Source organism: Haliotis rufescens, unplaced genomic scaffold (genome assembly GCF_023055435.1).
Source record: "Haliotis rufescens isolate VD_foot unplaced genomic scaffold, xgHalRufe1.0.p SCAF_4, whole genome shotgun sequence".
Taxonomy (NCBI): domain Eukaryota; kingdom Metazoa; phylum Mollusca; class Gastropoda; order Lepetellida; family Haliotidae; genus Haliotis; species Haliotis rufescens.
The window spans coordinates 9,058,442-9,160,238 of NW_025964112.1; the positions used below are offsets into that span (position 1 = coordinate 9,058,442).

The 101,797-nt window shown below is 41.6% G+C and overlaps 3 protein-coding genes across 9 annotated transcripts in view; 1 reads left to right on the forward strand and 2 right to left on the reverse strand.

The window, feature by feature from the left end:
* LOC124135826 (NF-kappa-B inhibitor cactus-like) overlaps positions 1-5,987 on the reverse strand; it is a 9,364-nt gene extending 3,377 nt beyond the window's left edge. Inside the window, exon 1 of one of the 6 annotated variants that reach the window (XM_048382093.1) lies at positions 5,864-5,987. Coding sequence is in view for 2 of the 6 variants with exons in the window: in XM_046501431.2 (XP_046357387.2) it covers positions 4,185-4,277 (93 nt within the window). In the remaining 4 variants the exon portion in view is untranslated. The other 5 variants (XM_046501435.2, XM_046501431.2, XM_046501434.2 and 2 more) reach the window with 5 other exon arrangements.
* Positions 5,988-11,568: 5,581 nt separating this feature from the next.
* LOC124135825 lies at positions 11,569-52,984 on the forward strand. The gene is made up of 3 exons (XM_046501430.2): positions 11,569-11,860; positions 45,523-45,726; positions 50,405-52,984. The coding sequence occupies exons 1-3, from the start codon at positions 11,841-11,843 to the stop codon at positions 50,646-50,648; spliced, it is 468 nt and encodes a 155-aa protein (XP_046357386.1). The 5' UTR covers positions 11,569-11,840; the 3' UTR covers positions 50,649-52,984.
* Positions 52,985-56,518: 3,534 nt separating this feature from the next.
* On the reverse strand, positions 56,519-96,992 carry LOC124135823 (YEATS domain-containing protein 2-like). Of its 2 annotated transcripts, XM_046501429.2 has the most exons (18): positions 96,962-96,992; positions 96,120-96,278; positions 94,296-94,393; positions 94,012-94,098; positions 92,861-93,046; positions 84,757-84,866; positions 83,649-83,810; positions 82,326-82,437; positions 80,907-80,951; positions 78,478-79,916; positions 77,792-77,868; positions 75,534-75,613; positions 69,388-69,526; positions 68,595-68,798; positions 67,103-67,221; positions 58,532-58,606; positions 57,866-57,933; positions 56,519-57,286 (listed from the first exon to the last, which is right to left on the reverse strand). In XM_046501429.2, the coding sequence occupies exons 2-18, from the start codon at positions 96,211-96,213 to the stop codon at positions 57,160-57,162; spliced, it is 3,222 nt and encodes a 1,073-aa protein (XP_046357385.2). In that variant the 5' UTR covers positions 96,214-96,278; positions 96,962-96,992; the 3' UTR covers positions 56,519-57,159. The 2 variants fall into 2 exon arrangements, with proteins under 2 accessions (XP_046357385.2, XP_046357383.2); XM_046501427.2 differs by lacking the exon at positions 96,962-96,992 and having other exon boundaries at positions 96,120-96,932.
* Positions 96,993-101,797: the final 4,805 nt, after the last annotated feature.

Here is a 101,797-nt window from a genome sequence, read left to right on the forward strand (position 1 = left end):
GACGAATGTTAATAAACACGTCTCACTGTCAGAAAACAGATACATGCCAAGGCCAAAACAAACAAAATCAATACTTGTGATACATTCCAACCCAGACAAGTAAACAAGTAAACAATGGACGAGTGTTAATAGACACGTGTCACTGAACACGTAACAAAACAGTACTTATGATACATCTCAGACATATCGAGAACTGAATTAGTCTACGATGAAGATACTTGTACTTTAGACAGTAAAGATACTTACTTGAGTAGTTTTGTGTTGTTCGGTGACTATATATTCGTCTTTGGCCATGTTAATCACCAGTTGCCGTTCTATCAATGATTGTTATTCAAATTCGCTTTCTCTTTTTATACATATCACGTGTAGTTCATCTATTTCCGTTCTATTTATTGCGTGCCGTCTATCGTCTTTCATTCGGTTACGAAACTGGAAATCACTGCTCTTCTTATTATTGATAATTTAGAATAGCACTTGTCATATTTTACACACGTGATGTTTTGCATATAGAAGATTTGAAGCATAATTGTGAAATGGGGAAACCCCAGTTGTCGGTCACGTGATTTCTTTCCAGCGCATTCGAGGTCAGACGAGACTATCGTTTACTACCACGACTATAGAGAGGTGAGACGTAGCGACCAGAACTTGGATACACACTACAGGGAATTATACGTCACATGTAACGATGTATTTATTCGACAAGCAGTTGATAAGAACTCAGCTTTGCAAAGTGTGGCAATGACAGTTCTCACACTCCTGCACGGTGATGACTTCAAAGAATTTCGCCACTGTCACAGGCTAATTTGCATATCAGATTTCCTTTCGCTTATACAGTGAAATCAGAACAGACTGGCCTGATGCAAGCCTTTCCAATGCCGTAGGGGTCAGGGATGGCAGTTGCCCCCCTGGAATTTTTTTAATAGAAAACAGTTTTATTTGAATCATGAAAATTCAAGTTGGGGACAAGTGATACTTGTACAAATATTTGCCACCCCTGTCAAAAAAAGTTAACTACGGCCTTGCTTTCGGTGTGCTATACATATTGTTTTGCATAATTATATAATTATATGCTACCACAACTTCTTTATACATCAAAGTGACCGTATCGCTAGCTCTCCCAAAGGCTTCGATGACAACACGTGGAGCCGTACAACCAATGTAAACAAAGGATAAATACTCAAATGAAAATAGTTTTTCACGTTTTCTCAGTGAAGGTTAACCATTCTATGACATCAAATGTGTTGAATCGTCAAAAGTGAAATCGTGAAATATCATGTTTCTCTCATCTCGGGACGGGGAAAAGAAGAATTCGTCAAAATATTTCCTTCCCCCGTCACGAGAAAGAAACATGACATTTCACGAGACACATGGAATATCCTATTTATCATACACTTTTTGTGTACCGGAAATGATTATTTTATATTATTTCATTTCAAATGTAAAACCTTGAGGTTCCACCAACAAAGATATTTTGGTACGAGAGTATACAAAAGTGAAATATAGATCGGTACATCATGTTCATGTGGAACATGACGTTAACTTATTGGCATAGATCGGTAATTGTGCATACAACTGGATTCAAATAAATTTTAAAAATCTGTTCACAAAAATTCTGAAAAAAATGTCTTCAAATGTTTCCGTCGTGTTTCATGCATTGGATCAGAATGTCTCAGGGAATGCTTATGCTCCTAGTGCAGGGATGGTCCGGTAGTTACAATTCGCGTTGTTCAGTTGCCCCTTGAATCCAGGCACATATTAAGGTCGGTTCAAATTGACGATTCTTCTTCATTATGGGGTACATTCTACTGTTATTAAATCATATATCCCAATATTTCTACTGTTATGAAATCATATACCCCAATATTTCTACTGTTATGAAATCATAAATCCCAATTTTTCTCCTGTTATGAAATCATATACCCCAATATTTCTACTGTTATAAAATCATATACCCAAATATTTCTCCTGTTATGAAATCATACCCCAATATTTCTCCTGTTATAAAATCATATACCCCAATATTTCTCCTGTTATGAAATCATATACCCCAATATTTCTCCTGTTATGAAATCATATACCCCAATATTTCTACTGTTATGAAATCATATACCCCAATATTTCTACTGTTATGAAATCATAAATCCCAATTTTTCTCCTGTTATGAAATCATATACCCCAATATTTCTACTGTTATAAAATCATATACCCCAATATTTCTCCTGTTATGAAATCATATACCCCAATATTTCTCCTGTTATGAAATCATATACCCCAATATTTCTACTGTTATGAAATCATATACCCCAATATTTCTACTGTTATGAAATCATAAATCCCAATTTTTCTACCGTTATAAAATCATATACCCCAATATTTCTCCTGTTATGAAATCATATACCCCAATATTTCTCCTGTTATGAAATCATATACCCCAATATTTCTACTGTTATGAAATCATATACCCCAATATTTCTACTGTTATGAAATCATAAATCCCAATTTTTCTACCGTTATAAAATCATATACCCCAATATTTCTACCGTTATAAAATCATATACCCCAATATTTCTCCTGTTATGAAATCATATACCCCAATATTTCTCCTGTTATGAAATCATATACCCCAATATTTCTACTGTTATGAAATCATATACCCCAATATTTCTACTGTTATGAAATCATATTGAGGATAACAGATACTAGTATGTGAATGCGAAATACAGGCATTGTCGATGTATTCAAAGTATATTTTTACCTTTTCGTTTACAGTGAAATGTTTGGTACACATGGAGTTTATTTATGAAATGGTACTGGTCGCAGATAGAAGAAAAATGAATCTGTCGTCAACCGCAATATCGACCCAACATTGCTATTAAGTTCAAAACGAATTACAGACGTTTTCATGAAGCAGTATCCATCCCTGTGACTGCAATGCCGGTTCAGCATACTTTACAATGTTGTTTCCGAAATATATGGCTCCCTAAGGGCAAATCCGCCTGCAGTTAAGATCAGTTCATGTAATGGCGGATCACTGGAGGTTAATCCGATTGCACAATCACTCCGACCTGAGTGCAGTGATGAGGAAGAATACTGTAACCGGGTACTGTTACCGGTTAACAAGAATGGTTAACATCAACGCCAATAATTAACATTACAGTGAGTGAGTATGGTTTTACGCCACTTTTAGCAATATCACGGCGTGGGACACCGGAAATGGGCTTCACACATTATACCTATGTTTTAATCGAACCCGGATCTTCGGCGTGACGAGCGAATGCTTTAACCACTTGGCTACCCCACCGCCCTACATTATAGATGAGGTGAGATGAAATGCGGTTTAACGTCGCGTTTTTCAAAAGTATTTTACTTATATAGGGACGTGATGCAAACAATTTGCAGCAACAGGTTTTGCATGTTATCTAGCCATGAAACTGCAGCAGAATATCAACGTTCTTGTGGAAGCACCTGAGAAGGGAGGCTATTTACTGTGTCAAATGGGTACAAACCACGTCGTTGATGCTGTTCCCGTTAACGTTGATAAATGCGCGTGCCGTGCCGTGCCTGTATACCACCCAACTTGTCCGTTTTCAACTGTATGTCAGCCTACGTTGGAAACCCCAAATGTGTGCCTACGTAGAAAATTGTCTCGTTTCCAGGTACAGAGGTATTTCCGATATCTATTTATAGAGACACGTAAAATCCGGGCAAGAGAGAGTTAATAGGAGTTATATATATATGGTCGTCAAAGTGTATGTTTGTGGTTCTCGAGTTCACAATTGCATTTACTGATTAAGCACAGATGAACTTTCCACAATAAAAGGTGGATTAACATACATTTCCTCTGACAGTTTAAGCTTGGTGATAGTGGCACGGGTTATATAAGGTAATATTGTGTGTATGTGAACGTGAAGACAAAGTTCTAATAACAAAATTGCACTTTCTGTGGGAGGGGCAGGCATCTATTGGAAACATACAGTTTTATATTTTAATTTCAATTTTGATTTAATTTCAACCAAGACTGATTAATCTAATTTGCCTATATGTACACATCGTTATGTAGGTAGAGGCACAATATACGTGGGATTTAAGTAATTATTTCTTGATTTGAAACAAGAACCTCTGTGGCCGACTTTGACTTCGACTCAGGCTGTCGGTAAGGATCAAAGGGAGAACACTCTGCTTACCTTGCCAATATATGCGTATATTCCAGCTTGTATTAATGTGTTGATTAAGAACACATAGGAAAGAAACCATGTGTATAGACTGGTATCATACATACTAAAACATACGTAGCCTTAGGTTGGAAGTACGTTGTGAAAGCCTGGGTAAAAATCTTAGTCATCAATTTTCCTGACAGTATTTGTGTCAATAAATTATCTGACTAAGATACTATAATTACTCATATTGTCACAGGATACAATTGGAGTTATAAATAATGTATGACCATTTATGTCAGAAGCAAATATATCATACGGAATGTGATAATAAAATACACTGTGAAAAGAATGCGATAAATAGATATATGGAGAAACCGAATAACGTTTAAAGCGCCTGTAATATCCTATAACTGAACTGTCGCTGACATGACGCAAAATCAGCCGATTCTGTTAAATGTTCAAGATGGATTTTTAGTGAATTCTGAACAGCTCGATACCAACAGGTTAAACTATTATCATCGATATACAAGTTGATATTTCTTTTGCAATATGGTAATATCGAACTGGAATATTCGGTTCAGTTCAAGGGACCATGAATATGTTTTTGGCACGATGACAGCGACTGTCAATAGGCTGACGGCTGTTAGAAAGTTCATACGCATTTGGATGTTTCATGTCGCATTACGTATCCCCACACACTGAGCTATAGAAGGCATGTGGCGGCCATTATCTCGTAATACTTAAAACTTAATACAATCGCTGGGTATTAACTTACTCAGGGTAAAGTGCACAAGGAGTGGATCTCCCAACACAATTATGACTGTATGGGGGTATTTTTCAAATATGATGACGTGGATGACGAAGTTTTATTTCAATTTATGACGATTTACGTTTTAACTTTTTCCAACATGCGTCTTACATAATCCGATCAATTTATAGTTTGTCACTTTAGAACAAATTATATGGTTGAAGTCCAGTCACAATCTGTAAATGTTTTCACCCAAAACCTGTCCTTATATTTTACAACGTGGGAGTAACCTATAATATCGTTAATGGGGTTCCAGATTAACAGTTGGTTGTATAAACATTTGTTTGTTTGTTTGTTGTTTAACGCCGCATTCAGCAATATTTCAGCTATATGACGGCGGTCTGTAAATAATAGAGTCTGGACCAGACAATGCAGTGATTGACAACATCGGCATCAATCAACGTAATTGGGACGCGATGACATGCATCAATCAAGTCAGCGAGCCTGACCACCCGATCCCGTTAGTCGCCTCTTACGACAAGCATAGTCGCCATTTACGGCAAGCATTGGTTGCTGAAGACCTATTCTACCCCGGATCTTCACGGGTCGGTTGTATATATTAACAAGGTGAGTTATGACAATATAGGTAAGATGACCGACTATTGCTGGTGACTATATGCCCATCTCCATCAGATCAAATACATACCACTATATCACATTTCCCGTGATATGTGTCACTATATACGCCGGCTACTTCTGTGTTTGATTGTCACTGAGGAGGACGGTGATAACTGAAACCCCATTCCTCCGGGCGGACTGTTCCGTGAACTACCGGGTTTACCAATTTCCAGATCTACGAATCTTGAAACGACTTTGTCCTTTCTGTACATATGTAGACACACGCCCATCGAATCGTCCGGAAAAGAGGGCTTCCGGACAAACGCTGTAAATTGTTTACCTTTCACCTTTTTTCCTCCTTGTATTTTGTTATACTCTCGTTGACACACGTGTTCATCACCATTCTTGTCCAGAGATGCTATCTTCCTTGTATACGGAATATATCCTCGTGCTCCTTTTCTGTGTTTGGGATCATACTACTGTGCAAGTATATTTAATACACACGTGTTCATGATCTTTACAGGTCGGAAGGATGGTCGAAATGTAAGACCTAAGAATAAATTCTGAAGATCGGAGTGAAGCAGTTGACATACAATACACGCTGTTTATACACAATGTTTAAATAGTGTTATGGATATACTCTGTTACTCGACCCGTGAAGATTACGGGGTAGAATAGGTCTTCATCAACCCATGCTTGCCGTAAAAGGCGACTATGCTTGTCGTAAAAGGCGACTAACGGGATCGGGTTGGTCAGGCTCGCTGACTTGGTTGATACATGTCATCGATCCCAATTGCGTGGATCGATGCTCATGATATCAATCACTGGATTATTTACAGACCGCCGTCATATAGCTGGAATATTGCTGAGTGCGGCGTTAAACAACCAACAAACCAACCAACTCTGTTACTCTGTTACATAAACACGAATGAAAGTATACTAACTGGACATGAATGCGTCCTAACAATAGACTTCAAATATTTGAACGTATATGTTTCTGAGTGTCATACGGGTTAAGTGAGTGAATATCGTTTTACGCCGCTCTAGCAATATCCCAGCAATATCACGCCCGGGGACAACAGAATAGGTTCTTCTGGATTGAGGCAAGATCATCGTTTCCCCATCACCTAACCCACGTTAATGAGACATGAGGTTCGAAGGCGCTGATTTTAAAACAAATAGCTATTGTAATAAGATTTAAATGATTGTGATCAAATAACACGATGTCGAGTCTATCTTACTCAATAAATCGATCGGTGTTAATGGTGAAGTTGTGCGTGTGCATTTAAAACAAAATCACCAAGTATATAAGATTGGCTATTTGATAGGTGTATTTCTATTTTTTAGTGTACACCTATATAATGTAAAGACAGGTGTCGTTTCAAGTACCAGTCACATGCGTCGATCGATCAGTGTTGGTCATCAGTGCATATGCATGGGTCGTGCGCACCTGTTTTGTCACGTGATCAGCCTGTGTCGCCTGTAGCACTTAAACTGAATGTGTTGCATGGGAATATTTACCAGAAATATCATTTCTAATAGATATGTTAATCACAGTGGTGTCGTTACATATTTTCATTTCCAATTTCAAACCGAGATGCTTGCCTATATGTCTTAATAACAACCAGAATAAGGTGGCCAGTTGATAAACACGTGTAAGTACGTTTCCCTGTCAAGCACGATTTCATATATTGATATACAATTGCTTTATTTTTCATTTGTAATTCATGGTCAATAACATTGTTTATAAATACTTAAATATGGACTACAGACTACTTAATATAGTATGAGTATCATGCCAACATTCTACACAATATATCGACTAAAGCAGTATGGTACACTCTGTACGTCTACACTGTTCACCATTACCGTATTAAACACTGCAGTCTACTGTAAAGAATTTACAATGGGTCACAGGGTGGGGTGGGTGTCTGGAGGGGGGTTACAGGGTGTGGTGGGTGTCTGGAGGGTGGGGGTTGGATCACATGGTGGATGTCTGGAGGGTGGGTCACAGGTAGGGGGGTGTCTGGGGGGTGGGTCACAGGGTGGCGTGGGTGTCTGGAGGTGAGGTCGCAGGGTGGGGTGTGGGTGTCTGGAGGGTGGGCCACAGGGTTAGGTGGGTGGCTGGAGGGTGGGTCACAGGGTGGGGTGTGGGTCACAGGGTGGGTGTATGGAGGGTGGGCCACAGGGTGGGGTGGGTGTCTGGAGGGTGGATCCCAGGGTGGGTGTCTGGAGGGTGGGGGTTGGATCACATGGTGGGTGTCTGGAGGGTGGGTCACAGGTAGGGGGTTTCTGGGGGTGGGTCACAGGGTAGCGTGGGTGTCTGGAGGTGAGTCACAGGGTGGGGTTGGTGTCTGGAGGTTGGGTCACAGGGTAGGGTAGGGTGTCTGGAGGGTGGGTCACAGGGTGGGGTGGGTGTCTGGAGGTTGGGTCACAGGGTGGGATGGGTGTCTGGAGGTTGGGTCACAGGGTAGGGTAGGGTGTCTGGAGGGTGGGTCACAGGGTGGGGTGGGTGTCTGGAGGTTGGGTCACAGGGTAGGGTAGGGTGTCTGGAGGGTGGGTCACAGGGTGGGGTGGGTGTCTGGAGGTTGGGTCACAGGGTGGGGTGGGCTACTTTCAAGACAGTTAATCCTTGAATAAACGCATGTCAAACTCCCTTTAAACTCGAGAAAAGACAAAAGAGAAAAAATATAACAAAACTGCACTTTTGATGCAAACAAAAAGACTGAACGCTTGTCTCAAATAAATGCTTGACGGGTGTGTAAACACTACGTTCCTCCATCACCTGCTTTGCCGTGTTGGCTGTAGTTTTAACTACGAATCAAGTCACGTCCTGTTTCCAGCAGAGGGACACCATCGACTGCCAACGGCAATGTTTCTGGCTTGACAACGTGTGTGCCATGTGCCATGCACAGCCTTGCAGTACATCCTCCACACATCGCTTCCATGTCAAGCAATGGTCGGGTTCGCAAAACAAAATCATTCATGAAGACTTTATACACGTCCTCGTTTATTTAGCCGACTGAAAACAGACACACGTCACCAGGGGTGGTGTTGTAGCCTTGTGGTTAAAGCGTTTGCTTGTCACGCCGAAAGCCCGGGTTCGATTCCCCACATGACCTTCCGACATGAATTATCACTGGTATTTACGATATAAGCGGATCCAGGAGTCCAGGATTTTGATAATTTGGACCCCTTCCTTTGGAAAAGATGGATCCGCCCTTGTAAGCCTTGTAACAAAGGCAACATGCTGAGCAGAAATTGATTATTTTTGATGCTGTATACCATCATATAATTGATGAAATATTCCCGATGTTGCAGAAAGAATTATCCGACACCTGTGTCTGTTCATGGTGTTACAATATTCAGTTGACTGGAGCGTAAAGATGTTGTTTATAGTACATCTATATTTGTTTTGACAACATGCCAATTGCTGTAGTCAATATAAATACGGAATTACCAATTACCAGGTCTTAATAAAAAATGTTTTAAACAAAATTGTGTCACATATTCGAAAGATTACAAATACATTGCACGATGGGGTAGCCTAGTGGTTCGTTCGTTACACTTCCCGGTTCGATTCCCCACATCCCTTTTGCGGTGCTAAGCCGTGCATTGCTTTAATAGTGGTACCATTGGCGTAAAGCTTTGTTTGTTTGTTGTTTAGCGCCGCACTCAGCAATATTGTGTGCGTGCGTGCGTGCGTGCGTGCGTGCGTGCGTGCGTGCGTATGTATGTATGTATGTATGTATGTATGTATGTATGTATGTATGTATGTATGTATGCATGCATGTATGTATGTATGTGTGTATGCATGCATGCACGCATTATGTGATTGTGTTAGTGAATATGTGAATATGTAGATATTAAGAATGTGCATGATTACTTTTTTATATCTAATTGTATTTTAATATTTGTAATATCTTAAGGTGTCATTTCGGCCCTCTGAGGCCTGGTGTTTGTATTTTAAGTATGTGCTAAATGTTGTATTACTTTGTAACACATGACACTGTAATAAACTATATTATTATTATTATTATTATCATTATTAATATTCAACATGGAAGAACTGTTTTCTTAACACACGGCCTGCAAGCCTCACAAAGCTTGACCATCTGATTCCCATGTCAATTCTGATGATATTGTACCTGTTTGTTGTTTAACGCCGCGCTCAGCAATATTCCAGCTATAAGACGGAGGTCTGTAAATAATCGAGTCCGAACCAGACAGTGATTGATATCATGAGCACCGATCCACTCAATTGGGATACGATGACATGCATCAACCACGTCAGCGAGCCTGACCACCCGATCCTGTTAGTCGCCTCTTACGACACGCATCGGTTTGCTGAAGATCTTCACAGGTCAACCGGCGTAGAGCAATACTCACATTCGGTGTGATAGGAAGAGTCAAACTGCAGCATTAGGATTAATACTGTTAAAGTTGTTATGAGAATACTGAAAAAAAAAATTATTTTCCCATATTTGTAGATGAGGAGTAATGCCAGTAAGTACGTGTTTTAATATATGGTCTGCGTTCTTTATATTCAGGGGCGGTCGGGTAGCCTAGTGGTTAAAGCGTTCGCTCGTCACGCCGAAGACCCGGGTTCGATTCCTGACATGGGTATAATGTGTGAAGCCCATTTCTGGTGTCCCCCGCCGAGATATTGCTGGAATATTGCTAAAAGCGGCGTAAAACCATAATCACTCACTCACTCTTTACATTCACATATATTCACAAGTCGAATTGCTAACTTTAACCCCCCCCCAAAAAAAATAAAAAATATATATATATATATATATATATATAAAATAAATAAAGAAATAAAAAAGAAATAAAGAAATAAAAAAAAAATTAAATAAAGACTATGCATATTATCAGTGCCGTAGCCAGCAATCAAGTTGGGGACAAGTGATACTTGTACAAAAATATATATATATATATATATATATATATATATATATAAAATAAATAAAGAAATAAAAAAAAAGAAAGAAAGAAAAAAAAAATTAAATAAAGACTATGCATATTATCAGTGCCGTAGCCAGCAATCAAGTTGGGGACAAGTGATACTTGTACAAAAAAAATAATATACATATATATATATATAAAATAAATAAAGAAATTAAAAAAAAAAAAGAAATAAAAAAAAAATTAAATAAAGACTATGCATATTATCAGTGCCGTAGCCAGCAATCAAGTTGGGGACAAGTGATACTTGTACAAATACACACACACACACACACCTCCCCTGTCAAAAAAAGTTAACTACGGCCTTGATCATAATGCAATCTGATAAAGAAAAAAAATGTTATTGACTCTACTACTCTGAACGTGCTAATTGTATATGTACTATAGGCCTGTACGTGGCCTCCTCAGTACGGGCAAATATCGAAGTATTAATTCAATAATGATAGTAATAATGTTGTACATGCTAAATGTTCAGTAGAGTAACCCTACACATGTAAATGACATTCCTTCACGCATGTTTGACATTCCCAATATTCCAGTATAGGGGCACTTCAGATAAATTTATTTTGAATTTTAAAAATGTGAACAATCCGGAAACAGATATGAAGTGCGATTTATCGGAGTGTTGAAGTTGGGTGAAAGTTTACTATGAGTAATGTCACTGGTTAAATGCATGCGCCCCCACACAACATACCTATTTTCAGATTTGTGAATAGAGTATTAATCTGTTTATGGATGCAGGGTTGCCGAAATATACCCCCACTTTATTCAGAGAAGAATGACTTATTGAAAGTCGCACGGAACCTTCCCAATGCTGTGTAAATACAATGCCATACTGCAGTTACATCCCTTTAGATATGCCAATAACAGCAGGGTTAAAGTGTTGCGTCTGCGACAATGAGCTGTTTTAATTCACGTGATGAGTTAACGCCTTCACTGCGATATTTATGAGATTGTTATCATGTGTCAGTGTCTTTTTATGTTGAAAAGAGAGACAGTAATTTGAATCTAACCGTTCGGAAAGTTGGAATACTGACGTTGATTATTCATGCTGCGCGGGAGACTGCGCATGTGAGTCACCAGTAGAAATGTAAATTAGGTGTGTCCTGTGATATAGACGGCGTTCAACAGAAGATGAACATTTGAAGTGACGGAGTGAGGAAAGCGTGTTGTCGGACTCAGTCAGTGGGTAGAACTATAATACAAGTGAACGGAACTATACTTCCAGTGAACAGAGTTAACGACAGTCGGAATTCTAGTGATATATCTGTGGATTGTTATTTCACCTGGGACACCGCCAGTAGCAGACGACATTTTTCACCTGAGATACCTGAGCCCATATTGAGATGGCCATCCGCAAAATACCGTGAGTCACTTTCTTTTATTCTGTTCAATAGAATATGTGCTCACACCAGCGTGAAATACCTCAGGCCGACTTCAGAGACTTATGTGCTGAAATTGTAGAGAGGGTTAACCCCTATCATTTAACTTGTCATAAAGGAGCGTTTCAAAGTATCCTGTTATTAAAGTGACATTTAAGAAGACATGCTCAAACTTTTTTTACGTATGACCTCAAGAAAAAATCTATTATCAGTATGATGTGATAACCAAATGATTACCGTCCTCAGTATTTGAAAACGACGCGCACAGTTGGGTATCAACTATCTATTGATACGCGAATGTAATTAACAGAAAGTACATTTCGTATTATTCAATCCACATATACAATGCACGGTGACATATGTCCTTAACCTTAGATGTGTCTGCCCAACATGTTGTCACTTTACAAATTTGATAATTGGATGTCGTGACTTGAACGCGCCGTTTGGGAAATGAGAGCAACGTTAAGGAGAAACGGTTCTTAATGGTTACTCTGTGACCTATGACAAGACGTTATCTTGAAAGATAACTCGGTTGCGTGGCGTTACACATACACTTGATTACCAATGCAGCCCTATAGTAATATTTTATCATCACTACCGAAATTTGCGTTAGATATATGGGGAAAAGCAACACTGTCAAACAGTCCTAAAACGACGCGAGTTACACTTCATGCCTACTGTTGTCCTATACAACGAAAGTAACATTTCAATGCTGTACAATACATTGCATTATACATGTAGAGTTTGTTACGCCATGTTGCCATAAGGCCTGTGAATTTGAGAGTACGGTTATTGTTTCATTTTTTGTCAAGCTGCATTTACCACTGGCGCCGGACGTAGAGGGCGAGTCGTTTTGTTCCGCCGAAATCGACAGGTGGTATTCAAAAGTGGCGCATTTGTATGACAGTATTATAAGGAAATTTGAAATCCGATAAGAAAAAATGTTGTTGCTTCTTATTCAGAGGGTATATTACATGTCATTATGTATGCTTGTATTGTTTTGGTGCTTTGTCCTATTATTGTTGAAATATTTTATGTATGGAGCAGCGTACCGCTCGTGGTAAAAACACATTTCAGGCTTTGGCGTATATCAAATTCAAAAGTAAACAAACCGGTTTTGATTTTTTTTTTAAATGTTCATACCTTATCCGTGTTATTATTAGTGTTAGCGCTTTAAAAGTAATAAAATGTAAAATGTGGAAAGGTGTGGTTCCCACTCACGATCACCATATCAAAGAATAAACAGGTGTTTTTAAATAAATGCAACACACACCTTGTTCATACTCATATTACAGATTTGTGATGGAATGGCATACTATTGTGCAATTTAAATATAAAGAACATATGCCTGTAAAATAGGAGCGCGAACGTGTCAGAGAACGTGAGGACCAATCAGAGTATACCTTACGTATTTACATATAGTATATAGACTAGTATGTTGATCCGTCGGTGCTCACTTTCTCTGTCATGCTCCTGGTGTTAGTATCGTACAAATTAAATATTTAACCATAAATGTCCCTGGATTAGTATGCATGTGTACAGAACATTTTGTACTTCCGCTCTTTGGCGAATAGGGGGCACGGGTGGCCCAGTCGTCTAAGGCGCCGCGATTCGCTGTGCAGAGTTGCGTCCCTTGGGCACGCCAGAAACCTATGATTGTGGGTTCGAATCCCGGTTCGCCCCGATTATGTTTCTAGGTTTGTCAGCCCACATTAAGCTGACACGCCGCGATATAACTGGAATATTGTTTAAAAGCGGCGTTAAACTCAACTCACTCACTCACTCACTTTGGCGAATAGCTCCGTGGTGAAGTGTCTTCCTAAGTTTCCTGAGTTCGATTCTGGATACTGTTTGCATATACCCAGAGAAGGAACTTACTCTATACGGCGTCACTGCAGACCAGGCTGTAGAATACATATAGGACTACTTTGTGGTCGGTTACTTTAAACGCCGTATTGTCGGATACACTTGGTACTTGCCTTTAAAAATGAGTCGTTGTTTCTGCAGGTGTTTTGTACGAGTGAAATGCAGTTTCTATGCAGGGTAGGGGATCAGAGTGAGGATGGGCTTGTGTAACAATGGCTATACACTCATTTCATCGTTCACTTAGACAGGTGCAGCCGTGCATACAAACTGGGAATAGCTAACATCATTTATCCCGCGCATTTATAGGAAGGGTCAGTCAACAGAAGTTTGTAGACCATGTTACATGTATTGTGAAACCCCGTTAGACCGGACACCTTCAGTCTGGAAACTCGTCCTTTTGGGCGATTACTTCTGTATAATATAGTTAAAGTGGTATTACTATCGGTGACTTCTGTATAATATAGTTAAAGTGGTATTACTATCGGTGACTTCTGTATAATATAGTTAAAGTGGTATTACTATCGGTGACTTCTGTGTAATATAGTTAAAGTGGTATTACTATCGGTGACTTCTGAATGATATAGTTAAAGTGGTATTACTATCGGTGACTTCTGTATAATATAGTTAAAGTGGTATTACTATCGGTGACGTCTGTATAATATAGTTAAAGTGGTATTACTATCGGTGACTTCTGTAAAATATAGTTAAAGTGGTATTACTATCGGTGACTTCTGTATAATATAGTTAAAGTGGTATTACTATCGGTGACTTCTGTAAAATATAGTTAAAGTGGTATTCCTATCGGTGACTTCTGTATAATATAGTTAAAGTGGTATTACTATCGGTGACTTCTGTGTAATATAGTTAAAGTGGTATTACTATCGGTGACTTCTGTATAATATAGTTAAAGTGGTATTACTATCGGTGACTTCTGTATAATATAGTTAAAGTGGTATTACTATCGGTGACTTCTGTATAATATAGTTAAAGTGGTATTACTACGTCCCCATGATCCTCTAATCCCGATACCTATTAATCCGGACGACTTCACGGAGTACGGTGCCGTTCGGATTGACGGGGTTTTCACTGTGTATGCCCATAGACATACAGTAAACTACGGTTATAACGAACACGCTTATAACGAACTGACGGATATAACGAACTAACTTTTTTGGTCCCGACTATTTGCTGTAGTTATGCTGTATATATGCTTATAGCGAACTAAAATTAGCAGTCCCTTTAAGTTCGTTATAACCGTAGTTTACTGTATTCGATTTTCCAGTTATGATATCTTCTTGTGATTATAAGGATGGGTGTAATATACTCTGGATAATAGAGGATAGTACATAGTTCATGTGTATGTAGACTATTTAATGCTGTTCTATATCAGCATGATAGACAAGATTAGTTGTACGTTTTCAGCACTTTTATTAATATCTGGTTATATTTACTTTAATTTACTATAAAAGTGGGATTGTTATAAGAAGAAGGGTTTTAACTTAATTATAATTATATACGTTTAATCGTTTCGTAAATATCATAGTTGAATTGGAAAACGTAATTTATCATGAGACGATCCCTGGTGGTGTTGTATTTTATTCTTTGAAAGAGAATGCACGTCGTAACTTTAATTCAGGTTATGTATTACACCGTTGCTAGGAAACACACAATGTATGTCATGGGCTCTTTCTTCGAGATAACTGCCCATTGCTCACATAATATTTAATCAAACTATCCCTGTTTGCGAGTGTCGTTTTGATATCCTTTTATTGACATAATCTTCTTTAAGCCGCGCGCATACGTTATCATATACATGTTTGTTGCCAGGGAAATCCTGAAAGTGCACAATGCCCAACGCCCACTGACGACTCGAATACCAAATAAATACATTATAGCAATCAATTTATTACAATCGATTGTGTTATATATCAAAGGCGCCGACATCACTGTGACATCATAATGATTCCCTCGTGTGTGTATAGTCTTGAGAAATCGTAAGTGGAGGGCGGGTAAGCGTAATCCAACATTCGGTGAATTTCCTGTGCTCGGGAATATTTGATTTCAATGAGACTTCCCCCTTGTGTGTGGCATGTGTGGCGACGCGCCCCGATAGACTTGCCGAAAACCCACTGATAACAACTGGAGACTCACATTGGCCGGCAATTGCAACTCCGTTAGTGTGTTCTCTTAAATGTTTCCTGAAAAGAGTTAGTAAATGACATCAATGTTGGCATGACTAAGGCGGAAACAGGATAGTTTTGGTGATGGGTAAATGGCATTGTCAATCCATGCCTTACTTATATTACACGCGGAAGTATAACCTGTGATTCAGCGTTTTTATTTAATAAAAAACGGGATATGGACCTAGCATAAACGCCCATAAATTTACAGCTCTAATGTTGATGACCTTTTAACGTGTCAACTTCTTTACTGGACTCCGTGCTATCATATGTATTGCAAGTTACCATTATGTATGCATACGGTCCCCGTTCTCTATATACTACTCAAAAGAAGTTAAAGAACACCGTGATTCTTTCATATTATTAAAATTGTAAATCTGTCATTGCATTCACTGATACAGAACACCCGACCCTTTGATATTACTACACATGTAGTTAATCTGTCATGGCATGACCGATTCACTCTTGTAATATAAAAGTATCGGGTGTTCTTTCACTTCTTTTGAATGGTATATATCATCATATTATTACTTCGCCATGCTGGTGTCTGTACAATCGTGATGATGCATGATGTTCGGTGAGTGAGTTTGCTGACGTTGACAGGTGTCACGTCCACTGAACTGGAGGCCTATAATCACTCCCGTTGAAGGAATGTAAACCACTCCGAGCATGTGACACAGTTGATCGATATGAGGTATGGTATATACAGGGAGAAATGGTAACACGTGCAGACACATACATGTGGTGCTGTATGATATCCGGTTATAACACATGCACGGCGTATCTATAACATGTATAATGCGTGGATACGATATGTAGAAACTAAAGACGGGGCAATAGGTTACCCTGTATCGTTGTATATGTAAACAGGTTGTTATCAATATGGCCTTGTTTCCCTATAACTGTTACTTAATTATACAAGCTAACACCCTGTACCTGACCTGTCGACATAACTGCAGCAAACACATACGGCATGATTGTTCACTGTTTTCCAACAATGTATGCTTATGATTAAATTAAACGGTGTGTATACATATATATCCTTATGGGTGAATCAACATTGTAATACGCATTAACACTTTAGCAGTTGATTAAGCTGTCATAATCTGATATTGGGAGTATTAAATGTGTTAAACAACGGAGCGGAACAAACGCCAACCTCCTCAATCCCATCACATTAGTAAGTCAGATGAGCGTGTTTGGTGCTCCCGTGTTGTGGTCAGCACTGAAGTGTCACCTCATATTGTGTGTGTTTCACACCTGTGTGCCGAGCTTCACTTGTCTGAAGAGAAGACGGAGCATCACTACAGCTTAGTGGGGCGGTGTCACAAGTGAGGGACGAGTATAACAGAACCAACCCCATAGTGAATGACGTTAGCCTACGTCGTTGTCAATCATGGGGAAAACAGAATCTACAGCAAGGTTTCATAGTACAATACGCCATAATTAGCAATTTCATCAAGTATCGTGTCATGCTGTTTCCGGATTTTGATGTGTGGGTGGAAATTGGGAACAGTCGCGAAATTTTACAAAAACATCAATTGATTGAAAATTTCGTACTGGGACAATGTACGGCAATATTACAAAACTTGAACGATTCATTGTGACCTACATTTACGAGCATCCAGTCATTGGTGAATGATCATCTGCGTTATAAGCTGTCCCATGCTAATTTACCTCTCAGGTAACCCAGGCATACACGAGTAATGACATAATGACAGACCACAGAAGGGCTGTCCTCTTCATGGTCATCATCATTTCATGTAACGTCCCAGAGGCCAAACCTGTACTGTAAACATGTACTAATATGGGGAAAAGGTAGGGCACATCACAATGCATGTAGCTGGCGATGAGTGTGTGTGCGTGCGTGCGTGCGTGCGTGCGTGTGCAATCAAAAGATATGTAGTCTTACATAGCACAAACCGCCTGATATTTATTTATTAATTTTATGAAATTGTGGGATTGTATGTACGTGCGTGATAGATTAACTGAGCGATAGCACATCATTGGGTTATGGCCAGTGCATGGGGGAGATAAGATGAAAGGGTCGAGTTTACTGATTAAGCTAGATTTACATACAACATCTGTCAAGAGTGACCACACATAAGACAGCTGTGGGGTTTCATTTCCAGTGCTACAAGTATGCTCTTGCTGCGAAAAGAAAATGCTGGAGGTGATGAAGTCGTCGCAGCTCTGATCTTTGCATTGCAGTTTGACACAAAAGCTTGAATAAAATGTTACCGGTTTTTTAATTTGCCCAATCGTGTACATTCATAAGTTGATTATATATATATTCGTGAGTTAAGTGGTAAGGGTATGTATAAAGGTTCAGCTTGTTGGGGGGCGTTTGCACGACTAACATATTTCTCAATGACATATCCACTGCACGTTCGTCGTCCATCTATGGGGAATGTAGCACCCAATAGGCTACTTCCCGCTCACCACCCACGACCGCAGTCACAGTGGCACGTCACGACCGACCGTAACGACGGGTCACACACTGCAGCCTGGATGCACACTGTGAGCCTATTGTTTCGCACCACCCAGATGATGCACCGCTGACAGGATGTAATACCACATTCCCCTACACCCAGCATGTATCACGGTGCACGTAGATGAGGTGTGTCCCTTCATCATGGTTACATTTACTTAATTAAGGAAGTCCTGTAGTGATAACATATAAAACGCACCTTTGGGATTCCAGGTGAGAATAGGTTCCCAGCAATTAACAGATTCTGTCCGTAAGAGGCGACTAAAAGTGTATCAAGCCTGGTTAATTGTGCTGACCGACCTCGCGGGATGTTCATAATATCAATTACTGGTTTGTCTTGTCCATCCTCGATTATTTGCAGGCCGCCGTCATATTCCTAGGATATTGCTGCCTGTGGCGTTAAACAATCAAAAGCATATACGACGTGTCCTATGAGGTTCCTATACACCGTCACATTACATGGTAGCTCTCTGTTTGGAGTCCAGAATGTTCCCAGTTTAGTATACCCAATGTTTGTAGGGCCGGAAGAGCCGACCGCGAAGATCCGGGTTAGAATTGGTCTTCAGCAACCCATGCTTGTCGTAAACGGCGACTAATGGGATCGGTAGGTAAGGCTCGCCGACTTCGTTGGTGCATGTCATCGTATCCCAATTTCGTAGATCAATGCTCATGATGTCAATCACTGGATTATCTGGTCCAGACTATTTACAAACCGCCGTCATGTAGCTGGAATATTGCTGAGTGCGGTTAGATACAACAAACAAAAACAAATCGTAACAATTGACCTGGGGATCGGATGGTCAGGCTCTGTGAAGCCTGTCACATGTTTGCAGACCGTGTGTCAATTAAAACAGTTCTTCCGTGTTGAAATAACTAATTTCTTCAAATCAGTCAGAATGACACCTCTTTGACATAAATTAAATAAGCTAACGTGAGGCTACACCTTAACTTTTGAAACAAGTAATAATGTTTTACAGCAAACACAGGATTCCACCGACCGGGATACAACACAACTAAACCAACATCCTCAAGCGGTTTGATCTAATACCTAAAACGAAATAACGTAATGACATGGGGAAGTGTTGATGCTATATAGCTGAAATACCGATTTATGTGATAACGATAATTAATTTCATATAAATGAATACTTATAATATTTCCGTAATTGTATTTCTTGTGGTTCATCTTTGTGCCTTTTAAGAAAAGTGCTCATATTCTATAAAAAAAAGTCCCTCTTTTGGATTTACGTCGTGGTGATAGGAAAAGTTTGCTGATGAAAGTACATACTACAAATTTACACTTGTCTCTTCAGTGTTTAACATACCTCTGTTGCCGTGCCGTACAATATGATATGGACAATGCTGATGTTCATTTGAACGACGTCAATGCCCATACATCGATTCACAAGTGGCAGGACAACGTGGCGGAGCAGCGTGGTACACGCTCTTGTCGCCAGTGCACAGGAAGACATTTCGTGAACAAACAGAAATACACCTATGTCAAACACAGTGACATTTCCTCTCAATCACAACATAAAACGGGACGAACCCTTTTATATGAATTTAGAATGAAACCATTCACAAATCTGAACTCAATACGTCATATTCGACATTCCTACTTAATGACGTAAATGGTATCACCCACTTTTTCATATGCTTTAAGCGTGTCCTTATATGGATTATACAGGATCTCAGGCGTCCAGGTACACTGAGATGATATAGCATGTTTCCTTATTAAGACATATCAGATGTTAGAAATTCAAACAAAAACGCAAGCTATTGAACGTGCCATTAATCTAGTGTGTTAATGACGCATGGGTGGTCTTGGTGTGAAAATATATTTGATTGACTTAGGTTACTGATATAGGAAATCTCCCATTTCATTACATTAATCCACATTTCATTAATAATTCAATAAAGTCAACAAAAGACGACAGGGCCACCGCGTCAATAACTATTAACCTCACCACACGCATGTACGCTCTCCTATTAAATATTGTGAAATAATATCATACTACTGGTCCGCATTCCAGCTCACATTCATTACCTGGGGCGTTATTGAAATTAGTTACAAGCCTTGGCGTACGGCATTTCACTGATGAGCAAAAACACGTGGCCATCTTGATACTCATCGCTCTTGAGAGAACCGTCCTTGCCCCTGAGCCATGCTATACAAGACATACTTGACGAGACACACACGCTGTGTGCAAACACATTTAATCTCTGGGACTACAAACGCAGACTGTCAATACATTCATACGATGCAGGCAAACACTGCATCCGTATTGACTTCACGGTGGTATGACAACCGAGCTTGTAGACTATAAGTAAGATGAGGGAGGTTTGACGACGTTCTAGAAAAGACAGGGAGCTTATGGATCTCCGTTCGAGAAGTGCTTGTTTCGTTGGGACTCCCTTACGTTGTGGTCATTGTTTGCATGGAGTCAGTAGATTGTGCATGAGCGCATGTAAACAGGATGATGATAATGAGTAATATGACCTAATTCATGATAAAAATCGATATCAATAGAAGTTTATTACACACATGTTGCTTGGTTATTTCCTTGTATTCCGTATATATGTGCATTGACTTCATAGGTGTTTGGGTGCACTATGTGGCCTCTTTATGACGACTTGTGAGTCTGTATTGTTGTGGAACTGCAAGGTATCAGGGCAAGCGCAACACGTACATTGCAGTCGTGATACAAAAGGAACTGCAAAGTTTTGAGGCGGTTACCATGTTTAGAGCAAGAACAGCAAAGTTCTGAGAGGCTTTTGCCGAGTTGAGATTATAAAGAGCTGAGGCATTTGTCGTGTTTAGAACGAAAAGGACTGAGGTGGTTGTCGTGTTTAGAACGAAAAGGACTGAGGTGGTTGTCGTGTTTAGAGCGAAAAGGACTGAGGTGGTTGTCGTGTTTAGAACGAAAAGGACTGAGGCGGTTGTCGTGTTTAGAACGAAAAGGACTGAGGTGGTTGTCGTGTTTAGAAAAAAAAGGACAGAGGCGGTTTCCATGTAGAGAACAAAAAGAGCTGAGGCGGTTGTCGTTTTTAACCGCAGATTTTTAAGCGGATTTAGGACAAGTGGCGCACTTTTCTGATACTACAGGGGTGTTCTTGAAAACGTGCGCAAAACATGGTGGTATACACTAAATTCCTCGTACCATGTCCCTGTCTGTGTAATCTATATATAAAGCAGGGGGCGTCTCCGTCTACACAAGTGATGCATGTTGTGGCGCCCGATCTGTCAGCGAAACAATTACCACAGTCACACAAGGCCCACCTACTTGTGTCATTGCATGATACACATGGTGTACTGTACGCCAGGTCACACGGGCCTTTGGCAGATTAACACCACACAGCGAAAAAAGCATCTTTACTCGCAAACAAAGGATTGTCTTGTTATCATGTGTGAAGACCGTAATGTTGAATAAAGCCCAAGTCACAGGAAGATTTATGCCACATGGGCATGGTATAATCCATTATGACTTAATTATATATCTAGGAATGATATATGGATGTCATTATTAAGTAACCGCCCAGGGTACTGGAAAACACGGGCTTTTGAACTAGCCTTGTCCAGCCACCTCCACATTGGTGCGCAATGTAAAAGTCTCTTTGCCTGGTTGCATATGGCATGCTATATTTCACTCGCGTTTTGATAATACTTACCAGGGGTTTCCACTGATCCTCAAAATGAGGGCACTCTTGTCTGTAATCTACACTGCCCAAACTGCCCACTAAATGTCTTTACAGCAAATGCTAAATATAGCGGCTTGTGTGGAGTGAGTAAGTAAAGTTTTACCCCGCTTTAAGCAATAATCCTGCAACATCCCGGCAGGGGACACCAGAATTGGGCTTTACGCGTTGTACCCATGTGGAAAATCTAACCCGGGTCTTCTGCGTGACGTGCGAACGCTTTAACCACTAGGCTACCCAACTAGTGTGGTCTTGTATTGAACTGACTTAAGAAAATAAGTCCTGAAAATATTCCAATCAAGATGGAGCGGTCTCCAAACACATGTACTTAATCATTCGATAAGTGTTTGCAAAAATTGTAAAGAAAATTGCTATACAAATTGTGCATCAGTTTTTGTTAGTTCATGCAGTGGCGTTTGCAGTTATTCCAAAGGCCAGCCTCCTACATGCTTGACCTTTCAGCATAAACATTGGGCAGTATTCACTCATTGTATATATGACAATATTATTTTTATCCAAAATAACTGTGTACAAGTACATGCATAACACATCATAATCTCTAAGATGCGATCTTAGTCAGGAACTTGCCGAGCCCCAAACATGACTGAGCATCACGAATACACAATGGGCAATAGGTATGTATGTGACAATAAGATATTGCTTCAGCACCAATTTATGCATATGTATCAGCTTATAAGCTCTAAGATAGATCTTAGTCGGGTTCTTATACTACGGCGGGGTCAACCTGTGCCTTAATACCTTGTAGCCTGTTCATGTCACTTGTGTGTGTCGTACAGTATTGTGTTTGTGACCCCGGCCGGAGAAAGCTCATTAATTTATTTATTACTGATTCCCAAAGAAAGTGGTTCATCACACCGCTGTCTACCGTCACGTTAAATCTGACGCTGGTGATATGGGCCTACAAGTTGAACACCTCGGTGCCTTATCACGCGATAAAATTCGTTGAGGCCGCGAAAAGGTGAAATGTTTTGTAAAATATTCTCTCTGCTTAATATACAAATGGCAAATGAGAGCTTACACGGTGATGATAAATGCACTCTTTGAACGATATCTACTGATAGATCAAGACATCTTAAAGCAACCCGATGCAGGGTTCACATAATTAAGACATTATGAGACATTCCTTATGAGCCTTAAGAACAGATATATTTTCTGAAAGGATTTCGGTTGCGTTATTCGAAAACGATCTCAGGTTGTATAGTGTTTCTTACGGTATATTTCATTCACTGGTATTACATACAAAACGTCAACGCTAGAGAAGTCCGTTATAAGAATAATGCTGTCTGAAAAAGCATTGGATGAAGACTGTAGAAGAATTTTCCTTGACCGTCCATCGATTATAGTCAAGCATCGCGTCATCATTATTGTTTGTCCATCAGTGAAACGATTTCCGTTTTAGTTGAGAACTGTTCTTTGAATGGCGAATGGGGTATGGCGGTCCTTGAAGTTGACAGGTATAATAATGTGATGTAATTCGTGAATCTGACGCAGGTAGACTACGGGACGAACTGTGTCATTATTATGTGAGGACGAATGTAAAAACTGTTGGCAAACATTTCTGCAGATAATACATTTTAATCTCATTGAACAGTAATTCAAATGTTCATTAAAGCTATTTTTTGTGAGTTCATGTCAGTCTAAATCGAGAACCTCGCACCCTAGGTCCGACGTCAGATAAAACAAGTGATATGTCAATTAAACAACTCTATACGTTATCGGTCAAGATGCCTGCAGGTCAGAGGGGCAGTGTAAATGTCAATCAGTCGGAAGCTCTATCGTTGCAAGTAAGTACTTAATGTCAGGCGTATTAAATAATCAACATTAGGTCTGATATACAACTTGCTGACTACAGGTATTCCTCTATCCGACCAATATGTGAGGTTTATGAGCTGGAACGTCATCAACGTGGCATAGATATCTCGGATTCCTGAATAGCAGGTTGGGCATGCGGGATGCAATTTTGTCGAATTTCCTAGGCCGTCGTATACAAGTGCAGTTTATTCACGCAAACAAAACATCAATTCCTCAAACATCTGACTCTTCAAATTGTTCATGTCCACTGAAATAGATGCATGATCTTCAATTATGGAACTTGACGAATGCTGATCTATTCCACAGTACTTTACTAACGGCATATAATAAGCATATATGTTTTATTAACAGTTACATTCCTTGTGGCGATATCTTTGTATACAAGAGCAAGTCCTATTGCTTTCAAGACCAAGGTCGTTTGCTTATGACGTTCTCTTCCCATGCCTTGTTCACTATGTACTCAACTACCAACGGTCATGGGTCGAACATCTTTACAGCGTTAGGGAAACATTCGTTCGATGTCCAGGTACCTCCTGTGGTTGTTCAGGTTCCGGGATATCGTAAAACCAACAAGACTATGAACTTCTCATTTGGTAGGGGTATACTGCCAAAGATGTCTGAAACAATAAAGCTCTGTATTATCAAATTTGAACTTCCTACATTCATACGTGTCTACTATTGGAAGAGTCTGTAGTCAAAAGGTCTTACTTGCTTCTTTGAGTTTTACCACCCGTGAAGATCCGGGTTAAAACAGGTCTTCAGCAACCCATGCTTATCATTAAAGGCGACTATGCTTGTCGTAAGAGGCGACTTATGGGATCGGGTGGCCAGGCTCGCTGACTTGGTTGATGCATGTCATCGTATCCCAATTGCGTGGATTATTGCTCATGATGTCAATCACTGGATTGTCTAGTCCAGACACGATTATTTACAGACCGCCGTCATATAGCTTGAATATTGCTGAGTTAAACAACAAACAAACAAACATTGATTCTAACCATTCGATTTTCAGGTACCTAGTCGCGGTTCAACTGGTTTTTATTTCTAAATTCGATGTCCCGGTCCGACACCCTGCCAATATACCCCCAGTACCGTGTCTAAAGATGACCATGCTGAGTCATAAGAATGGGTCACAAGTCCAAATTTATAAGTAGCCCTACGGAAGCAGACCTTCCCATGGGACATTGTAACATTTCACACATCTCTGATATACAATTCCCATTGAAACCCACACGTCTCTTTCCGCATCCTTTCACTTGTCCTACCTTGTTTGTTTGGACTATGTAACGCACTTTCACTCTCAGTCCGTCTCAGGTCCATTCCGCTATTTGTGTAACCCACTTACAAAATGTCGACTAAATGTTACTAATTGACAAGCCTTGCCTTTCCCTGTCACAATTCCTTCACTCTTTCTTCCTTCGGAATTTCCGGACAAGTTGACCCTGTCAATCAATGGCAGTGATATTTATAGCATCCGTAACGTGTTGATTGACATGGCGCCAATTATACATTTAATTACCATACAGGTTATACATATAAGGCGCGTCTCATTACGAAGTATGATCTAATATGTATATGTACCTTATAGTCGCGAAAGTACGAAACATTAATCATTTGGCCAAGTGAATTCTCTACCTGGTATTTAAAAAAAATAGTTTTAAATTTATCAAGAGTTCCTTGTGATGATTGGTTAAGAGGTTACAATAAAACTGTCATATATACAGCTGTTAGTAGCACGATACTGGCCTGATAATTGATATGTCTTTTTCTTTAGAACATTCGCTGATATTGATTTTCGAACATACAAATATACATAAAACCTTCAATAAATTCCATTTGCTAAAATGTTAGCTCACAAGTTTTAATTTATATTTCCACTGCAAAAAAAATCCATATATACAAGCTTGTATATCCTTTGGAAAGATGATATTTCCAAAGGATATACAAGATTGGAAAGATGATATATACAAAATATACAAGTTTGTATATATGACATATACAAAATATACAAATTTGTATATATGGTGTATCCAAATTTGTTTTGTTTGTATATATTGGTAAAGGGAGATAATTATTATGTATTTGTGTATAATTATGATATATGTGCAAATAGAAGTGTTTTAAGTTGAGCACTGTGTTTCTTTGTATATGTTGGTAAAGGAGGATAATTGCTATGTATTGCTCTATAAATGTTTTGTATGTGCAAAATAGTATCAGCAAGTTACAAAAAACTGATTTAGTGGCGGGTAACATTACTGGAAGGTTTAATTAGTACTCCACACTGTTAGCGGGAGTACATACTGTCCTTGCAATGATATTGACGGGTGGGCGGTTGAGGCGTCTGGTACTTTTCCTGGCGCGGTGCTTGGTATGTGAGTAGACTTTATGGTCAAATGCACAGAGGGGATTAGCTGTCGGGGGCGATTGCTTTGGCGGTAACTTCTGTATTGAAAGTGTTTGAGCTTGGATTTGTTTTACGGGGAGGCCGCGATGTGTTTTGTAACATGCTCTCGTGCACATATGCCAACAGAGTGGATAGCACAGAGGATGAAAACTATTTTATCACTACTTAAAAGTGTTGAATTTGGTTTGTTCTGAGCTGTCGGTTTCATTATAGATATACATTGTTATAATGTGAAATCTCGGCGGAAACGCGGAAAATCGCGTTTTTTAAAACGGTGGCCTTGGGGAAAATTGTATTATGAGCAACCGGATGCGTAAATAACGTGTGTAATATATTCCCGTATTATATTTTATAATACTTGTTCTTTAAATATTGTTATCAATGCGAGAACGAAGATTACCTTGAAAAAACACAACAGCATGCATATGTTCTAGCAAAAGGAAACTTGATATATATTCATTTGGCTTAATTTCTACTTTGGAAAACTTAGTTGGCGCTCTAAAAGCTTGATGCTGTATAATTTGGCACGCGCATGGTTGGGTGCAAACCATATGTACATCAATAATAATAGTAAAAATAATAATAATAATAATAATACATCATGATGGCAGTTTCAATGTAAAGATTAAGTATTTTTAAAGATATGGAAAATAAATCTTGATAACTGCTTTTATCTTTGATCTTTGGGAAAATAATAATGGAATTGGTTGAGTGACTAACGTATTCTACTTTAAAAGTGACAGGAACGTGATTTACATAATTAAAATATAGAATAATATACAAATTATAAGAGAGGGTTTGTGATTTATTTTGGGATGAAGTCAGTATTTAACTTGCGCTTTCCGACATTATGCGTATTTCGCACACGGTTAAGAAAAAAAATGCAATTCATTTATTTATAAAAAGTACGAATGCATCAATCCTACATCACAGGACCATGTACATAATTTGTTGAATGTTATTTCGTGAATACACAAATTGCATAACACATTCCCTGAGGACAAACCCAAATTGCCCGTCCCTTTGTGACAGGTGTTAATTAGAGAATGTATTGCCACCATATTATGTCCCGGCACTTTTATGACATGTAATGAACCTAGTCAATCCCTGGGTCTGTAACAACAACATGGGTCTAATAAAATCAAAGTAACATAAATGTTACGTCATTCGAATTAAAAAAGAGACTGAAAAAATGTAACATGAATATAATTGCCCTTTTGAGGGTAATATAATTTTGGGAAAATATACGTTTTCTTGTATTTATGGACGACTTCACACAAGCTGAAAAATTAAACATATGTTTATATAGCTATATTTACATACATGGCATTAACATGTAGTAATAATATTGATCATGTTTGTTAATTTGTACATTTCGTTGTTATTGGTATCCTGAGTATGTTGTAATAATGCATGTGTTCTGATCTTATTTGACGTAGATTACATGAACTAGTAGAGTGACTTTCTTTCATCAGCGTGGAAGGATTACCCACACATATACCCTTAATCCTTTGTCAAACAGAAAGAAGTCATATAGATATCATATCTAACTGGTACTAAAAGTTCACTATCAATCTCCTCTGATAACAAACTTACATTTAATATCCCCAAGCTACAATACCAAGCATGCTCATGGAGTAATTATGAGAAACCCGAATGATATCCTGTCTACGTGGTCACACCCGGTGATTGTTAAGACATTCAGACAATATGGCAGTCTGTATTCATTTCTTATATCCCAAAAGTCCCCACCAAGCTTCCTTTTATTAACATTGGGATGAGGGGAGATATACATATTGTATTAAATAATACATCAATACATCAAAACAGAACAAAAAAGATAGGTCAACAGTGCGGTTGATGGAAAGGGGTTTTCTAAGAAAAGTTATTTAACTCTTTAATACTTAATACGTGTCTCAAAGTATGTATTAAGTCTTACTACTAGTTATTATATATGTGCAAATCCACCCGAATGTCGGATGTACATGGCCGATTTCAAAATAGCTAAATTAGGCACTGTTCAAATTGTTTCCAATAAACCACTGATTAGAAACTCACTTAACCTTTAGAATAGAATCGTTTCTAAATATATTGTAGTTGGGGCATGTGTAAAAATTAATGCAGTGTACTATTGTGACAGCAACAAGAGCATGCATGATGTGTTATCTGAGATGTGTTTTTTAAGCCGATGGAAGTTTAAAGTGACAAAATCTGGTATCATGGCTTAACTGAATATAACATTGTCTAAGTTTAATAATCCTCTTTTTCCGGTGACTATTCCAATTATTAATGGTATCAGGTAGGAATGACTTGCATTCAGTTCTACAACGTATAGCCTGTGAATTGGTTAGATTTCTTTATATGTAATCACTAACAGCAAAGATGTTTTCCATCTTGTAAAAAGGTGTAATGGCTACGTTGGTCTCACTCTACATTTTCACGTGGCTTGTACCTCTTATTGGCCAACAAATAGTCCGTAATCAGTGAGTGGGCGAGGTAAAAATTAACGTCTCATCGGCATTATTTCAGCGTCCGTAATGAATTAATGTGTAGACATTCTAGGATTAATTCTTTTTCTTTGGTACAATTATCCAAAACATTGGAGCAAAATATTGGCAATATATATATGCTTGTTCATGACTTATGTAAAAGGGGTTATTTATCTGAGTGATTGAGTATGGTTCACGGCGGTGGACACCAGAAAGGTATTTAAGACAATTAATCATAGGGCTTACCTCGTTAACTCGCCAATATCATAATCTGACTGAAATATTAATACCAAAGTCCTTTCATTTTAAGATTAGGTTTTGCACTTGGGCACACTTTGACGTGATATTGAACAGTTTTCTTTTTCCCTGGATTAAGTTTTACTTGCATTCATTCATTTGGTAATTTTCTCCAAATTGGCATTAATATTTTATGCAGTAGTATTTGGAACTGTCCATTTTGGGAATAGGGTTGACCCCACCGCAAGCACAGTAAACAGAAATTCCAAGGTGAATAATATGTACTATAGTTTGTTGGCTCGACATGCAAGACTCCATAATTTTAGCTATAAATTCATAGTAATATTAAATTAAGTTTTTTTATAAAGCATTCATTGATGTATTTGACATGAGACGTAGCGACACTCATGTATTTTATAATAATGTACAATTTCAATGCCTTAAATCTGTTGCATTAAACAAATTCTTTGATTTGATGTTGTCATATTGTGACTCAATTTGTGTCTAGTCTTCCAAATGTTCTATTGCGAATACATATAGTGTCAGCGCTCATGATCGCCATATCTATGAATGGATGAAAATATCATCATTAATAAACTTACCTGAGCTCAATATGTGTTCTGAAGACAAATCGCTGTAAAGCATCTTGCACGGCTTCGTTCGCGTTCACCCTCAAATGTACGAAAGGAAAATCTGCAACTGTGCGTGTTCAATGTTCGTTTGTATTTTTGTGACAGACGGTCGTTATTTTCATTAAGATTCCACAAATTCCTAAATCACAACTGATGTAGCTGCCTTGGTTAACTGGAGTCAGGATATAACTAATTACAAACTCTGTTCTAATTATGCTAATCGAGGAAGTGCATTATACTGGATGACAAACTTAGTAATCCTTTCACACTAATCCTTGTTTACAATGAACGCATGTCAAATGACTAAATAAACATCCTTTTTTATTTTCTTAAGTAGAAGTATCACAATGGGCGGTGAACACAACTGTTTGTAGAATGATAGTTTCAGAAAGGAATACAAATACAAATATACAGAAAGGGGTTTAAAATGGTTTCTTTCTTTGCATCCACGCATTGTTGTTGTGGATGCGGTTATTTGCTGTCGGAATTGTTTTTGCAATTCAATTAGTTAATTACATGTCACATGACAACTGCATGTCACGGGGGCCTGGACATAAATCACGTGGTGCACTATTAGGCCTATAATAACCCCCAACCTTGATTCTGCATCAATTCAAAAACTCCTGAATCCTCATCGACTCCTGAACACTTAGATTTTGACGTTGTCATCTTGATCATCAGAACCATCAAAGGCGGCAAAATACAGTAAGCAACTTTTCTCCCACTTTTCAATTCAGATGTAGACAAGTACAACACGTTTAGTAATGATTTAAAAAATTGTACGAGTTTCTTAGTGTCAATAATTAGTAGAACAGACGTAAAACAGACATACAAATGGACACGTTATAGACAACAATCCTATATATTTTAGTAACAATGATTAGTTGGAGTGACCAGTATATATTTGCAAAAAATAGATTTATAAAAGTTCAGCTGCATGTGTCAGGGACCCAATCTAGATAGCGCCAACATCTAGAACCGCTGCGCCGGAAGTAGGTAACGTTTCTAGCTCTTACGTCGAGTAAAATCAGAAATGATTCGCGTGATACATATATGATGTACATATATGTGAACAGCCTCTCGTTATTAATGCCCTTTAATTGTAGTCATCTTACTATTTGATCGTTTGTGCCACACAAAGCTATAAGTTCCGTAATAAAAATACGGAAAAATGAACAGATTAATCTCATGGACATATATTCAAAAATGGTAGCATAACGAATGAAGTAATGTTTTAATTTCCGTTCCCATAATACTGTTTAGATGAAACACCGTTAGCAACTTGAATGGGAATAAACAGTGGCAGCTGTCACTAGCCAAAGGATACTAGACTATACAAGAACAGTTTTAGCATCTCACACCGTCCCGACAGGCGCCAACCTCTCAAATATTGCACAGCATATATTGATGGCGTAGTATGATATTAATATTACAATGTTTCTTGAATACTGTGCGAAGAATATTTTGTACGATGGCAAGATTCAAAACAAGTATCATTATCTTCTTTGCGAGGAATTTGGAGGTTGGAGTATTGAGAGAGGATAAGATCTGTGGATGAACAACATCACTTGCTTGATAATGGTGTTACAACATACACCTAAGCGTCGCTCCTAACTGTAATAAAGACGTTGTTCATCAATATATCTTATCTCTACTCAGTTTTCATTATCGCTAAAATTAGACAAAACTGTAAAAAAGGTTTAACATGTGTGGTAGCACAGCTAGTCCCTGAAAAATTTTCATTTAAAAAAAATAAATAAAAAATCACAGCGCACAGGGAAATTGGGCGAGGCTCAATTCGAACGGTATTCCCATGTTATGTTTTTCTGAAAATGTACATGGAGCGGATTGGTCAAGAAGTTTATATGAAGACCACTCCGGAATACAATGATTCAAAAATGCATACATGATATTGTAAATATATCTAGATTTTTAGACAGGATAATGCATAGATAATATTCCAACAGTCAGATTAACCAGATTAAACAGATTCCTCTACGCTGGGCAAACACTGGTCTATGTAGAATCATATCGTTATCTGGGACTACGGGTTGACGAGCATCTAGATATGTGAAACTGTGAAAGAGTTGTACAATTCTGCCAGCCATGCTTTGTCTTATTCTGTTGGGTGTATGTCTTATGCTGTTTTTTATGAAACTGTATGAAAGTCTTGTTGAGCCGGTAATGATCTATGGCTCTGGTATATGAGGATAAAACATTAATCTAATCCACAATAGAGCCCGTAATTATTTCTTGGTGTTAGTAACGGTACCTCCAGTATAGCCACTAATGGAGACATGGGTCTCTCCTCCCCGTTTGTTACATTACATGCTAATGTTTTTAGACTACCCCAAGATTTAATAACAGTACTTGTAACGCTTTGATGAAGAAAATGGTTACTATGTAAAAGTTCATGGAGTACTAAAGTTGTTAAAATTTCCTGTAATCTTAATATTTATGATGTTATGAATATTATGACTGCTCCAATGTCCCGAAAGAAGAAAATTGCCCATATTAAAAACGTTCTCGTAAACAAAGATGAACTGAGCTGGAGAACAAAGCTTTGGAACGATAAACATAACGTTAAGGGCAATACATTAAGAACTTTCATGATCGTAACGTTGTTGCTCCTTATGTTTTAAATACAGGGACCACCGTCGCATTTTAGCTAGTTTTAGATCTGGATCGAAACAGGACGATTTACAACCCCCCAAACCTTTGAGAAAATAGAATTTGCCCGCACTGTTTTAAAATTGTTCATTAAAGTTTGTCGAAAATGAATTTCACTTTATTAAATGTTATGTCCTTTATGATCTTAGAAGTATTTTACTTAGATAATGGTCATCTCTTTTGAAACACGTGACGCATTCATAAAATAACTTCCTCTGTAAGGTTCACACCCAATTGTCAGACATCCCATTTGGCAGGTGACCGAATCATCAGACAGACCAGTCAAGTGTGACCAGTGTATTCGCCTGGTCTAAACTACTAATTACTGTGCTGCTCTCGACTGTGGGCAGAGTAAGCGATTCACCACTCGTTAAGTGATACAGATTAACCAGATTCCTCTCCGTTGGGCAAACACTGGTCTATGTAGAATCATATCGTTATCTGGGACTACGGGTTGACGAGCATCTAGATATGTGAAACTGTGAAAGAGTTGTACAATTCTGCCAGCCATGCTTTGTCTTATTCTGTTGGGTGTATGTTTTATGATGTTTTTTATGAAACTGTATGAAAGTCTTGTTGAGCCGGTAATGATCTATGGCTCTGGTATATGAGGATAAAACGTTAATCTAATCCACAATAGAGCCGGTAAATTATTTCTTGGTGTTAGTAACGGTACCTCCATGTATAGCCACTAATGGAGACATGGGTCTCTCCTCCCCGTTTGTTACATTACATGCTAATGTTTTTAGACTACCCCAAGATTTAATAACAGTACTTGTAACGCTTTGATGAAGAAAAAGGTTACTATGTAAAAGTTCATGGAGTACTAAAGTTGTTAAAATTTCCTGTTATCTTAATATTTATGATGTTATGAATATTATGACTGCTCCAATGTCCCGAAAGAAGAAAATTGCCCATATTAAAAACGTTCTCGTAAACAAAGATGAACTGAGCTGGAGAACAAAGCTTTGGAACGATAAACATAACGTTAAGGGCAATACATTAAGAACTTTCATGATCGTAACGTTGTTGCTCCTTATGTTTTAAATACAGGGACCACCGTCGCATTTTAGCTAGTTTTAGATCTGGATCGAAACAGGACGATTTACAACCCCCCAAACCTTTGAGAAAATAGAATCTGCCCGCACTGTTTTAAAATTGTTCATAAAAGTTTGTCGAAAATGAATTTCACTTTATTAAATGTTATGTCCTTTATGATCTAAGAAGTATTTTACTTAGATAAAGGTCATCTCTTTTGAAACACGTGACGCATTCATAAAATAACTTCCTCTGTAAGGTTCACACCCAATTGTCAGACATCCCATTTGGCAGGTGACCGAATCATCAGACAGACCAGTCAAGTGTGACCAGTGTATTCGCCTGGTCTAAACTACTAATTAATGTGCTGCTCTCGCCTGCGGGCAGAGTAAGCTATTCAAACTCGTTAAGTGATACAGATTAACCAGATTCCTCTACGCTGGGCAAACACTGGTCTATGTAGAATCATATCGTTATCTGGGACTACGGGTTGACGAGCATCTAGATATGTGAAACTGTGAAAGAGTTGTACAATTCTGCCAGCCATGCTTTGTCTTATTCTGTTGGGTGTATGTCTTATGATGTTTTTTATGAAACTGTATGAAAGTCTTGTTGAGCCGGTAATGTTCTATGGCTCTGGTATATGAGGATAAAACGTTAATCTAATCCAAAATAGAGCCGGTAAATTATTTCTTGGTGTTAGTAACGGTACCTCCATGTATAGCCACTAATGGAGACATGGGTCTCTCCTCCCCGTTTGTTACATTACATGCTAATGTTTTTAGACTACCCCAAGATTTAATAACAGTACTTGTAACGCTTTGATGAAGAAAATGGTTACTATGTAAAAGTTCATGGAGTACTAAAGTTGTTAAAATTTCCTGTAATCTTAATATTTATGATGTTATGAATATTATGACTGCTCCAATGTCCCGAAAGAAGAAAATTGCCCATATTAAAAACGTTCTCGTAAACAAAGATGAACTGAGCTGGAGAACAGAGCTTTGGAACGATAAACATAACGTTAAGGGCAATACATTAAGAACTTTCATGATCGTAACGTTGTTGCTCCTTATGTTATAAATACAGGGACCACCGTCGCATTTTAGCTAGTTTTAGATCTGGATCGAAACAGGACGATTTACAACCCCCCAAACCTTTGAGAAAATAGAATTTGCCCGCACTGTTTTAAAATTGTTCATTAAAGTTTGTCGAAAATGAATTTCACTTTATTAAATGTTATGTCCTTTATGATCTTAGAAGTATTTTACTTAGATAATGGTCATCTCTTTTGAAACACGTGACGCATTCATAAAATAACTTCCTCTGTAAGGTTCACACCCAATTGTCAGACATCCCATTTGGCAGGTGACCGAATCATCAGACAGACCAGTCAAGTGTGACCAGTGTATTCGCCTGGTCTAAACTACTAATTACTGTGCTGCTCTCGACTGTGGGCAGAGTAAGCGATTCACCACTCGTTAAGTGATACAGATTAACCAGATTCCTCTCCGCTGGGCAAACACTGGTCTATGTAGAATCATATCGTTATCTGGGACTACGGGTTGACGAGCATCTAGATATGTGAAACTGTGAAAGAGTTGTACAATTCTGCCAGCCATGCTTTGTCTTATTCTGTTGGGTGTATGTCTTATGATGTTTTTTATGAAACTGTATGAAAGTCTTGTTGAGCCGGTAATGATCTATGGCTCTGGTATATGAGGATAAAACGTTAATCTAATCCACAATAGAGCCGGTAAATTATTTCTTGGTGTTAGTAACGGTACCTCCATGTATAGCCACTAATGGAGACATGGGTCTCTCCTCCCCGTTTGTTACATTACATGCTAACGTTTTTAGACTACCCCAAGATTTAATAACAGTACTTGTAACGCTTTGATGAAGAAAATGGTTACTATGTAAAAGTTCATGGAGTACTAAAGTTGTTAAAATTTCCTGTAATCTTAATATTTATGATGTTATGAATATTATGACTGCTCCAATGTCCCGAAAGAAGAAAATTGCCCATATTAAAAACGTTCTCGTAAACAAAGATGAACTGAGCTGGAGAACAAAGCTTTGGAACGATAAACATAACGTTAAGGGCAATACATTAAGAACTTTCATGATCGTAACGTTGTTGCTCCTTATGTTTTAAATACAGGGACCACCGTCGCATTTTAGCTAGTTTTAGATCTGGATCGAAACAGGACGATTTACAACCCCCCAAACCTTTGAGAAAATAGAATCTGCCCGCACTGTTTTAAAATTGTTCATAAAAGTTTGTCGAAAATGAATTTCACTTTATTAAATGTTATGTCCTTTATGATCTTAGAAGTATTTTACTTAGATAATGGTCATCTCTTTTGAAACACGTGACGCATTCATAAAATAACTTCCTCTGTAAGGTTCACACCCAATTGTCAGACATCCCATTTGGCAGGTGACCGAATCATCAGACAGACCAGTCAAGTGTGACCAGTGTATTCGCCTGGTCTAAACTACTAATTACTGTGCTGCTCTCGACTGTGGGCAGAGTAAGCTATTCAAACTCGTTAAGTGATACAGATTAACCAGATTCCTCTACGCTGGGCAAACACTGGTCTATGTAGAATCATATCGTTATCTGGGACTACGGGTTGACGAGCATCTAGATATGTGAAACTGTGAAAGAGTTGTACAATTCTGCCAGCCATGCTTTGTCTTATTCTGTTGGGTGTATGTCTTATGATGTTTTTTATGAAACTGTATGAAAGTCTTGTTGAGCCGGTAATGTTCTATGGCTCTGGTATATGAGGATAAAACGTTAATCTAATCCAAAATAGAGCCGGTAAATTATTTCTTGGTGTTAGTAACGGTACCTCCATGTATAGCCACTAATGGAGACATGGGTCTCTCCTCCCCGTTTGTTACATTACATGCTAATGTTTTTAGACTACCCCAAGATTTAATAACAGTACTTGTAACGCTTTGATGAAGAAAATGGTTACTATGTAAAAGTTCATGGAGTACTAAAGTTGTTAAAATTTCCTGTAATCTTAATATTTATGATGTTATGAATATTATGACTGCTCCAATGTCCCGAAAGAAGAAAATTGCCCATATTAAAAACGTTCTCGTAAACAAAGATGAACTGAGCTGGAGAACAGAGCTTTGGAACGATAAACATCAATGTTTAAAAGTACTTTCAACTACTTGTTGCTGGCGTACGCATTTTATATTGATCAAACTGTTATTAAGATCTGTAAAACATAACGAAATACAAATTATTTCATAACATCATATAGTTGTCATAATGAAAATAGTATTAAAGCATTATTGTCACATGCAATAATTATACTGTTCGGTATCATTAGTAAACTTTGCAACCACATTATGTGAAACATTCTATAAGAGGTGAGGAAATTGAATGAAGCAGTGGTAAAATCTAACCATATATACAAAATTGTATATTTTGGAAATACCAACTATACAAAATTGTATATTTTGGAAATATCAAATATACAAAATTGTATATTTTGTATATATGGGTATTTTTTCTTGTGTTCCTGGTGTCGTTATCCTAATGAAGAAGTCGTTCGAACTATAAACATTGCTGTACGCTCCACATGAACATATCGCGATGTATATTCGTCCAGCTTAACTTTTCACACTATATCTAGGTATAAATCACATGTAGTTAATCTTTAGCATATCTCAGTGTTATCACTGCCTAACAGGAAGTCTCGTCCACGTCCATGCTGGGAACAGAAGGAGGTCTGTGGTGCACGGGCATGACGAACGGGTCAAGTTAACAGTATCTGCGATATGTCATATTCACCGGACTTAAACAACACCCGTGATAAGATAATTATAGTGTCCATGTATTCGTAAAATACACACATCGCACACATCATTGACATACAAAACCATTGTCATTACTTATGAACGTATCCCTTATCTAATGTGTTATACAATGTGCTTATTTCATGATTATGGAATACATGATATAGATATGGGTGCCGTTGTACAAAGCGATCTTAGCGCTAAGGTGATCGTAACGCCCTTACCTTAACATAGACCTACGACAGTCGTAGCTCTAAGGTTATTTTGTACAACGGCAGCATGGTCTACACTATCACAATATATAAGTAGCAGAGTCGCCCTTGTATTCAAATAATATTGTATGTGTATGCTCAATTCAACATTTTCACTTAAGTCATTTAAGAGAATTACATCTTAGGACCGTCTACGTGGTCTAGTGGATAGAGCCTCTGCCCGGAAGATCGGTGGTTCGATCCCCGCACGTATCACACCAAAAGACATTAAAACGATGGAACTTATTGTTAGCCTGCCTGGCGCTAGGCATTATGGGATAAAACAAGACTGGTCCTAACGGAGACAGTATAAGTACCACATGCAAGCACACACGCACATTAAACCCAATTGCACCTAATTACATTACATCTTAACACAACTTAAGGTATTTACTTGTGCAAATTATAATTGGTGGTCTACCAACGTTCAATGTAGAAAACTATAGTTTCATCAAATGCTACCATACCCTGAGAAGATGTTTCGGCGGCGAATGTGTTTTATTTAAATTTTTAATGAATGGGAAGTTTTGAAGGAAAGTATCAGAAATATTTCAGATGGATATCATTACGGTAAACAGATTACAGGTCCAGTTCGAAGCATATAAAGAAACTGTGTCGGTCGTAGCTTGACATGTCACTGTGTCATCCTCTTTATACAACATCGGCAGGCTAAAAGCAGATACTGCAAATATTGGCTCGCCTCAAGTAGTATTTAGACTGGGATTCTCCAAGTAATGTGACTGCTATCCGTAAAACTGAACACGTTGTGAGACAACAAGCGTGTACTGGTCAGAGTTCAACTTGAATGGTGTCTTTGCCAGTTGAGGATCTTCTTGTAGTGTGTGTTTTGTCTCTCATTAGTGCAAGGAATTTGAAGGAAAGTTGTATGTGAGTGTCAAACGCCATGAAACGATGAGCTGATATTGCATTAACACTGCTAAACAATATTCCAGGTATATCCCGGCCTTGAACTATTATAATGTAGGAGACAGAAATCAAACCGACACAGCCTATAGACATTTACTTCTTGGTTGAACATATGATGTGAGGTGAAATGGGGTTTAACGTGCACTTATGCATGCAGGGACGCATATTGAATGCGTAGCTGCTTGTACTAGTCCGGACTTACGACGATTTTAGTGCTAGCCCACTGAGATACCATGTCGCAGTTTAACATGGATACCTCACTCCGAGCCGATCAGTCCTTGTGTTATCGAGCGCCAGGCAGGGTAACAAAAAGTACCATCTTTTAACGTCTTTTGGTATGACTCGCGGCCTTGGATTGAACCACCGACCTTCCGTTCTCCGGGCAGACGCTCTATCCCCTAGACCACGGAGTGGCCTGAACACAGGCACCTGAAACCAGGGATCTTTGTTTCGGACAGATCCCAGTCAAATTCCTACCCATGATCATCGGATCTTGGCAAAGGCTGAGGGGGCTGATCTCTGTGCAGAGCATTCCGTTGACTTAGACAAGGCCAGCTGTGTCCCATCAGCGGGAATAGTGAGTGAGTTGAACATTCACTCACTCACTCATGCTCGTGTACTGGTCAAGCACTAGGGTTAGATGCCGAAATTACTCAGGTATCCATATGTTGCCCGGTCTGAATCGTTACTCTTACTTCAACCACTGGTTTGCCTGGTCCAGAATCGAATATTTTACAAACCGCCGTCATATAGCTGGAATATGGCTTCGTGCGGCGTTAAAAAACAGCAAAATACAGATTCGATTACGCACAGACCCAAGTGATGTATGCGTTGCATTACAGCTAGATTATTGCTAGCATGGATTGGGTGAAGAAACACATTTCTGCTCATATGAAGCATCCATTTTATAACAGTGCTACATGTGCCCAACAGTAGAGCGGCATACAAAGGACGTTATGTTTCCCATATGATAGATATATTGTCAGTATACGGGCATTGTAGCCGGGGGGTCCTTGGGTGGTTACATGTGCGTGTCCGAAATAATTGGAAGAGCAATTAATTGCCTGCAGTTGTCTGTATACGAATGAGATAACACTCTGGGAATATAGGTTATTATGTTGCCAGTTTTGTAAGGACGTTAACGCTTGGAGTATAATATATCTTTTATACGGTAAAAAGTCATTAACGCAGCGTCGACCTTCGAAGCTGGAGATTATCAAAATTCACACCCTTCACTCGATATCCTTAGAACCATGCATATACAGAATATACATTTTTCAAGATATCGCGACAAGCATAAGTTTCAAATTTTGATCAATATCTGATGTTATATGTTTCCCAGTTCTGATGTACGATACACGAAAATGCTTCACCATACCCGGAAGTATAAATTAGATATAAGAACTGATATAGATTGATTAATATTGCGATGTTCATGTTCATGATACATGTCCCACATTAACAAGTCAAGCCTTCGCACATATAGTCTGTAACCCATTCTGTCAATGAAACTATAAAAACAACGTGGCCAAACACGTGGGTTTAATGTCCTACTATCACTGTACAAGTGTTGAGGCCTAATCCGCCCAGGTGATCTCGAACTATTGACTGCTACACGTGTCGATATCGCACTTCTGTCTTCAGTGGGGAGAACGTGGACTTCCCCGTTGTTTTTGTGTGTGTGGAACAGCTGGTACCCGATAGCATCAGTGACACTTAACAGACATGTGTTGCAGAGATTTGGATAACATTGTCGTTTGTGAATCGTGTGGTTTATTGTTGTCACTTATACACACAATATGCATAGCACCCATGTAGTAGTTATTGTTTTCGAAATACGTTTTGTTTGGAGAAACATAATACAAACATGTACAAAAGTGTTAGTCTGTCTTACAGACCCTGATACAAATATATATCAAATACAGCCCATGCAAGTCTATAATGTTTGGCAAGTCTAGATAACTGCAGTATCTGAAAATGAAGAGAGTCACTGGGCTCCTTTTTATTATATTTTTATTAAGATAACTGAACAACTGTTTTTTGTATGTAAGATGTGTTCATTTCAGAGACTAGATGTTAGTCTATAAAAGTGTCAGCAGTGCATGGCTTTCGAAACATCAAAACAAGAAAGGTGCTAGCTATGCATGACTGTATTTATTACTGTGTTGTGCTAGAAAAAATGTCATAGTTGTTTCCGTTGTACATGACAGATCGTTTTGCACATATGCACATTGGTTTCGTGAATGCTAGGCATGATCAGATTTATATTTTGACGTTGTGCAAGCGGGTGGAGCGACACGCACGCACACACACGCACACGCACACACACACACACACACGCAAGCACACATGAAATTCTCCATGTGTGATTGTGTCAAGATACCATGGCAACTAATACCGGTGTTTTGCCTTTCACTTCTTCCGAAATACATTAGTGTTCAAATTTGTACTGTTTAATATTCACAGGAAACCGGTGTTTTAGCCTAAGTATCATCATTGCGTATCAAGCATTGTTTGTATCGTCTTGTTCTCGTGTCGAAAATGATTATCCATACCAAGCTGCAATATGAATACACTGCTCTTAATGTTTGATTTGCGGTCACAACATATTAAGCCCTCCGTGTGAATGTACTGTGTATGTTCTGTGAATGTGCTCTGAATGCATTGAGAATCCACTTCTCTTAATGTTTGATTTGTGGTCACTACGTGTTAAGCCATCGCTGTGAATGTACTGTTGATATATCTGTTCACACTGATAACCGAACCCTTCCTAAACATCTGGCGCATACGTTAAGACAGGAAGCGTTTGATAAATAGTCCCGAATTATCAATATATAAATCAACGAACCTGTCTGTAGGGATATCAATTCATCGACAGCGTGTATTCGATAAAACAGTGGTCTATATTGCTGACAAACGTAAGAGCTTAGAATGTTTGAATTAACATTCTATCATTAACAACAGTATATCGTTATGTTTATATTTTTTGGAACTAGTATCTGTAGTGATTCCCAGAAGTATGGCAATACATTGTGCCACGGTACGAGTAACGTATCCTCAGGTCATGCCTCAATGCAGAGGATACATGTGTAGAATTCAATAATGACATTTTTGTCATATAAACATGACTATAAACTATACCTTCTGTCTGTACATACAACAGGTTATATGACATTGTTAGCTTGAATGAATCAAGGTAATTATACAGTTCCCGGGTTAGAATACAATTCCTCGACATGATAACTGTCACATTGCCACGTTTCGTATAGTGCTTTTTCCGTCGAGACACGACCCGTGAAGATCCGGGGTAGAATAGGTCTTCAGCAACCCATGCTTGCTGTAAAAAGCGACTATGCTTGTCGTAAGAGGCGACTAACGGGATCGGGTGGTCAGGCTCGCTGACATGGTTGAAGTATGTCATCAATCCCAATTGCGTGGAACGATGCTCAGGACATCACTCACTGGATTGTCTGGTCCAGACTCCATTATTTACAGACCGCCGCCATATAGCTGGAATATTGCTGAGTGCGGCGTAAAACAACAAACCAAACCAAACCAAACCGTTGAGACACTCTCGTCACAACATTGCTGGAATATTGCCGATGTAACGTAACATTTAACTTACTCACTCACTCTGTTGAGATACGTATAGTATTGCGACAAAATGTATCTTTAGAACATAAGTTCATAGAGGGCAGTTACTTGTTTAAGGAGTATGTGGATGTGTCAGATATAGCTGTGTAGAAGGTGTTCACGGACAGACGGGATACATGTCGTATTCACTTGGAGATAGCCATGCAGCTCCTCTCCTTGTTATTTGTGAAGTAACGGTGGTTCTCGGTGATCATTACTTGACATGGAACACACACAAACTCTCATTTATATATTAACCTTTTATCTTTACTTGTTCTCAGTGCTATCTTCCATGTTTACAAGTGCTATCTGTCGGTGATAATGACGCTCCCAAGTCTCAAGGCTGTAGTGACATTACACAGAGACAGCACGCAACGACAACACCACTGCACCATTGTAAATACACCAAGTTGTTAGCGCTCAGGGACAGTACTGACTAGCTATGCTTGTGTCGTGGATCTGGGATGGTCTCACGTTGTACAGTGAAACCACCTTGTCCGGAAACTCGTCTTCTCGGACTGGTACTGTTGGAAACGTTAACGTTGTATATGTATATGTTGTATGAAGGAAGGTGTACTCAAACCCATACCCTTGTTTCGTTAATCCGATTTTTTCTCTCGTGAGAAAGCGATCTTAGCGCTAAGAAGATAGCTTTTTGAAACGGGGCCATGGTTAGTTTTTCTCTGCGTAGCGCAATTTAACCCCGTTAGGCCTGGTTACAGCTTTTCTCTGTATTTTGCAAATTCCGCATTCTGGACATGAATTCTCGAAAGGTCCACACATACTACAGTAACTTATACCTATGATTAGCATTAATCAGGTTGATGAATTCAGCGTGTTGTTTGTCATTAGCTACATCACAATAAAGCGCACATTCTTGTCCAAGAAAAGGTGAACTGGCATTGGGCTTTTGTTTGGCGAGTTATGAGGCTGCACTGGTACCAGGTATCTAAAGAATGTGTCATCTGAAAGTTGAAATGTATGTGTGGAGTGCATGGAGTTCAAAATGTCACCATACACTACGACTAATACTTCCCCAACAAACTGCATGACCCACACATCCCTGAACATCGCCTGACTGCATCATGCAGGTTGTCTGTTATCAACAACACCCTTCAGCGTCCAGGTAAACACGAATATGACCTCAGATCTCCCTTTATTGTGATAAATACTTTGGATGCCAAAATACTGGTGCGTGTTTTCATAAAGTTAATACAGTTTGCTCCACGTATTATGTTACCCGTGGGTTGTCATGACCTGTGATGATAGTACACCTACCTATGCGAGCATAACTAGAGCGAAAACAAGCTGCCCTAGCCATCATGTCCCTGTAGGATGCTTGTTTGACAGGTTGCAGTGGCATGCTTCGATGAACGACGACAGAAGCTAGTGACTGTAACTAGCCAGCTCATGTGGAGTGATGGGTTCTCATATACTCGGAGGGAAAGTATTTTATCTGAAATTAGGCATGGCAAATAAATAAGATAGGAAGCGTTACTGCACAAGATATGTTTTGGGTCACCGATTGTTTAGAATGTGAGGCTGGTTTCATAACTTTAAAGCAACCGGTACTACTGTCATATATGGCTGTTATTCTAAACATATCAATGACAAACCTTGTGACAAATGTATGATAACATACACATATCACATGTTAAATCATCGGTATACGCAGTTATCCCAACATCAGTTATATTGTACTATACGTGTATTGATGATGAAAATGAGAGTATATGTGTTGCCGAAGGTAACAGTGTTTCATCCGAATGCCTCTGGGATTAAACTACAGAGGCACAGGTGACGACTAAGGCGGTGATGCTCAGTACACGATACTGGATCTTACGCCCCCTGCTATTAATGTGTCTATATGCATGGCTACGCACGGGCCTCTTATCGGTGTGAAATGTCATTACACGTCCATCTGTGCTGCTCTGGTGGTCACTGTAGATATATCACGGCATCTTATCGCCGCTGTACATCTCAATAACCTCGTGTACAAATTGGAGTGACGTGCCATACATTAATAACATATATCTGAACAAATTGGATACGTTCTGTCATGTTCATACAGATGGCGAAGCTGTGTTGGCTGCAACCTAACGCATATGTTTTAATAGGCTTATGATCATAAACAAAATATGGTCCGTTTCGACTGGTTATTCTCTTGCGTTGACGTTTTAGGTTATATTCAGTTTAAGAGGGTATAATTAGTTATGTTTATTTTAGGTAGAATCTATACCATTTCAAGACCCTTCTACGGCACTGAGTCACTCCTTTAATTACTATGATATTACTACGATAGTTCCTTTAACGGTGTCCATTTAGGCAGCATGCTCTGGGAAATTGCCATCTAAGTTTCTTTACAGCTCATCATAAACATACGACCCATAGCCTCTATGCATGCCCTCTAATTGTAATGGGGCGGTCGGGTAGCCTAGTGGTTAAAGCGTTCGCTCGTCACGCCGAAGACCCGGGTTCGATTCCCGACATGGGTACAATGTGTGAAGCCCATTTCTGGTGACCCCCGCCGTGATATTGCTGGAATATTGCTAAAAGCTAAAACCATACTCACTCACTCACTCTAATTGTAATGGTCATGATCATAACATATTATGCAGTATTTTGTTGTAAAGTAGGTTTATTCAACTATGTAATATTTATGGAGAAAAGTCGGGTTGTTGTACTCCTGTGCATGGTTTGAAGTGCGAGAAGGTTTTGGCCTCTGTCATCATTATCCACTGTGGATGGTGCTCAGAAAAGTAATGGTACTGTATGTCCGTTAAATACAAATTTGCGAGTGGCAACACAGCCCTTTCTTGCGTACTCAGTCCCTCAGTATCATGTGCACACTGCAATTAACAGGATATAAGAGATCCATTACATGTTTGTGGAACCTCTTTAGCCTTATATATTACTTCTTGTAAGGCTATAAAAGCACTTCATACAAATAGTATATGGCGCCTAGGATGACCAACATATGTTCTTGTTGACCATGATATAAATAATGTCACTGACATATCTCATTCGACTGTTCACACATATACATCATCGCTATAACAAGGATGGTATTTCTACTATGTTCTTTGTAATACTGGTGTCATAAATTAACGCTCTGGTGGCATCATTTTAACGTCGAATACTCTTACATTTAGCGTCACTATTCAATAAATAATTTGTTTGATAAGAAGGAAAATAGGTTAACCTACACTTCAATAACTCAGTGACAAACTTTGGCATCATACAGTAGTTAGAAAGTTCTTAAAACGAATGTACTGTTGACCCGTGTCCTAGATGAACATAACACACAGGCGGTGGGATGGCTTAGCGGTTTGCTCGTCACCTCGAAGGGCCATGTTCGATTCCCGGCATGGGTACAAAATATGAATATTGCTGGAATATTGCTAAGAAGCGATGTAAAACTCACTCACTCACATATCAAACATCACATCATAGTTTGATTCTTCTTGTGTTACAGGAAGGAAGTCGAGCAGATGTTTGACAAATACGTGACCAACTTCACTCGGCGCCTGAAGAAAGACGCAGCCCTGAACATGCTGGAGAAGGAGTTCAGTCTCTCAGAGGAGGAAGCCGACATCATCTTTGGCGTATTCGACAAAGATCAAAATAACGAACTCAGCTTGTGGGAGTTTAACCAGTTCTACAACACCATTGGTGGGGAGTAAGTACTGAATAATTATTGTCATGGTGACCTTGCAGTGGAATCTTTACCTTTTCTCTGAAGTATTTCCCAAGATCTCACTTCGTTGGCTAACATGTGTGTATCCGGGGAATCCTGGTATAGTCACCATTATCTCATTGCCCACTAAAGATGACCCGGCCCGAAAAGTTGGCTGATCACGAGTCGGGGTACTCGCTGTACAAGATCACTTTTCACTGATTTGTCTGGTCCAGAGTCGATTAGTTACTTGCCGCCGTCATATAGATGGAATATTGCTGGCTACCGCGTTAAAAATATTCATTCACAGTCACTTACTATATCGGAAGATATCATGTGGTAGACCTGTATGTGTTTATGTCATGTGATGTTTTATGACAGTGGCGTGAAACAACATGCGCTCAGTAATTTGCAAAAAGAACACATTTTGTAGACCTGCACGTGGGGTATTTCGTGTGAATATTGCTGACTTCAGTGTTCAAAGACATGCACTCACTCACTCTGTTAAATCATGCAAATATGGAGATTTGTGGTTCAAACACAGCTAGAACACAGTGTTGTAAGGGAATGTTATGTTTAACTTAAATATAGGAAAGATGTGACTCTCGTTAAATAACAGTCGAATTGATACATATCAAACTTCATTCTAACTTCCGGGGAAAAAAATAAACATGAAATAACAATCAAATGAATAGGACAAACAATACATAGTACTATCAGTTCCCTGTAAAATAAGTGTTGTGTTTTAAAGCACTTTTGATTCCATTTGCACTACACGACTGTGACCTAGTCTTCAGTATTCAGAGTCTGAACATAGATTAGCCGCCCACTTGCAGTTTAACAAACAAAGGCCAAAAGTAAAATTGTATGGACCAGGTGGCATATTTGCGAAAGATCATGGGGATTATGGCCCTTACATGTTATACATGGCGCGAAGGTAAACTGGCTTCTCACGACCTGGTTCACGTTTGACCTCAGTTCTCTCTGAATATGAGGGGAGGATATATATTCATATGAAAGAAACACTTTCGGATGGTATTTATAGGCAAGTTGATGTTCGTGGGGAACTAGTTTGGTCAGACATCGCAGTAATTATAAGTCGTGTGTGGTTGTAAGTAAAAAAGTAACACGTACCGAAAATGTGGGATATAAATTTTGTCCTAAGCTTTTAAAAAGATCGGAACAAACACTGGACATGCTTGATGTCCTGCAAAATAATGTGTTGTGGTTAAAAACAAGTTGGCTTCTTCTTTCAGAATTATTTAGTTTGTTCTTAAACGCTGACTGATTTTTTTTATGTCACAAACAAACACCCCCTACCCTATCCACGTGCTACTTAATTTTCGACTACTAAATTCGAATTCATTCCTGCAATGACCCGTTTTCTCCCTTGTAAGAGAAAGTTTTCTAATAAAGAATATATAAGTGACATCTTACATGTGGAATTGCATGTGGTCACGTCGGTATATAAAGAAAAAAATGTCTTTGCTGTATAATTGCCTATGTCAAAATATTGCATTCCTAAATACATTATTCAGAAAACGAGTCTGATTCACGACAACTTTGTTTGCGCCGGAGGTGACACTGTTTGTCGTGCACTTTCAGGTGTTGGACGTCCTTGTAAACAGAGGTTGCCGTTAGTACCCAGAGCACGTGGCTCGTGTTTACTGTTTCTCGTAATCTCGCGGTAATTGGTGGCTCTTCACGGTATACAATAGTGGCTTAGCGTCAGTACAATATATGGTGGTTCTGAAATAACAAGCTGTTTGTACGAGCTGGTGTGCTTTAGTCTCGCGTAGTCTGGTGACCCTGCACCCAAACTTGACTCTTCACTCCTGAATCTGAAATTACAAACTTTCAACGTACACAATAAGTATGATATCAGGCTGATTTATTGTGTACGGATGCTAAAGTTCACGTTTAAGACACAGCTTGTATTTATCAATATATATATGATAGTAATATACTGTTGCTTGTGTGTATCTAAGTAATAAAAGAGTGCGTTTTAAGCTCGCGAACCTTGTAGAAAGAGGTGTTATTTAAATGGTCTTGATTTGAAGAAGTACAGTATGCTAACAAGATTCTGGACTGATGCTTTCTTGCATCAACAATATTCCATCTATAGGAAGACGGTAATATTCGAGTGTGGACGAGACAAACCAGTGATTAATATCATGAATAACTCCCCACGCCGCCTGGGCACGATGGCACGCAATCACCCAAGATATTACATATTAGAAGCAATGCAATATTACCATATATTTTATGGTTTCTGGTGTAAAGAAGCCTGAAGACTACTTGCAGCTTTTCTCTTTCCCAAACTACTAAGCAAGGGCGGTAATTTACTCAAAAAGGGCAATCGTGGCTTAAGTGAGGCAGTCAGGAGAACGAGGTGTCAACACATGCTTTTACGAATGTGCACTGAACCACGTGTTTTATGTGGCTCTTTCCCATCGCACAGCATGGGACGACCTGGTTTCGCCCAGTGAATATGAATTCCATAAAGACATTATTGTCAACATAAAAGTAGGATTTTTCTTAATCTACACCTGACGTTTATTACTATTTATTAAACGCTACTCTGGAGAACAATAGGGCTTTTATAGCTTTTATATACATCATAAACAGTAATCTAAATAAACCAACGGCCACGTGGTGTTGTTATGGTATGTTGCCACTAGGAATCTTATACCACTCATTTACACCATCGCCTGTTTAGCCTATTCATGATAACATCGCCGGACGTTACATGTTAATTATATGAACACTAATATTACACTTTACCGTACTTAAACTGTAGGCGCCCCGTGCTCTACTACACGCTGTATATGAGGTGAAATGGGGTTTAACGTCGCGTCCAAGATTATTACACTTATATAGCGACGTGCATGCACGTGTGTGTGTGGCTGCTTGTACTAGACCGGACTGATGCCGATTTATAGCGCTAGCACACTGAGATACCATGCCGCAGTTTAACATGAATACCCTACTCAGACACAGTATACTGACTCCGAGCCGACCAGTCCATGTTTAAGCCCCTTAATACCGAGCGCCAGACAGGGTAACAACAAGTACCATCTTTTAACGTCTTTTGGTATGACGCGGCCGGGGATCGAACTCCGGACCTTCCGCTTTCCGGGCGGACGCTCTACCACAAGACCACGGAGGCGGTCACGTTGTATATGAAACCACAAGAACAAGGACATACCTATAAACTGAACTGTACTTGCCTTAATGTGTTATAGTTCAATGCCAGAATCATAAATAGATAACTACATATTCATCGAAATTATAAATGACTCCAGCTACATTCCACTTTCCACGCCACACCTACCGCTGTTATGAGTTCCGTACTCATCAGGGGTGTTTTTTATTTCCTAACATGCACAACCTGAGAGCTACCAGTTAATGAGTGCGTATTTGGGTGTCGGCCTGTTTCCTTAATGTATTGCAAAGGCATTTGATCTTTTGTTAGGCCTGCCGTTGGAGTAAGCTGTTTCAACAAGGACATAATACAAATTCTTAACACAAAATTGCCTTTTCCCACGTCTGGAATCGATTTTCTACTTTAAAATTCTGTCCCCAATTGTTCACGTGTCAGGCAAAAATCCAGATTGTCGTAATTGTCGATTAAGCATTGACGCCCGTTTGACAAACCGAGTCAATCAGCGTCATTGTTTTAATCACTTTCACCCAGTCCCTTCATTTTCAGTCGCGTCAAAGCACGAACTAGGTGGTCTAAATTCCATGTTCATATTGAAACGGAAAATTATTCATACACTCAATTGATTCTTAATCCTATGCATTGTTTTTCTGCCAGTAATGTGTAAGTTTAATGTCCCCATATGCGTAAGTCACATTACTGTTGGTAACACTTTAAATTGATGAATTGACCTCTGAACGGGTGAATTTTGGGGGTGGTCGGGTAGCCTAGTGGTTAAAGCGTTTGCTCGTCACGCCGAAGAACCGGGTTCGATTCCCGACATGGGTACATTGTGTGAAGCCCATTTCTCGAGTCATGGACAAGCGAAGGTGAAACCTGGGGCACGGGTGGCCAAGTCGTCTAAGGCGCCGTGATTCGCTGTGCAGAGTTTCGTCCCTTGGGCACGCCAGAAACCTATGATTGTAGGTTGGAATCCCGGTTGTGGGTGCGAACGCCGTTGGGTACGATTGCCAAAAGGCGACTATGCTTGTCGTATGAGGCGACTAACGGGATCGGGTGGTCAGGCTCGCTGTCTTGGTTGATGCATGTCATCGATCCCAATTGCGTGGATCGATGCTCATGATATCTATCACTGGATTGTCTGGTTCAGACTCGATTATTTACAGACCGCCGTCATATAGCTGGAGTATGGAGCTGGAGTGCGGCGTAAAACAACAAACCAACCAACCAACGTTGTGTACGATGGTACACTACCAGCCAGGTCACACATTGTTATCACCCAATCCCCATGTCAGCTCTTGTGAAACGTACAGGATACCGTGGAACATTTATGCCCAGGAAACTGAACGGGGCTGGTATGTCAGTACTGTTTCTTGAAAATATGGTCGTTTATCCAACACTGGCCGTGAGACAAAAGATGTTCGTCCTGTGGATGCTTAATGGAACTGTGTCCATTTATGATCTATTTCTAAATGTAAATTATTATTGTTTTTATTATTATTATTTCTTTTCCTCCAGTGCCCACACATACCTCGCTATGTTCAACGACCTTCAAAAGGACCACACCGGCTTGGTGGACATCGAGCGTCTGTGGGATGTCCTGAAAGTTATGAAAACTGCCCAGGGCAACACCTTGGAAGAGAAGGACGTGGAGATGTTCATCAAGAGCACTGCTGGCAGCGAGAAGAAGATTGATCTGCCCAAGTTCATTAACCTCTTATGCCGAGTGAAGCTGTTCCGCGGTGGGGTGGAGGCCCACTAGTCGAGGAATCAACTGAAAGAGCAGACGACATACCAGAGTTCTGTGACGGGTGGACATGATTTGATTTTGTGAAAAACACTTTCAATGGCTCGAATCCGTTGACTATCACTGATATGATGAGGGATTTTTAAAATTGTGTTGGATTTCTTCGACCAATCCGTAAGAAGACCGTGTCAGGTTACCTGTGGACTTCTCTGCTTTATAGAGCCTAAAATAGCTTGACGTTTGATTATAGTGCAACTATTAATGAAACGTATCTCACACTAATTACAGAAATATCCAGAATGTAGAGTGTACATACCTCGTCTGTGACAAATACAAAATAGTCGAACAACAATAACGGCAATGTCCTGTACAGAGGATACAAATCTGCCCTGAAAACCAGTTTATGTTGTACCTTTTTGGGGGGGGGGGGGGGGGGGGGGGAAGTCCTACTATAAACTAATTTTGATCTCAGGCTGTAATGATGCATAATAATGCAATAGCAAGTGACGCTGCAGAACACAGGCAGCATTAAATACACATTTAAAGAAATCATTTCAAACTAGGGCAGTTCTGATAGTCAGAACAGACTTCATTTGTTGGAACTAGGTGTATGAGGTTGGGAACTGGGTATATTATGGTTGTTACTGTTGCATATTTAATTATGTCAACGATATAAATACTGAAACAATAAGATCTGTGCAAGTGTTGTATATTTTCCAATCACTTTATATATTGTGAAAATGTCAAATCACTGGCAACAATTGGGTGTCCCTCGCAGATGTATAACCCTTAATATTGACACTTGTTCAGTGTATGTATGATACAATGTGATGCTAGTCTTTGGGTGACAGTAGTCCAAGGTGCTGTGTTATCTCCCGACATGACAAATAACACCTTGCTTGTCAGTCTGACTCTGTCTCTACATACTTCACGTGTTGAAGCATAACCTAAGATATTTAATATTTGTCAGGACATTTGTGGTCACAATTGGCCAACAGATATCAAGGGAGATAACTCGTGTCAGATGTTGAAATCAAGTGGTACTGGTGGTTGTACATTTAATTTCTTTTAGAGTATCACCTGCAAGTGTGGCCAGAATATTCGTAAATGAGATACATAAGAAAAACCTTGGCTTTTTTCACAGTATGTCCTATAAAATGGACACACAAATGAATTTTGTGGATAGAACTGAATAACTGATCATGCCCTCAAACTTATAGATTGGGAAGCCATTTAATGTTGACAAGTAATTCAGATAGAAGATGGGCCATAAAGCCGCAGAAGCTAAAATACCTGCACTGTGGGAACCAAGGGTCACTGCCAAAACATCTCTGTTTGAGAACAAGCTGCATGTCTGCCTCCAAAGTGTTTTCAGTGAGAATTACCCATCTATTGAATTCCTGTGGTCAGGTCACATCTGCATTGATAACACAGGAACTCGTTATTGGTCAGTAAATAAAAATATATACCCCCTATATGTAAGTAGAGATAGAGGGTATATATTTTTTTACTGACCAATAACAAGTTCCTGTGATTGATAACTATTTGATATCTACCACCACCACCTACTTGTATTGCCATGGACCAGTCACCTATATTCATTCATTCATCATGCTCATGTTATAGACATCATTACCATATATGGTATCTAATCCACCATCACTCCATACTTTAACATTTCAAGTGTTTCTTCCATACTTAGGTAAATACACGTTATATTTATGACACACATGTATTGTATGTGATGCAGTAAATTATCAGTACAGGGGACGTTTTCCATGATTTTCTTATGGTGCTTACTTCGATGATATAATCATATATTTTCTCCTGTTATCTTGAAATATCTTGTAGAGCATTAGCTATTAGAGCATGTAGGTGGAAGGGGTTATAATTTTTATTTCTCAGGGCTCCTAAAAAAACGTTCACCATTTGATAAACATGGATAAATATATATCTTGTAATTTCAATGTAATGTTTTACTTTCAAACGTAGGCATGTAATAGTGTTGTTGTGTACAAAGATATTAAGTCTTTGAATGGCATTTAGAAGTGATAAAAATATATTGGAGAAAAGAACTTATACCTAGTCTATCATAAATTTAAAACCCTGCACACAGTTGAGCTTGTCAAAGGCTGTTGTTATGAAGCCTGTTTCAATTCTAGGTAGGTGTTGTAGGCATATAGGACAAATGGAAGTCGCTTACAATATATTGCCTAAACAGCTTCACCAAAATCATGCTTTGCATTCCGAATGTACAATTTTTATTGATATTTCTTGTATATACTGTATAATTTACCTGGTTATTTACCAACTGTAGACAAATTAAAATGAAATAAAATGTATAACCATTATATCATGAATGTTATTGTGTCAGTGAGTGAGTGAGTTGGGTTTTACACTGCCTTAAGCATTATTTCACAGTTGGGGACACAAGAGTGGGCTTCACACATCATACCCACATGGGGAACTGAAGCCCGAACATTCTCATGACAAGTACAACGCTTTAACCACAGGGTCACAGAACCACCCCATTAAAATCCAGTTAAATTGTTCCAATATAACTCGTTATCATTTCTGAAATGTTTCTTAGTTTCACTGTTGGTTTGTTCTTAAACGCTACAATCAGCAATATTCCTGCTATATGACAGTTGTCTGAAAATAATCGAGTCTGGACCAGACAATCCAGAGATATGAGCATTGATCTACGCAATTGGGACACTTTGGCATGCATCAACCAATTATGCGAGCCTGACCACCCGATCCCATTAGTCACCTTTTACGACAAGCATAGTCGCCTTTTACAGCAGGCATTGGTTGTTGAAGACCTATTCTAAACCGGATCTTCACGGGTTAGTTTTATAAAAATGCAGTTTCACACTGATGTGGAAAAGATGAACCTTCTGCAACATGTACATCACACACGTTAATACATGCAGCTTTATTCCATAATGTAAGCAAAATAGTATTCTACTGAGGTAGACACTATTTTTCATTAACATGTTCGGCAAACATTTTCAAGCAAAAAGTAATTAACTAATAATTCTATCAAAAAGGTTCAAATGTACCATCATAACAGTTTTTGGTCTGACAACCATGCTGAAACAAGCAAACGCAATGTATTCCTCCTTACATCATGTACATACAAGGAAGTGTGTGTTGCTTTCTCATGAAGGTTTTCCAAACTTAGAAACAGTGGGGAGCATACAACCCAAGCATCATGAGAGGTGCCAGAAGGTTAACAGTCACATTACCATCTCCTCCTACTGGGTACCCATTCACTGCTGGGTGAACAGAGGCATAGTTTGAACAAAGTCTTGCCCAAGGAGACATGACATGTGTTACATGAGTTTCAGTGTGGGGCAGGACTGAAGCTTACAACTTGTGAAACCAAGGACTACAATAATAAGACTGCAATTGACAAGCCAACAATGAGAACCAGGGTGAATGTTAGATTCAAATCTACAATGAGCCGATTCTGGCCACTTAAACAAGAGAAGAAGGCCCCTTACCACACACACTTACAGCATATAATCTGTAAACAGAGTGCAGTGACAAATGGCATGATAGAGGGGAGATAACTCTGTTCATTTACACTACAGACGACACTACAATCTCCATATCATCTTCTGGAGGCAAGAGCATTAGCAGACTATAAAAGTCCAGTTTCCACCCTTGCCGAAGTAGGCTGGAAATCCGGAGTTACATTTTGGCTTGACGAGTCTATGCATAGTCCAATCAAAATCGAGTAATGAAATCGACATCCGGTTCGTAAACAACATGGATTTCAATGTGCAAAGCATGTGTACAGTCAACTTGGTGTCAGCAGATATTTTGCAAATCTGTTCATGTTTTTAATCAAGGTGCTCACATGATTTGATGCACTTGGCGGGATAAGACCCGTTTTATCACAATATAGAACTTGATTATTGATGAGATCATCTTGACTCTGCACCATCATTTTGTTTAAAGCACATGCAAGTGATATGAGAGATGGAATCTTATTGGTCAATAGGAGGGACATCGACAGGACATAACTCCTAATTGCCACTGGTGGCGCAACGATCGAGCCTGGAAATTAAAGCCCAGTTCAGCAAAGGTGGAAACTGGACTTTGACGGTCAGCTAATGCCCTTGCCTCGGGAAGATGTCTGTATATTGGAAATGTACACCTCTTATCATTCTTTGAGTAGAGATGCAGCTACAAATAATACATGACTTCAGGTTTCAGGTGAGCCACAATCAACAAAGTATATGAATGCTGCATTATTTATTCTACATCTTCTTCAATCACAATTCAAATATTTCATGGCAACTACTTTATTCATATTGAAACAATATAAACGTAGCATTTGTTCAACAAATAACAATAACATTTGCCTCAAAAACCCTGTCCTTCCAGAGACAAGTGCATAATCTCTTTACTTCTCTCATGCATTCACTTCCCTTATAAGATGTCTCTCAGTTACTGTAAATCTGGAAAGTTATTAAAATTTTTATTTATCATCATCATCATCATCATCATCATCATCATCATTATTATTGTTATTATTATTAATTTATATATGGCAGGTATCCAGGTACTAGTATCTTCTCAAATGCAGTTTTATTTTGTTGACGAGTGTCACAGATTAGTAAACTTAAGAGTAATGAGACTATTGAAGGAAGTGAATTCAAGAAATATGCCTCCTCATGCGTTTTGTTTGTTCGTGGTCTGCAAAAATAGCTGTGGCATGAAACTATTGCGAGTGCGTGTCACTTACAGTTTTCACAGTACTTTCCTGCTTGCAAAACTTTCCAGGTTTACAGTATTCAAAGGAGCACTAACCTCAGGTCAATTGCTAGTCCTGGGAAGTTTGATTGACGTTATTCAATTCATATTGACAATTAACACTTACCAATTTACACTGAGGCAATGCATCAGTACAATCTCATTAAAGTCACAGTGCTCGCTCCCACTACACAAGGATCTGAGGACATCCCATTACAGGTCGAGTTGAACACCCTTCACAAACTTTGATCAATGAAAAGACAAACAGGAAGACGACATTAACCAGTCAACTACGAAACATGGAAAATTCTGGAATGTCTAACAGATGGCTGAAAATGTATGACAGGGCGTCCCGCAGGCTATGGAAAGTCTCTTCTGGTTGACATGTGTATTTTACTGTTGTTTGTAATGCTCAGTTTTGACCTTTACGATGTTACCATGGTTACATGATTTGTTAAATACATTCAGATTTTCACAATTTTGTAAACAACACTGTGATTGGTCACATGAAAGGTCATTAACACCCATAATTGTATGTGCGCAGATCATTGTGTAGAGGTAGAAAGAACGAACATCAGATTTTAATGGGATTAATGTCTCAGTGACACATGTGGTGCTTGTCACAACACCTTGTCACCTAATGGGTACGAATCTGGAGCAGTGCCAATAAAAAGTCACTGCTATGTTCAGAATAGGCAACGAATAACAGAAAAGGGAATAAGTTACAATCCCATTAAAATCAGATCTTAGTTCTCGCTGGCGCTTAACAAAGATCTGAGGACATACCATTAGGGGTCACGTCAGGCCGACCTTTCGCGAACTCTGACCGACCAATGGAATTACTGACAAGAAGTCGACATTAGCAAATCAGAAGGCAGCTTTCTCGTGCTTTACGGCACTAATTTCAAATTGGCGACTACGCTTCGAAACATATTTTGGCAAATTCTCGCTTAAACAATTGAAACCTGAACAAAAGAACATTCTTGAATGGCTAATATATGGTCTAGAATATATCGATTCAGTCGTTAAGCCTGTAATTATCTTTCGGAATACCCCGTTTAAAAGTTTTCGAGGTTGCATGATGAGAAATCACATTCCGACTGTCACATTCATGATCTAGTAAGCGACGCTCTGATTGGTCGGATGAAAGGTCGCTCTGATGTGATCCCTAAAGGGATGTCCTCAGATCTTTGTTTAACGATAGCGAGAACTAAGATCTGATTTTAATGAGATTGAATAAGTTATAATCCAGGTATAGTTTCAACAGTCAAATTTCACTGTTACATATAGTGTGTGGTACCTTGGGGAGAAAAGATGCTTTGTCTTTTAAGCATGCGGTCATGCAGGATTTCCACTGATAGTCTAGACCTTTTTTCAAACTTACACATTTTCATGTATCAAGGTGTGAGTATGGTGAAAATAGTTCCAATTAGGCGTGAATCGATACAGCAAGGTCACGATATCATAAGTATCACGATACATGGGTCACGATACGATATGTATTGCAATATGCATATTTACGTCAAATTGCCAGGAAACTTCTTGACAAATAATATTTTAGAGCGGGTTCAAAAGAAAACGGTGCCCTGATGTATCATTTCACCTCTAACTCCTATTTCCTTTAGCATAACGACTGCATATATCGTATAACATTTTTGTTTAGAATCACAGTTTAACTTTCGCCCTGTACAATATTCAAATGCAAACAAATCTTTACATCCAAACTGGTGAAGAATTTCCATTATTGCAACAGTTCCTGTCACCTCACTCCAGATGGTGGTGCTGTGTTGTCATGGATACCAAGATGCTTGTTAGTGAGAAAATCGGTGAGTGCCATGTTGTTTAGGGCCTTAAATACATTGCCTGCTGACAGCTCTTCCACGGTGCTGGAAAAGAGAACATAAATACAATTTGTTTTATCATACCTTCATGTCAGAATGATGAGATCTGATTGGGCCACGTGATCTTGATAAAAAACTGTGAATCCCACCTTGGAGGGTAATAAATTTCTAAGCGAATAATCTCTTATACCCCGCCTAGAGCACTACAGGCTGCACATGCACTTCTGAGAGACAGGATAAATCGTTTATACCTCGCTTCAAAGCACAAAGCAGCACACTTTTTCCGTACCAATGGATGTCACATGACAAGTGCAAGCTAACCTCTGCCCAATCGAGCAGCTGTTTTCTATCAATTTGGAATTTATTTGAATCATTTTACAATGTCATATTTAAACATGTCGGTAAGATAAATTCATTTTATGCGTCCTGAATTAGGTTTTATACTACTCGCCTCCGGCTAATGGTATAAAGCTTAATGCAGGACGCATAAAACCCCATGTATCCCTCATGATCCTGCTACAACTTACAATGTCCATCTTCTGTACTGAAGGATTATAATAGAGGACAAAGAGAACATAAAGAAAAGGACGTTACAAAACAGTGAATCTGGTCTTCGTTGTTTACCTATTGGATTCCAAGTTTGCAACTGAGAAAGTTTCTCTCACAATATCCTCAGCCAGTCTTGACATCACCTGCAGAGACAAATAAAAAACAAATCAGTAACTATACTAACAGATAGTGAAGGAGTAAGTGAGTGAGTGAGTGAGGTGGGTTTAACACTGCTTTGAACAGTATTCCAGTTATATTACGGCGTGTCTGCTTAATGTGGGAGGACAGCCTGAAGTGATGCAGGTCTCAGACGTTTACCACTTTGGTGATACCCACGAGCATGGGTATGGCGCTGACAAACCAAGAAACATAATCGAACCTGGCAAACCAGGATTCGAACCCACAACCATAGGTTTCTGGCGTGCCCAAGGGACACAACTCTGCACAGCAAATTGAAGCACCTTAGATGACTGGGCCACCCCTGGGCCAGACATAAAAAACATAGTTTGCTAGATGTTAATTATTTAATGAATCTGTACAAATGTTACTCTCTTTGAACATAGTTGAATAGTTAAATTTTGTTTCTTTCATTGGTGTAGAAGTTGGGAAAGTAGCTTAATAAAAGAATTGTATGGATGACAATGTCTCTATTTTCACCGTTGGCAGCAGTGAACAAGGAAAAGTTGTCGTCAAATTGTTTGTTGTGGTGCTATCTATCATTGAGATATTAGGAGTACTCACAGTATACATGGTGTCTTCTACAACTGAAGCTGCCACACCAGGTTGAATCTGAGCTGGCTGGAACCTCACTCCAATCTGAAGCACAACCAGGGGTGACATACAGCATACTGTTTTGTTTGTTATCGTTTGTTGTTTATCGCCGCACTCAGCAATATTCAAACTAAATGACAGCGTCTGTAAATAATCAAGTCTGGATCAAACAATCCAGTGATTCATATCATGAGCATCCATCTATGCAATTGGGATACGATGACATGCATGAATCAAGTCAGCGAGCCTGACCACCTTAGTCGCCTCTTATGACAACCACCGTCGCCTGTTACGTCAAGCATGGGATGCTGAAGGCCTACTCTACCCCGGATCTTCAAGGGTTCCAACATACTGACATCTGTACATATAACCATCAATAAATACATTGAGTGATTCCACGGCTTCTGACTGGCTAACCAAGCAATTCTTTTTCATAAACCAGAAATATTTAGGCCACGCCCACTAACAGACTACTGATTCTGATTGTCTGATAATAGATTGGGATGGGCTTGTGTTGTTTTATTACGCTAAACGATGTTAGTAAAATCTAAATATTTTTTACATTTGTATACTTATCCTGCATTACTCCTTAATGCATTCACTGCTTACTTACGACAACTAGAAGGACAGAGCTGCGAAGGTCCTGGGTGAAGAAATAAAGTTGTTGTTCTCAAGTCCCAATCAGTGGCCTTCCGTCGCTGTCCTGTGACCTTGATGACACCTAAGGTCATCTTCACATCACTGCCTGTCGCCCAAGCTCTTAGAAAAACATACTTTTGAGGTTTCTGAAGCCAAAGTGGGGAGGCAAGTCTAACGACGGGTGGGCCTTAAGCGTAGTAATGCAGGATAAGTATACAAATGTAAAAAATATTTAGATTTTACTAAATTTTTTACTTATCCTGCATTACTCCTTAATGCATCTGTATCGGACGGTTTGGAGGTGGGTAAACCTTCAGAATACATAAACCTCAATAATTCACACCCTGCAATACGACCCCATTTAGTCGATAAACCGTGAAGCGGAAAAGTTCAGACAAAAACGCCATTACGGTAGGGTTGTTCAAAAATCAAAAAGATTGAACATAGGAATTAAAGAGAAATTCCCTATACACTCTTAGTAATAAAGAAAATAATAGCTATTCAGCTAATTCTTTACTTACTGCGTCATAGAGCCGTCGCTGACAAACAAGATTGTCTAATATTCTTCCACTGGTGGCGACTGAGTGACTGCACATGGAAGTTGACTGGCTCTGTATAGGGCGAGTTCATTATTTGCGTCAGTGGTTGGCAATCTGCAGGATAACAACCAGAGGGCCAAACTTCGAACGTCTTCGACATCCTCGAGAGTCACAACGCGAAGGTTATGACTAACGAAAATATGTGTCGAATCTCCAGAAATATCCTTCCGTGATTGTTCCAAAACCACAATTGCCGTGTTGAGCCCTGGTAAGATCTTGAGGGTAATTCGCTCTCGGCGAGTTCCGTTTGATGATCTCGTAGGCCTGAAGGATTACTGCGCGTAACCATATAGATATGGTGTTTGCGATTATGCGACTAACTTCTGTCGTGGACGAACCACGCCTTGTCTTGGAGCATCGAATGAAAACTCGAACTGCTCGCACCGAGCCCAGGAGAACTTCACCATGTACGATTCTCACAATAGTCGATATCGGTGGGATGGTGAAGAACGGTCGGGTTGGCCTGGTAGTAGATTTTAGCAATAAAATCCCAGCATAACCCTAGATGTCCCGTTCCGTGCGTCCCATGCTCAAAACGGATCCGGGTTGAGTCGATCACATGTAGTTCGCTCACCCGTACCGCCATTGCTAATGCCAAGAGAAACCATTGTTTCCTTGGTGATGTCCAAGCTCCTCACAGCGATAGCCCGTTCGTGGAGCTCTCTATACTATACCGAGAGTGTAACGAAGGTGTCACACGCTGGGAAGGAGCTTGAAAATGAGGATGCAATGAGGGGCTCGAAGGGGGCCCTCTCAAACCTCGAAGTACCACGTTCAAGTCCCAATCAGGTGGCTGGAACTTGGCCTTCTGATCCTCAAACCTGAATGAGCATAATATGGCCTGTAGTTCCGTGACCTTAATCACACTGTGATTTTCCGGAAACGGCCAACACTAAGATAATTGCAGCCAATTACGTAGTAATGGTGCTACCTTCCAAGTGTTTTTGGGTACGCAATGTAGGAGGTATTCCTCTAGGAATTGTGACGCAATCGTAGGGTCTTGATTCTTTTCTTCCCTGTAAAAAGTCTCAAGTGATCCCCACTTGTCATCGTCGTCTCTGGGAGAGTTACGATGAACTAAAGCTTTAGCTTTGCTGCCCGTGTCGAAATAACCCTTCGCACTTAAACGCCTTTTAAAGACGAACCATGCGTGCAGACGTTGGGTGAGGCAATTTTCTGTTGAGGGTGGATGAGTAGGTTGGACCACTGTGATAGGGGAAGTGAATCGTTTTAGATTTTTCCGAGCTTGACGAACTACCCTCTCGCCGGTTACCATGGTGCGACCAAAGGAGAGATCGAGATACCTTGTCTCCTTGATCCCCTGTAGCACCTTGGGAAGTATAAGTGGTGGCAGAAGAGTTTTAGTTCTTTGCCCTTCCAAAGTGATACTGAACTCGTCCACCGCCCAAGTCTGCGGATCCGGCAACGGGGAGATATACGTCATGAGTTGGTGGCCTAGGCAAGTAATAAACAAGTCAATGTTTGGTTGCCTGAATTCCTGAAGCAGTAACTGGAATGCTTCTGTGAGAAATTTCCACTCAGTGGGAGCCACCCTGTCTGGACGTGATAAAGTATCGGCCAGTATGTTTCTACATCCGGGGATGTGCTGAACTATGAACCTTAGTCATAGCCGATCCACTAGATGGAAGAAATCTGAATGTCCTTAGAAGTGGAGAGTGGGAGTGTGTTGTTCCCCGATTGCACAGGGACCACACCGCAGTGCTGTTGTCTGTGGATATAGCGAGTCGGGCTAACTGTAGTTGATTCTGCCAGTGTGATATAGCCAGAATTAAAGCTTCCAACTCCATGTTGTTTATGTGCCACTTCCATTGTGCGCCGGGCCATAGCCCTGAGCTTATCTGGTCTTGTAAGTGAAGACTCCACCCCTGAAAGGGGACGTCCATAAACAGGTGTGTATTCGGGGAAAACCCGAATAAACAGACTCCGCAGACATTCAGCGCCATAAATTGAGGCAAGGCTCTAGCTTAGTCGGTAGAGTGATGGCCTTGAGTGGATCCTGACTCCTGATGTAAGGGTTCAGGAAAAAATTGGATTGGTCGCTGTTGTAAGCGGCCCATGCTAGTTAACTCCTGTGCCGAGGTGATTAACCCTAGCAACACTTGCCACTGGCGAAGTGTGTGTGGTTGGTGTAGAGTAGATGACAAAAGAAGTAGAAACTTGTGCCATCTGTCCCTCGGTACAGATAGGATATCCTGGTCTGTCTTAAACAGGTCTCCTATGAACTGAAGTCAATAGGAAGGAGAATACTCCCGACTTCGCCTCGTTGATTGTCTATCCCAGTTATTGACATGTGTTGATGATACAGTAGATCGCCCTCCATCTACGACTCGAACCAAGTGTTCGTCACGTGTAGATAGTTATTGGCTTCATTACTCCTGTAAATAGCCATAAGTGTCACTGACATGTCAAATGGGAAATACTACCATTGGTAGTGAACCCCAATGAACTGGACCTGAAAAGTCTACGGTTGGGATGGATAGTCGAGACTGATGAAGAATCAAACGTTCGTTGAACACAGAGATTGTGGATCATTCTCATCTTGTCTGGGTCCTTCATGAGTACCAGGTAAGTGTGAGGATAAAACCCCGGAGTAAAGACTGGGTTGTGAACCCACTCTACAGCTCTTCTTACCAACAGTATGTCTATGTTGGATTTTCCCAATCAAACTGTGGTCAACGGTGGGGTTAACTCTACCCTTATACGGACACCATGATATAGTGCGATAAGTACGAAATCGTCCTTGAGACTTGTCTCTGCCACTCCCTTTCTCAGTAAGGGAATGCTGGTCTTCCCTGAGAAACGCGCGTCTAGGCTTATAATTCCCTGACTTGGACTTTCCAAGCTTTTGGGGAACTTGACGTGCGTGTCTGCGATCTGTTCGTTGAACAGGGGAGTAGATGATCAAGGTTGACGTAATAGACTGCCCTTGAAACCAGCATCTCAGTTGGAAACGTTATAAAGTCTTGGGTGTAACGGTAATCACCGTCAGAACGGTCTCAAGATGAATTTTCCTGTGGTCAAACTGACGCTGTAGGAAAAACACCATAGTTTGGAAGTGATCTAATCAGATAGGGTTATCCTCTAATAGATTCTGATCCACTGCAAACATTGACGATATTGGTCGCTTAAATCACGGAGCAAATGTGAGTTTTGGAGAAGGCTTCCTCCAATGACCTCGTGGTGTCCCTCTTATTTACCCTGTTATCAGGGGAGGGCGTTACTGACACGAGATGGTCTGCTTCCCAATCGGGTACATGTGCTAAGCTGATCATGTGCCGGTTACGTAACCGAGTACACTGTAAGCCTTGGGCTAACGTCATTGTAGAGACCTTGATTGATACGCAGACGCTGCGCTCAGCGCAGGTCTGGAATGTTGGAACAGCGCTAAGCTGATCGTGCGATGTTTGCGTAATAGGAGCGCTTTGGGTAGCAGTCAGACGCTGCGCTCGGCGCAGGTCTATGCTGGATATGTTGGAACAGCGCTAAGCTGATCGTGCGTCACTTGCGTGATAGGAGCGCTTGGGTATCAGTCAGACGCTGCGCTCGGCGCAGGTCTATGCTGGATATGTTGGAACAGCGCTAAGCTGATCGTGCGCCGCTTGCGTAATAGAAGTGCTTGGGTTGTAGTCAAGTGCTGCGCTCGGCGCAGATAAATCAGACACAAAGCTCAAAAGTATTGACTGGGTCAAGGCTTGCGTCTAATCTACCCCCATCATAGCATCTCGATACGCTGGTGCTGGTGCTGTCGCCGACGTCACAGATTATCATACATGTATCTGGAAGTGTCCGGCGGCTGAAAAAATAGGAGCAGTTACGATACTCACAAAATCCTCCGGTATTGATTTCGGTGGATGGTGTACTTCTGCAATCACAGGCGTCATAATACCTGCCGATAATAACGGTTGGGTGGTAATGACAGAACCATATGTCATTCGCTATTCTGCGATAGTGACATTCCTCTCGTCTCACGACGGAATAACTGCAAAATGATTGTGAGTAATCTGCTTTTATATAGTAAACTCGTTGGATTAGAGATTTACATAAAAATTACATTTTGAATTTTGGCGAGCACATCTACGTGCATGCCTATGACCATGGATAAAGAGCTTTGGGCGATTATTCCACGACAATATGTACACCGAGCAAACATAATTATGTTACGCAATTAAACCATTGAAGAAATGGTACTGGAAGAATGCCGTAGAATTGAACAGTAATCTATCGGCAAAAATACGAATTGCAAGGGTATACAATATTTTTATATACGCAATTCAATGTAAACTAAGGCTATTTACATTTAGAGATTGGAAAGCACATCCGCGCGCAAACCAACCAATCGTGGATGATAATCTTGTAAGGTTTTTTCCACGACAATTAGTAAAATGCTCAAAGGTATGTTACGCAATGAAACCCTTGTTGATGAGATAATACTGGAAGAGTGCCGAAGAATTTGAACACTAATCTATAGGCAAATTTATGAGTTGCAAGGATATATAATATTTTTGTATGCGCAACCCAATGTAAACCAAGGGTATTTATATTTTCATTTAGGGTTTGGAGAGCACATTTGCGCGCAAACCAACCAATGTGGATGATAATCTTTGTAAGATTTTTCCCACGACAATTAATACCACGCTCAATCATAAGTTACACAATTACATATATATATGTATAATGTATAATCAATATGTATATATATATGGATAATCAATGTCTGTACATATAAAGTAGGGAAAGGGCCACCTAAGTTGGATAACTTTTGCCCAATCCCGTTGACCATATATGTCAATAAAATATGTTTAAAACAAACACAATTACGCCATTGTTGATGAGGCGGTACTGGAAGAATGCCATAGAATTGAACAATAATCTATCGGCAAAAACTACGAGTTGCAAGAGTATACAATAGTTCATATACGCAACTCAATGTAAAACCAAAAATACCAACAAAAAACTATTTAATCGCATAAACATAGGTACGCAATAAAAGAATTGTTGATGAAGCGGGACTGGAAGAAAGCCGTAGATTTGATATTAATCTATCGGCAACCATATTTTTAATGAGTTGAAAAAGTATACAATAATTTTAGTATACACAACTCACTGTTACGCCAAAGCTAGTAATATTTAAGAACATAAGAATATGTTATACATACGTAGCTTAGAATTGTAAACAATAAGACTACCATGGCAGGCAAACGATTGTAACACAATTCAAAATGGCGGCGAACAACAATATTTTGGCGGGAAAAAAGACAAGAGTCTTTTCACGCCTAATTAATTCACATAAAACTACACAACATGGTGAAAGTAATATGAAAAGAATACATCACCCATCGCAGATCAATTTTTAAGATTGTAGACAAACTGAAGGTCTAAAATTAATCCAAAAGGAGAGCTCCGCTTGGACACGTCCTAGCTGTGCTGCGACAAGCAGTGATGTGAAGATGACCTTAGGTGTCATCAAGGTCACAGGACAGCGACGGAAGGCCACTGATTGGGACTTGAGAACAACAACTTTATTTCTTCACCCAGGACCTTCGCAGCGCTGTCCTTCTAGTTGTCGTAAGTAAGCAGTGAATGCATTAAGGAGTAATGCAGGATAAGTAAAAAATTCACTGATTTCATATTGTTTGTTTGGGTTAATGGTTAAATGAGAAGTTTGTGAAGTTATTATTGTTGACAAATTTACTTATAAGAATTGACTTCAATATGTTTTTGCGTTATGGAGTTACAAACATGCCCACTTGGCCCCGTTGCACAAAGCTATCTTAGCTAAGGAGATTGTAACTCCCATACTTTTACATAGGCTTATGATAGTCACAGCGCTAAGATCGCTTTGTGCAAAGATGCCCTGGTTTTTATGTTTATAACTCCATAAAAACAAACAATTATTCAAATAAATTCTTAAGTAAATTACATTAACCTGATTATGTAAAACATATTATGCATGTGTGTGTCTGTTTGGGATGTATTCATCGACAATCTGTGTATGTGAATGTTGGTGTGCGTGCGTCATGCATGCATGCGTGCATATGCATCTATGTCTCGGGATAACAGTAAAACCGCCATAATGCGTGCTGTGCATGCATTGTTGAATGCGACACTGAGCAACATTGCAGCTGTATGTTGATAGACCCCCACAATCCAGTGATTGATATTATGAGCAACAAGCCATGTCATGAGGGTACAATGACATGCAATCAACCAAGTCACACAGTCTGACCACCCAATCCAATAAGTTCTCTCTTACAACCAGCATGAGCTGCTTGAACCTATTCTTAATCGGAATCACCACAGGAGAACCTGAGGCAAGGAGAATCTGGGATTCATCGTCAGTACGCAACTGTTGGTTTCACCATAGAAACCATCTAGTTTTTTTATACCTCAGAGCAGAGATGCCAACCCTTTTTGAAGCTGTGGAGTAATCAGTGGGGTAAAAAAGCGTAATTTCATGTGAGTAATGCTAAGAATACCATGCTGTGATGCTGGTTTTTGCTTCGACATTTTCATTGGGCCTATACCTACATGAAGCATGGCTATACATGCATTGACACTTGTAGTATAGCGGCACACACAAGACCTGCTATTTTAAAAAGGGTTGACAAAGCTCAAAATAAGCAGCAAAAAGACTCTGCTTGCATCTGTATTGTTAAATATGACATAACCTGAATACCAATCCAAACATCCGAACAAAACGGTGATCAACATCGAAAAGGTACTCGAAAATAGAAGTTCAATAACGGTATGCAACAACCCCATCATCAACATACTTCAGGGCCACATTTCAAACAAACATGTTGTGTTTTGAATAACTTTGGTAACAATAGATCATAAATCACATCCAAAAGCATTTAATTCAAGCTGTTGTGTGGGGCCAAGCTCCCCAGACCTGTTATTTTAGCGAGGCGACAAAAAATGACTTCGAAAACATTGCATTCATGCCGAAACACGTGGTCAAAGCTCCACACATTCATACGATTGATCATGTGACAATATTAACTGTTTTGCAGAAAGACAATGTGGTTTTTCGAGTTCCTAAGAAAGATTGGCAATTAGCTCCAAGTAGAATGGTTCCCGTGATCAGTGCATTAAAAATGTGCTCTCCATGATATTTTATACATGTAAATAATTTGTGAATAAAATGTCAAAAATCGTAATTTGAGGGGGATAAACATAAAAGCATAGTTTTAGGCTCAAAAGCATAATTATTACGCCAAAAGCGTAATGGCATCTCTGCTCAGTGGAAACACTGCACTACAACATGAAGAGTATACACTACCTGTTGAGCAATATCTTGTACAAACACAGCTTCATCACTCGGGGGAATGACCTCACTGTTGCCATGGTGACTCTCACGTTCAACAGGAGGTTCTTCTTTTAATTTCACCCTTGGCAGATCTTGACAAAATAATGACATGGTTCAGTGAAGGAAATGATGGGCATTTTTAGGATAAATTCAATGTGCTCACACCAGAACATCAAACTACATAAACAAGGCAGGGATATGTGGAACAAACCATCCTGACCAAGCTGACTGACAAGATCAACAGCTTCTTAATCATACTAATGAATGGCCCAGAAAAGTGAAAAAGCTGTGATAAGATCTGTTGATGATTTGGAAGCAAATATTTGAACATTCAAACTACTCATACAGCATTTGTAAGCTCAAAGTGTCTGTGCCTTAACTTACAGATTGCCATCCAAACCTCATACACTGCCATGTCTTGACCAGCTTGTCGCCAAGTCAGTAGCTTCTATTTTAGTCTGCTTTGCATCTTTAGCAGTGAAAGAATCACTTTATCCTCAGACTGACATATGTTGTGGCCACAGTGAACTATGTTTTATGCCGTAAACCTTCTAGCAATATTAATAACGACATTCCATGATTACCATATCTGCATAAGCTGTAACAGAGCTCCAGATAAGCTTTTGGTGTTGTGGGTATTTTACCCATGCATTTTAAAATCATTGGGTATCAGTAATTCTATCTGGGTATTCAAATTTCTGTTACCCACTAGTTTTTACACATATGGGTATTTAAGTTAAATATTTAAAAACACTATTCATCTAGTCCCTGCAAACTGGTGTCGTGTGAGATCGAGAGCTTTATAGGACTCAAAAATACCACGATACTTCCACAAGAAAGTGTTATGGCAAATGATCATGATGTAACTGTCATCGTGTAGTTTGGCAAGGCTGACAGAATGCCTGTTTATAATTTCAAAATAAGTTGCTGATTTGCTAATCGAATACTCAGGGTTACTTCACAATATTTTGATGATGCGCACAAGTTTTATTTTCGTAGGGTATCTGTAATGTTTGTTGCGTATTTGATACGCTTGGATTTTATTTTACTGCGTATTTCTGCATTTCAGATGCGTATTTTACGCAGATACGCAGCTTATCTGGAGCTCTGCTGTAAGTAATCAAACAATTGAGTCCTGAGCACAATCCACATGTCACACAATCTGATGTACTGTAAGCCCTCCCACCCTAACTTAACCCCAAAATATTATTTTTCTGGTCCCTTCAGTTGACTTGTCGTAATCCTCTTACTGACTTTATTCAGTAGGTGTACAAATGATGAGTGAGTTCTGTTATCTTAAAACTAGTAATGTCATGCAAATTCCTTATCAAACAAAATTAAAATTTAGAAGGCTCCATTGCAAATTTGTATCATTTCAGGTCAAACCAAACTTTTAGCTCCACAATCCCAACAAGGAGTTGTATGGGAGAAAACATTCCTAATTCCCGGATGATATTTAGCTTACCAACAGACACAATGTCAAGGTCACTTTCTTCACTGTCGTCAGAGGGTGCCACCTGTTCCAGCAGCATGTCCACCTTGTCAAGGTACGGCTCATGGTCAGACAGGCTGGTCAGTGGCTGTGTGGCCGGGGTCTCGGGGGTATGTTTTTGTGACATCGACTCAGACACCGACGTATTTGGGACACCGTCTACTTGTCCTGTATTTTCTGAAAAAAGTTGTGTTTTTCTACCATCAAGAATGTTTGTTAATACTTCATGTTATCTGTGTGTATGTAAAGAGGAAGGCTGCAATTATACACTTTGTCACAAATAATAATCGACCAAAATGTATTGATATCAACTACACTTAAAATGAGTGATTATGGTTTTACGGCACTTTTAGCACTATTCCAGCAATATCACGGCGGGGGACACCAGAAATTGGCTTCACACATTGTACCCACGTCAGGTATCGAAGCCGGCTACCCGACCACCCTACACTTACAATGAACATACCATACATGCCATAAGTGGGGTGAGATGAAATAGGGTTGAACGTCGTGTCCAAGATTATTGCACTTACACATGCACGTGTGTGTGGCTGCTTGAACTTGGCAATTTACTTATTTCAATTTGGGATTTTCTTCTGACACTGCTTCAGACTTGGGGCCCAAATATTGGCCTCTGAGCAGGTCCAGATAAATTGCTGTCCTGGTAGGTAATCTCTTTCAGGAAACTGACAGAGGGTTTATCCATTTTAGTAATAATCCAGCCATATTGTGGTGCGGGACATCATAATTTTCGAAACAAAGGTACCTAGATGGTGAGGGCTGAAGGCATGAAGACGACACCAAGTCATGATCTGTTTTGTGGTCCAGAGTTGTTCCCCTTTGAAGGAACTCTCCTCCTTTAGATGGTCCAAAATGAAGGTCCTGACAGATGCAGCCCTCTGCCACTTGAAACACAAAGCAACATCACGTCATATTTGTTAAAGTTTGGATAAAACCATCAATATTTATTTTACATAAAAACAGAAAATTGTAGAATTTTCCTATTCGGAATATTCTATAAGTAATACGTTACCACTGTTATACCGAGGCTGTTGTCTCCCACAACTGCTGCTATAGCGAAATCTACCACAGAGATCTCAATTACCTCATGCAGCACGTGCGTAGCCACCTAGCTGCCATGTGACACCCTTCACTCTTGTCTCCTGCGAGAGCAAGTGCTCGGGGGACGGACGGGCGGACAGCAGCCCAGTGGTAACGTATTACTTATAGAATATTCCGAATAGGAAAATTCTACAAATTACATTAAGTAATACGTTACCACTGTTATACCGAGGCTGACTACCACAGTAGGCGGTGGGGAGCACCTACAACCCGAATCCTGACTGCTAGCGTTCCTTCCGACCAGCGGAAGTAAACACCAAGGCGGAAGCACTCGATGCGCATGCACCTAGCTAGGCGTTACCCTATAGTAATACCAAAGCACTGTCAAGCGCCCGAAGGCTCATTCGTCAATGCCAAAACGATTGGTGACTCCAAACGGCCCCACTGGATAGGTATTTCATCGCCGCAGCGGATGAGAACACTGTATCCGCGTGAGCTAAATCTTAGATCAGGTTAAACAGTCGAAAAGAGGGAAATTAATTTCCTTCAGACCGTATATCCCAGAGCAAGCCTACTTAAAGTATGCATTAGGCGCGTGACCTAATTCCAGTATTCGTAAGCATGTATCGCAAGGTTGGAATACACGACAGACAATTAAATGCATAATTGTCAAAATACAAATAAGGACAAAACACACAAAAAGCCGCCTCACCTGTGGTGTGAGTGCGCTGGTTTGCAGGACCCCCACTCCTGTACCCACGGCGTGGGAACATTGGAAACGACCCAGATTGACCACCGTGCAAGGACTGACGACTGCGGAGTTTGGAATTGCGCTGGACACACCCCCTAGATGACCGCTTGTGCCGCGATCAGCGGCCCAAGACGGTGCACCCCCTCCACGTCTTCATCAGAAACCTTTCTGAGGTAATGATTGGCAAAAACCGAGTCAGAACGCCAGTAACAACCTCGTAATATTCTGTGAACAGAGATATTCGAGTGTAGGGCAAATGTTGCCGCTAGCGCCCTGATCTCGTGCGGGTTTGACCCCGCTACCGGTAACCCCCGAGACCGGTACGCCAGATTGATGACAGAACGAAGCCACAACGCAATCGAGTTGCGAGTTATGTCAACCGTGCGATTAGGGTTACACGATATGAACAGACGGTCACGCCCTTGTCTACGTTCATTCGAAGCCTTAAGATAATACTTAAGGGCCCTAACCGGACACAGCGCTCTGTCCTCAGTATCAGCAGGATGTAAGATTTCTTTGAGGGATCTTACAGTGAATTCTCTCTCCGTTTGCCCCAACTCTCTGATTCTTGGCGACGAAGCCCATGAGCAGGCCCAGGCGGACCGCTCCTTCGTCACCCCTATCGAATCGTACCTTGGCGACATCGAGTGCATGAATTTCGGATACACGTGCCGCCGTGGCAAAGGAGAGGAGAAATGCTGTTTTCCAAGTCACATGCCGGAACGAAGCACTATGCAAGGGTTCATACGGAGCTTCCGTAAGTGATTGCAACACTAGGGAAAGATCCCAGGCCGGTGCCCGAAGGCGGCCCTTCTTAAGATCGTGCTGTTTGAAACCCTTGATAATACCCAATATCACCGGCTCTTTGGAGAGACTGGTACCCATAGCAACGGACGAGACATAGTTGGCAATGGAACCCCCGGAGAGTTTCCGGGTCTCTCGCAAGTGAGACATGAAACGAGCAATATCCTGCACAGATACCTTATCTGGCGAATGAATGTGATGTTTACAACACCACTTCGTGAAAATAACCCAACGTGCATTATACACCTTCTGGGTAGAATCACGATGCATACTAACGTATGCCCGAGACGCCCGGCGAGAAAAACCTTTACTCCTCAGACGCTCGGTGACAACATCCACGCGTGCAGATTGAACTGCCCTGCGTTTGGATGAAGCTGACAGGTGTGAGGGGGGATCAAGAGATCCGGTCTCACAGGCAGTGGGAGTGGCGACTGCGTGACCTGGGTCAGCAAGTCGGGGTACCACGATCTGTTCGGCCACATGGGCGCGATCAGTAACATTCGACAGCGAACTCCTCGAAGCCGGCTTAGAATGTGTGGTATCAACGCTGTCGGCGGGTAAGCATAAGCATCCAAGCCCGTCCAGTCTAACGCGAGAGCATCGTGATCGATGGCCCTCGGGTCCGGGACTGGTGATACAAACAACGGGAGTTGAGTGTTGAACCGTGTTGCGAACAGGTCGACCATCGGACGACCCAAACGTTCGCACAGCCACTGAAACACTACTGGGTTCAGCATCCACTCTGTGGGGCTCGGATCCCGAGGCCTAGATAGAGCGTCGGCCAGTATGTTCCGCACACCTGGGATGTGACGGGCGCGTACCTGGCATGGGACACTGTCCACCAGAGCGTAAAACTCGAACGTGAGATCGAGTAGCGAGTGACTGTGGGTTCCCCCCAGTTTGTTCACATAGGACACTACCGTCGTGTTGTCGGTCGCCAGCATGAGCACCACACCACACCACAGCCCCGAGCTCACCTCCCCCTCTAGATGGGCGCCCCAGCCCACTAGAGAGGCGTCTGTATACAGGTTCAACGTGGCCCGGTAGGGCCGCATAGAGACTCCTGATAAGACATTGTAAGGGAGCGTCCACCACTCCAGATGCGGTTGCAGCGGGCGGAGTTGGAGACGACCCCGTTCGGTGCAGTCCTGGGCTGATACAAGTAGCCCTAACAGCTGTTCCCAAAAGTGAACAGTCTGTTGCACTGCTAAGACTTTGGCAATCATCGCCTGAATTTTGTGCCACCGGTCTGGGGGGACAAAGAGGCGATGGGACACCGTGTTGAACCGACCTCCGATGAACTGCAAGTTCTGAGAAGGGGTTAACTCGCTCTTGGGGAGATTGACAATCCACCCCAATTGCTCCAAGAGCCGACGTGCGAAAACGAGATGGCGTGACAGGGTGTCCGTCATTCGATTTGCTACTAGTGAGTCGTCCAGGTACGCGAAGTACCGGACACCCCTCCGGTGGAGGAACCCCACTATGGGGGTGGTTAACCGGGTGAACAGCCAGGGAGCGGTTGAAAGACCGAATGGGAGTACAACCCACTCGTAGTGCCTGCCTTGAAAGACAAACCTGAGATACTTGTGATGATCCGAGTGAATCGGAACATGCAGATAAGCATCCTTCAGGTCGATCGAAGCTAGCCAGTCGGCCGGCATGTTCAGTGCTTTCAGGTCCGTCAAGCTCAACATTCTGAAGGTAGAACTCGTTGAACGATTTCAAGTTGTGAATCATTCTGAGTTCGGCACTGTCCTTCTTGGGAACGAGAAATATCCTGGAGTAAAACCCCGGTGTTATTTCTGGTAGAGCTAACTCCCGAACTGCCCTCTTCTCCACCAACCTGCCGATGGCATCGGCGAGGAAGGGAAGATCGGTTTCCGAATAGAAACCTGCCGACGGGGCAACGGTGAGCGGCGGATTCGCTTTGAGATCTAGCCGATAGCCGTATCGAATCGTGTTGACCACCCACGGGTCGTCGAACACATGTTCCCAATTCTCCCAGTAAGTCTGGAGTCTGGCTCCCACTCGGGAAAGAGAGGGGGGCCGGACGGGCTGCGGCAGGCGCAACTGTCCAGGGCCAAGTGACTCGGGTTCGCCTACGGGCCAACCGAAGTTGGCACTGTCGGCATACGAACCCCTCCAATGAGAGTCTCCTGGAGGGGCCCTTGCCGTCCTTAGACGACTTGGGCTTCCCCCAGTTCCCCTTCTTCCCGCGAAAGGGCTGCTGAGAACCCTTACCGGAGCCCTCAGAGCGGGGCTTCTTCCCGGAGGAAGAAGGACCCGACCCCTTAGGCCTGCCGGACGCAGCATCCTGGGGCGCGCTCCGCTTCGGAGTGGCACCCAGGCGCCTATGCAAGGACCCCACAAGATCCAGTGTGTGCCGAGAGGCCTCGGCAGACACAGCGGCCTGTTGTTCCTTCAGAACCCCAGGGATCTTGTTATTAAACAGGGTCTGAGCAGACCAAGGCTGCGAAAGGAGCACCTCCTGATTAGCAGCGTCCAACCCTGAAGCAACCAGATCAACTGGCGCCGAAGAAAATGGCACGTGCCGGAAACAAAGGCCGAAGCCCCGGCAACGTACTCCAGGGAAGCATTCAAACCGAGCAAGCAGTTGTAAATGCGCTGGTCTCGGTCCGTGGGAGAACCTTCGACCAGACTGGCCGCTGCAGCCAGGTATGTGTCTCCGTGAGACATTGCCAGCATGGAGTGTCGAGCGAGGGTGTCCAGCTGTTGCAAGGTACCTTGTGGTACCGTGGCAACCGGTGGGGCACGGACCCCCAAACGCTCCACATGGGCTTCCGCAGAAGGACCAGCCTCGGGAAAGGCAAGGTCATGTACTGGGAAAGACCCTTTTCTCCACGACGGGGGAGGTAACGGGAGACCCCGACAGGAGGCAGCCGTGAAGGCCTTCTCCAAAGAAGGCTTAATCCCGCGCAGCAAGGTTGATGCCGGGAAAGCCTTGTCGGACGTCTCGTCGTATACCTCGGAGGAACCCACGGAACCGTGGATTCCCCGCGGTATCGGCAGGGGCTTTGGCATGTCCTCGAAGAGGTCATACACCATGGCAACGCGGTCCTTAACCGATAGCAGAAGCAACGGTTCGGGGGAAGGACTGGTAACCACGGCAGCCGCCGCCGTACCGGTGGACCCCGCATCCGAACCCGCGGCCACCGAAGAGGCCGGGGACGGAACAGCCAGCGGCCTATCTTGCGATAAGGCCGCCAGCTTGGAGTCCACAAGTTTCGACAATAATGCGGCGACGGAATCCCCAGACAGCCCGAGGGCTGCAAGGGGATCCGCCGCAGCCGAGGAGGTGGTACCCACACGGGGACCCCGACCGGACGAACCGGCCACCACAGGGGTGGAGACGGACTGTACGTACAGCCGGTACCGCTCAAACTCCGCAGGCCCCAGACCTTCGCACAGGGTACACCGGGTGTCCCCGCAAGGAACCCTGCACCGCGGGCAACGATCGTGGGGATCCCGGGAGGACAAAAACTTTCTGCACACCCCACAACTCTGAGGAGCAAGGGTAGAGGGGGTGGATACTGGGGACATATCCATGTCAGACATTGATTGTTTGCTATAAACAAAGAACAAAACATGGTTACAACGCACGCACCACAACGATTCACAAACGAGCATTTTCACAAGAAAATAAACGAGCAATGTGAACGTATAACATACACATATAACTTTTATTAAAGAAATAAGTTATGTTAACCCCCAACACATACAAGAACAGGGGAAACGTAAAACACAACGTGCATACGCGAACCCCGCAAGTATATAGAAAAAAGGGCGGGAAAATTATAACCAAGCGTAGCTACCGCAACGCCCCATAAAAGCACAGTTTATTAGAGAATAAACTATAATAAATATCACCAAATCTTCAAGGAACGCTTCAGCAGGAGAAAACACGTCTTGCTAAGCAGACGAAGGAGACAAGAGTGAAGGGTGTCACATGGCAGCTAGGTGGCTACGCACGTGCTGCATGAGGTAATTGAGATCTCTGTGGTAGATTTCGCTATAGCAGCAGTTTTGGGAGACAACAGCCTCGGTATAACAGTGGTAACGTATTACTTAATGTAATAACAAATACACTGTTCACATAGACATAATCATTTGATTATAGTGACAAGATATATATTCATAATCTTACAATGTTTATCAATGTACTTTCACCACATTACAAATTATGTCCAGGCTGTTGAGACTTTCAACATTTTGTGCTCAATTCACAGATTTTATGACACTTCGACGTAATGGATTCACAAAATAAGCAAGTATACCTCTGACGCCCGCCTCTTGCCAACATTCCAACTGAGCCACTCCTCTGAGGACTGCGCACAGTAAGGGTGCAGACTGCGGTCTGCGAAAGTTCAGTAGAAAACAATCACTGAATTGTATGATCATGGCAAATATGGATTTGAAATTGCTGACATTTGAGGTGCTTATCTTGAAGTTAGACCAGTATTACAAGACTTCATTTAAACATTAAGATTTCCAAACAAGATGACACCCTTAATTATCTAGTTTATCATTCCATTCTATTATGATATATACCCTGGACCTACTTGCCATAATAGCTTCATGTTGAGGCTGGCTTAAATGTCACGATGCTATAAAACCATTTATAACTGTCCTGTGATTTGTCAAAATACATTGAGAGTTCACTTGGAGATGGGTCATTTTGAAAGTACATCTAAGCTAAACTCGTGTTCAGAAGAGGTAGTTTGAGTGGTTGTTGATTTCAAGAAATTGTGAGAGAAGTTAGTGATAAGAGAAGTGGGGCTACGGTGGAGAAAGGGTCCAGGGTACTGATCCAATTAGAATTGGAAATGCATTTCTTGGTCTTCCTCAATCCTGTGTGGAAATGTGCTTGAACCATGTTTCCAGCTTCTAAAACAAACATTGTTTGGACGTGTTTCTAGGACCTAGAGATTATGTTTGTTTGGTTTTATTTTTTGTTGTTGTTTTTTGGGGGCGCCTTTGTTTCATGGACTGGGACATCCTGCATGGGGAGAACGACATGCTCCGTCCAGTGTGTACAATGTTGTGACTGTCGTGGCCAGTGACCGCTCTACAACCTGATTCCACTCGACCTGCCTGGTTACTCAGATTATCGTTTGGCTGCGGGCTATAGTTGATCTCCAGTTCATCCTCCTCCTACTGATCATCTCATCACGAACACCGTCTTAGATCATGAAAAGGAGGAAAGCAGCTATCCTCACTTCGTGCCTGCTCATCGAGATCTCAGATACCTTATATCTTCCCGCTATACTCACTCTTACTGATGCAGAAGATGACGTCGGTAACAGTGTGGCTCTAAGTCTTCCGCCAGACTCTACAGACTAGTGACTCTCCTCCACTACAAGACGACTAGGTACTTCTGCCCACAGCCGTTCCTATCTCGGACACTCTTGTTGGCCCAAAACTGGGGCTGTTTGTTGACAACTGGATCGTCCTTGCAGATCCCTTCATGATACAGTTGATCCAGAATGGATATTCTCTCCCACTGACCTCCTCACCATCAACAATGTTCCGACCTCTAGTGAGGGAGAATCAGGCCAGCCTCGACACTAGAGGCATGTTACTTCTAAAGAACGCGATAGAATGCCTCGGCCCAGAAAAAGAGTTGGCAGAAATACACATGTGATCAGGTCGTGTAAGGTTACCATGCGCAGGATGCTGAGGTGTTTTCAGGTGAATGTTTTTTGTTTTAGAAGCTGGAAACATGGTTCAAGCATGTTTTAACATAGGATTGAAGAAGGAAGAAATGCATAGAAATACACATGTGATCAGGTAGTGTGAGGTTACTGTGCACAGGATGCTGAAGTGTTTTCAGGTGAATGTTTTTTGTTTTGGAAGCTGGAAACATGGTTCAAGCATGTTTCCACATAGGATTGAAGAAGGAAGAAATGCATAGGATCAGTTTAAAAAATTGGAGATTTAATACCCTGAATAATCATGGATGCAGATGCCTGAATGGAAGTCGGATCCCACCACTGTTGCCTAAACAATGTATTCAACATTGTAAGGAAATTCTATTGCCCTAATGCCTGGGTAACCATATATCGGAATTCAAGTGTTTTATCCTCATTCTTAACATGCTTAACTTATATACTTCTCATAACAAGTAAAAGAACACACAAGATTTGGAGTGTGTGTTTGTTGTTTAACGCCACACTCAGCAATATTTCAGCTATATGACGACAGTCTGTAAATAATTGAGTCTGGACCAGGCAATATTGGACCAGTGATTGATATCATGAACATCAATCCGCACAATTGGATACGATTTCATGCATCAACCAAGTCAGCGAGTCTGACCACCTGACCCCATTAGTTGCCTCTTACGTCAAGCATGGGTTTCTGAAGACCCATTCTAACCCGGATCTTCATGGGTGTCCCACGAATGGAAGGATGTGTTTTGCCATACCAGCTATGACAGGCTATAGTCACATGAAAAAACTTCTTTAAAGTAGAATGCCTTGGTAAACATCTATGGGAAATTCTGAGAGGAAATAATGCTTTATGATTCCCTCACCCACAACTTCACGGACAACAGGATGCCTTCGAACTGCTGCTCGTATAATCGACAACAGATCCGGATAGTCCAACAGTCTACAATTGAACACACATTATGTTACCAGGGACATGCTGGTACTAGCAGAAGCGCATTTTGCTTGAAGCTGAATCAACAATATTCCAGCTTTATCACAACAGCCTTTAAAGAATCAAGTGTAGACCAAAAAATATACGAAACTCATGATTGTCTAAAAATATCAATTAATGGCAAACAAGTTCATGTTTTATACAAATTCACAAAGTGTGAAAAGATCAATAATTTTAATGCGTGAAGAAAAAAAATAGGGTAGACACATTGCAGCATCAATGGTAATATCTAAAAAATAATCTAAAAACATTGCTGTGTGAGTGAGGCAGTGAGTTGGGTTGAATGCCGATTTGAACAGTTTTCCAGTTACACCAAGGCTTATCACCCATGCCCCCTTTCTGTAAAGTGAGTGAGTGAGTATGATTTTACGCCACTTTTTGCAATATTCCAGCAATATCACGGCAGGGGACACCAGAAATGGGCTTCACACATTGGACCCATGTCGGGAATTGAACCCGGGTCTTCGGCGTTACGAGCGAACGCTTAAACCACTAGGCTACCCGACCGCCCCCCTTTCTGTAAAGAATGTAAACACATGATGAAAGAAGCTTCCTCACCTCAAAGGCAGAATTTCTTCACTAAATCCAGCCAAATCTCGAATTTTCTTCTTCCACACATGAATTTTCTTCTCAGGGTCAAAACTTGAGCATTGTTTTTGCTTGGCTGAATGTGTAGCATCTGCTTTCTGGTGAGCTGATTGCATGCTAAACGGAGATGATCCGAAAGAGAAAGTCAGAGACTTCTGTCCCATGTGTTGTGTTGCAGGATTTGTCAAAGTTGATGCCAGAAGTGACTTCTGCGGCTGAATTGTCGGAGTTTTGGCAGTCCCTGTGGGCTGACTGGTTTGCTGTGTACATGAGGGTTGATTTGGCACAAGGAGAACCTGATTATCTGCCCCTGGTATGACCTTCAACAAAATCTGTCTGTCACCAATATTTGCTAAAACAAGGGACTGGTTTGATTTGGTATCTGAGGGAGGCGGAGGCATTTTAGAGGTTGGATTTGGCACAGTCTGGTTGGAGAGTTTGAGATTTAGTTGAGATTTGGACAATAACGAGTTCACAGCTATATTGGAGGGTTTAAGAATACCTGGCTTCACTCCTCCAGCCCCCTTCTGTTGAAGTACTGAGTTTGTATTTGGGACGAAAGAACCAGCATTAAGTAAAGACTTCAGTTTCGGTTTCCCACTGACTTCAGACCCTTGGAGGATATGAGTTGGCTTGGCAACTGATGTGGTACTGGACTCACTCTCTGCCGGAACCAGCTTTAACCCTGTTGGTGTGACCTTTAGGACCAGATTTGTGGTCTTTGTGGAAGGAGTTATTGCATTAGGTTGAGGTATAGACACAGACCCGGACGTCTTTGCAGGAGTTGAGGTAGGTGTAGCAGGTGACTTGTTCAAGGCACTGGGGTCTGGTTCGGGTGTGCCGGGTCCGTGAGTGGGGCCCAGCTTGTACGGGAGGAGCAGGAGGTTGCCCTGCTGGTCCTTGCACCTCATGTACATAACACCAGGCTGAGGAACCAGCTCGGCCGAGGTAGGAGACACCTTGGAATGATTATCTTTTCCCTTTGGACTTGTGATAAGGTCACTGTGTAAAAGACCCTTAGTTTTTAAATGAATGACTTTGGGAGTATTGTTTGTTGTAATATTGCTTTTGGGTACCATGGCAGCTTTACCATTGACCTTGAGATTGTGAGGACTATTCAAATCTTGAGCACCATTTTGAATACAATTGTCCTCATTTCCGTTTGTATTCCCCATCTCTGTCTTCACCGAGTTAGATTTGACACTATTCTCAGTATCAGTTTCCATGGAAACTTCAGTCCTCAGTCCATCACCTGTACTAAACACACTATTATCAGGCTGATTTTCAATTGTGGTATTCGCATTATCACTGCAGTTATCTCCCTTGTTATGGAGACTGCCTGAGTCCGATGACAATGGCAGAGGAATTTCGCTTTGTGGAGTCTCTCTTTCCAACTCAATCTCCACAATCTGTAACACAAGTCTCAAACTATAACACAGCTTTGAAAGGACTTCACACTCCTTACACTTATGTTGGGCTGAATGTATATCACAGCACCCTAAAGTGTCTCCATCACATATATTGTGTAGTGCATCAACACTACCATATTCAACGTAATTAGCACCCTGCTCTTATAAGCACCCATGGCGATATTTACTCATATATTACAATCCCAATTAGAACCCCTTTGGATTAATCAATGTACACAAGACTTATTTATTCATGTATAATACGCACTCGTGTGTTATATGCACCCTTAATTATTGGCAATTAAATTCTGGAAAATTATATCTGTCATATATAAACATTTCAGGCTGTCAGCATAAACCACGAAATTTACGATCTTTCAACTGTTATTTTCACCAAAATAATATTCTAATAAGAAACCCCTATTTCTAATTTTGAGAGCACCCTGGGCGCTTATTACGTTGAATACGGTAATACAGATACAACATATAAACATGTCCATGACAGTGAGATTTATCAACTCGTGTTGCTTGCTTCCCTAACACATTTGGAAATCCCTGTATATGATAAATGAAATTCCTTGTCGAAGTAGGCACAAATAATTAATCCGTCATCTCCATGGAGATGTGGCAATCAACACCATCAACAGCCTCACCCGACTAGAGAAGAGGCACAATCAAACCAGCAACTACCTCACCGTCCCCACGAGATGCAGAGATCACACGGTATCACATAGCCTTGCTTGACAACGGTATAAGGACCTATTTCGAAACGTCACCTTTACAGTATTAAAGAAGTTGTTATCCATAAGTTGTGTCTACTTTGTCATCTGTCAACTTGTAAGTAATGCCTATCAAACGAAATTCCTTGTGCTGTGCAAAAAGAGCCTGCCCTTTTGCCACCCTGTCCTAAAAGAGCCTGTCCTCATGTGTGAGTCTCACATTATGCCACTACAGATCTAGAGGTGCACATGAAGTAACCAGAATACTCACTGTTTCAGAACCAAGAGTCTGTAGACCAGTACATGTCTTGTCCAGCTGAAACAAAAAAAGAACTCATTAAGTTGACCAGTCAGTCAGAAATATTCAAGCAATCAGCATTTCTTTGTTGTTAAATATTTGTCAGCAATATTTTAGCAATTTGAAACCTTTCTGTACATAATTGATTCTGGACCAAACAATCCAGTAATCGACATCATGAGGATCCATCCACCTCATCTAATGAGCATTGTGTGAAACAATTAAAGTATTGTTTGCATCAACATACTTGATTTTCTCTCAATTCACGATATCAGTATGCTTCTATTTTCCAATGGTTGGCATTATCTCCTGGTCTTAAAATGCCTGTTCAAGGAATCTTGTGTGTAAACAAATACAATCAACACTTCAGAATCCAGACTAGGGCAGTTAGCTTCCTGTGTGACATGAGGGGCAACGTTACCTTCAGATTGTGGATGACATGAGGGGCAACGTTACCTTCAGGTTGTGGATGACATGAGGGGCAACGTTACCTTCAGGTTGTGGATGATATGAGGGGCAACGTTACCTTCAGGTTGTGGATGATATGAGCGGCAATGTTACCTTCAGGTTGTGGATGATATGAGGGGCAAGGTTACCTTCAGGTTGTGGATGACATGAGGGGCAACGTTACCTTCAGGTTGTGGATGATATGAGCGGCAACGTTACCTTCAGGTTGTGGATGATATGAGGGGCAACGTTACCTTCAGGTTGTGGATGATATGAGCGGCAACGTTACCTTCAGGTTGTGGATGACATGAGGGGCAACGTTACCTTCAGATTGTGGATGACATGAGGGGCAACGTTACCTTCAGGTTGTGGATGACATGAGGGGCAACGTTACCTTCAGGTTGTGGATGATATGAGGGGCAATGTTACCTTCAGGTTGTGGATGACATGAGGGGCAACGTTACCTTCAGGTTGTGGATGACATGAGGGGCAACGTTACAGATTGTGGATGACATGAGGGGCAACGTTATCTTCAGGTTGTGGATGACATGAGGGGCAACGTTACCTTCAGGTTGTGGATGACATGAGGGGCAACGTTACAGATTGTGGATGACATGAGGGGCAACGTTATCTTCAGGTTGTGGATGACATGAGGGGCAACGTTACCTTCAGGTTGTGGATGACATGAGCGGCAACGTTACCTTCAGGTTGTGGATGACATGAGCGGCAACGTTACCTTCAGGTTGTGGATGACATGAGCGGCAACGTTACCTTCAGGTTGTGGATGACATGAGGGCAACGTTATCTTCAGGTTGTGGATGACATGAGGGGCAACGTTACTTTCAGGTTGTGGATGACATGAGGGGCAACGTTACCTTCAGGTTGTGGATGATATGAGGGGCAACGTTACCTTCAGGTTGTGGATGATATGAGGGGCAACGTTACCTTCAGGTTGTGGATGACATCAACCCGCTTGTTGCGAGTGTCGTGGAAGTGAAGCTGGACACGGACAGGGAACTCCCCCCAGCCCCGGCGAGTCAAGTGGTATGGGGGCTGTCTGTAAGGAGAGTTCAACACATGTACCACAGAGGATTGCTGTCACCTTGTCATGTTTACATATCACTGCTGTTCATTCCACTCAGTTTGTGACATCAATGGGGTTGTCAGAAACAATGACTAGTGTCTCCTTCAGCAATACTGCAGTACAAGTCATTTTTCAAAGCTTAAGAATCTAAACCATTTTAGTCACTGATGCTTATAATGATGTGATCGCGTGCCATTAGGGGGAAGAGGCATGTTTCAGGTTCTGTGTTTTCTCCTTCAGCAATACTGCAGTACAAGTCATTTTTCATAGCTTAAGAATCTAAACCATTTTAGTCACTTGTCCTAATAATGATGTGATCAATGACATGTTTTCAATTTAACAGACAAGACCCGCTATATTTCACCCCACAAAAGAATTCACTCCTTCAAGGTTCAGACACATATGAAACACGAAAATTCAAGGACTTTTCAAGGATTTCAACTGTCACTTGAAGGCATTTTGGCCGAGTTATTAGCCACAGTCTGATAATATTTTTTCATTAAATCCAGCATATCATATGACCTAAAATATGAACACCACAAATTTTCCTGAGAATATAGTTTCACAACCCACTAATCAAATATTTTTAATCTGTCATGAATTTTAATCATTTTGTACAAATTCAAGTCTGTTCAAGCTATTTTGGTGATTTTCAAGGCTTTTCAAGGTTTACATTAAACAAGGTCTTTTCAAACAGGACCTAAAACTTCACGGCCTTTTCAAGCCTGCATGAACCTTGTCTTTACATTTGATGATGACTAGATAGAAAGAATCTTTATGAGACTTTGGGAGAAGAGGCATGTTTCAGGTTCTGTGTTTTCGATCAAAGTGAAGAAAGAAATTGCAATGTGTTGTATCAGGATAAAAAAATAATTCAATTCTAGTAAAATCATAGATATTTTTTTATATTTGTATACATATTCTGCATTACTCCTTAATGCACATTACTGCTTTTTCTTGACAGAAAGAAAGAGCTGTGTAAAGTCTTGCTGAAGAAGAAGTTGTTTCAACTAGTTGAGAGGCGACCCTATCACACAGCTCCAACGTGACACGGAAGTGACGATGTCATGGATCAGCACATTCTATTTCCAACAGTATTTTAGTGCTACTATCAACGTTTCATAAATTTTATTTAGAATTTGTTTTGTGTGAAATGTGTGCTTGTGTCAGGTAAAGAGACTCACGTTATTTCCACCAGATCATTTGGCTTGTAGCTGGGATGCAGGAAGAACCACACTTTCTTCACAAAGGTGTCAATGTTTGGCTTGTCCTTCGGTCCACGTACATACACCATCCACTTGTGTGTTGACTGGTCGTTGACTTCCCGGTGCTCCAGCGGGATGAATCTGAACACATGACGCACATCACCATCTAGTGGACGTATATCACGGACATCTTACCACTACCACAGCTCAGTGTTTGAAATCATTTTAAAACCTAACAAGACAGTGGGGCAGGTGACCCATAAATGCTGCCTGCCTTTCTTCAAAGTTACCTTCCCACATTCAGACATTATGAATAACAATCTCATTAAAATCAGAACTTAGGAGTTCTCGCTATCGCTAAACAAAGATCTGAAGACATCCCATTAGGGGTCATGTCAGAACGACCTTTCATCCGACCAATGAGAGCGTCGCTTACCAGATCATGAAAGTGACAGTCGGAATGTGATTTCTAATCATACAACCTCGAAAAATTTTAACGCGGGGTATTCCGAACATTCGTGCAAGGTCGGTCTGACGTGAACCGTAATGGGATGTCCTCAGATCTTTGTTTAGCGGTAGCGAGAACTAAGGTCTGATTTTAATGAGATTGTTATGAATAATGTATTTTTTAAAGTAAAAATATCATTTATACTTATCCTGACTCATGAGTATAAGTATGAGTCAGGATAAGATAAAATTTGAAAAATTGCAACAACAAAATAAGAGACAAATCATGTCTTGATTCACTTGAAAAATAATGCAGACAATCACTTGAGAATCTAGAAGAAGTTATAATACAACTGAATACGTAAGTAGTCTTAAAATTGTCTGCCAAACAGTCAAGCAGGTTGAGGTAAGTTTCATGCAGCCGTCACATGCTACTTGTCAATAAACTACCATCAACGGACGTTAACTTGCCCTCAACAAATCTTTGCAGTAAACAAAAAACCCACAAATTTCTAAGGGCATGGGTACGACTACACACAAAGGATGCCAATCACATTCAAGGTAGCGTTCAAACCCACTAACATCCTGGCCGAGTATTAGCAGGCTGAACCATTTTAGTAGCATATAGCAAAGGTCTTACTTTGAGATATTTCCGACAATGATTTTCTTCTTGATCTTGAAGCGTGCGCCCCTGGTATCCACAATCTTGTCAGGGGAGAGCAGAACAGATGGGGGGACAGGCTGCACTTGCTGCAACAAAACACTGGACTTAACACAGAGAGCTAGCAAATACCTACAACTGACATAATGCATTGGTCATAAATTAAGCTCACTATCAAATTATATGTCATCCAATATATATGACACAACATTTGCTTTGGACCAAGACAGACATCTTTAGTCAAAGGCTTGTTCCTGAGCATATGTTGAGTAGTACACAAAATGCATAAAAAACAAATAGTCACATAACTAATTATGTAATGTGTATCAAACTACTAGATACTGTCTTCACAACTGAATACATACCAACCTTCTGAGTGTGTGTAAGGCTATTAGTCTTTGCTTAGCTTTGGTAGCTTTATAACGGCAGAATGTAACTTATGCAATTTTGTTTGTTTGTTTGTTTATTTGTTGTTTAACGCCGCACTCAGCAATATTCCAGCTATATGACACCAGTATGTAAGTAATTGAGTCTTAAACAGACAATCCAGTGATTGACATCATGAGCATCAATCTACGCAATTGGCGTAGCATCAACCAAGTCAGCGAGCCTGACCACCCGATCCCGATAGTCACCTCTTACAACAAGCATGATCTTCATGGGTCTACAACAGTATGCAATATTCATCCTTTGATCATAGAACAGTGTAGAACAATGTTGAACAATCACCCGAACACAACCTCCAACCACTTCGCTCCCAGCATGCTCCTGTGCTTATCTTTCCCTGCAATTGCCCTCAGACAGGTGACAAATCGATCCAAAACTTCAAGGGGATGGATGGGCGGGCAGTCATGACCTGTTGTGTCAGGATACAGGGGAATACTCTTATTCCCTTCATTTTCTAACTTATCCCTCCGCAACAGGACGGCAAGTTGGATCAACTGCATAGTCCATTTGCAATATGGTGGTTGGGCCAGTGCACGGATTAGACTTGACTGCCACTTTGTCTTCAACCCATGGGTGTGTTCAACTTCACTAGTCCTGTAAGATATCACCACCATGCCTGATTACAGGTAAGGCTGCTTCTGAAATAATGGAGGTACTCAACTTATCGTGAACGATACACAGTACCCTCAGAACTAAGTTAAGGCAACCATTCCGTAGAAAGAAGGACAATACATGCAGGAGATCCCTGAGGTTGAAGTTGGTGAAGGTAGCGTCGGATTGCCAAAAATAACTTCGGACGATGTCTGTAAAGTAGCTGTTGGTGCAGCGTGTCATTGTGTACGCCATCCTTGACAGTCTGAAGGTAGAGAAGTTTACATTGACGTCGAAAATGACAAGTGACGTCAACATAACGACGTAGCGCACATACTGGGCAAAGAGAGATGTCCCTCGTGTCAATGGACTGGACAATGCTAGTTAGCAGGGCTATAGTGAAAGTACTAGCCAGGCAATTGGTTCTTGGTGATAATGCCAAGATGTACCTCTGGTCGGGGTCCATGTCCAAACTTGATCTGAGTGACGTCCAGACCGTGCAGTTCACTGACACATGCCACGAAGGCCAAAGAATGTAGAAAGGCAGTTTTCTGAGTAAGTGGGTACCAATGTAGGGAGAAATGATCCAGACCAAGATCCCAGGCTGGGGAAGTGCAAAAGAAAATCTACATGACATAGTTGTAACCATTTTCCTTAATAAAAATGTTACCACACAAAAAACTTAGTTTTTGTATGATATACGACCACCTTTACAGTGCCTCACCCTCCAAGGCGCCCTGCGCCAAGGGGAGTAACCCAAATCACTTTCCATATGTCTAATGCTGATGGAATGTGGGGAGGTGGGTGGCCGTGCCCCAAGGAGGATTTAATCAGAGAATTCATAATACAGGTTTGTAAAATTCTCTTTCAGATTAAATCCTCCTTGGGGCACTTATTGCATCAAGATAGACTCCTAAAGATAATCTAGGAAGTGGCATCCATCAGCAACAAGCGTAAATAAATACATCGTATTCTGATTATTCAATGAATAAAAAAGAGTTCAATAAATGGAACCAAGCTTATCGTGAGGCACCACCGTAGAGAGGCGCGGGCTAGAGACAGGGCGTGGTCGACCATATACTATGAAATAGCCATTATTTGTGGCTTATCATATTCGAGAACTCGAACCCCCCCCCCCTCTTTGTTTGAACAAATGAGATAGGGACGAAGATCCCGCAAGACTTAACCTGTGCAAAACTAGGTCAGAGGTTCCCCGAGGATCGAAGGAGTGCGTGTACAGATACGAGTATTATCGAGTAGTAAGGTCTGATATTTATCGACCTCAGAAGATAAAATCCGGACCATTACTGAGCAGTATAACCGGAGGACGGTCTAAAATCTCGAAGGCTCAATCGGCTAGAGATGTAGAACTTTGCCCAGTTCGGAGAACTGACTGACCAAACCAAGCATGCTCGCTTGAGTGTTTGTCGGGTTGGTAATGTTTGATGAACGTGCTCGGCTGGCTCCAATTAGCCGCGGAGCAGATCTCCTCAATGGGCAGAGCTGCGGCGTAAGCTTGTGATGTAGCCACTGCTCTAACCGAATGAGCCTTCAACCTGGTAGGGGGGTCCCTGCCTTGAAGCGTATACGGTGTACAAATGGTTGAAACTATCCACCTCGAGATAGATTGTTTGCTCGCAGGTGAGCCAGCCTTCCTACCGCCGTCCTTACGGATACCCTTAGTTCCGACGAGGAAGGCTGTGAAAGAGCAGGTAGCTCAATAGGAGCCGTCACGTGGAAGGCGTGTGCAACCTTAGGACGGAAAGAGTCCGGCAGCCGAATACTGACTGTCCCAGTGGAAGACAGTTAGTTCAGGATCGGCTGACATTGCATGAATGTCGCCTACCCATCTGCCTACGTTACCGCCACAGCTGAAGAGAGAGAGACGACAGATCCCGAAAGGAAGGACCGGACAGCCAATCAAGTCCCAAGTCGGATCCTGTCCACACCTGCTAAAAAGCGCTGCACTAATGGGTGTGCACCCATAAGTGCCCTGTCGACAGGGACGTGAAAAGCTGCAATAGCTGTAGAGTACCCCCAGACTGTCGATGCGGCCACGCGACTGGAGGAACTCAAGCATGGCTACGAGATCTGCAGAAAAGGGATCTGCAATCGCTCTATCGACACACCAGCGCGCATAGCAGGCCCATCTATTCTCGTACTGAACGTTTGTCGAATCCCTCCGCGAAGCCAGTATTGTGTCTGCAACTCGTGCAGGAATACTGCTCTTCTGGAGGTGATTCCTGACAGTGGCCAAGCCACCCATTGAATCCTGGGATTCGGGTGGAGGGATAGGAGGTCCAGTCGTAAAGGTAATAGAACTGGAGGCTGAGCCAGAAACCTGAGTATTACTGGAAACCAACTCTGCGCCGACCAAAGAGGTGCCAGGAGCACAAGTAGTCACGCAGGCTGAGTGGCTAGCTGAGATAGCACCTTGGAAATCAGAGGGACTGGCGGGAATGCCCACAGAACTCTGTCCGTCCAATCTAGCTGGAAGGCGTCCAGTGCCACCGACCTCGGGAGCAGAACATTGGTTTCTGGTGATTCACCCTCGACGCAAACAGATCCACCTGGAACAACCCATATAATCGGGAGATAATCCTGAATATCCCCGGGTCGTGCCTCCACTCGTGAGGAGCGAGGATCTGGCGAGACAGAGCGTCCGCACGGACGTTGTCCACCCCCGGGAGATAAACAGGTATCACCCTGATATCGTGAGTGTCGCACCATAGGAGGAACTGCCACGTCTCTTGGAGAAGCGACGGAGACACCGTTCCCCCCTGCTTCCGGATGTAAGTCATCGCCGTTTGGTTGTCCATCTCTAGACGAACCACTTGGCCACGATGCAGATCCAGGAAGCGTTGGAACACCAACCTGACCGCTCTCAGTTCTAGCACATTATGTGCAGTTTGATCTCCTGCTGGGACCATAGTCCCGAGGCAGTGTGATTGTTCAGAACACCTCCTCAGCCGGAGAGTGACGCGTCTGTTTGAACTGTGAGAGACGGAATGGGAGTGTCGAGGGGGAGCCCCCGGGACAGATTCCCGACCTCGGTCCACCACTGAAGGTGTGTAATGAGCCACTGCAGAGTCTCGAGAACAGTCTCGAGATCTTCCGAGTTCACCTAAAGTCGACGGAGCGCTTGTTGAATGGGTCTCATTCTCAAGCGCGCCCGCCAAACCACATCCACTGTCGCCGCCATGTTGCCCAATAACTGGAGCCATGTACCAGCAGTGTGTCTTGTGGACAGAAGGAACTGGGAAGTAACACTTCTGACCTTGACTATGCGATCTTGTGATAGAGATACAAGTCCGCTCACTGTGTTGAAGTTCACCCCTAGGAAGACAAGATTCTGAGTAGGGCTCAGATCTGACTTCTTGAGATTGACTATCCATCCTAGAGTGATCAGAATGTCTATCACTTCTTGTGTAGCTATCTGACTCAGGGATTGCAATAGAGCTCTTAGTAACCAGTTGTCGAGGTACGGATGGCAGAACCGACCTTTCGACCTGGCCAGTTGGGCAGGAATCAACATCAGCTTGGTGAACACCCTCGGGGCCGTTGAGATTCCGAATGGTAGAACCCTGAACTGATAACACCTCCCGTCGAAAGAAAACCTCAGGTATTTCTTGAACTCGGGATGTATGGGTACGTGGAGATAGATGTCTTTTAGGTCTATTGACGTTAGCCATTCTCCTGTCTCGACAGCTGAGATCACTGAGCGCAGTGTCTCCATCCTGAAAGATGGTACCTCTATAAGTTTGTTCAGCCTTCTCAGATTGAGAATAGGTCTGAACCCTCCGGTTTTTTTGGTGACTAGGAAATAGGTCGAGCAGAAGCCATCATTTTCCTGTCCCTTGGGAACCGGTTTGATCGCAGCTTTCATAAGAAGTGCGTCTACCTCGGTACGGAGGAACCCCGCCTTCTCTCGGGTAGCAGGCACCGGAGTGTGCTTTATCCCGGAGAAGGGGGGCGGATGGTGTTTCCACCGAGGCAAATGGACATCCCTGATAGTGGACAGGGTCCAGGGATTGGATGTAACTATCTCCCATTCCTTGAGGAATAGAGCCAATAGGCTGCCTACGGGGACATCCGGTTTGAGGCAGTGGATCCCGGCTGTCTGCAGTTCGAGAACTGGTGACTGTGGGTCCAACCGCCTTGCCCCGGCCCTTGCCTCTCCCTGCGCCTTTACCTGAAGGAAGCGGCTGCTTCACAGCAGGTGCAGACTTCTGACCCGGCGTGTCAGCATGGGAAGAGTCAAGGGGAGAGGTCCGCTTAAGCAGCTTAGCGCTATGTACCTCCAACAAGGCCTTAGAGTCCTTGATTGAAGCGTACAACTGAGCGGCCTCTTGGACCACCTGCTGAGCCCCAGGGAAGAGGGTGGCACCCATCTTATACGGCAAAGCTAGGAGGTCCAGGCGTGTGGATGCCGAGTACTTAGACACCGACATCAACAGCCTGCGCATGCCCATGACAACGCACATCATCTGCGAGACACAGCTACGAATAGCGTCCAAACTCCGACGAGTCAGCCGGCCCCTCCCCCACCAGCTCCCTCTGTACTGCAGACAGATAGGCGGAGTGTACGGAGACGTGAAGCTGTTGGCATGCATTACGGTATTGCTCCTCGAAGCAAACGTATGCAGCCTTCAGCTCCACACCCCACATGGGAAAGGGGGGCAACCGCCAGCCCTGCTTGGCCTTAGCCGAACTTCCTGCGGGAACCCGAAAGCAGAGGATCGATGACCTTGTGCACCAAGGAGAACAAAATGCAGAGCCGCACCTGGGGCGCCTTGCTAGGAGCAAAGGCGTCCCCCGGAAGGCGGAACTCAGTCAGATCCGACGCGGGCATAGGCGCAGCCACCTGAGGCAGTACCTGGACGATCTTGTCCCGTACATGCCTCAATGAGGATACAAAGGAGAATGTCCCCGAAGCCTCAGAGTCATCCCCTCCCTCCGCCATCCACTCCTCTCTCGATTCCGAGCCGACTGTAATCGACTCATCCTTGAGAGGTAGCGGACAAGACAGGAAGAGGACTGCTGCCCCCGGCCTGAAGCCGAATCCGGGTCCCGAGGTGCCGGGGGTTCAAGGGAACCCTACTGGCTCTGGGCCACAGATCCACTAGTGGAAGCCTCGGCCTCAGAGAAGGCGTCTGGCTCCGCTAGGGAAAAAGGTGTGGAGGAAGTGAACGGGCCAGCGCCCACCACCCCTCTGCTGGGAAGCGACCTCGAACCGGAGCCGAAGCCCGGTCTCGGATCGTCCCCGAGGCCAAGTGGCCTACCTCGGCCGACCAGTCCACAGGGCCTCGAGGCTGCATCCGGCGCCAACAACGGGGAAGGCCCAGCCCGCAGCTCCTCTCGGAGTTAGGACTTAACCTCCTCCTTCATCGATGCCATCTGCGACTTAAGTAAAGCAGAAATGTCGGGGAACCTCGGGGACCCTAGAGCCCTCTCCCCCGGCCCTTGGAGCGGGGGCGGAGGAGACTGTAGCAGAGAAACTGTAGAAGGACATTGGGTCTGACAGATAGTGAGAGAAATCAGCGTGTCCTGCAAATGGACCACACATCTACAGCCAACGACTTTGAGCACGGATATGGTTGACGAGTGTGCGGATTTCTGAGCAGACCATGAAACATGGGGACTTCTGAGGCTGGCACTGGCTTATAAGGCACTACTAAAAGAAGCTGGATGTCCACAGTTGATGCCATTTTCTGCAGAACTCGGAGGTGGAAAAGCAGACGCATGTAGGCCATTCACCTTGATGGCTAGGACGTTGTGATCCCTTGCCACATAGTCCGATATTTGTGATACAAACATCTGAAGCTGATGGTTGTAGCATGTGGTGAAAAAGTCGGTGCTTGGGTGGCCTAAGTACTGGCAAATCATCCGGAAAGTGTCCGGGTACAGCTGCAACTCCTTGGGAGTTGACTGACTTGGACGAGAGAGAGCGTCGGCGAGAATGTTGGAGACGTTCTCCTATGGGATGTTGTCTAAGAGACTGCAGAATGCAAACATGAGATCCAAGAGACTCTGGGAGTGAGTGGATCCCAGTCAGTTGGTGTCATGGGGAGCTGATTGAACACACACAGATTGTGAATCATGTGCAGCTTCAATAAATTTTTCTTCAGAACCAGGAAGAGGCAGCGGTAAAATCCTGGTGTAACAGTGCCTGGTTACATCTGGTCTGTCCAGAAGAAGCCGGATGTTGTCTGGTAACAGCTCCAAATGTTCATCTCTGTACGATGGCACTAATGAGGGTGAGCAGTAACTGTAGCAGAGAGTCTGAATGACCCAGTGGTCTACGAAGAGTTGACCCCAGTTATGCCTGAACCGCTGTAGGGGTCCGTCAACAGGATAATCATGAGGGGTGACGACTGTCGATAGAAGATCCCATTTGACCGGCCAGGAAGGAATGCCACTGCTGGCCTCCGATGTGCCATCCTCCACCGCGTACCCAGCGTCCGAGGAGGAGGGCCGAGTGCTCCCTCTTGCCAATCTGGTCTTAGAAGCCTGAAAAGATTTGTCTTGTGTCAAAGGTGCTTTGAGGTGCAACAAGGTGCTTAGCTTTGGGCAGATAAGGGTGTCCTCTGTGTATACTGGGTACCTGGTTGGGTTAAGCACATCTGTAAGACCTGAACTGTAGCCTCGGCCTGAGCGGTGGTCAGAGACTTCTCATAACCATGAACCTGATTGTTACAGAGTTTCTCAACCATACCACAAGAAACTGATTGAGAAATTGTTGATTGATTACCCAGCAATTATTAATATTACAAGGACACCATGACATACAATCACCATATTACACATTGTTTCCACCCTATACCTATATTACCTTGTTTTACATATGATAAGGGATGGAAATTAACCAAGAAAGTCTACCAGCATGAATAGTGATAACATACAGCAATACCCCCCAAGTGTTTGAAATCCTACTAGCCCTTAGGATAAATTAACATTTAACAAGACTGGTCCATGATTTCCATCCCTGACGATCTGAACAGACCACGTTGACTTGCACCTGCACACACATCCAAACAGCGCTCACCTTGTCAGATGAGGAGGCGTCAGCTCCTGCAGGCGCTTCCTCATTCCCCATCAGTTGATCCTGCGGCCTGACATCTGTTCCTGTTTCCCGCTCCCCATCATGGGCGGCGCTGCTGGTGACTGTGGCAGGGGCCTTCCCAAGCCTGGCCTTGACAGTGGGATGGATAGACGGGGGCTGCGACTTGTCCTGTACAACACGAGAAACAGGGGAGGTTACCGTGACATCAGACAGTGTGATGCCTGGGTTAATATGTTGCATCTTCCTGAGGCAAGGGAGATAACTGACTGTCATGTCAAAGTCCAGTTTCAATCCTTGACAAAGTAGGTTGGAATTTCGTGACTCGATAGTAGTGCCACCAGTGGCCATTTTGAGATATGTTCCTTCTATGTCCCTCCTATTGACTTATCAGATTCCACCTTTCATATCAGTTGCATTTGCTTTAAACAAAATGGCAGAGCCCAAGTCAAGAAGATCTGATTGATAATGTGTTTGAGCAAAATTATTTTTTAAAGCTGGAAACTTTGTTCAAGGGCGTTTCCGCACTAAGATCGAAAGTAGGAGTAATGCATAGTGTGAGATAATATAAGTTTAATAATTAATACTTCAGTTAAATGTAGCGGCCATAACATTTCCGATTCCCGTGATGGGATTCGAACCACGGACCTTCTGATCAGAGGTCGGACACCTTGTCCACATGACCAAAGAGGTTAACCCGATCAGCAAGCTGACAAGGTAAGGATGTCATCTGTGGGATGACTCCACGCCCTGCTACATACTCCCCTGTCAACAGAAGGCACGTCCCGGGCCGCATAGTAGGGAGACTTAGGCTTATTTTGCTCAAATTTAATATGTGAACGTGCTCAGCCCCACGACCCCGAGTCAAAAAGATCTGATTGAAAAGACCGAAGAGGTTAACCCTGTCAGCAAGCTGACAAGGTAACGATGTCATCTGTGGGATGACTCCACGCACTGCTACATAAACAATCAAAACCTGTTAACCTTTCAACCACATGAATGTAGCCTTCATCATGTTCATTGGTAGGTTACAAAGTTACTTATCGTACTTTCATCGTCTGACCTGCTCCCTAAGTAGGTCATTGCACTCACTTTCCCCCATCACTGTAATCATGATCTACCCTATCTCCAGCTACCTTGGATCCTGGGATTGAGGAGGAATAGTGACAGGCCACAATGCATGCCCGCAGTCGGTCCACAACAAGGCGGGACTGGTTCAAACGCTGAAACAGAGAAACATTCCAAATATTGGGAAGGTTGTATTGGAAAAGGGATCTATGTTGTGAAACTATACAGGTCATATGATCACTTATAAACATATGAAAACAATTTGCCATATATCAATAGTTATTGATATAAATCTGCTCAATATCCGACTGACAACACTGGGGTATTAATAATCACTTCAACTCTGCTCTACCTGATCTGCAACACTGATCTCTGCCTCCTTATGTCGAATCTCCGCCTCAAACTGGGCCCTAATGATGCTCTCAATCTTCCTAATGGCTGCTTCCTTGGCTGAAACAATAAAGCAGTACAAAAAGTATCAGAACTAGAATGAAACTTTTACCATGATTGAAAAACATCAAATTATGAATAGACCAGTTTGATAAGGTGTGTTGCGCTGTAATATGCTTTGTACAGTGTTACAGTTTTATCACAGTATGTCTGCCATTGTGATGTGGATTGAATATGTTAACCAGTTTTCATTCATGAGCACATCTTTACCGCTTACAAATCACGGATCCTAGGCAGTGGATTCTGGTAAGACCAAGAGAGGAAACTCGGCACAATAAACTGCAATGCCCCACTGTCTACAAGTGGTGTCCCACATACAACATGAACAGAAACATGTCCATTAACACAGACTCCCTGTATGTCATGAGGATTTGCTTGAGGGAGCTAACCATGCTTATAGACACACAATTTCGAACTATGGAAGTTAATCGGACTGTTCCCAATGAACATGATAGGCATGATAATGGCTGAACCATTATTATATTGTTGTGAATATTTTCTACTGACCATCATTTCTGAGTGCCATGGCATCTACGCCCAAAAAGGAATACCATCGAAGGAATACTTTTGTTGTCTATGTTTTCACTTTTGTTAATATCCAAATTTCTGAATTTCTGTGAATTGAGGTAATGAAGTTGAATCGTTTCAGAAAGGTGACATCTGATTGGCTCAGGTACTCAAGAAGACTTTACTCAGGCTGAGCATTCAAAGTAGACTCAAGGTCCACTGGACCAACCTATGAGGTGTCCTCAGATCTTCACACAGAGAGTGAGTGAGTTGGGTTTAACGCGGCCTTTAGCAGTATTCAAGTTATATCACGGCGTGTCAGCTTAATGTGGGAGAAAAGCCTGAAGTGATGCAGGTCTCAGACGTTTACCACTTCGGTGAAACCCACGAGCACGGGTATGGTGCTGACAAACCTAGAAACATAATTGGGGCGAACCGGGATTCGAACCCACAATCATAGGTTTCTGGCGTGCCCAAGGGACGCAACTCTGCACAGCGAATCGCGGCGCCTTAGACGACAGGGCCACCGTGCCCCCTTCACACAGAGAAGTGCCATATTAGATGTTGGTTGGTTGGTTGGTTGTTTAACGCCGCACTCAGCAATATTCGAGCTATATGATGGCAGTCTGTAAATAATCAAGTCTGGACCAGACAATCCAGTGATTGACATCATGAGCATCGATCCACGCAATTGGGATCGATGACATGCATCAACCAAGTCAGCGAGCCTGAACATCCAATCCCGTTAGTCGCCTTTTACGACAAGCATAGTCGCCTTTTATGGCAAGCATGGGTTGCTGAAGACCTATTCTACCCCGGATCTTCACGGGTGCCATATTAGAGTAAAAGATCGGATGTCAGTGAGATTGTCATGATTATTGAAGTTAACATGAATATTGTCAAGAGTGAGCATGGATTTATGCCACTATCAGCAATATTCCAGAAAAATCACAGCAGGGAACGCCAGAAATGGCTTCACACATTGTGGGGGATTGAACCTGGGCCTTTGGAGAGACTAGTAAACAATTTAACCAAAAGGCTATGAATGTTATCTATTTCCTAAATATTTCAAAACAAAATATCAACAATTTTACTTTTAACTATGTTAACAATTCTTACAATAATAATTGTGCCAATTTTCTATATCAAATGCTAAACACATGGACAGCATAAACTGGAGTTAATTATATCCTATCATATGCTGTACTTGGAGCCTCACCATCTTTTTCCAGAACTCTTTGTCGCTTTGCCTGCTGGTCTGTGACATCTTCGTAATCTGGGTCGATGTCGATGTGGGACCGCTTGTTACTCATTATTGCTCTTCGCTCACTCAGGGCAGCAGCACCTTTCTTTCAGCCACATTGTCATAAATAACAGGCTGAAAGACAATGTATGCCTTTTATGTTAATATTCCTTCAGACTGTTAATGAATTGGGAGGCCTGAACAAAAATTCATGTTTCCGGTAGCTAAAACTACTGAAAATGTCCTGATCCCACAAAAACATGGCTTGAGACCTACCAAACATCAGAGGTGTTTTCACCCTGCATCATGACCATATAACAAAGGATATGGTTAAGTTGTATTTCTAACATTCACATCCAGTTGTGTCATGTTTGCAGTAATACCAACATAAACTTCATGGGCCATCAATATTTTTATGGGCATAAATGTTTCATCGTTGGCATGATCTTTAGACTTGCTTGCCAAACATCATGTTTACATTTGCAAATGCATGCTGAAATATTACAGCAAACGAGACACACGATTGACGCATACATTGAACATAAATACATAACAGTATCATGTTGGTAACAGTTTGTGCAACACATATTACACATATCGTTTGTGACTGTAAACATGGTAAACATGATAAACACGACAAGAGTTCTTGATTATTTGGTGTGAATTTTTACTACTGGCTTGTCTTTGTCGAATGATTAAACTATTAAACATATGCGTTTAGAGACAAATAAAGATAAGCTGGGAATACTGTCGATTAGATAATCAGGGTCCTGGGGACATTGCTGCTCTACCGTGATACTATGAAATCAATTGAGCACCTGTTCGTGGGTGCCGCCATTTTGAGAAAATTAAAACACTTTGAAAATTAGAGTTATCTCCCCTTCTTCATCCAGCTCGCTCTGTGATGAGGTTGAATGACTTCATCATGTTCATAGTGTGAACATCCTCTTGTGCCAATTTTTGTGACAAACGTTTGTTTAAATAGTTACCCATGCAGAACCATTTCCTCATTTAATTCAATATAACACAAATAATGTTTGCAGTTTTTGTAGTTCATGCGCCAAAATTGGGTATTAATCAGATTAATAACTAGTTATTATTTACAGTTATTATTATCATTGTGTTTCAAATGGCTATATACTAGTATTTATGAAATATGGTTGCATGCTCGGGCTGAAAGCCATTTGATTATAATACGTAGTTGGGATTTTGTTTGCGATCTGCATGCTTTTCTCTTCACATAACATAGGAATTACATTATGTATATTTCTTTGATGCTTAAAGAATCTGTGAATTGCAAATGCTTGATCATTTACAGACCATCGTCATTTCTCTTGTCTGGTTGACTGCGATGAAACAACCCATTCACGAACCCCCTTACATACACACTGGACCCGTGAAGATCCGGGGTAGAATACGTCTTCAGGAACCCATGCTTGCCGTAAAAGGCAACTATGCTTGTTGTAAGAGGCGACTAACGGGATCGGGTGGTCCATCTCGCTGACTCCGTTGATGCATATCATCGATCCCAATTGCGTGGATCGATGCTCATGATGGCAATCACTGGATTGTCTGGTCCAGACTCGATTATTTACAGACCGCCGTCATTAAGCTAGAATATTGCTGAGTGCGGCGTTAAACAACAAACAAACGGAAGCGGAAACACACACACACTGAATCTTTATTGTTAATTCATTTATTATATATAACACAACCAGGATATAGCATTACTGTATAATGATGTGTATTGTAACTGAAGCAATACTACTTATTTGTTGACCCAAGCGTACGCATCCTGGATTATGCAATGTAATACATCTCCCCAAAAATATATAATTATCATAGATAACGAATGAAATCAGAATGATAAAAGATCGTGACAAAGATCATAATACACTGGATAATCGACGATAACAATTACTATTTACGCTAACTATATCTACTACTGTTACATTGGTCCATGAATTGAAAAAACCCCGTTGTGATCTTTCTTTATCGTCATTGACAGTAGGGCTTAAACATGTTTTACGGTCCTACGTCTCATCCCAACCATATTAATTAAAGACATGTCACGTCCCTAGCCGACCCCTAGCCGACTGTGATTATACAACTAATAACATCAGACACCTGCTGTGGTTCATGGTTGATTGATAAACCGAAGTGTGGTGAATACTTTCGTGGATTATTTACGCTCTGGTCGTACTGATCGATTTACATCTTCAGAAGGGCATCCGACCGGGAAGGAGAATTAATCAAATTTGTGAGTTCCAGCACGTAGAATTTCCGGTCGTGATCGGGAAGCAGAATTTGTCCAAGGCCTCAAGGCAAAAAACTTTCAGAATGTGGATTTTACCCAAATATTAGCCCTGCAATTAAACATGCTTGGTGTTGCATGTATCTACTCAGTTACAGGATGTTTGTGTCAATATGTCAGACTGTGTGAAGTATTTTTAAACGAAAGACAATTTGAACCATTGTTATGACACAGAACAGAACGCTTATTGCGTTCAGCGGGTTCCACAACCACATATGATTGTAACAGAACATTGAGGTTAACATATGATTATACATGCATTGACACATATGATTTACGTTGATGATTTATAGCACATGATTAAATGACCACAAACTGCGTAATATTATCGTTAAACAAGACTGTCAGTTTCGGAACAATGGACAAAATTTACTTTCACAGTAATCATATTGAATACATGTATATTTCTGTATTATATTATCTAAAAAAAGCAGAGGGCAGTTCGAAAATATCAGATCATGTTGGCGGGGAAATGTAAGGATGCACACAACCAACAATGACGACAGGGGTGTGTAGTAAAAACAGGATCTTGATCAATAATGGGTCAGCCCTCACGATTGGTTAAACGTTTGTTTATACGTCGGGGCATGGTCCGAATCAATCTTCCAATGATAATTTGAGGGAGTCGCGTCCCCTTCTCTTGCAGCGCCTGGCCGTACTGGGTGGCCTTTGACGTCAGCGTACGTCTCCCGATCATGTCCCAGACGTGCTCTATGGGTTGGAAGCCAGGACTAGTGCAAGGCTGGCCATAGCATTCTGGTGATGTTTTGCTGCTGGAGGTAGCCAGTTACGAAACAAGCAAGGTGGGCGCGAACGATATCATTTTGAAAGACAAAACGTAGACCAGCATGACACGCAAACGGCATACCTATTGGCGTTATTCCGTTGTCACGGTAGTACTGTCAAGTGACCCTTCCATGAACAATATGCAGTGGCGTTCTGGCAGGCATAGTGATAAATATCACCCCAAAGACCCAACCCCACATCTGTCGTTGATACGTCTAGATCTACATCCAGAAAGTCCAGAAAGGAATCTGGACTTGTCTGAAAACATTACAGACCATCGGCGATTCCGCAGTTTCTACACTCTAAACACCATTGGTGTTGCTAGAATGTGTCGATTTGTTGACGGTGGCACAACACGTGGTTGCTGAGCATGCAGATTTTTGTAATCGTCAGTAAATTGAACCCCGGTGGCCTGGCGCAAGTGAACAGCAATTGGATTTGCTGTTTGGGCTTGTTTCTGATCAATCCGGAGTTTACGCGTGGATGATGAAACCAACAATACTAATGGCTCAGAACGAGTTAACGACATTTTGCTGACCCCCTGCCCACGTGCACGGAGGAACTGCATGGTCCACTTGCAATGTTTCGGGTGTGTTTGGGCGTTAGGATTTAGTTCCGAAACCGTTCTATCGCTGGCAGTCATGTTTCAAAGTTGATCTTTCTTCTAACGGCCGATCATAACACTTATTTTTAATATATAATATAGGGACATACTGAAATTGCGTGATACCGGCATTACATAAGTTCATTTATATTATATTTTTAAACATAAATGTCTGTTCCATTTTACACTTTTGCACAGTTCACTGATGTACAAAGAGATTATGACAGCTTGACCTAAACTTAGCGAAGTGATTCTTATACTCATACATATGTGCAGTGTACATAAAACGGTATTTTGTGAGTTCCTTCTCTTTGGTGAATAAATTCATTATTGTTCGTTATCGGATTACCAGCCTATCGACTGACCGTACTACAACAGAGAGACGATGATGAACTAGCTGCACGATACTGCTGTCTGTACTAACCACCCTTTACAAACACTGTGACGTCTTGGTTTTGATGAATAGATCAGAAAACACAAAATAGAAGATAATCCCCGCGGGAAATTCCGTTGAGTGACAGCCCATGAGCAGTATGTTTATTTCCAGCTTGATATGTACATGGTAATGTACTTCACCACGATTGACTGAAATACAATACTGTGAACCGTTGGTTGGTCTAGCCGGCGCACTGATATCTACGTATACAGCAGAGAGCACAGCAGAGTATACTTCTGTGAATGGATTAAATAGCTTCCCTTTCGAAATTATTGTCTGAGATTCGGTTTTACTGTAATGGGGCGGGCATGCGTGTTTCCCAAAACCGACTGTACATGTTTATTGAATGTAAATCTACCGATAATATTATTATAAGCTGTCAGCAACCCGCCGTGACACGTATTATGCATGGCAAATGAAAACTGTATGCAAATGGTCAGGTCCTTAACTTGACTTTCCCAAGGCATGGTTGAGTATCCAGAAACAAGTCAGCAATAAATCCCCATTCATGTTTTGAATTTTACTTTACATATATTATGTATGGATAATAATATGTGCCATTTTCTCTTCACAAGGGCGGTCGGGTAGCATAGTGGTTAAAATGTTCGCTCGTCACGCCAAAGACCCGGGTTCGATTCCCGACATGGGTACAATGTGTGAAGCCCATTTCTGGTGTCCCCCGCCGTGATATTGCTGGAATATTGCCAAAAGCGGCGTAAAACCATACTCACTCACTTACTCACTCACTCACTCACTCACTCACTCTTCACAAGGTGACTATTTATGCACAGAACATAGAAGAAAATAATTATAAAAATCAGTTGATAACGCTAAATACATTATTTTTCCAAAAGAAATATTTGGCCATTTTAGGCAAAGAAAAACATTTCTTAGTTCTTCCTGATTGATCAAGTTAAAAGTGCGGGATACTTCCATGGTTGTCTTTCCAGCAGGTGTACGACTTGCCTACTTCAACTATTCATAAGGGGTCCTGGCGGAAGATCAGGCATAGTTCGATTCTCCACGCATCTTCCCGAGTCAAGGGCGTTTTCCACAACTGGACTTGTATAGTCGGTTAATTCCCTTGCCTAGGGAAGACACCGACATGGGTATACTTTGTGAAGCCTATTTCTGGTGTAGCCTCGACGTGATATTGCTAGAATTTTGGAAGAGCGGCAACAAACACTAATCTCTCACTTAGCTTTATTTGCAGTTTTGAAAGAAGCTATTTATAGGAGAATATATATCGTATCTTGCACATCATAAACACCAGGTACACGCCACATCGCGTGTAGCCCATTTCTGGTGTCCCCCGCCGTGATATTGCTAGAATATTTCTAAAAGCGGCGTAAAACCACACTCACTAACTCAAAGAAAGCACAAACGACTGAAGGGTTTGTGCAGCACGTGATGGGTCGAAAGGCACACCTGTGTTCAAACCTTGTAATTGTATGAGTTCATGTCTATCTACTTTGCAGCAGTCAATGATTTATCAGCCTTTGCCGTGGTCATGA

Coding starts and splice junctions, on each gene's coding strand:
- LOC124135823 (XM_046501429.2), bottom strand. CDS start 96,213: ATGAGTAACAAGCGGTCCCACATCGACATCGACCCAGATTACGAAGAT. Junction 94,394..96,119: donor AAGAGTTCTGGAAAAAGATG/GTGAGGCTCCAA, acceptor TTATTGTTTCAG/CCAAGGAAGCAGCCATTAGG. Junction 80,952..82,325: donor ATGTCATCCACAACCTGAAG/GTAACGTTGCCC, acceptor TTTTTGTTTCAG/CTGGACAAGACATGTACTGG.
- LOC124135825 (XM_046501430.2), top strand. CDS start 11,841: ATGGCCATCCGCAAAATACC. Junction 11,861..45,522: donor ATGGCCATCCGCAAAATACC/GTGAGTCACTTT, acceptor CTTGTGTTACAG/GAAGGAAGTCGAGCAGATGT. Junction 45,727..50,404: donor TACAACACCATTGGTGGGGA/GTAAGTACTGAA, acceptor CTTTTCCTCCAG/TGCCCACACATACCTCGCTA.